We start from the raw sequence: 111691 nt of genomic DNA, 5'->3' as shown, positions 1-111691 counted from the left end.
ATAATGAAAAAAAAAATCTTCCTCCTCTAAAATATTATTTTTATTTTTCTCCTGCCAGGCCCTATACTCTTCCATAGTGGTTGATACACTAATACACGGTTATAAAACAATGGGATGAGGAGTGGCATGGAAACATGTATAAATATATATAAACATATATATAAACTGAACATATATATATATATATATAAGCCTATATATATATTTTATTAAACGAGTTGATCAACGTACTGTAATGAACTGGAATGTTTAACTGTTCTGTTCAGTTTAGAAGTGTTGAGTTGTCCGGGTGTCCGTGAAGGCCTCACGGGCGGAGAGTTACCATGGTGATGGAAAATAACGGGCGCAACGGAGCGGTTGGTGGTTGCTGTGAGAGACGAAAAGGAGAGGAGTAACGGAGTGAGGAGAAAAAGGATTTTTGTTGTTGTTGGTTGGCGTTTTGAGGTGAAAAGCAGCGGTGAAGCACATTTCTCAGAGACGGTCCTTGTTTCTATCTCGTGGAAGTGTCCGGGTCCCAGAAATGGAGCCGTCCAGCAGCGGTTCCTCGTCAGAACCAGGTTTCCACGCTCAGGTGGGAGAGGTTCTCGCTGCTCATCCGCACAAATACATCGTGGAGCAGTTCTTGCCTTCTTGCCTGGGGAGTTTTTCTAAAGTGGCCAAGTGCAAGATACTGGAAACAAACAGGTTAGTGGCCGTAAAGGTGGTGAGACAGGACCAGGTGAAAGCAGGCAGGAGAGAAGCTGAGATCTTGGAGGAACTCCGCCAGCTCCACCCCGACACACACACTTTACTCCGCCTCACTGAACACTTCACACACAGGAACAACTTGTGTCTAGTGTTTGAATTGTTGGACATGGATCTGTTTGCGTTCATGGAAAGGAGGGACTTTGAGCCGCTGCAGCTGTGTGAGATCCGACCCGTGGCCCAGCAGATGCTGGTGGCCCTGGACGCCCTGAGGGACGCCGGGGTGGTTCACACGGAGGTCAGACCAGAGAACCTCCTGCTGGTCCAGCATCACACGCAGCCCCTCAAGGTGAAGCTGGCTGGCTTTGGTCATGCCTGTGTGGCCTCCAGTCTGCGGGGGGAGGACATCCCCCTGAACTACGCCTACGTGGCCCCGGAGGTCCTGCTGGACCAGCCCTCCCTGGGTCCAGGAGTGGATGTCTGGTCCCTGGGCTGCGTCCTGGCCTTCTTGTTCCTCAGTGAGGAGCTGTTCCCGTTTGACTGTGAATACGAGGCCATGCGGATGATGGTGAAGCTGAACTACGGCTGGTCCTGCCCCGGGTTCCCGGACGGCTGCACCTGGTCCACCCAAGGGCTCCTGAACGCCTCAAGAAGAGCCACTCGCTTCTTCTGCCAGAATCAGGAGGGTCCCCACGACATCTGGTGGATGAAACCACCGGGCCAGTACACGCTGGAGACGGGGAACCACATCATGGACCACTGTGGCTTCTCCAAAGACTGCTTCTCCCTGGAAGAGGTGGTGATGAGAAAGATCAATCCCAGGAACTATTATCTCCATGAGGACTGCAGGAAGTTCGCCTGGCTGCTCGATCAGATGCTGCAGATGGATCCAGGAATCCGGATCCGACCAGACGCAGCGCTCAGCGAGGATTTCATCACCATGAGACACCTTCCCCTGCAGCTCAATGACCCGTACGTGACGGGAACGCTGGAGAGGATGAAAGTGTGCCACGCTGCGCAGACAAACAGCAGCTGAGGATGACTGACTGTATGTTAGATCTGCTTCAAGTGTGCCTTTACAAACATGTCATTCATCCAAATGGGAGCAAAATAAAGAGAATTATTGTTCAATGACTGGTTGTTTTCAGTTCCTGATGACTTGTGTTTTCACTTGTGTCGGGATGTAAAGCTCCAAACCAAACCATCAGCCGCAGCGGCGTTGTTGATGGACAGCTGGAGGGAGGAGCCACACGCACCACAACAGTGCTGGTGCTGATGAGAGGAGGAATCACTCTTTCCTCACTCCTTTGTGGAGCATTCAACAATAGATCACACTTTTCCAGCAAGTGAGGAGATGTTGCTTTTGCTCCCAGTTGAGCAGCAGAGTTCTGGATGAGCTGCAGTTGTCTAACTAACTTTTTAAGGTGGATGTAAAGATGCTGTTACAATAATCAAGCTACTAAAGATGAATTCCTGGACTAGTTTTTCCAGGTCCTGCTGAGACATCAGATATTTTAACCTTGATATAATCTTAAGGTGATAGTAGGCTGACTTTGTTATTGCCTCAATGTGTTTTTCCAAATGTAGGTCTGAGTCCATCACTGCATCCAGATTTCTGTCCTCGTTGGTGGTTTTTAGGTGTATAGATTGAAACTCTGTGGTGACCTGTGATCGTTTCTCTTTGGCTCCAAAGACATTTACCTCAGTTTTATTTTTGTCAAGTCATTAATCTCCTCGATGCATTTACCAAGAGCCTGTACAGGAGGCTCTGTCTCCTGGTGGCATCTGCTTAGCTATGGTACTTTATTTAGTTGTTTTTTATCATCTATATTCACAGCTCAGTCGCTACACTTGTAAATACTGGGCAGCAAATGTAGCAGCTCACCATTTGCTGTGCTGGCCGCAAATAGAAAAAACACACCCCTAATTAAACATAAGTTTGGTGCTTTTTTTAATTTGACCTGATGCGGTACAACTAAATCCAGCACCTGTACAGCTGCCATGCCACTAAACTGTTAGAACCCGGCTGTAAATGTTTATCTCTTTTATCGCTTATGGAAGCTTTAATGTGTGTATAAACATTTATAAGTAAGAATGTTTGTAATGAATAAGATTGTACGCGGGTGAATATAGATTCACATCATAAATAATGTACACATTTATGTATAGATGAATACAGGAGCTCAGGGTAAATAGTGTTCATATACAGTGACATAGAACTGCACTTGGCAATAATAACTCAGGGATCTGCTACTTTATACTCAGGTTTACCACAATATTTGTTTATACTGTGTAAAATTATTACTATTATAATATACTATTAATTGGTGTAACTTCTAAGTACGTCAAGATTTTTTGATATCTAATAACGAGGAGCAGCATGGTGGCTTAGTGGTTAGCACTGTTGCCTCACAGCAAGAAGGTCCCCGGTTCGACTCCCAGGCCCGGCAGGGTCTTTCTGTGTGGAGTTTGCATGTTCTCCCTGTGCTTGCGTGGGTTTTCTCCGGGTACTCCGGCTTCCTCCCACAGTCCAAAAACATGCATATTAGGTTAATTGGTGATTATAAATTGTCCGTAGGTGTGAGTGTGATTGTGAGCATGGTTTGTGTGTCTATATGTGGCCCTGTGATGGACTGGTGACCTGTCCAGGGTGTAACCCCTGCCTCTCACCTAAAATAAGCTGGGATAGGCTCCAGCAGACCCCCGTGACCCCGCAAGGGATAAAGCGGGTAAGATAATGAATGAATGAATGAATGAACTAATAACGAGGGTCAAGACTGCTGCTACCAAAAAAAAGTGTCTCTTGCATTCATTGTTGAAGTATCTTTAAGCATGTCTGTTGCTTTCTACTGCCATCATGTTTGACATAAAGATCCTTGAAATGAATTGAATGTGCAACTAAAAAGAAGTTGAAGTTCTTTGGCTGACGGCTGGAGGCTGAATCTAGTAACGTGTCAATATTCACTGACTCACATGTTAAAAATGTCCAATTTTACAGCAGAGATGAACATATTTACAGTCTGGTCCAAAAAATAGTTTTGGACTCCACAGATAGAGTTCATCTCCATGACATTTGAGAAGTTTGTTGTCTGTTAACTTTGCTGTGTTTCATTTTAAAATGCAAATGTTCCAAATACAACCATTTTCAGATTTGATACCGCTACAGGTTGGAGAGCGGCGGACGATCCGGGGAAATGTCGCCATCTGCTGGACGAACAGGCGCACTGCAACAACAAACGGAGAGGAGGAAACACGTTCCTGTCAGATAAAACCAGAAACCATATTAAATGTGTTTCTCTTTCAGATACGTGGACCCGGAGAACTAGACGACGTACCTGCCAAGAATCTGTCCTCACTGGATACTTAAAGCCTCAAAAATAAACCAGATCCTGCTTCCACTCACTCATTCTGCTCATTTGGTTTTGGCTACTTACTCCAGTTCTTCTTGTTATTTATAATTAAAGGTATTCCCTGAGGTTTTTATCAATCTTATCTGTTCCATTCATATAATTAACAATCATTTCAATTGGATAATCAAACTATATATGTAGAATTTAACAAGGAATGAGACAAAGCTTCAAAGTTGAAAGAGAAACAAGCCACATTTATTCATACAAGAAGAAAACTATACACACACATGATAAACAAATATATACAAAATAAAAACAAACTATATACAAATGATAAAAAACTGTATACATTTATATACAAAACCTCATTTTTTTGTGTTTTCCCGTCCTCCTTCCACTCCCCACAGACTTCCACCAACAGCAGCTCTTACCACAGAGTCCTCTGATTCAGCTCAAAGAGCTGAATGTTGGTCTGAGCATCAGCCTCGGGCTGCCAGCACCGTCTCCCTGATGGACACGTAGTCTCCGTGGATGAGGGACCAGCGGGTCTTCATGATCCTCCCACGCGTGTGGCGGCAGGATGGAGACGGCAGAGCTGCTGCAAACGGCCTCCACCAGGCGGCTGCATCTGGCCCGTCTGCAGGAGTTGAGTGGGAGTAGCAGCTGGAAGACAGTGGAGGTGAGACGCTGTTCAAATACAGCACACGACAACAGAAGCACCAGAGCTGTTTGAAGTGAAACTCACCGCTGGAGACTTTCCTTCCCAGGACAGGAAGTGTTCTTCCCCTTTGCTGCCTTGAACTAGGGATGGGCGGTATGGACTAAAAAATGTATCACCATCATTTCTGGCATTTATCCCGATAACGATAAAAGTGACGATAAAAAAAATACCAATTCAACTCCACCTTTTCAACTAAAAAATCTATCTTGCTCTCAGATCCGCCATGTTTGTTACACAAAAACCTCATCAACTTTTTTTCCTTTCTTTCTTTCTTTCTTTCTTTCTTTCTTTCTTTCTTTCTTTCTTTCTTTCTTTCTTTCTTTCTTTCTTTCTTTCTTTCTTTCTTTCTTTCTTTCTTTCTTTCAGGCTAATTTCCTTCCTTCCTTCCTTCCTTCCTTCCTTCCTTCCTTCCTTCCTTCCTTCCTTCCTTCCTTCCTTCCTTCCTTCCTTCCTTCCTTCCTTCCTTCCTTCCTTCCTTCCTTCCTTCACGTACGTTGTGTGTGGATTTAACGCAGAACCATAAATCAGCTTTACACAAAAACGTCATTTTTACCGCGAGATACAAATTCTTATCGTGAGGAATTTTTTTGACGGTTTATCGTGAACGGTTAAATATCTCCCATTCCTACCTTGAGCCCTTGGAGCGTCTGTCCTGGTGTCTGGACGGGTAGACGACTCTCCGCTCGTCCTGCTCTGGCAGGCGTTGCCAGAGTCTGTCTACCCGTCTCTCTCTCTCTCCCCTGGAGACTCCTGGCTTCCACCAGGGCCCTGGCCAGTTTCAGGACGTGTTGATATCCCGGCTGGCCCTCAGGACCCTGGACCTCCTCCTGAGGAGGAAATGAACAAGAAAAAGACCCTTGTGAACAAATAAAAGCAGAAGCAGCCACAGACCACACCATATTAAGAATGCTGTTTGCTTCTCCATCATGTAGATCTTCTGCAACACTGTACAATGTTTGTGTCTGTTAAAGTCAGCTGTGAGTGTGGTGGTTACCTCAGAATGTGAGGATGCTGCGGAGCAGGAGAGCGGTTTCCAGAGGCTCTGGGAGAGTCAGGGGCGGCTGGACCCGATGGTTCAGACCTGGTCCTGACTTGGATCAGCTGACTGGGATGCTGCAGTGCTGGCAGGGGTTTCTGGGTAAAGACGAAGGGGTCCAGGACTTCCTCCTCTATGCCCTCATCCACCTCTTCCAGCTCGGTGACGGCAGCATCCTCATCCGGAGTGTCAGGGTCCAAGTTCACGTCCTCAAACACGCTGACCGTCTGCTGGAACAGGAACTCCAGACCCATGAGCTCCCCTGTGAACAAAGTGAACAGAAACTGCTGCAGATCTGTGTCATGACGGTAAAGTGTGAACAAAGTGAACAGAAACTGCTGTAGATCTGTGTCATGACGGTAAAGTGTGAACAAAGTGAACAGAAACTGCTGTAGATCTGTGTCATGACGGTAAAGTGTGAACAAAGTGAACAGAAACTGCTGTAGATCTGTGTCATGACGGTAAAGTGTGAACAAAGTGAACAGAAACTGCTGTAGATCTGTGTCATGACGGTAAAGTGTGAACAAAGTGAACAGAAACTGCTGTAGATCTGTGTCATGACGGTAAAGTGTGAACAAAGTGAACAGAAACTGCTGTAGATCTGTGTCATGACGGTAAAGTGTGAACAAAGTGAACAGAAACTGCTGTAGATCTTTGTCATGACGGTAAAGTCTGAACAACCAAAGCAGAGTGAGTTGGACGACTTTAAATCACATAAGAATGAAGGAGAGAGAGAATGATGACTGCAATAAAACACAACTTACAATCATTGTTGCTGCCGTTGTCCAGTTTAGACTGGAAAGGAGCAGACGACAGTGATGTCACAGTCAGGTATTGATCAGTGATCAGACAGTAATGGCAGGATGAGCAGGTTACAATCATGTGGTGTAATTAAACTAATCTGACGTCACATACAGTCATCAACGTGAATGTCACGGTGGAAACGTTCATATTGTACTAATATAGAATAATAATCTAATGCTAGTACCATATTTAGCATGACCGCTGTTTTAAAAGACTAAACACACTGATATGAAAACGGGAAAGTACGAGCTAAAAGGTTAAATACCAACTACTCTCTGTGCATTGTAAAAACACTTTACCGTTCACATCGCGTTTAAAGACCCTCACCCAAAAAAACTCAACTAAACTAGTGTGTAGGGATAATATATCCAAGCGGGAGTATTATGTATGTTCTTTTTTTAAATAAATTGAAGCCGTTTAGCCGGCCGAACTCGGTCATTTATGTAAATATAACGCTCATTCATTTATCTATTCTACATTTTTCCTCTTTCTTTGCTTGAAGTTTAAATCATGCTTTCTTTTTTCTGCTATGATGATGTTTTATTGTCTCTATAAAGCACTTTGAATCAACTTGTTCAATTGTACAAATAATGTACTATACAAATAAACTTGTCTTTCTCCAAATGGGTGGTTGCTTTGCTCAGCACGGTAGCATGATGAAGATGATGAGGAAGTAAAAGCTGCTAGCCATTGGCTAAGCCGGCTATCAACATTAGAAATATATTTAATGCTTTATAGAAACTCTCCTGGCGTGGTACAAAAACAATTCACCCCCTCAGAGTTGTTAAATCAAATGATGTGAGGATGTGAAATCAAACCATTGAGACCAAAACGGTGTTTTGAACCAGCTGTAAATATGTTTATTTCTGCTCTAATGTGGATTTTAACATGTGAGTCAATGGTGATTGACTCGCTTATGGATTTGAAATGTACTTGCAACCTCTCACTGATTTTATTCTTCCAATTTTTACTGTTCCATTGGTTTACTTCCATTTATTAGCTTATTAACTACACTTTGGTCATTTTTATCCCTTTAATGGGCCCTATGCGCCACCAGTGTTTAACTATTACTGGTGCTGAATCATTTCATACACTGTAAATGAAATATACCCATTAACTTGCAATATTTTTAGTTGACTCACATCATTATCATTCTGGCAATGGTTTTTAATCTTACTGGGGTCTGATATAACATTTGTTTTAGTACTAATTTGAACTTTTTAATATTGAGAATGATGTAAAAGTGTTCCCTACTCAACTTGTATGTGAATGGAGGAGAAAACATCAGCAGACACGACACTGTAAACAAGTTTTTAAAATTTGGAATTCATGTACTTATGTGTACAAAATATTTATCTCCCACTACAAATAAAACCAGATAACATACATATGATCCTCTTACATAAAAGCAATCAGTTGTAAAAACAAATAAATGAATTAAGTAATAAATACATAGATAAGTTACTTCAGAAAATACTTGAATAATGACCCAAAATGAACAGAGAAGTGATGAATGAGTGCAACGTCTCTCTAAAGATATATGTAGTGGCTATTTGTCTCCAACAACTCATTCAAACGGCCACTGAGAAGCAGCAGGTCAGCGTTTCTAACACAGATCAAATAGGAACCACAGGATGGAATGAGGCAATTGTCCAGACAGGAAACAACGTTTAGTGGCTTTTAATAACCCTCTCCCTGAACAAAACAGCAACATGTTGAAATGTTGGCTCTTCATTTAGTCCTAAGGCTGATACTGAAGCTGTCTGAAGCTGTAAAAACCATCCACCTTCCCTGGAGCCCACTGACTTCCCACTGTCTCTAATCAATAAAGGAACATCAGCTGGGCCCAAATGACCCACCACCTTTCAAAATAAAATACATGGCTGCAACTCAAATAGACTGAAACAATAAGATCCACTGAACTAATTATGTAAAACAAGCACAGAGACATTAAAAATACAACATAGCAAACAAGTCTAAGTGAATAAGTGTGTAAGGTTTGGATCAGAGCATTGTTTGTGAATGTGAAGTTTCCAGTTGTTCCAGGTGCTGGTTCTCCACACCAGATCCTCCTTCCCCTTCAGACAGGATAGCAGAGACCTCAGTTCACTCATGTGGAGCTGCTGCTCCATGTTGATGCTGGAACTGCTGGAAGGAGGAGATGGGACATTTATGGATTCAGAAGCTTTACACCCTCAATGGAAATGGCATTTAAGTAAACTGATTGTGTTTTTTAAAGAGCTCACAAGACAAGCTAAATGTTTGGAAAGGATTACTCAACTCTATAGTCTCAGAAGAAGCCTGGAGTTTGGCCTGTGAAAACAAATCAAATAAGATCTGGTTTATCCATGACCTCTGTTTCAAACTAATGATCTATATTGTCATCAGCTGAGGAGGCTCTGGCTGGACAGGAGTTGGTTTTACTCCAAGATAGTTCAACGATGCTCCAGCTAAATAACACAACACAAGTACACAGTTGATCATCATATTCAATGAAAGCTGCACATCTTGAGATCAAAATGATTCAAATAAAAAAAGTACAAATCTGTCAGAAGCAGAATAGTGATGGAAATACTTTGTGTACGATGTTCTCACCCATGTTGTTACCTTACTCCAAATAATGTCATCTGAACTACCAATAACTAAGTAACTAAGGAACACACTGAGGCAGAATAACCAAGATGTTATAAGATATTTTAATTTTGAAGACTGTACCATATATGTTATTTAAACAAACATGTTATACATTAAAGTATGAACACCGTTTCCAGGTTTAAAAACCAACATAATCTTGTCAATAAAGCTCACGCAGGAACATCCAAGCTCCTTGGAAGATTCTAGATTCACAGGTGGTTCAGTTTACACTTTACAGCTCTGAACAGTCTTACCTTCATCTGGCCTTTTTTTCTCCACCCCAGACGCGTTTTTATTCTCTTCTCCACTACAGATGGAAAAAATAATAATTTTTTGTCCTGCTCAAAAACCAGAACCGACACCTTGACATCTTGTGTGAGATTAACTTCAAAAATCTCCGTCGCGCTTTACTGCGCATGCGTCGTACTACAGAGGCACATGACGTACCCCTTTATATAGATGCGTTGTTAATATAACATGATAATTAAAAATAATATTAATAATAATAATATTGTGACATGGTCATTTCTCAAAAACGAAAAAAAGAAAGGTTAAAAAAAGACCTGCGATGTTTGGCGTCCCAGAATGGAATGACGTCATTTGACGTCATACGCGGGCCGACCTTCCTGTGCATCAAAGGAGTAGTGATGACGTCACGTCACGAAGGCTTAAATGCTGAACATTGAGAAGTTGGATTCACAAATAGTCGAGATTAATTGGTGAAAGTACACAGAGGATTGATATTTATATATATATATATATATATATATATATATATATATATATATATATATATATATATATATATATATATATATATATATATATATATATATATATATATATATATATATATATATATATATATATATATATATATATATATATATATATATATATATATATATATATATATATATTATAACTGACATTGAAATTTGATTAGTTTTCTTTCTCACGTGTTATCAAGTTTGCAAATTGAGATGAACTTTCTACTTGTCTTCTGATCTGGATCTGATCTGATCCAACATCAGAATAACATCACACCAGAAGAGCAGAAAACTGGACAAAATGCAAAACAGTTTGTAACATTATCTCATCTATCAGGTACGGTGGAACTTAAGTATGAGGTTTGTAAGGTAAACCCTCAGGTATGTGGATATAATCAGAATATTTGAGTCAATATTTTGGAGGGAACTGATGGTACATATTTAAACATTTAGATTATGAGAATAATGTAATATCAGCACGACAATAAGGTGATGAAACATTAACAAGTAAGAATGAAAAAAGTACAAAGAATGAGAGTCCCACCTGGTAAGTTGATCAGTTTTATTATTTCATGTTTTTACTCATTTCTTCATTGGTTCTTAGTGGGAGGATGTACCAGAACACTGGACTAACAGAACACTAGTATGAAATGACACTGGAAGAAGGTAAATGTTTTTATCACATCAGACTGAAAATATGAAGGTAACTGGATCAAATGAAGAACTGCAGTGGTAACGTAAAACACAAGCTTATTTAAGTATGAAGGTTTGAACTCAAATACAAGGCATGTACATGTATGTTCCACCAATTTAAAAAAAATCATCATCAAAAGGATGTTTTGCAAATCTAAAGTTCCTGTATGGTTCTTTTTTTTCTTTTCTCAGGTTCATACTCGGAGGAACGTGGTTTTTATTCTCTCTCTTGTTTCTCAGGTTTACATTTGTAGGATCTGACAGATCACCAGAACATCAGGACATTAACAGAATAACGGAAAACTTGGAGATAACTGGACCAAATTAAGTACTGCAGTGGTAACGTAAAACACAAACTATTCATTTCTGTCTGTGACACTGAATCAAACTGAGATGTAGTTTTCACTTGTGTTTTTTTTCTTTTTTGTTTTTTTCTATGTTTCATGTTTTAAACATGAGGATCTGATCCAACACCAGAATAACAACACACCAAATTTGCAAAAAAACTGGAGAAAAAGTAACGAAATTCATCTTAAGAATGTGGTAGAGAACAATTAGTAAATAATTATTATTATTATAAGCTTTCTAAGGTCCTCCTAGGAATGTGAATCCTTTCAGTGCATTTCTGTCATTAATTAGATACAGTCATTCATATTCAACAATGTTAAAGGATTCACAATGAATAAACATTCTAAAACATCACAGAGATGCATCATCAAAGGTCTATGATGTCATTGATGACATCACAATGGATCTGACCTCAGGAGGTTATATATTTAGAAACATTTCTTCCTCAGGTTTACAGTGGGACTATTCACCAGAGCATCACACATTTCAGTGCTGAAAGGTACTGAAATGATTGAATTATGACTAATAATTGTTATTTACTAATTGTTCTCTACCACATTCTTAAGATGAATTTGCTTACTTTTTATTCATTTATTTTACAAATCTAAAACTAAGAAACAAGAGAAAGAATAAAAACCACGTTCCTCCGAGTATGAACCTGAGAAAAGAAAAAAAAAAAACCAAGTTCATCTCAATTTGCAAACTTGAAAACACGTGAGAAAGAAAAATAATCAAATTTCAATGATTCAAGTCGGTTATAATATTTCTCCACTTTGTTTCAAATACAGAGGTGAAATATCCATCCTCTGTGTACTTTCACCAATTAACTCGACTGTTTGTGAATCCAACTTCTCAATGTTCAGCATTTAAGCCTTCGTGACGTGACGTCATCACTACTCCTTTGATGCGCAGGAAGGTCGGCCCACGGATGACGACAAATGACGTCATTCCATTCTGGAACGCCAAACATCGCAGGTCTTTTTTTTTTACTTTTCTTTTTTTCGTTTTTGAGAAATGACCATGTCACAATATTATTATTATTAACCATATTATTTTTAATTATCATGTTATATTAACAACGCATCTGTAAAAAGGGGTACGTCAGTAAATGTGCCTCTGTAGTACGACGCATGCGCAGTAAAGCGCGACGGAGATTTTTGAAGTTAATCTCACACAAGATGTCAAGGTGTCGGTTCTGGTTTTGAGCAGGACAAAAAATTAACTATTTTTTCCATCTGTAGTGGAGAAGAGAAAAAAAGGCAAGATGAAGGTAAGACTGTTCATGCAGTGGGGAGAACAAGTATTTGATACACTGCTGATTTTGCAGGTTTTCCCACTTGAAAAGCATGTAGAAGTCTGTAATTTTTACAGATTCGTGTCAGTTATAATACTTCTCCATTATAATATACATCCTGTGTGTTTGACCTAACAATCTACCATCAAACAAAAGGTTTTTCTCCCACTAGGGGAGTTTTTACCTGCCATTGTTTATGTAATAACTGCTCGGGGGTCATGTTCTGGGTATGGGTCTCTGTAAAGCGTCTAGAGACAACTCTGTTGTATTAGACGCTATATAAATAAAATTGAATTGAATTGAATTGAATTGAATCTTCTTAGTTATTTGCTAATGTTACGTTACTGTTAGGATTTAATGAAATTATTGAAGCTCAAAACTGTCTAAGCTCTCTCTTCCAAGTAATCTCATTCTGGTTAAGAGCAAAAGGTTTAAATTAGATTAGAAGTTAAATACACACATTGTAGGAGAGGAGACGGGGGAAAGGTGACACCTTAAGGTGATTTCCCCTTGATAGCAATACACATACAATTTGTTGAGAGAAGACAATGGGCAGAAACAGATGTTTAGCATTGGGGGGTCTGGTCTGCGGTCTGGTTTGACACCTCAGATGGGAGACATAGGAAATGTAGAGCTGGAAGTGACAAAGTTCGGGGGTTTTTTCCCGTAGCTGACTCCCTCCACCAATGAAATTCACTTGCAAAGAACACCCCCTTTAGATTATAAAGTCAACTGGACTCGTGAAAACGGGGTGCATTTCTCTCCGACTCACGCGGTCTGAAAGAAGTGTACCCCGGCCGGAGACAACTGTACCTCCGACCGGTAAAACCTTGTGCTTGACATGATTAAAAGTTGAATTAACCTGTAATTCTTTCCACTAGTCTTTCTTGATTCACCAGACAAAAGAACACGTATCTTTCAATGGTGACCCTGAAACGTGATCTGGTTGTTTCCTGACTGTGGAATTGTGGAGAGGAGCCCTGGAAGTTTTCATGCAGACAACCAAAACCTGACTAGTCAAAATAAGGTAAGCAGAAACCGCTGATGAGTAGAAATTCTGCACATTTGGATTTATCAAATTAATAGTGGTTGTCTGATTGAATTTTTCTCAAGCTCATAAAGATTAAAAAATAGGTTTTGACATAGACAGGTTGACTTTTTGATGTGTCATGCACAATGTTTGAAATTTAGTTTCAGTTGAAAGTCGCGGACTTTCGGGGGTCGCGGATCCCATTAGATTAGTGAAACTACAGGTTGAAAGTCGCGGACTTTCGGGGGTCGCGGATCCCATTAGATTAGTGAAACTTATTTATTAATGTACAGGTTGAAAGTCGCGGACTTTCGGGGGTCGCGGATCCCATTAGATTAGTGATACTACAGGTTGAAAGTCGCGGACTTTCGGGGGTCGCGGATCCCATTAGATTAGTGAAACTACAGGTTGAAAGTCGCGGACTTTCGGGGGTCGCGGACCCCTTAGCTATTAATGTCTTAACGTATTGATGAATATAGTGTGTCAAGTCCGTGCACGGCTGGGTAACTTTGTTTATGATTCTGAAGTTCAGATGATATTGGGAGCTCATCTAAGATGACGTTTGCAGTGGTTAACCACACCGATGAGCAGACAGGAGGTTTTGTTTCTGGAAGTCTAAGCAATCCTGGGCCCATATACAGAGATTAGCAGTTTTCTGCCTTAGTTATTGGATTGCCTTAAACTACCCGTAACAAGCGAGTCCCATGTCTTAAAACATTCTACTTGTGTTAAAAGTATTTAAAGTAGTCAGAGATTCGATTACTTCAGATCATAAGTAAAGTTTGAACACATAAGGACGCACTTAAATGAAAAGAAATGTCAAATAACAGAATTTTGTTGTCTATTATTGTTTTGCTTGTCATGTATAATGTATGTCTGTTATATAGTATTAATTTGTGCCCTCTCCCCCTGCGAGCCCCCCCCTCCCCCCCCCCCCCCTTTTTTTTTTTTTTTTTTTTTCCTCCAGGACTGACAATCAGTCCTCTTTTGTTTTGTTTTGGGAAACGTCACAGTGGGTGGGAAGCGCCCCCACCAACATTTAGAAAGCCAGAGAGGTGACAAACAATGACCCCCCCCCCTAATTTAAGGGGCCAGAAAGTTCCTTCAAGTCAGGGAGGAGAAGCCTCCTTACAGTGTGTCTACAGTGTATTCAGAATATTCTTGGAGATTTGTTCTCTTAATGTTTTGGTAAATGGAAAGGTGTGGTGGTATCGATTTGTATTATAATGGCTGTGGTTGTTCTTATTTTATGCAGATGTTATATGTTTTTTTTTTATTTTAGTAGAAAAAAAAAGAAAAAAAAAGAGGGTGGAGGATTGATGACCCAGAGAAATGTGGTGTGTGCAGTGTGCTAAGTAGAGCTGCAGTGGTTTCTGTGGGACCTTGACTGGAAAGTTACCCCTGGTACAGAACCGCAGAAATCAACGTCGGATCCATCTCCTACACTGCAAAGCTGTGTATGAACTTCATCTGAATACGAGGTGGGCTCTCGCCCAAGACGCTGACGAAGAAAAGACTGATGGATAACGACCGGGTCTTCTTCTAAAAAGGTGCAACTGTATCTGCCGAAACTATGCTTGGACACTGGCGAAGGTCTATCTGCTTACAGCTCTGGGAACAGCCTGTGGTGCTGAAAGGCCGAGGTTTTCTGCGGATGCCTGGTGTTGCAGTATTGGGGTGATTATGGGTATACTGCACACACTCATTTCCTACTGTTTTGTTCCAATGGGTCATCGGTTTTACATACTTTTTCATAGAGCTGGTTGGATATTATTTTACGATTTTTATATTTTATTTTAGGTTTTTCGGGGGATTAGTTTGAAAAGATGGTTATCTGTCCAAAGTGCCTGTTGAAAGAATAAGAAAAAAAAAAAAAAAAAAATGGGGGGATAGTAGACAATGATAGTAGACAATGTTAATACGTCAGAGGAATACAAACTACTTGCATGCCATTTTTCTAATAACTAACATCTGTTGTTTAAAGTTGTTACAAAGGGGCAAGGCTCAACTGAGATTATAGATAGATATTACTGTACAACCTGTCCGTTCCAGGACTCCGATCTACAGGAAATCATGGAGTGGGTGTGCTTTCGTCTCCAGAAGAACAATGGATTATTTTTTTTTGTTGCCGTAATCCTGGAAACCTGGATTTCCCCATTTTTGACTGGAATATATAACGGACTTGACACATGGTTATACTGATTTATTTGGTTTATTTGTGAAATGCTCATCCATTATGAGATGTACAATTGTTTACAACATGAATATTCAGACTTCCACAGCTTTACATTTATGATTGTTGTTGAATGTATTTGTATATTAATCTGTATGTATGGTTCTTGATATTTGTGGGTTTTTTTTCTTCTGTTGCTCTTGTATCTTCACATCTGGTGGTCATGTTTAATATTGCAGGATTGGGACTCTGTTTTGTCTATACAGCTAAGCAGGGTGTTCTATTTTATAAGAAAGGGGGTACAAAAACAACACATATATTTTTATATCCCAGTGGACATTTTTACATGTTTGATTTGAAAAACATGAATTAATCATGTTTTGAGTGGAAGTTGTTAGGATTTAATGAAATTATTGAAGCTCAAAACTGTCTAAGCTCTCTCTTCCAAGTAATCTCATTCTGGTTAAGAGCAAAAGGTTTAAATTAGATTAGAAGTTAAATACACACATTGTAGGAGAGGAGACGGGGGAAAGGTGACACCTTAAGGTGATTTCCCCTTGATAGCAATACACATACAATTTGTTGAGAGAAGACAATGGGCAGAAACAGATGTTTAGCATTGGGGGGTCTGGTCTGCGGTCTGGTTTGACACCTCAGATGGGAGACATAGGAAATGTAGAGCTGGAAGTGACAAAGTTCGGGGGTTTTTTCCCGTAGCTGACTCCCTCCACCAATGAAATTCACTTGCAAAGAACACCCCCTTTAGATTATAAAGTCAACTGGACTCGTGAAAACGGGGTGCATTTCTCTCCGACTCACGCGGTCTGAAAGAAGTGTACCCCGGCCGGAGACAACTGTACCTCCGACCGGTAAAACCTTGTGCTTGACATGATTAAAAGTTGAATTAACCTGTAATTCTTTCCACTAGTCTTTCTTGATTCACCAGACAAAAGAACACGTATCTTTCATTACCATATTTTCATGTGACTAAGAACAAACAACCGACTGAGATCAGGGTTTGGTAGGAACTAAAATCAATGAAACCAAACATTTAAAGCATTGTTGTTTGTTTTGGGTTTTTTTTTTTTTTACACAAAAATAGATCCTTAAAACTGAAAAATAAGGCCTGAAATATTGATACTTTGCTATTGATCCGTCCATCCTCATAACTTACTAGTAATTCTACAGGTAACTTTCAATCAAGCGGGTGTGGGGGGAATCTCTACCAAGGCAGAAGTGCTGGAACACTTGTGTCCTCATTGTCGCTGTTTCTGTTGTGGTGTGTTGTTTCACCTTCCTTGCCTTTGTCCCCAAGTCGGTTCTCCCTCCTGTCATTAGATTTGATTTATTTTAGATATTTATTTATAATCTGTTTTTATCATACTGTTTGTGTGTGTGACTATCTATCTATCTATCTATCTATCTATCTATCTATCTATCTATCTATCTATCTATCTATCTATCTATCTATCTATCTATCTATCTATCTATCTATCTATCTATCTATCTATCTATCTATCTATCTATCTATCTATCTATCTATCTATCTATCTATCTATATGGAACAAATCCAGAATAATATCACAGTCTGAAGATTCATGTGATTCTTCTACCTAACACTCCCAATTCATATCAATAATAGATCTGGATATCAATATTTCCCCCAGGGTGCCAGAGTTTTTCAATCATAACTTCATGCCCCTACTTTAGAAAAAAACAAGATGATGTTACATGCTGGACTAACCTTTCACCCGCAACAATTAGACAAAGAACAACAGTTAAAATGCACAAACAAGACTGACTTTCCTGGGAAACTAATTCACAGCTGTCTACGTATGAATGCTGCAGAAGGTTATTATCACAGAGCAAAGAAATTGCTAAGAAAACATTTAGAAATTCAGTAACTTATTGCAGTCACACTCATGAATAACGATCTATAATGACCCTCAATCAGAAGTGAAGATTATGAAAACTCTGATCTCTACTTTCAAGTGAGCCATAAAAAAAAGCACACAGCTAAAGGAGTTAAACAGAAAGACACATCTTCCTGTGATGCCTTGGGCAGTTATTAGCAGTAAATACTTCTGAACAAAAGCATGCAGGTGGCAAATATTCACGTCAAATAATGACATATATGTGCCAATTATGTAACAATGATATACACTACAAAGGTTTTAAGTCAGCGCTTCCAACCTAAAATCACCAAACTAATCTGTCCACAATAACACATTTCATCTTCCACCTGCAAACCACTGCAGCCGAAGCTAAACAAGTGGCTCTTATGGGGGAAACAATACTAAATAATAATTACAAGATTTAATTCATGTCAAATTTAAATCATATTTTAAATGACTTTATAAAAAAAGCAAAAATATATATCCAGCCGCTGTTGTTAAATCTACCAGTTGCAGTAATTGTGCCATGTACTTTTTCAAATGACTATTGACAAAAAAACAAGAAAAGAAACCAAAAAAAAAAGCTAATTTGACAGAACTTTTACATAAAACTCAAACACAGGGAGACGGACTGATGTTGCGCTGGACAAACCACCAAATACCAGCAAATAACCAAAAGAAACACGAGCAACCTCAATGAGAACTGTTTCCACCACATCCTTAGTGAGAAGATACCAAGCTGAAGGTGAATAACTAACTGACTCGGTCCAGAGGAATATTTACAGATAAATATACTGCTGGTGACGTCATAAAGGATCAAAGGAGGCAAGAATTCCACCGCCATATCAACCTACGTCATATCAAACCTACGTCATATTAGAGACGCCCCACTTCACTCCCACATGTTCACCGGGGGTTGTTGTCACATTGTGAGTGTCTAAAATAAGAGGCTGTGAACGGGTGAATAGGAAAAAGACTAAATCGCTTTGCAGAGCCTATAAGTGGCTGAACTAAAGAAATAAAGTATAGGAGCGCCATCCATTTATTTGAAGGAGTAACTCGGTCGTCAAAGGACAGCATACGGATGTTTGTGTTGTTCAGTTATGATGAAACAAACACAAACGTGACAGTACACTCGGTAAGTGCGTATAGAAGACAGTTGTGAAGCCGCAGCTGCCGCTTACGACCATACCGCCATGAACCAGCAGAGGGCGCTGTTGCTACGTTTGGGAACATGTGCACATTCATCCTCGTTTGCAGCAAATCAGCTCCAGCTTCAGACGCGTAGCGTTCAAATGCTCTTTCATGGAGCCTTGGAACGTCATCAAAGAATGTGATGTCTTTGATGACGTCACGAAGAATAGAGGAAGAGGAAGTACACGTAATAGCACACATTAGAGTGAAGATGTATTTCTTTTTTTTGTTATTATAAACACCAGAAAACCAGACACACACAGCTGTTTAAAAGCACAGCAGAAGTAGTGAAATTATTTTGCCACAGGACCATGAAAATATTATAACTGTAATGGAAATCTAACAACAAAAAAGGCCATGTGAGGGAATTTGAAGACATTTCCAACTCATGCTGGTTCCAAAAAAAGTGGTCCGACAGGGAGCTGCGTTCAACACTTTATTTGACATGTGCGAAGCTTCAAAAAACAACACCTACAATACCCGGGTGCTGAATGAGAGGTTAAAAAACAAGCTTGTGTATTATCAAAAACAACACATTATGCATTGAGTTGATGTGAAGATGTCTTCCAGCTCAGGAAGCAACATTTTACCAAGAATTCTTATGAGTAATTCCCACTGATTTTAAGACTCTAATACCAATCCAATAACACATGATCTTGCTATCTAATCGTTACATTTTAGCACACAGAAGTTGTCGTGGATGACACTGTATTTAAAGTTTTGTCATGACCAAAAACCAAACGCCAGCTTTTCTTCTTGTACGAATGAGTTCCAATTGCTTTCAGTGATATTGATTTAACACATGCATTGGTCTCTATAGCTGTGTTCACACTGCCAGCCCAATATGCAATAGCTAGCATACTGCTTGTTGAGCTGCATGTAATTCTACTGAGTGTAAAAGATGATGCATACTGTCTGACTCTGTTACAAGATCTGCCCTGGTGCTCTCAGATGTCTGCCGTCTTCATTGCATCCCGGTCTGAAGGAGGAAGCTTGAAACTGTGAAATCTGACTGGATCACTGACTGGACTGTCGTTGGCACAACAGCTGATGATGTGCAACAAAAGCTTTATTCAACTGGACTCAGTGTCAGTGAGTGTCTTCCTGGAGCACAGGCGTGGGAGGTGGCTTTGTTGGAGTAAAAGGCATCAGGCACACCTGCTGGATTTAAAAAACAATAAGGAAAAATTGCAAAAGGTTTAATTTGTAGAATCGGTATAGAACGTTGTGCGTGAGAGTTGAATGCAAGCGATTGATTTGTTGATGACAATACTGTAAAAGCGCTTATTTGTTAGAGTTGAAGTGCCCTAAGCGCGTGCAAAAAGCTGTAGGATCTGATTGGTCACTGTTACCACATAAGAACTGTAAGTCTGACTTTGTCCAGATTGCTGTCCCTGACATAAATAAACTATTACTATCTCTGCCAATTGAAAAACCTGCTGGAACAGACAACCTAGATGGTAAACTGCTACGACTTCCTGCAGCTTACATATCAACTCAGATTTGTAACATCTTTAATAGATGTTTTACTAACGGGGTTTGCCCAAGGATTTGGAAAGAGGCTAAGATAATTCCAATATCAAAGGTCAATAAATCTAACATCACAGATGCTAACAGCCGTCCAATAAGCATACTTCCTGTCTTAAGCAAATTATTAGAAAAGATAGTTTTTAATCCCATCCAAAATTATTTGATCATAAATAATGTGATGACAAGTTCACAGCATGCATACAGAGAGTGTCATTCAACCACCACAGCTCTAGCCCAGCTAACTGATTAGTACTGAAAGTACTTGATGGTATATCCATCCATTATCTTTACCCGCTATATTCTTTGCAGGGTCACGGGGGTCTGCTGGAGCCTATCCCAGCTAATTTTCAGGTGAGAGACAGACCCCTGGACAGGTCAAAATACAATTTTTATAATCTGAAACTTTCAACGATAACCCGAGTTTCAGTGGTAAACAGTTTGGCCAGTATGGGGACTGACCCCATGACCTTGGTGTTATTAGCACCAGAATCTGACATTCTGAGCTAACCGGCCTTCATGGTGAGTGTTTCTTTTTCGTATGTACGTATGTACGTATGTATGTATGTGCATGTTTGATCCAGGCCTGGTTTACAACATCTTGAATTACATGCACAGTCTCCCAAACCAAGTAGAGACCTTTTTAAGTGAGGTCAAACTTGGAAAGTAACTGACTGTCAGAAACACCACGTAAAGAAATACACATTTGGTCAAGAAGAATTGGAGGAGTACCCCACCTTGTGGCACGAGTGAAGAACAGCAAAGCATTAAAGTGACTGAAAGGAGAAGAACCAGACATTACCTCCCTCTCAAGCAGTCCACATCTCTTAGAAGAACTTGAATGTGTGAATTAACTTTGGGTAAGAAACATTCAATGTGCCTTTCTTTTTTTTAAGCTACATGTCATTTTTCCATTTCACCACCATGGTTGAACCATGAATGAATGAGACATCTATCATCTTTTTCTCATCCAAAGACAGATGAGTCTAGAGGCTCTGCTGGGATTTGAACCCAGGATCTCCTGTTTACTAGACAGGTGCTTTGACCAACTAAACCACAGGGCCTCCACAACCTCTCACTTACCTCGTCTCAGACATCAAAACAGTAAGACCTTTAGAGGTGTGACATGCTGGAATGAGAAACAGAAGCCATTGGTGGACCACACGTCCTAAAGGACAAGGCATCTGACTTTGGATAAGAAGGTTGAGAGTTTTAGTCCCTCTGTGGTTAAAGAGACTTGAGACAGTAAGTTCTAGTGTCCTACCTCACATTCACTCTTTACAGGTCACTTCAGTTTAGCTACCGTCTTATATACCTGCTACACATATTTACGTACTGGAAGGTCATGTTAGTCAATAATGGGACTAAGATCAGGGTTTGGGCTTGTTTTTTGTTATTTTTTTTTTCATGATTTATTTTTATGTATTTTTTCCTTTTTTAAATCATTCATTCAGGATTCCCTCCATCATCTGTTGACCTTCAGCGTCTGCGTCGGACAACTCTCCTGCGTCTGCGGGCGACGCGGGTCCTACGGACTCTCCGGCGCCTGCGGACGGGGCGAGAGCTCTGTCTGCGTCTGCGTGGCATTGTCAAAAGATGTGATGAGAACTAGTAAGAAGGAGTTCTATTTATAAACTCTGTTACAAGCTTGTTGATGGAATGGAATGTTAATGGAATTGATGACATCATATATTCTTCAATGGAATTAATGACATCATAACTTGATGACATCATATCTTCTTCAATGGAATTAATGACCATATTATTTGGGGTTTTTTGGTTTAGTTTTTACTTCATAACAGTGATGATGTCATAGAAAATAAAGAAAGCAGACTTTTAATTACTTTAAATTACAGAATAGTGAATAAGAGAATGATGACTGTAATAAAACACATCTTACAGGGTTTTTAGCTGTGATTTCACCTGATAAGTCTGGAAACCGCCGCAGACAACAGTGATGTCACAGTCATGTATTGATCATTGATGTGTACAGTCATCTGACAATGATGGCAGGATGAAAACGTCCAATCATGTGCTAACAGTGGAATGATGATCTTCATCAGTTTCTATTCTGGCTCAGAGGCCAGGGCTTTATGCTCTTATACACTTTCTAAACCCACGCTGACATTTGTGGAAATGCCTGTAAAACCCTTCGTGAAGCTTCCTTAAAACAAGTCCAGAAAAAGCCATTAAAGGTAAAACAGAGACTTGCTTGGGTAAATGAAATCAGACTTAACTCTAGCAGTTAAATATAAAAACACACCAGCTCAGGAGAGCAGTATTATATATGTAGTGGATATGGGTCAATGAAACAGTATGTATGGATATGAATGAAAAGAAAAAAGTATATATGGTATTATAATAGTATATATAGTATAAGGTCATATATGAGGTGTACAACATTATTGACATCTCACCCAGAATGAAGCAGATCCAAGTCGTACAGTGAGATGTTTTTTATTCTGTTTTCCATTCATGTGTCCTCTGCCATTGTTGTAGGTTTTTAAAAATGATTATTGAAAATAACTGTTAATAAATAATAGTTATTAAAAATAAAAACATTAATGTACAGTATCCACAGAGACATGTCCAATTAAAATTATAACCAAAGCACAAAGGAGTTATAAATGAAGGTTTAATTTAGCCTCATGGATAGTGTTTGGCAGGGTATTATCTGTGGATCAGTGTGATGCAGGTGATACCCTCTGATTTTGAATTTAATTCTTAGATAAACTAGTTTCAACATCTGGGAGCTAATTTGGGGTTAATGGTATTTGGCTGTGAATTATTACTTGCTATTACAATGATCTCTTTTATTATTCATTTAATTATTATTTTATTGTATATCATACATTTATTATTTTATGTTTATTCATATCATTCTGAATGGTACCTGGTCCTTTGGTATTTAGTTGTGATGTTACATTCATTCAATGGGATCCCTGGCCATTCACCTTTATTATCTCAGTGTCAAACATGCAATGCCCTTAGTCTTCCACTAGAGGGAAGCTCTTGATCCATTTTTGTTAAATTTGTTTCACTGGCCACCAGAGGGGCCCAGATCAATTCAAATGTAATGCTTTATTTCTCCACCAGAGGTTAAAGTTAAAAAGTTAAAATAGAATGGAAAATTTCGACGAGAGGGAGGCAAAGCAAATTTCAATGCAGTAGTTTTATATCTGCACTAGAGAATCTAAGGTTTATCAGCTCAAGGTGAAACTGTGGGGAAATACATCCCAGGAGTCAGAGGAGGAATACGGGAGGCAGATTAGGTGGTTTTCTCAGGATGTTGTATCCAGAGATTGGATGCAGGAGAGAAGTGGAAGAGAGCCGAGAGGCCGGACCAAGTGGAGCTCCCAGCAAGGCAAGGCCAGGCAGGTTTACTGGTCAAGCCCATTTCAGTCAGTAAACGTTTGATGGAAAACATTGACATACAAGGTTTGTAACCCACTGAGATCAGGGTTTGTGTAGGAACTAAAATCAATGAAACCAAACATTTAAAGCATTGTTGTTTGTTTTGGGTTTTTTTTTTTACACAAAAATAGATCCTTAAAACTGAAAAATAAGGCCTGAAATATTGATACTTTGCTATTGATCCGTCCATCCTCATAACTTACTAGTAATTCTACAGGTAACTTTCAATATCAAAAAATGACATTAAGTATAACACCAAGCTGGAACAAATCCAGAATAATATCACAGTCTGAAGATTCATGTGATTCTTCCACCTAACACTCCCAATTCATATCAATAATATATCTGGATATCAATATTTCCCCCAGGGTGCCAGAGTTTTTCAATCATAACTTCATGCCCCCTACTTTAGAAAAAAACAAGATGATGTTACATGCTGGACTAACCTTTCACCCGCAACAATTAGACAAAGAACAACAGTTAAAATGAACAAACAAGACTGACTTTCCTGGGAAACTAATTCACAGCTGTCTACGTATGAATGCTGCAGAAGGTTATTATCACAGAGCAAAGAAATTGCTAAGAAAACATTTTGAAATTCAGTAACTTATTGCAGTCACACTCATGAATAACGATCTATAATGACCCTCAATCAGAAGTGAAGATTATGAAAACTCTGATCTCTACTTTCAAGTGAGCCATAAAAAAAAGCACACAGCTAAAGGAGTTAAACAGAAAGACACATCTTCCTGTGATGCCTTGGGCAGTTATTAGCAGTAAATACTTCTGAACAAAAGCATGCAGGTGGCAAATATTCACGTCAAATAATGACATATATGTGCCAATTATGTAACAATGATATACACTACAAAGGTTTTAAGTCAGCGCTTCCAACCTAAAATCACCAAACTAATCTGTCCACAATAACACATTCATCTTCCACCTGCAAACCACTGCAGCCGAAGCTAAACAAGTGGCTCTTATGGGGGAAACAATACTACATAATAATTACAAGATTTAATTCATGTAAAATTTAAATCATATTTTAAATGACTTTATAAAAAAAGGAAAAATATATATCCAGCCGCTGTTGTTAAATCTACCAGTTGCAGTAGTTATGCCATGTACTTTTTTAAATTACTATTGACAAAAAACAAGAAAAGAAACCAAAAAAGAAAGCTAATTTGACAGAACTTTTACATAAAACTCAAACACAGGGAGACGGACTGATGTTGCGCTGGACAAACCACCAAATACCAGCAAATAACCAAAAGAAACAGGACCAACCTCAATGAGAACTGTTTCCACCACATCCTTAGTGAGAAGATACCAAGCTGAAGGTGAATAACTAACTGACTCGGTCCAGAGGAATATTTACAGATAAATATACTGCTGGTGACGTCATAAAGGATCAAAGGAGGCAAGAATTCCACCGCCATATCAACCTACGTCATATCAAACCTACGTCATATTAGAGACGCCCCACTTCACTCCCACATGTTCACCGGGGGTTGGTGTCACATTGTGAGTGTCTAAAATAAGAGGCTGTGAACGGGTGAATAGGAAAAAGACTAAATCGCTTTGCAGAGCCTATAAGTGGCTGAACTAAAGAAATAAACTATAGGAGCGCCATCCATTTATTTGAAGGAGTAACTCGGTCGTCAAAGGACAGCATACGGATGTTTGTGTTGTTCAGTTATGATGAAACAAACACAAACGTGACAGTACACTCGGTAAGTGCATATAGAAGACAGTTGTGAAGCCGCAGCTGCCGCTTACGACCATACCGCCATGAACCAGCAGAGGGTGCTGTTGCTACGTTTGGGAACATGTGCACATTCATCCTCGTTTGCAGCAAATCAGCTCCAGCTTCAGACGCGTAGCGTTCAAATGCTCTTTCATGGAGCCTTGGAACGTCATCAAAGAATGTGATGTCTTTGATGACGTCACGAAGAATAGTGGAAGAGGAAGCACACGTAATAGCACACATTAGAGTGAAGATGTATTTCTTTTCTTGTTATTATAAACAACACCAGAAAACCAGACACACAGCTGTTTAAAATCACAGCAGAAGTAGTGGAATTATTTTGCCACAGGACCATGAAAATATTATAACTGTAATGGCAATCTAACAACAAAAAATGCCATGTGAGGGAATTTGAAGACATTTCCAACTCATGGTGGTTCCAAAAAAAGTGGTCCGACAGGGAGCTGCGTTCAACACTTTATTTTACATGTGCAAATCTTCAAAAAACACCACCTACAATCCCCGGGTGCTGAATGAGAGGTTAAAAAACAAGCTCGTGTATTATCAAAAACAACACATTATGCATTGAGTTGATGTGAAGATGTCTTCCAGCTCAGGAAGAAACATTTTACCAAGCATTCTTATGAGTTATTCCCACTGATTTTAAGGCTCTAATACCAATCCAATAACAAATGATCTTGCTATCTAATCGTTACATTTTAGCACACAGAAGTTGTCGTGGATGACACTATATTTAAAGTTTTGTCATGACCAAAAAAAACACACGCCAGCTTTTCTTCTTGTACGAATGAGTTCCAATTGCTTTCAGTGATATTGATTTAACACATGCATTGGTCTCTATAGCTGTGTTCACACTGCCCGCCCAATATGCAATAACTAGCATACTGCTTGTTGAGCTGCATGTAATTCTACTGAGTGTAAAAGATGATGCATACTGTCTGACTCTGTTACAAGATCTGCCCTTGTGCTCTCAGATGTCTGCCGTCTTCATTGCATCCCGGTCTGAAGGAGGAAGCTTGAAACTGTGAAATCTGACTGGATCACTGACTGGACTGTCGTTGGCACAACAGCTGATGATGTGCAACAAAAGCTTTATTCAACTGGACCCAGTGTCAGTGAGAGTCTTCCTGGAGCACAGGCGTGGGAGGTGGCTTTGTTGGAGTAAAAGACATCAGGCACACCTGCTGGATTTAAAAAACAATAAGGAAAAATTGTAAAAGGTTTAATTTGTAGAATCGGTAAAGAACGCTGTGCGTGAGAGTTGAATGCAAGTGATTGATTTTTTGATGACAATACTGTAAAAGCTTATTTGTTGGAGTTGAAAAAGCTGTAGGATCTGAGTGGTCACTGTTACCACATAAGAACTGTAAGTTTGACTTTGTCCAGATTGCTGTCCCTGACATAAATAAACTATTACTATCTCTGCCAATTGAAAAACCTGCTGGAACAGACAACCTAGATGGTAAACTGCTACGACTTGCTGCAGCTTACATATCAACTCCCATTTGTCACATCTTTAATAGATGTTTTACTAACGGGGTTTGGCCAAGGATTTGGAAAGAGGCTAAGATAATTCCAATACCAAAGGACAATAAATCTAACTTCACAGATGCTAACAGCCGTCCAATCAACCCCCCAGCCTCGCGCTCAGAAGCCACGCCGATTTTTCCCAGTGGCCAGCCGCGGTACTGCAACAAAAAATCCCATGGGGCCCAGAAAGCTTTTTTCCCATAGACCGCAATAGTAAAAGAGAAGCCTCTAAAACTGTTCACAGGACACCTCCAGCTGTAATCACCGGCAATTACTAATCTTTGTATTCTATATTTTTAAGTCATGGACTTTATATCCGTCAAAGATGTTTTATAACGGCCAGAAAAGTCAAAGAAAAGTCTCTTTCTGGGCGTGACGTCACGGCTTTGTCCGTGCACTCGCAAAGCGCGGTCGTGTGTGTCTCGGGAACGAGCATGGCTGAATCTAAGCCGTTCGGCGGAATAATCACTCAGAAAAGTGGAAAACACGGCTCAAAGGTGTGTTTTTGTGGTCTCTTAATATCTTTTTCCATGACAAAAGACATTGGGTTTATAATAAAACCTCAGTAAACGAGGGGGAGCTGCTCTGATCAGTGTTGAGCAGCAGCTGAGCAGGAGACCCTCTGTCATTCATTGAGCTGGAGCTGCGCGCTATGGCACAGAGCTCAGGTGGGACGCTCAGGTCACACTCGGTCTAAACGCCCTGACCAGGGGGATCACAGACGGAAATGTTTAATAGCAAGAATAATAATGGTTTGTCATTCTTGTACTTAAACATTTCCGTTGTAGCCAACGGTGTATGGTTTGTGAAAATAAGATATCAGGCAGGAATAACACTTAATGTGAGCCCAGAAGCTGTAAAAGAATCAGAGAAAATGCAAAGTTAATTACGCCTAACATTCGGACTGCACGATCATTAATAGACAAAAAGATTTACCCAAAGGTATATAGATAAATAGCATATGACAGCTTGTGTTATTGTGGGGAATCCCATGTGTTTTTTTGTTTGTTTGTTTTTATAAAGATGACTCGTTTTATCCTTACTCAAAAAAATAAAACTCCACAAATTAACCACATTTAAACATAATATTTGACATATTTAAACATAATACTTGACAAAACTTGTAATACAAAAAATATTTGTCTTAATGTAAGTAATAAACTTGGGAAGTTTCATGGTGATACCTGCTATTTACATTTTTACCCTATTTTAGCCTATTAACCTGGGGTGTCTCATCTTAAATAAAAATGACTCGTTTTATCTTTAATTAAAAAAAACACACAAATGAACCATGTATAGTCTATAACCATGACTTTGAGAACAGCATCGGTTGATTTGCCCTATAAATCCCTAATTTCATTGTGTACATCTATCATTACCGGTCTAAAGGACTCATGAGCGCGCAGCGCTTGTCCAGAGCGCGCAGGGCTCGTTCACATTGCCCCGGGGCATGATGGGAGGCCCCAGAGCATCATGGGAGGTGACTCAACTGCGCATGCTCTATGGGCCCGTGTACCAGGAAGTAAACCAGGAAGTCAGAATTTTTTTCGGCGGATGCGCTGGCTGAGCAAACTCCATTGAAATGAATGGGCGGCCATTTTCGATACTTTATCCAGTTATATAATACATCCATGCGTCCAATAAGCATACTTCCTGTCTTAAGCAAATTATTAGAAAAGATAGTTTTTAATCCAATCCAAAATGATTTTATCATAAATAATCTGATGACAAGTTCACAGCATGCATACAGAGAGTGTCATTCAACCACCACAGCTCTAGCCCAGCTAACTGATTAGTACTGAAAGTACTTGATGGTATATCCATCGATTATCTATACCCGCTATATTCTTTGCAGGGTCACGGGGGTCTGCTGGAGCCTATCCCAGCTAATTTTCAGGTGAGAGACAGACCCCTGGACAGGTCAAAATACAATTTTTATAATCTGAAACTTTCAACGACAACCCGAGTTTTAGTGGTAAACAGTTTGGCCAGTATGGGGACTGACCCCATGACCTTGGGGTTATTAGCACCAGAATCTGACATTCTGAGCTAACCAGCCTTCATCGTGAGTGTTTCTTTTTCGCATGTACGTCTGTACGTATGTATGTATGTATGTATGTACGTATGTACGTATGTATGTGCATGTTTGATCCAGGCCTGGTTTACAACATCTTGAGTTACATGCACAGTCTCCCAAACCAAGTAGAGACCTTTTTAAGTGAGGTCAAACTTGGAAAGTAACTGACTGTCGGACACACCACGTAAAGAAATACACATTTGGTCAAGAAGAATTGGAGGAGTACCCCACCTTGTGGCACGAGTGAAGAACAGCAAAGCATTAAAGTGACTTAAAGGGGACCTATTGTGAAAAACAAGTTTTTCCTTGTTTTAACATATATAAAGTGGTCTCCCCTCACCCCGCCAACAAAGAAAAGATGATATACCATGAAAATCTGCAAGGTCTGCTCCCCCCCGCCTTACAGAGTCCCCCAGTGTCATGTGGTTTCTACGGGCCATTTAGATTTGTGCATTTTCTTTACGTAAGCAAAATGCAAACCACGCCCTCGGTCTCCTGCGCTGCTGAAACCACGCCCACAACCAGCTCAGCCGGCCGGAGCGTCCGCCATTTGTTTAGCGGTGGCTGTTTGAACAGCGAGGGAGAGTAGAAATGAGATTTTGCATCGACATTTACCCTCATAAAAGGATCAGATCCCAAAGCACGGACCCGGCGACTACACACGAGTCAGCGGTAAGTTCTTTTTTTTATGTTATTTATATTTGTATGATCTTTGCATGGGCTAAGTATTTAGCTTAGCTCCGGAGCCCCGGCGCCGCATACGGACCGGACCGTCGAGGAGCCCCGGGTTCGGAGCTCCGAACCCGGGGCTCCGAACCCGGGGGAGCCGGCCCCCCGCTTCGGAGCTCCAAACCCGGAGCTCCGAGCCCAGAGATCCGAGCCCGGGGGCTCCGGGGGGCCCGCTCCGGGCTCGGGGGAGCCGGCGGCTCAGTACCGTAATACATTTTTCTTCTGTGGTTTCAGATCTTTCAAGCAGCTGGAGCTGTTCACATTCAGAAGACGCGCGGTCCTTCCTGAGCCAGCAATAGTGCATACATTTTATTTATATATTTTAACAATAAAGTTGTCATTTGTGAAAATTCAGTGTTGTGATTTCTTTACAGTTAACATGATTAATTTGTCTTGTAACATAAGAAGTGAAATGATGAGGAATCGGAGTAAATAACCGTGGTGTACCTGTTTAGAATTAAATTCAGTCTTCCTGTGTGAATTAGTGTGAAGACGAGGTGACCCGTTCCCTCTTCAGGGAACTAAAGGCTGATTTATGGTTCCGCGTTACACCAACACAGAGCCTACGGCGTAGGGTACACGTCGATTTAACGCAGAACCGTGGACACGCTTTGCTACGCAGCTGCTGCCCGGAGCAACGCTTTGTCTCCTCCCCTCCTACACGTCATTCAAGCAGCCAATCAGCGCAGAGCCTCATTATCATACCCCCCCCTTCCCTTAGAATGGAGCACAGACAAAGGGGTTAGAAGCGGTAAAACTATCGACACGGCCCACAGGCTGAATTTCTGATTTATGTAGAAAAAACAAGCTTAAAATTGTTTTTAAGACATTCAAAGCCTATTTAAAATATACATTAAATGCCATAATATGTCCCCTTTAAAGGAGAAGAACCAGACATTACCTCCCTCTCAAGCAGTCCACTTCTCTTAGAAGAACTTTAAGACTGGAATGTGTGAATTAACTTTGGTTAAGAAACCTTCAATATGCCTTTCTTTATTTTGAAGCTACATGTCATTTTTCCATTTCACCACCATGGATGAATGAGACGTCTATCATCTTTTTCTCATCCAAACACAGATGAGTCTAGAGGCTCTGCTGGGATTTGAACCCAGGATCTCCTGTTTACTAGACAGGTGCTTTGACCAACTAAGCCACAGGGCCTCCACAACCTCTAACTTACCTCGTCTCAGACATCAAAACAGTATGGAGCTAGAACGGTCTCATAATTCGCAAATGCACACACCAATTTCACAAATGCACAGGACAAAATGCACAAATGCACACACCGATCCGCAAATGCACACACCGTTTCACAAATGCACAGGACAATTCACACGTGCGTAAGACAAGATACACAAATGTATTTTTGTCATCGGTTGCTGCATCGGCAGAACGAAGAGCTCTCCCGACGGCTCTGGTTGAACGGCCGGACAAACCATCTCTGATCGCGCTGTTTTCTTTACCGAGATCACAAGAAAAGCAGAAGAGTGATCTCCTCTCCATCCTGTTTGCTGTCTTGTTTATTTATCTTTACTCCACCAACTCCATATATTGAATCACTTTTCTAACCGAACGGCGCTAACGCAGTTCAAACGGCAGGTGTATCCGCCCCTTTAATCTGATTGGTTTAGAGTAAATCGTGTTTTATCCACTGCTCTGCGTCCCCCACGTGGGGTGCGCTCTTATGATTGGCTGAAACAAAGGAAGACATCTGATTGGTTGAAGATCCTTCTGTGTTAAAAAAAACGTATTTTTGGATTGATCACGTCAGGGAAGTCTTAAAAGTCCCACGCAAATCCAGCGCAGCTCACAGACAAAAAAACGTTTGTAAATCAGGTTATATTTGTGTGCGCATAGAAAATACATTTGTATATCTTGTCCTACGCACGTGTGAATTGTTCTGTGCATTTGTGAAACTTGTCCTTGACCTTTTTAAGTGAGGTCAAACTTGGAAAGTAACTGACTGTCAGAAACACCACGTAAAGAAATACACATTTGGTCAAGAAGAATTGGAGGAGTACCCCACCTTGTGGCACGAGTGAAGAACAGTAAGTTCTTCACTCAAAGTCAGATGTCTTGTCCTTTAGGACGTGTGGTCCACCAATGGCTTCTGTTTCTCATTCCAGCATGTCACACCTCTAAAGGTCTTACTGTTTTGATGTCTGAGACGAGGTAAGTGAGAGGTTGTGGAGGCCCTGTGGCTTAGTTGGTCAAAGCACCTGTCTAGTAAACAGGAGATCCTGGGTTCAAATCCCAGCAGAGCCTCTAGACTCATCTGTCTTTGGATGAGAAAAAGATGATAGATGTCTCATTCATTCATGGTTTAACCATGGTGGTGAAATGGAAAAATGACATGTAGCTTAAAAATAAAGAAAGGCACATTGAAGGTTTCTCAACCAAAGTTAATTCACACATTCCGGTCTTAAAGTTCTTGTAAGAGATGTGGACTGCTTGAGAGTTAGTTAATGTCTGGTTCTTCTCCTTTAAAGGGTTTTGACATATATAAAGTGGTCTCCCCTCACCCTGCCAGCAGAGGTCTGTGACCCCCTCCCGACGTCACCCGAGGCGCAGAGGTTCGGCCTCCGCTGCTGAAACCACGCCCACAACCAGCTCTCGCCGGCTGGAGCTTCAGCCATTGTTCAGAAGCGGTGGCTGTTTGAACAGCGAGGGAGAGTAGAAATGAGATTTTGCATCGACATTTACCCTCATAAAAGGATCAGTTCCCACAGCACGGACCCGGCAACTGCACACGAGTCAGCGGTAAGTTCCTTTTTTATGTTATTTATATTTACATGATCTTTGCATGGGCTAAGTATTTAGCTTAGCTCTGGAGCCCCGGCGCCGCATACGGAGCTGCAGGAGCTGCTCACGGACCGGCCCGGCTCCAGTGTTCCCTAACGGAGCCACTCACTCGTTAGGTAAATTAGTTATACATTTTTTCTGTCTGGTTTCAGATCTTCCAAGCACCTGAAGCTGTTCAACGACACCTTCAGAAAATTGAGCCAGCAATAGTGCATAAATGTTATTTATATACAACTCATATTTTATTTTTTTAACAATAAAGTTGCCATTTGTGAAAATTTAGTGTTGTGATTTATTTACAGTTAACATGATTCATCTGTCTTGTAACATAAGAAATGATGAGAAATCTTCCTCTGTGAAGACGAGGTGACTAAAGGCTGATTTATGGTTCCGCGTTACACCAACGCAGAGCCTACGGCGTAGGGTACGCGTCGATTTAACGCAGAATCGTAATTCAGGCTTTAAGATCCGTTTACACCGTGTAACTGAATGAGAGCGTCCGACTATCACGTCGGGGTGCGTGACATCGGACGCTCTCTGTCCACACTGAAACCGTTAAACTCTTTCTGTCCACACTGAAACTGTTAAACTCTCTCTGTCCACACTGAAACCGTTAAACTCGCGGCCAGTTAGGACAGTCTAATACAAAAAAAATAAAGCCATGGAATTGATTTTGCCGCAGAAGCTTCTCGTATGGGACACGTTTTGTGTACGACGCAATAATATTATTTGGATCTTGGAAAACCACTCTAGTCCTCTTCTTGGTGCTCAGGACAGGAAGGTCGACCATCTCTTTCTCACATTGGGTCTTATGCAGAAATGAATTTCGTTGCAGTTCCACAACTGACCAAAAGCCAGTCATTCTCCATTTACCTACACTTTAAAATGTCCAACTTTACAGGAAAAAAAGAAACATATTAGAAAGATTTTTTACAGGATTTTTCTCGTCATGCCCGCCGTTTTCAAGACATGTCAGTCACTAGCTCCACCACCAGACCCCACTAGCTCCACCACCAGACCCCACTAGCTCCACCACCAGACCCCACTAGCTCCACCACCAGACCCCACTAGCTCCCCCACCAGACCCCAGCAGCATCACCACCAGACCCCGACAAAAACTCAACAACCTCAACAACCCGGCTCATCTGGAGCCACCCAAAGACCTGGCTCACCGTCCGAACCCAGGGACCCACTTTTAAGCCCCCCCCCCGACCGGCCACTGGAGTGAAAGAGCCAGCCCTTGGGCCTGGAGGACCAGGGCCCTGGTACCCTAAACACCCAGACGCTCCTAGCACCATGGACAGCACTCTGTCAGATGCTCAGGCGCATATTGCTTTTCACTCATGTTCTGGTTTCAGGACCACAATAAAACCACAACAAGAGCTGAACAGGGTTCCATGGTGTAATGGTTAGCACTCTGGACTTTGACTCCAGTAATCTGAGTTCAAATCTCAGTGGAACCTGTCAGTCTTCCACACAACCAGGTACAAAGGTATCAAGGTTTTACCCACATGATGTTGTAGTATCAATCCACGAGGCTCCACCTCAAAAAACAACACGGGGAAATGGAAACATGGACACCATTAGACCTGCTTTAGGGGGCTGGAGTTACCCTAAGAACCTGTCGTTTTCAGCTAGTGATGCTAATGATGGTCACTGATCAATACGAAGGATCATTTCCAACAGTTTTTTCCCTTCACAGTTCCAAACAAATCTGATCAATTTTAAGAGATAATCAGAAAGAAATCAGTCTTAGAAAAGATCTGCTTCATTTATATCTGAGAGATTTGTGCTGGGTCACATGATGTCATTTAAGCTGGTTAGTTAGTTGACAGAGTTGTAGGATTTTTGACACTGTCAGAAGGTTTGAAAGGAGTGACGCCGTCCCCCAAAGTCACGGACTGTTTAAGATAAAGGCTCTAAATTGTCTTGTTCTGAAGATTCACACACACACACACACGCACACGCGCACACGCACGCGCACACGCACGCGCACGCGCACACGCGCGCACGCGCGCACGCACGCACGCACGCACGCACGCACGCACGCACGCACGCACGCACGCACGCACGCACACACAGCAGACAGGTTGTTGTGGCCGAGTGGTTAAGGTGATGGACTAGAAATCCATTGGGGATTCCCCGCGCAGGTTCAAATCCTGCCAACAACGAGTAATGTTTGAATGTGCAAGACGACTGCCTAATCTTCAGTTATTAACCATATCCAGTACTGTCTTTCAAAAGTAATCAGTTGGATTCCCTTGTGGTTCATTTTGTATTTTCTACCCAGCATGGTAATACCCATGGATGATTTTTAATTTTACCACAACAGGACAACTTATATGAAGCCATACATTTATTTCTAACACGAATGATTTGAAGATAGGATTTTTTTTTCGTTACTGCCGCCATTTTCAAAGCATGCAAGTTTCCGTAGTGTAGTGGTTATCACGCGAAAGGTCCCCTGTTCAAAACTGGGCGGAAACATGTATGACTTTACAATAATATTATTTGGATCTTGGAAAACCACTCTAGTCCTCTTCTTGGTGCTCATGACAGGAAGGTCGACCATCTCTTTCTCACATTGGGTCTTATGCAGAAATGAATTTCGTTGCAGTTCCACAACTGACCAAAAGCCAGTCATTCTCCATTTACCTACACTTTAAAATGTCCAACTTTACAGGAAAAAAAGAAACAGAGAGGTTTTTTACTCGTCATGCCAGCCGTTTTCAAAACATGTCACCATGTTTTTTAACAGTAATTTTGTTGGGTATTCCCCAGATCCTGCAGACACTCTGGCCTCCTGCGTCTCTGGTTCAACACAGGGTTGTTAGATATGCCCAAGTTTCTGATCTTTACCTGCTCATAGTCTATATGTGGAAGGTGGCCAAGGCGCTGGGCATTTCCTCCCGCTGAAGCAGTTCATGCTGTAAATGTGACGGGGCACTTTGCTGCCACTCTGTGTCCACAGTTCCTGTAGAGCAATTTTCACCTGTACGTCATCCCAGAGCTCCTTGTCCTCTCTCAAAACCAGAGAAGTGTGTGCAGAGTACAAACATGTACAAAATATGACTGTTGTGTTGCTAATACAAAGACACAACGTACAAGCACATGTTAAACGCTTTCCTAACCAGCTTTCTCCAACACAATGGTACTGCTTTTGGAAATGCCATAACACATGAGGAAGCAGAGGTTTCTGTGCATGGTTCAAAGAGACCACAAGGTGGCGCTAAAGCGCCACATAAACAAGCAGCAGTCCATGTCAGCTAAACCACAATGTTGAATATTAAGTCATTTACATATAGAGATGGTTTTCCTCTCCCTAAAATTGAGGACACCATAGTATGTCTGATTAAAAGCTGATATACACTCCTTTCATACTGAGTATGGTTCAGTATGAATTATAGATCGTAAAAATAAACAATAGACAAAGCATTAAGTCTTGTGACCCATTGGTTTCTGAAAAGTGGTTCTGAAAGCCATTTGTCTTCGTACGTGGCACAGCCATGTTGCATGGGAAGCTGACTGGAACCAAAAGTGGAAATCAGTCGACCTCTTTATCCGGCTGCAGATCTGTCAGAGGACAGACTTTTAAAGTTCTGATGCTGGTCTATAAAGCTCTGAATGGTTTGGGACCAAAATACATGAGTGACCCCCTGACCAAGTATGAACCTTCCAGACCCCTCAGGTCATTGGATCCAATTCAGAGTCAGAACCAGTATACCAGTATGGGTGTAACAGTGTAGGAGCTCTTGATCAATTTTTGTTAAATTAGTTTCATTGGCCACCAGAGGGGCCCAGATCAATTCAAATGTAATGCTTTATTTCTCCGAGAGAGAGAGCCGAGAGGCCGGACCAACTGGAGCTCCCAGCAAGGCAAGGCCAGGCAGGTTTACTGGTCAAGCCCATTTCAGTCAGTAAACGTTTGATGGAAAACATTGACATACAAGGTTTGTAACCGACTGAGATCAGGGTTTGTTTTTTTTTTTTTACGTTATTTTTTTTTTCATTATTTATTTTTATGTATTTTTTTCCTTTTTTAAATCATTCATTCAGGATTCCCTCCATCATCTGTTGACCTTCAGCGTCTGCGTCGGACAACTCTCCTGCGTCTGCGGGCGACGCGGGTCCTACGGACTCTCCGGCGCCTGCGGACGGGGCGAGAGCTCTGTCTGCGTCTGCGTGGCATTGTCAAAAGATGTGATGAGAACTAGTAAGAAGGAGTTCTATTTATAAACTCTGTTACAAGCTTGTTGATGGAATGGAATGTTAATGGAATTGATGACATCATATCTTCTTCAATGGAATTAATGACATCATAACTTGATGACATCATATCTTCTTCAATGGAATGAATGACATCATAACTTGATGACATCATATATTCTTCAATGGAATTAATGACATCATAACTTGATGACATCATATCTTCTTCAATGGAATTAATGACATCATAACTTGATGACATCATATATTCTTCAATGGAATTAATGACCATAGGATTTGGGGTTTTTTGGTTTAGTTTTTACTTCATAACAGTGATGATGTCATAGAAAAAAAAGAAAGCAGACTTTTAATTACTTTAAATGACAAAATAGTGAATAAGAGAATGATGACTGTAATAAAACACATCTTACAGGGTTTTTAGCTGTGATTTCACCTGATAAGTCTGGAAACCGCCGCAGACAACAGTGATGTCACAGTCATGTATTGATCATTGATGTGTACAGTCATCTGACAATGATGGCAGGATGAAAACGTCCAATCATGTGCTAACAGTGGAATGATGATCTTCAGCAGTTTCTATTCTGGCTCAGAGGCCAGGGCTTTATGCTCTTATACACTTTCTAAACCCACGCTGAAACTTGTGGAAATGCCTGTGAAACCCTTCGTGAAGCTTCCTTAAAACAAGTCCAGAAAAAGCCATTAAAGGTAAAACAGAGACTTGCTTGGGTAAATGAAATCAGACTTAACTCTAGCAGTTAAATATAAAAACACACCAGCTCAGGAGAGCAGTATTATATATGTAGTGGATATGGGTAAATGAAACAGTATGTATGGATATGAATGAAAAGAAAAAAGTATATATGGTATTATAATAGTATATATAGTATAAGGTCATATATGAGGTGTACAACATTATTGACATCTCACCCAGAATGAAGCAGATCCAAGTCGTACACTGAGATGTTTTTTATTCTGTTTTCCATTCATGTGTCCTCTGCCATTGTTGTAGGTTTTTAAAAATGATTATTGAAAATAACTGCAACAAAAAACAAACATAGTTATTACAAATAAAAACATTAATGTACAGTATCCAGGGAGAAATTTACAATTAAGATTATAACCAAAGCACAAAGGAATTGGAGCTAATTTGGGGTTAATGGTATTTGGCTGATTTATTGCAGTCACACTCATGAATAACGATCTATAATGACCCTCAATCAGAAGTGAAGATTATGAAAACTCATATCACATATCAAACTTAATGATGATTAACATCAATGGCCCCCCTACTTCCAAGTTTGATCCCAGAAAGTATACAAGGACCTGGTTGAAGAGCCACCGTGCTGCCTCTTCTGTGCGTTCTAGACAGTGCAGTGTGAAAACCCCTGCACAAAGCAAGTCTGTCTGGAATATACTGTAGTACAGGGGTAGACAGGCTGTTAACAGGTTTAAAAACCTGCACTGACAATAAATCTTGTGTTCAAAATCAGTTATTTGATGTTTACAGTTCATAAGTATATTGAACTACTTACCTAAGTTCTTACCTGAAGTCCCTTGAACCAACTGTGAACACTTATTTAGAAACCCAGCATTGGATTGAGAGAGTATTTCACTGTGGTTTTCATGAATATGTTGTAAAATGTATATATTTGTGTTCATTGTTAACTAAATATTGTTATTTTGTAACATTGTTTTGAATATATTGTTGAATTATTTGAATGTTAAGAATAAACTAATATCTGACTGAAACACCATGTTTGCCTCATGTTAAATATATGTTATATTCATGCATTAGGCCGCCTGTGTAGGACCAGTAATATCTGCAAACTGCTCCTTGACAAATAATGTTAATTTTATAATAGTGGCATACTCTGGCCTACACTATCTGTTGCAAATCAGCTGTTCCAAGAGACGGTTTACAAAAGAAACTACTTGAAAGTTGAGAGAATAGTTGTCAAATTTTCATGTGTGGATTGACTAAGGAATAAGGAATAGTTCACTCAAAATGTATAATTATGTAGTTGTCTCACCCTATAGTCTGTGGGCCAGTATTGATTGCAAAAAAATGAAGCAGATCCAAGTCGTACAGTGAGATGTTTTTTATTCTGTTTATTCTGCACAAACAAGACTGGCTTTCCTGGGAAACTAATTCACAGCTGTCTACGTATGAATGCTGCAGAAGGTTATTATCACAGAGCAAAGAAATTGCTAAGAAAACATTTTGAAATTCAGTAACTTATTGCAGTCACACTCATGAATAACGATCTATAATGACCCTCAATCAGAAGTGAAGATTATGAAAACTCTGATCTCTACTTTCAAGTGACCCATAAAAAAAAGCACACAGCTAAAGGAGTTAAACAGAAAGACACATCTTCCTGTGATGCCTTGGGCAGTTATTAGCAGTAAATACTTCTGAACAAAAGCATGCAGGTGGCAAATATTCACGTCAAATAATGACATATATGTGACAATTATGTAACAATGATATACACTACAAAGGTTTTAAGTCAGCGCTTCCAACCTAAAATCACCAAACTAATCTGTCCACAATAACACATTTCATCTTCCACCTGCAAACCACTGCAGCCGAAGCTAAACAAGTGGGTCTTATGGGGGAAACAATACTAAATAATAATTACAAGATTTAATTCATGTCAAATTTAAATCATATTTTAATTGACTTTATAAAAAAAGCAAAAATATATATCCAGCCGCTGTTGTTAAATCTACCAGTTGCAGTAATTGTGCCATGTACTTTTTCAAATGACTATTGACAAAAAAACAAGAAAAGAAACCAAAAAAAAAAGTTAAATTGACAGAACTTTTACATAAAACTCAAACACAGGGAGACGGACTGATGTTGCGCTGGACAAACCACCAAATACCAGCAAATAACCAAAAGAAACACGAGCAACCTCAATGAGAACTGTTTCCACCACATCCTTAGTGAGAAGATACCAAGCTGAAGGTGAATAACTAACTGACTCGGTCCAGAGGAATATTTACAGATAAATATACTGCTGGTGACGTCATAAAGGATCAAAGGAGGCAACATTTCCACCGCCATATCAACCTACGTCATATCAAACCTACGTCATATTAGAGACGCCCCACTTCACTCCCACATGTTCACCGGGGGGTTGTTGTCACATTGTGAGTGTCTAAAATAAGAGGCTGTGAACGGGTGAATAGGAAAAAGACTAAATCGCTTTGCAGAGCCTATAAGTGGCTGAACTAAAGAAATAAACTATAGGAGCGCCATCCATTTATTTGAAGGAGTAACTCGGTCGTCAAAGGACAGTATACGGATGTTTGTGTTGTTCAGTTATGATGAAACAAACACAAACGGGACAGTACACTCGGTAAGTGCGTATAGAAGACAGTTGTGAAGCCGCAGCTGCCGTTTACGACCATACCGCCATGAACCAGCAGAGGGCGCTGTTGCTACGTTTGGGAACATGTGCACATTCATCCTCGTTTGCAGCAAATCAGCTCCAGCTTCAGACGCGTAGCGTTCAAATGCTCTTTCATGGAGCCTTGGAACGTCATCAAAGAATGTGATGTCTTTGATGACGTCACGAAGAATAGTGGAAGAGGAAGCACACGTAATAGCACACATTAGAGTGAAGATGTATTTCTTTTCTTGTTATTATAAACACCAGAAAACCAGACACACAGCTGTTTAAAAGCACAGGAGCAGAAGTAGTGAAATTATTTTGCCACAGGACCATGAAAATATTATAACTGTAATGGCAATCTAACAACAAAAAATGCCATGTGAGGGAATTTGAAGACATTTCCAACTCATGCTGGTTCCAAAAAAAACTGAAAAACTGTGGCTTCCCAGCTCCTAATTCCCCTGCACCTGTGCACCTGTGTGTATGTGCATGTTTGATCCAGGCCTGGGGCCGGATTCATCAATATGTTCTTAAGAACGATCTTAAGAAATGTCTTAAGATCTAAAATTAAGAAGTTCATAAGAAAGTTCTTAAGTGCAATTCCTCAATATTTTCTTAAGAACCTTCTTAAGAACTGTCATTTCTTATGAATTTGTTGCAGCATCCTTTGCCGGACACCGGAACCTGCAGGTGGTCGTGGGTGGCTTGTAGCTTGCATTACGGAGCACAAGTCTTTCCCCGACCCTGCACCCCAACCTGGGACTTGCTGATTGGGCCGGAGCTTCGGGAGCTGCGTGCTGGCCTGCGGTCCCCACCCCTGGTCATCCCGTTGCTGGCCCCCCCTTCTCCTCCCTTTTCTCTCTTTTGTCCTGCAGGTGGTCGTGGGTGGCTTGTAGCTTGCATTACGGAGCACAAGTCTTTTCCTGACCCTGCACCCCAACCTGGGACTTGCTGATTGGGCCGGAGCTTCGGGAGCTGCGTGCTGGCCTGCGGTCCCCACCCCCGGTCATCCCGTTGCTGCTTCCACCTGCCTGCTGTGCTGTTGCCGTCCCTGACCCACCAGTCTGGCCCTCGGCAGGAGGGTCCCCCCTGATGAGCCTGGTCCTGCTCAAGGTTTCTTCCCTCCTAAAGGGGAGTTTTTCCTTGCCACTGTTTGGCTTAAGGTTTTTCTCCCACTAGGGGAGTTTTTACCTGCCATTGTTTATGTAATAACTGCTCGGGGGTCATGTTCTGGGTATGGGTCTCTGTAAAGCGTCTAGAGACAACTCTGTTGTATTAGACGCTATATAAATAAAATTGAATTGAATTGAATTGAATTTCTCATTTTTCCTACTTAAGAATTTCTTAAAATATGGCTGTATCCGAAATCACTAAATCAATTCAGTAGCTGCTCCAGCAGACCGTTCAGCAGTAGCAGCCAAGTATCCCAGAATGCATGTCGCACCAAAACAACAGCAGAAGCCGAGAGCTAAAAGCTGTTTTAATTTCCGCTGTAGTCCGCTGTAGTATATATATATATATATATATATATATATATATATATATATATATATATATATATATATATATATATATATATATATATATATATATATATATAATAGTTAAAAACATATTTTATTAAAAAAACCTTTAAAAAACACAGCTCTGTAGTAGGAAATTGAAGTTAGGCCATGGCAGTTACAGCCTGGTGTGGTGAGTCTTAGCGTTGTAATGCATTGACTGTCACCAAGCAGTCTTACTCAAATAAAAATATTCTATTCTCTCTGCTGTCCTGCAATAGGCCATCTACCAGCATGGAAGATGAGGGACATACACATAGCAGAGAGGCAGAAATGTCAGCGTCCAGAGTTATTTGTTTTATCACAATGTTATTAAGATATTGAAATAAATATACCATGCCATATAGTATGCTTTTTTTTCTTCCAAATATCACACTGCTATAAGGCAGCCAGCAGTTCCACACGCCGCGTGTGTGCCCTTATTTTGCACTGAGCACCTGCCCCCCAAAATGTCTGTGCACGCCACTGAAGATCCCCAACGTGGGCTCGGTTTATCCAAATAACGGCGGTTAAGAAATTTGCTCCGATGTTTTCGGGGATGAGAAGAGCCGCCGGCTCGGAGCAGCAGCAGCAGCTCAGACTGAAGTACAGACGTGATCGCCGGGTCAACCTGCGCCGTCGTCCCAGGGAGAAAGTGATCCAATGAACTGACTTGCAGCTCTGTAGAGAGGTACCGCTGGCTGAAATAAATCATTTAGGAAGATAAATGTTGGTTTAATAGATGAAATCTAACAGTTGTAGCTGCCACATTAGTTTGTCTGAATATAAAGTGAAGCTTCATGTTGTCATGCCCCAGAAGCTGCTGCTGCTCCGTCTGTACATCAGAGCCGTCACAATTTTAATCAATGTATTAAAATGAACATATCAGTCTATTGAATTTAATTTTGTTTTATTAAGCTACATATGTTTGGGTTTTTATTTAGTGCATCTCTATGTACTTGGTATACAAGATTATATATTATTCATTTCATTATATTATTATTATTATTCATTTCATTATATTCAGTGGATGCACCTGAAGCGAGACTTCACTACACCGATGCATCGCTCCACAATATTGCAGGTTTTTGTTTGTGCAAATGTGTTGAAAAAGGTGATATTAGAGGCTTACTTTTTCACAGAAGACATTTTAAGACAGGTCAAGGTTGTCTTAAAGTTAAGAAAAAAGTCAAGAACAAATTTGAGAACTTTTATTTCAAGAATACCATTTATTCTTAAGTTTTTTCTTAAGAAGAAACTTAAGAAAAAAGTTGAGAAAATACTTAAGAACTTTTTTGGAGAATATGACTTTTTTCTTCTTTCAGCTTGAGTTATGGTTCTGCGTCAAAACGACGCTGTGCCTACGGCGTGTGGTACGCGTCGACGCAGACCACACGCCGTCGCTGACGCCGTCACTGACGCCGTCGCTGACGTCGTCACTGACGTCACCTCCCAAAAATTGTAGCTACGCGTGGAGGCGACGCAGACCAAACACAGACCGAGAGGACTGTGATTGGTTCGCTTGGTAGCAACGCATTTCCAGTTTCCGGTTTGAAGCAGTTGCGAACTTTCAGCGCTCTTTTCTTCGTGTATGTGTGATTTTTTTTGTTTTGGTTTTTTGCACAATAGTCGTCCTTATCTCTTTGATTCACTGTGACCGGAAAAAGTCGGATAAACCATTCAGGAAAAGATCGCGAATTAGCGGTCACGGGGGGTACTGCACCGCGGCGAAATGGAGTGATGGAGAAGTCTGAAGGGTTCACAACGGTGTCACGGCGACTGCGTGTGCACGGCGTCGATTTGAAGCAGAACCATAACTCAAGTTTAAGACTGAACTTAAGAAAAACATGACACTTAAGAAGATTTTTTTTCTTAAGAATGTTTTGTGAATCCGGCCGCTGGTTTATAAGATTTTGAATTAAATGCACAGCCTCCCAAACCAAGTAGAGACCTTTTTAAGTGAGGTCAAACTTGGAAAGTATTCGACTGTCAGACACACCACGTAAAGAAATACACATTTGGTCAAGAAGAATTGGAGGAGTACCCCACCTTGTGGCACGAGTGAAGAACAGCAAAGTATTAAAGTGACTAAAAGGAGAAAAACCAGACATTACCTCCCTCTCAAGCAGTCCACATCTCTTAGAATAAGTTTAAGACTGGAATGTGCGAATTAACTTTGGGTAAGAAACCTTCAATGTGCCTTTCTTTTTTTTAAGCTACATGTCATTTTTCCATTTCACCACCACGGTTGAACCATGAATGAATGAGACATCTATAATCTTCTTCTCATCCAAAGACAGATGAGTCTAGAGGCTCTGCTGGGATTTGAACCCAGGATCTCCTGTTTACTAGACAGGTGCTTTGACCAACTAAGCCACAGGGCCTCCACAACCTCTCACTTACCTCGTCTCAGACATCAAAACAGTAAGACCTTTAGAGGTGTGACATGCTGGAATGAGAAACAGAAGCCATTGGTGGACCACACGTCCTAAAGGACAAGGCATCTGAATTTGGATAAGAAGGTTGAGAGTTTTAGTCCCTCTGTGGTTAAAGAGACTTGAGACAGTAAGTTCTAGTGTCCTACCTCACATTCACTCTTTACAGGTCACTTCAGTTTAGCTACCGTCTCCGGTTATTGCAAATATACGGAGAGAGTAGAGATTCTCCAAAAAAACTTGAACTCTTCACTTCAAGTTTTAGATTTTATTGACTAATGTTTGAAACATTAGTCATTTTTCAATGATCAGTGACCAATGATCAGACGAGATCGGGCGTATTCAGGCTGGTATGGCCGTAAGCGAAAGCTGAACCTGAAATAGCTCTTATACAGTGTAGTGCAGGGTATACGCGGGTATACGGCGTATACCCACTTATTTTTCAGTCGGCATGCGTATACCCACTTCTAAATCCCCTCTGATGCGCATCATTTACTGTCCTGCAAGCCAAATTTGTTTTCCTAGGATGGCGAAGGCATGACCCGCCCTACTCTGCCTCTGATTGGCTAGTACTCGTTGCCTTAGTTGGATTGGTTAGATTTAGGCATGAGGAGTGATGATTGGTTAGGGTTACAGCCAATCAGAGGCAGTATAGGGCGGGTCATGCCTTCTTCAACAAATATCAACTATCTGCCCTGTTGGTTTATCTCAAATGCAATTAATGACATACATGGGCCCGAAGTTTCGTGGATTGATACTACAACATCATGTGGGTAAAACCTTGATACCTGGTTGTGTGGAAGACTGACAGGTTCCACTGAGATTTGAACTCAGATTACTGGAGTCAAAGTCCAGAGTGCTAACCATTACACCATGGAACCCTGTTCAGCTTTTATTGTGGTTTTATTGTGGTCCTGAAACCAGAACATGAGTGAAAAGTTATATGCGCCTGAGCATCTGACAGAGTGCTGTCCATGGTGCTAGGAGCGTCTGGGTGTTTAGGGTACGAGGGCCCTGGTCCTCCAGGCCCAAGGGCTGGCTCTTTCACTCCAGTGGCCCGTCCGGGGGGGGGCTTAAAAGCGGGTCCCCGGGTTCGGACGGTGAGCCGGGTCTTTGGGTGGCTCCAGGTGAGCCGGGTTGTTGAGGTTGTTGAGTTGTTGTTGGGGTCTGGTGGTGGAGCTAGTGGGGTCTGGTGGTGGAGCTAGTGGGGTCTGGTGGTGGAGCTAGTGACTGACATGTCTTGAAAACGGCGGGCATGACGAGAAAAATCCTGTAAAAAATCTCTCTAATATGTTTCTTTTTTTCCTGTAAAGTTGGACATTTTAAAGTGTAGGTAAATGGAGAATGACTGGCTTTTGGTCAGTTGTGGAACTGCAACGAAATTCATTTCTGCATAAGACCCAATGTGAGAAAGAGATGGTCGACCTTCCTGTCCTGAGCACCAAGTAGAGGACTAGAGTGGTTTTCCAAGTCCAAATAATATTATTGCAAAGTCATACATGTTTCCACCCAGTTTCAAACAGGGGACCTTTCACGTGTTAGGCGAACGTGATAACCACTACACTACGGAAACTTGCATGCTTTGAAAATGGCGGGCGTAATGAAATCCTATCTTCAAATCATTCATGTTAGAAATATATGTATGACTTCGTATAAGTTGTCCTGTTGTGGTAAAATTAAAAATCATCCATGGGTATTACCATGCTGGGTAGAAAATACAAAATGTACCACAAGGGAATCCAACTGATTACTTTTGAAAGACAGTACTGGATATGGTTAATAACTGAAGATTAGGCAGTCGTCTTGGACATTCAAACATTACTCGTGGTTGGCAGGATTTGAACCTGCGCGGGGAATCGCCAATGGATTTCTAGTCCATCGCCTTAACCACTCGGCCACAACAACCGGTCAGCTGTGTGTGTGTGTGTGTGTGTGTGTGTGTGTGTGTGTGTGTGTGTGTGTGTGTGTGTGTGTGTGTGTGTGTGTGTGTGTGTGTGTGTGTGCGCGTGTGCGTGTGCGCGCGTGTCTTCAGAACAAGACAATTTAGAGCCTTTATTTTAAAATTGTTGGTTTTACTTTATCAGTTTGAGACATATTTTCATCCTCATTTTTTAAAAACATTTTGATGCATTTTCATCAACAGTCAGTGCAGTATGTTCATAGATCATACATCCACTTTCTTGTTTGCAAAAAGCTCTGGATGTATTTCAGTTAATCTCTCACAGGAATCTCATGTATGAGAGGAAGTCTTAAGTAGCAGAGGATGGTTTCAATCCATCGACCTCTGGGTTATGGGCCCAGCACGCTTCCGCTGCACCACTCTGCTGTTTAACCAGGATGTGACTCCGCCACACAGTCCGTGACTTTGGGGGACGGCGTCACTCCTTTCAAACCTTCTGACAGTGTCAAAAATCCTACAACTCAGTCAACTAACTAACCAGCTTAAATGACATCATGTGACCCAGCACAAATCTCTCAGATATGAATGAAGCAGATCTCTTCTAAGACTGATTTCTTTCTGATTATCTCTTAAAATTGATCAGATTTGTTTGGAACTGTGAAGGGAAACAATTGGAAATGATCCTTCGTATTGATCAGTGACCATCATTAGCATGACTAGCTGAAAACAACTGTATAAACATCATTCAAGAACATTCATGATATTAGATACATTCATCACATATTAAAGGGTTCTTAGGGACATTTTAGGGAAACTCCAGCCCCCTAAAGCAGGTCTAATGGTGTCCATGTTTCCATTTCCCCGTGTTGTTTTTTGAGGTGGAGCCTCGTGGATTGATACTACAACATCATGTGGGTAAAACCTTGATACCTGGTTGTGTGGAAGACTGACAAGTTCCACTGAGATTTGAACTCAGATTACTGGAGTCAAAGTCCAGAGTGCTAACCATTACACCATGGAACCCTGTTCAGCTTTTATTGTGGTTTTATTGTGGTCCTGAAACCAGAACATGAGTGAAAAGCAATATGCGCCTGAGCATCTGACAGAGTGCTGTCCATGGTGCTAGGAGTGTCTGGGTGTTTAGGGTACCAGGGCCCTGGTCCTCCAGGTCCAAGGGCTGGATCTTTCACTCCAGTGGCCCGTCGGGGGGGGGCTTAAAAGCGGGTCCCCTGGTTCGGACGGTGAGCCGGGTCTTTGGGTGGCTCCAGGTGAGCCGGGTTGTTGGGGTTGTTGAGTTGTTGTTGGTGTCTGGTGGTGGAGCTAGTGACTGACATGTTTTGAAAATGGCGGACATGACGAGAAAAATCCTGTAAAAAATCTCTCTAATATGTTTCTTTTTTTCCTGTAAAGTTGGACATTTTAAAGTGTAGGTAAATGGAGAATGACTGGCTTTTGGTCAGTTGTGGAACTGCAACGAAATTCATTTCTGCATAAGACCCAATGTGAGAAAGAGATGGTCGACCTTCCTGTCCTGAGCACCAAGAAGAGGACTAGAGTGGTTTTCCAAGTCCAAATAATGTTATTGCAAAGTCATACATGTTTCCGCCCAGTTTTGAACGGGGGACCTTTTCCGTGTTAGGCAAACGTGATAACCACTACACTACGGAAACTCACATGCTTTGAAAATGGCGGGCGTAATGAAAAAAAAAATCCTATCTTCAAATCATTCATGTTAGAAATAAATGTATGACTTCATATAAGTTGTCCTGTTGTGGTAAAATTAAAAATCATCCATGGGTATAACCATGCTGGGTAGAAAATACAAAATGTACCACAAGGGAATCCACCTGATTACTTTAGAAAGACAGTACTGGATATGGTTAATAACTGAAGATTAGGCAGTCGTCTTGCACATTCCAACATTACTCGTTGTTGGCAGGATTTGAACCTGCGCGGGGAATCCCCAATGGATTTCTAGTCCATCGCCTTAAACACTCGGCCACAACAACCTGTGTGTGTGTGTGTGTGTGTGTGTGTGTGTGAATCTTCAGAACAAGACGATTTAGAGCCTTTATCATACAGGAATGTCATGTATGAGAGGAAGTCTTAAGTAGCAGAGGATGGTTTCCATCCATCCACCTCTGGGTTATGGGCCCAGCACGCTTCCGCTGCGCCACTCTGCTGTTTAACTAGGATGTGACTCCGCCACACAGTCCGTGACTTTGGGGGACGGCGTCACTCCTTTCAAACCTTCTGACAGTGTCAAAAATCCTACAACTCTGTCAACTAACTAACCAGCTTAAATGACATCATGTGACCCAGCACAATTCTCTCAGATATGAATGAAGCAGATCTCTTCTAAGACTGATTTCTTTCTGATTATCTCTTAAAATTGATCAGATTTGTTTGGAACTGTGAAGGGAAACAACTGTTGGAAATGATCCTTCGTATTGATCAGTGACCATCATTAGCATCACTAGCGGAAAACAACTGTATAAACTGCTTAAACACAACATCATGTGGGTAAAACCTTGGTACCTGGTTGTGTGGAAGACTGACAGGTTCCACTGAGATTTGAACTCAGATTACTGGAGTCAAAGTCCAGAGTGCTAACCATTACACCATGGAACCCTGCTCAGCTTTTATTGTGGTTTTATTGTGGTCCTGAAACCAGAACATGAGTGAAAAGCAATATGCGCCTGAGCATCTGACAGAGTGCTGTCCATGGTGCTAGGATCGTCTGGGTGTTTAGGGTACCAGGGCCCTGGTCCTCCAGGCCCAAGGGCTGGCTCTTTCACTCCAGTGGCCGGTCGGGGGGGGGGCTTAAAAGTGGGTCCCCGGGTTCGGACGGTGAGCCGGGTCTTTGGGTGGCTCCAGGTGAGCCGGGTTGTTGAGTTGTTGTTGGGGTCTGGTGACAGGCGCACCAGAAACACAGATCAAAACACAGCTAAACATTAAGGTGACGGCGCACCTACAAAGAAGTAAAAAAAAAAAAAAAGTAACGCACCATACAGCATGAACTATAAAAACACCATAAAACTCAGATAGACTAACAGACAACACGTTTCAACTAGCAGATAGCCGATGCTACAATAAAAACCCCAGCCAGATCTGGCGTCATTAAATTAAATAAAGATGTTCTTGCCTATTTGACGCGAAGTCTGCGCCTCCCGTTTCGTCAAAGTCCCGGGCCAGTCCCCTCAGCCTCTGGTCTGTCATCAAACGGTGGACCCAGCACCGAGGCCGGTTTTAGGGGGGGGCAGGGGTGGGCTATGCCCACCCAAACGTGCATCCTGCCCACCGGCGTCTCCATCCCGGCGAGAGTGGAGAGCGAAGAGCGGAGAGCGGATGGCGGTGCGCTGCAGGCTCTAGGGCCACGGCTACGCCGTCTACGGCGTAGGTAAGATGCACTGGTAAGATGCGCACGACTTTGATCATTTTTGCAGATCTCCCGTGCATCACAGAACTTTGATCCAGTTTGCCTGAACCGAGACGTCTTATGGGGTCCCTCGTCAGCCTCCACGGCCGGGAGAGTGCTGCTCAACTATGTTTTAGATACCTGTCCCAGTTAAACTAACGCGGCTTATCTTCCCAGAGCCACCGCTCTACGTCATCGCCCCCAGAATGCATTGCGCAGGTAAAACATGGCGCCTCCCGCTGGTCAAAATATGTGATAAACATTGTAGATTTTTAAAGCAATTAGATTATTTCATGTGTTTCTAACAACATATTTTAGTATAAGAGAACAATTGTGGCTAATTAGGGACTACAAGTCTTAATAACCAGGGTTCCTTTTAAGGGTTCTTAGGGACATTTTAGGGTAACTCCAGCCCCTAAAGCAGGTCTAATGGTGTCCATGTTTCTAGGCACAGACAAGAGGGCTGTCCTACTGGTCTCAAACATATCAAACTTAATGATGATTAACATCAATGGCCCCCCTACTTCCAAGTTTGATCCCAGAAAGTATACAAGGACCTGGTTGAAGAGCCACCGTGCTGCCTCTTCTGTGCGTTCTAGACAGTGCAGTGTGAAAGCCCCTGCACAAAGCAAGTCTGTCTGGAATATACTGTAGTACAGGGGTAGACAGGCTGTTAACAGGTTTAAAAACCTGCACTTAAAATAAATCTTGTGTTCAAAATCAGTTATTTGATGTTTACAGTTCATAAGTATATTGCACTACTTACTTACTTTAGAAACCCAGCATTGGATTGAGAGAGTATTTCACTGTGGTTTTTCTTCTACCTAACACTCCCAATTCATATCAATAATATATCTGGATATCAATATTTCCCCCAGGGTGCCAGAGTTTTTCAATCATAACTTCATGCCCCCTACTTTAGAAAAAAACAAGATGATGTTACATGCTGGACTAACCTTTCACCCGCAACAATTAGACAAAGAACAACAGTTAAAATGCACAAACAAGACTGACTTTCCTGGGAAACTAATTCACAGCTGTCTACGTATGAATGCTGCAGAAGGTTATTATCACAGAGCAAAGAAATTGCTAAGAAAACATTTTGAAATTCAGTAACTTATTGCAGTCACACTCATGAATAACGATCTATAATGACCCTCAATCAGAAGTGAAGATTATGAAAACTCTGATCTCTACTTTCAAGTGAGCCATAAAAAAAGCACACAGCTAAAGGAGTTAAACAGAAAGACACATCTTCCTGTGATGCCTTGGGCAGTTATTAGCAGTAAATACTTCTGAACAAAAGCATGCAGGTGGCAAATATTCACGTCAAATAATGACATATATGTGCCAATTATGTAACAATGATATACACTACAAAGGTTTTAAGTCAGCGCTTCCAACCTAAAATCACCAAACTAATCTGTCCACAATAACACATTTCATCTTCCACCTGCAAACCACTGCAGCCGAAGCTAAACAAGTGGCTCTTATGGGGGAAACAATACTAAATAATAATTACAAGATTTAATTCATGTCAAATTTAAATCATATTTTAAATGACTTTATAAAAAAAGGAAAAATAGAACAGATGCTTTTGCATCATTCTATAAAAACCTCTATGCAGAGCCTAAATTACAAACAAAAGATGACAATGCTGAATCTTTTCTGGCCAGCTTACACTTACCCTCACTGTCAGAAGAAGAAGCATCACACATGATATCAGATATAACAGAATTGGAAATTCGGGAAGCCATCAAAAAACTAAAAAACCACAAATCCCCAGGGAGCGACGGACTCCCTGGAGAATTTTATAAATGCTTCATAGATGACTTAGTGCCAGTACTAACAAAAGTTTTTAACCACTCTCTCTCCAAAGGCGATCCACCAAATACATGGTCGGAAGCTATTATTTCAGTGATCCACAAAGATGGTAAGGACCCGACACTTTGTGAAGGATATAGACCCATTAGTTTAATATGTAATGACCAAAAATTATTAACCAGTATTCTGGCAAAGAGGATGCAGAAGATTATAACAAAATTGATTGACGTGGATCAGACAGGCTTCATACCTGAAAGACAGGGAAGCAATAATATAAGGAGAACACTGAATATTATAACATGTGCTAAGAAGCACATGCAAACCTCTTTGCTAATCAGTTTTGACGCACAGAAAGCGTTTGACACCGTTAACTTGCAATTTCTGTACAAAACATTAGCCGCGATGGGATTCCACCAGAAGTTTGTAGAATGGGTAAGGGTGATATATACAAACCCAAGGTCGAGAGTTAGAGTGAACGGTTGTTGTTCAGACTTTTTTAACCTTGAGAGAGGGGTCCGGCAGGGGGACTGCCTCAGTCCCCTGCCTTTTGCCATAAATATAGAACCCCTAGCGGCATCAATTAGGCAAAATGAAACTATAAAAGGCATAAAAGATGAAGGTCAGACAGAACACAAAATTTCGCTCTACGCGGATGACCTATTAGCATACATCAGTGACCCAATCTCCTCTGTCCCTGCATTGATAAAAAATGTAAAGGAATATGGTGAGGTGTCTGGTTATCAGATTAATCAATCTAAGTCTGAGGCAATTGTGTTGGTAGGGGATTGGCCAGCAAGTTTGGCAGGAAGCTTTAAATTTCGATGGTCTAACCAAGGGTTCAGATATCTAGGAATCATTATAACTTCTGATGTATCGCAATTGTTTAAGGCTAATTATGGTAAATTGTTGGGTGAAATTAAAAACGATCTTACACGATGGGAAATCCTCCCTCTGTCCATAATAGGAAAAGTGGAAACTGTTCGAATGAATGTGCTACCCAGGCTGCTCTTTATGTTTCAGTCCCTCCCCATAGAGGTCCCCATTTCTACATTTAAAAAAATGAACAGCTGTCTATCTAAATTTATTTGGCAAAACAAAAGACCCAAAATCAAATTTAAAAGACTGTTATGCTCAAAAGAAGATGGAGGCCTAAATCTTCCTAACCTGAAAAAATATTACTGGGCAGCCCAGATCAGATCAATGGTCGCATGGATAACTCAGGATAAGGACACCATTTGGGTCGAGATGGAACGGAGTGTGTGCCCAAAACTGCCCTTAGATACATTTCCATTCACGAGTTGTGAAATCTGGGGGATAAACAAAATCCCAAACCAGTGGGTGAAAACTACTTTAAAAGTATGGTCAAGGGTGAGAAAAAAGATGAAACTCCCCACCTCGATATCTAGAGTAATGAGAATTGCACATAATGTTGATTTTCTCCCCTCTATATTAGACATAAGGTTCAAGAAGTGGGAAGAGAATGGTTTATTCTTACTGGATCAAATATTTGAAGGAGAAGTCCTGATGTCTTTTGAACAGCTACAACGCAAACACAATCTTCCAACCCATGACTTTTTTAAGTACCTTCAACTAAGGCACTATTTACAGAAACACAAAGAATGGGATGCAATAACTGCTTTGCCATCCAATATAGAACAGTTTTTTATGCAAACAATTAAGGGGAAAATTAAGAAAAAGACAATATCACACCTATATAGAATACTACAGGAAGAACTAACATACAACAGCCTGGACATCAAGGAAAAATGGGAATTAGAGATGAACACCATCATTTCAGATGAAAATTGGGAAACATCATGCAGGGAGGGACATAAAACGACAAATAGCCCCATGTGGAGGGAATTTGAGTGGAAAATTAAGATGAGATTCTTTAGGACCCCTCTTATCACGTCAAAATTTGCTCGCACTTCAGATCAGTGTTGGAGGGGCTGTGGGCTAGTAGGAGATCATACCCACATTCTATTTGATTGCCCAAAACTATTAGGATTCTGGCAAAACGTAAAAGATGAAATTAAGGGATGTCTAAATATTGAACTACCTTTAGAGCCATCCTATTTTATACTAGAAATATTACCAGAAGATCTAGATGATAATCAGAGATTGCTATTGAGAGTCCTTCTTGTTTCTGCTAAGAAGATGATCACGGTCTCCTGGCTGAAGCCCCAGCCCCCCACAGTGACCCAATGGAGGGAGAAGGTTAAGGAGGTTTTTTACATGGAAAACATAACAGCAAGGATACATTTAAAAATGGATGTCTTCTTGATTAAATGGTCGCCAATTATTTAATATTTCCTCAACTGATGTGATCTGCTATATGTGAGAAGTGACTTTCTTTTGTTGTGGTATTCTTGATTTTTTTTAAATGTATTTATTTTTTTTATTTGTGGTTTTCTTTCTTAATTGTGCACTGTGGTACATGTGCACTCATACCCCTCTGCCTATGGACTACTCATCCTCATAGGGATTATGTGACACACGGACAATGAACAGATGCAGAAACCCACGGACTACTTCATGCTGACACCTTTGCTGTATTTTTGGCTGTATGACTGCACTATATGTCTGAACTTGTTAAAAGAAATAAAAAGAAGTAAAAAAAAAAAAAAGGAAAAATATATATCCAGCCGCTGTTGTTAAATCTACCAGTTGCAGTAATTATGCCATGTACTTTTTTAAATGACTATTGACAAAAAACAAGAAAGAAACCAAAAAAAAAGTTAATTTGACAGAACTTTTACATAAAACTCAAACACAGGGAGACGGACTGATGTTGCGCTGGACAAACCACCAAATACCAGCAAATAACCAAAAGAAACACGAGCAACCTCAATGAGAACTGTTTCCACCACATCCTTAGTGAGAAGATACCAAGCTGAAGGTGAAGAACTAACTGACTCGGTCCAGAGGAATATTTACAGATAAATATACTGCTGGTGACGTCATAAAGGATCAAAGGAGGCAAGAATTCCACCGCCATATCAACCTACGTCATATCAAACCTACGTCATATTAGAGACGCCCCACTTCACTCCCACATGTTCACCGGGGGTTGTTGTCACATTGTGAGTGTCTAAAATAAGAGGCTGTGAACGGGTGAATAGGAAAAAGACTAAATCGCTTTGCAGAGCCTATAAGTGGCTGAACTAAAGAAATAAACTATAGGAGCGCCATCCATTTATTTGAAGGAGTAACTCGGTCGTCAAAGGACAGCATACGGATGTTTGTGTTGTTCAGTTATGATGAAACAAACACAAACGTGACAGTACACTCGGTAAGTGCGTATAGAAGACAGTTGTGAAGCTGCAGCTGCCGCTTACGACCATACCGCCATGAACCAGCAGAGGGCGCTGTTGCTACGTTTGGGAACATGTGCACATTCATCCTCGTTTGCAGCAAATCAGCTCCAGCTTCAGACGCGTAGCGTTCAAATGCTCTTTCATGGAGCCTTGGAACGTCATCAAAGAATGTGATGTCTTTGATGACGTCACGAAGAATAGTGGAAGAGGAAGCACACGTAATAGCACACATTAGAGTGAAGATGTATTTCTTTTCTTGTTATTATAAACACCAGAAAACCAGACACACACAGCTGTTTAAAAGCACAGCAGAAGTAGTGGAATTATTTTGCCACAGGACCATGAAAATATTATAACTGTAATGGCAATCTAACAACAAAAAATACCATGTGAGGGAATTTGAAGACATTTCCAACTCATGCTGGTTCCAAAAAAAGTGGTCCGACAGGGAGCTGCGTTCAACACTTTATTTTACATGTGCAAAGCTTCAAAAAACAACACCTACAATACCCGGGTGCTGAATGAGAGGTTAAAAAACAAGCTTGTGTATTATCAAAAACAACACATTATGCATTGAGTTGATGTGAAGATGTCTTCCAGCTCAGGAAGAAACATTTTACCAAGCATTCTTATGAGTTATTCCCATTGATTTTAAGACTCTAATACCAATCCAATAAAACATGATCTTGCTATCTAATCGTTACATTTTAGCACACAGAAGTTGTCGTGGATGACACTGTATTTAAAGTTTTGTCATGGCCAAAAATACCAAACGCCAGCTTTTCTTCTTGTACGAATGAGTTCCAATTGCTTTCAGTGATATTGATTTAACACATGCATTGGTCTCTATAGCTGTGTTCACACTGCCAGCCCAATATGCAATAACTAGCATACTGCTTGTTGAGCTGCATGTAATTCTACTGAGTGTAAAAGATGATGCATACTGTCTGACTCTGTTACAAGATCTGCCCTGGTGCTCTCAGATGTCTGCCGTCTTCATTGCATCCCGGTCTGAAGGAGGAAGCTTGAAACTGTGAAATCTGACTGGATCACTGACTGGACTGTCGTTGGCACAACAGCTGATGATGTGCAACAAAAGCTTTATTCAACTGGACTCAGTGTCAGTGAGTGTCTTCCTGGAGCACAGGCGTGGGAGGTGGCTTTGTTGGAGTAAAAGGCATCAGGCACACCTGCTGGATTTAAAAAACAATAAGGAAAAATTGCAAAAGGTTTAATTTGTAGAATCGGTATAGAACGTTGTGCGTGAGAGTTGAATGCAAGCGATTGATTTGTTGATGACAATACTGTAAAAGCTTATTTGTTAGAGTTGAAGTGCCCTAAGCGCGTTCAAAAAGCTGTAGGATCTGAGTGGTCACTGTTACCACATAAGAACTGTAAGTCTGACTTTGTTTGCTGTCCCTGACATAAATAAACTATTACTATCTCTGCCAATTGAAAAACCTGCTGGAACAGACAGCCTAGATGGTAAACTGCTACGACTTGCTGCAGCTTACATATCAACTCCCATTTGTCACATCTTTAATAGATGTTTTACTAACGGGGTTTGCCCAAGGATTTGGAAAGAGGCTAAGATAATTCCAATACCAAAGGACAATAAATCTAACTTCACAGATGCTAACAGCCGTCCAATAAGCATACTTACTGTTTTAAGCAAATTATTAGAAAAGATAGTTTTTAATCGAATCCAAAATTATTTGATCATAAATAATCTGATCACAAGTTCACAGCATGCATACAGAGAGTGTCATTCAACCACCACAGCTCTAGCCCAGCTAACTGATTAGTACTGAAAGTACTTGATGGTATATCCATCCATTATCTTTACCCGCTATATTCTTTGCAGGGTCACGGGGGTCTGCTGGAGCCTATCCCAGCTAATTTTCAGGTGAGAGACAGACCCCTGGACAGGTCAAAATACAATTTTTATAATCTGAAACTTTCAACGATAACCCGAGTTTTAGTGGTAAACAGTTTGGCCAGTATGGGGACTGACCCCATGACCTTGGGGTTATTAGCACCAGACTCTGACGTTCTGAGCTAATCGGCCTTTGTGGTGAGTGTTTCTTTTTCGTATGTACGTATGTATGTATGTACATGTTTGATCCAGGCCTGGTTTACAACATCTTGAATTACATGCACTGTCTCCCAAACCAAGTAGAGACCTTTTTAAGTGAGGTCAAACTTGGAAAGTAACTGACTGTCAGAAACACCACGTAAAGAAATACACATTTGGTCAAGAAGAATTGGAGGATTACCCCACCTTGTGGCACGAGCGGTGGCTCTGGGAAGATAAGCCGCGTTAGTTTAACTGGGACAGGTATCTAAAACATAGATGAGCAGCTCTCTCCCGGCCGTGGAGGCTGACGAGGGAGCCCATAAGACGTCTCGGTTCAGGCAAACTGGATCAAAGTTCTGTGATGCACGGGAGATCTGCAAAAATGATCAATGTCGTGCGCATCTTACCAGTGCATTAGGCTCATGCGTAGACGGCGTAGCCTACGGCGTAGACGGCGTAGGCGGGGCTTTAGAGCCTGCAGCGCACCGCCATCCGCTCTCCGCTCTGCGCTCTCCGCTCTGGCGGGGATTTAGACGCCGGTGGGCAGGATGCACGTTTGGGTGGGCATAGCCCACCTCTGCCCCCCCCTAAAACCGGCCTCGGTGCTGGGTGATGACAGACCAGAGGCTGAGGGGACTGGCCCGGGACTCTGACGAAACGGGAGGCGCAGACTTCGCTTCAAATAGGCAAGAACATCTTTATTTAATTTAATGACGTCAGATCTGGCTGGGGTTTTTATTGTAGCATCGGCTATATCTGCTAGTTGAAACGTGTGGTCTGTTAGTCTCTGAGTTTTATGGTGTTTTTGTAGTTCATGCTCTATGGTGCGGTACTTTTTAATTTTTTTTTTTTAACTTTTTTTTAACTTTAATGTTTAGCTGTGTTTTGATCTGTGTTTCTGGGTGTCAGAACAGTGTTCGGGGGTTAGCAGGAGCCACCGTGTGACGTTACTACCCAGAATGTAAACAACAATGGCGACGTACATGTTAAATTATATTTTCAAATTTTATAAAAACGAAGACATCAAAAAGGTTTTTTATATCACATTGTTATAATTGATACCAACATTTATCTTTTAAGACCTACATGTCTTAATAGCCAGGGTTCCTTTTAAAGTGACTGAAAGGAGAAGAACCAGACATTACCTCCCTCTCAAGCAGTCCACATCTCTTAGAAGAACTTGAATGTGCGAATTAACTTTGGGTAAGAAACATTCAATGTGCCTTTCTTTTTTTTTAAGCTACATGTCATTTTTCCATTTCACCACCATGGTTGAACCATGAATGAATGAGACATCTATAATCTTTTTCTCATCCAAAGACAGATGAGTCTAGAGGCTCTGCTGGGATTTGAACCCAGGATCTCCTGTTTACTAGACAGGTGCTTTGACCAACTAAGCCACAGGGCCTCCACAACCTCTCACTTACCTCGTCTCAGACATCAAAACAGTAAGACCTTTAGAGGTGTGACATGCTGGAATGAGAAACAGAAGCCATTGGTGGACCACACGTCCTAAAGGACAAGGATCTGACTTTGGATAAGAAGGTTGAGAGTTTTAGTCCCTCTGTGGTTAAAGAGACTTGAGACAGTAAGTTCTAGTGTCCTACCTCACATTGGGACTAAGATCAGGGTTTGGGCTTGTTTTTATTTTGTTTTTTTTTGTTTTTTTTTTTACGTTATTTTTTTTTCATTATTAATTTTTATGTATTTTTTTCCTTTTTTAAATCATTCATTCAGGATTCCCTCCATCATCTGTTGACCTTCAGCGTCTGCGTCGGACAACTCTCCTGCGTCTGCGGGCGACGCGGGTCCTACGGACTCTCCGGCGCCTGCGGACGGGGCGAGAGCTCTGTCTGTGTCTGCGTGGCATTGTCAAAAGATGTGATGAGAACTAGTAAGAAGGAGTTCTATTTATAAACTCTGTTACAAGCTTGTTGATGGAATGGAATGTTAATGGAATTGATGACATCATATATTCTTCAATGGAATGAATGACATCATAACTTGATGACATCATATCTTCTTCAATGGAATTAATGACATCATAACTTGATGACATCATATCTTCTTCAATGGAATTGATGACCATATTATTTGGGGTTTTTTGGTTTAGTTTTTACTTCATAACGGTGATGATGTCAGTGAACATATGGTTGTATACGGAGCTGTTGTACTGGATTCCTGTGATACTGCACACCTTTTCCAAAAGTATAGATTTTTTTTAAAATACCTCAGAAAATGTTTGGACTTTTGAAATGTCGTCTTCAAAATTAAGCATATAGGGTGAATAGAGCCTTGGATGAAAAACTACACTTCATTCATTAAAAAAACTAAAAGCCTAAACAAACGAGCCAAGATGCAGAATCAATGAAAGAAAATGGAATTTATTGAAGAACTATTACACAATAAAACAACTTGTAGATGGGGGGGATGGAGGGATGGAGGGATGGACATATCAGGTAAAATGACTGATGAGCGAATGTTTCCCGCCCTAATCTGGATGAACAGCAGAAGAGCTACCACGGTTCCTCAACAGTGTCTTCCTGTAGACCAACTTCCCCGTTTCTAGATTCTGAAAAGTTAAAAAAAGAGACATGTTTTTCACATCTTGAGGTTTAAAGTCAAATTAAAATGTGAATCAGCAAAGCAGTGTCAGAATACCTGAAGCAGGAGCTTTTGCATCTTGATGCCGATCGGCTCACCTTCCCCTCGGAGGCAGCACTTCTCTTTAGCCAGTGGCATCTCTTTTATTTCTATTTCTTCTCTTTAGCCAGTGGCATCTCTTTTATTTCTATTTCTTCTCTTTAGCCAGTGGCATCTCTTTTATTTCTATTTCTTCTCTTTAGCCAGTGGCATCTTTTATTTCTATTTCTTCTCTTTAGCCAGTGGCATCTCTTTTATTTCTCTTTCTTCCAGCTGCCGTGCTGTGTCTCTGTCTGCGTCCATGGAAAGCTCTCCCAGTATTATGTTCTGCAGCCGAGAGCTGCCCGTGTTTTGATCCGACCCCGGTCTGTGTGAATGTTTGTTTGTGGTTTATTGTGGAAGGTTATGTTTGGTCGTTACAGCCGTGATCCAAGCGAGCCGACGACTCTTTCACTCTGTTAACTCAGATACTCGGTCTCCGTGGTTCTGCCTCCGAGCAGGAAAGCGGTGAAAAGTTAAACCATTAGGGATCTTTTCCCCACGTCTGTTATGTGTGGAGCTGCTGCAGCTACAACACAGCAACGGTTACCATGGTTACAGAATAATGGAAAGTAACAATTACAAGTACCGGTAGGCTAAGACAAAACGAAGAGGGAGCACGTCTGTACACAGTGCAGTGGTCTGAAGAGCTGTTAAGGTAGATCCAGTATGACGGCTCCACCAGGTGATGACGTCAAGACCACCAAGCCCTATTTAACAAGTTGATTCAAAGTGCTTTATAGAGACAATAAAACATCATTACATAGCAGAAAAAAGAAAGCATGATTTAAACTTCAAGCAAAGAAAGGAAAAACTTAGAATAGATAAAGACAGTAGTTAAAATGTAATCAAGTTTTGAAACTCAAACTTAAAAGTGACAAGTGCAAGTTTGGAGTTTTATTCAAATGCAGCTGAGAACAGGCGAGTCTTCATCCTGGATGTAAATAAACTAAGTGTCTCAGCTGATCTGAGGCTTTCTGGGAGTTTGTTCCAGACATGTGGAGCATAGAAGCTGAATGCAGCTTCTCTGTGTCTGGTTCTGATTCTGAATTGGATCCAATGACCTGAGGGGTCTGGAAGGTTCATACTTGGTCAGGGGGTCACTCATGTATTTTGGTCCCAAACCATTCAGAGCTTTATAGACCAGCATCAGAACTTTAAAAGTCTGTCCTCTGACAGATCTGCAGCCAGAGTAAAGAGGTCGACTGATTTCCACTTTTGGTTCCAGTCAGCTTCCCATGCAACATGGCTGTGCCACGTATGAAGAAAAATGGCTTTCAGAACCACTTTTCAGAAACCAATGGGTCACTAGACTTAATGCTTTGTCTATTGTTTATTTTTATGATCTATAATTCATACTGAACCATACTCAGTATGAAAGGAGTGTATATCAGCTTTTAATCAGACATACTATGGGAGAGGAAAACCATCTTTATATGTAAATGACTGAATATTCAACATTGTGGTTTAGCTGACATGGACTGCTGCTTGTTTATGTGGCGCTTTAGCGCCACCTTGTGGTCTCTTTGAACCATGCACAGAAACTTCTGCTTCCTCATGTGTTATGACATTTCCAAAAGCAGTACCATTGTGTTGGAGAAAGCTGGTTATGAAAGCGTTTAACATGTGCTTGTACGTTGTGTCTTTGTATTAGCAACACAACAGTCATATTTGTACATGTTTGTACTCTGCACACACTTCTCTGGTTTTGAGAGAGGACAAGGAGCTCTGGGATGACGTACAGGTGAAAATTGCTCTACAGGAACTGTGGACACAGAGTGGCAGCAAAGTGCCCCGTCACATTTACAGCATGAACTGCTTCAGCGGGAGGAAATGCCCAGCGCCTTGGCCACCTTCCACATATAGACTATGAGCAGGTAAAGATCAGAGACTTGGGCATATCTAACAACCCTGTGTTGAACCAGAGACGCAGGAGGCCAGAGTGTCTGCAGGATCTGGGGAATACCCAACAAAATTACTGTTAAAAAACATGGTGACATGTTTTGAAAACGGCTGGCAAGACGAGTAAAAAATCTCACTGTTTCTTTTTTTCCTGTAAAGTTGGACATTTTAAAGTGTAGGTAAATGGAGAATGCTATCTTCAAATCATTCATGTTAGAAATAAATGTATGACTTCATATAAGTTGTCCTGTTGTGGTAAAATTAAAAATCATCCATGGGTATTACCATGCTGGGTAGAAAATACAACATGTACCACAAGGGAATCCAACTCATTACTTTTGAAAGACAGTACTGGATAATAACTGAAGTTTAGGCAGTCGTCTTGGACATTCAAACATTACTCGTTGTTGGCAGGATTTGAACCTGCGCGGGGAATCCCCAATGGATTTCTAGTCCATCGCCTTAACCACTCGGCCACAACAACCTGTCAGCTATGTGTGCGTGTGTGTGTGCGTGCGGGCGTGCGTGCGGGCGTGCGTGCGTGCGTGCGTGCGTGCGTGCGTGCGTGCGTGCGTGCGTGCGTGCGTGCGTGCGTGCGTGCGTGCGTGCGTGCGTGACCCTTTATTTTAAAATGGTTGGTTTTACTTTATCAGTTTGAGACATATTTATATCCTAATTTTTTTTAAAGATTTTGATGCAATGCATTTTCATCAACAGTCAGTGCAGTATGTTCATAGATCATACATCCACTTTCTTGTTTGCAAAAAGCTCTGGATAGATATCAGTTAATCTCTCACAGGATCTCTCATGTATGAGAGGAAGTCTTAAAGGGAAAGTTCGTTTTTTTACAACCTGGACCTTATTTCTGGCATTTTTTAGGGTTGTATACTCACCCAGAGGGGTTTGGTGTCATTTGGAGTCCTTCGGAAGATATTACGGCTCTTCAGCCGTATACTCCGGCTCAAAACGGTAAGGACGTCCATCATATTCAAAGTCGTCGTCCACAACCTCAGAATTTGACAAATATTCAGACATGTTTCAAATAACTAACAGTAAACTAACAGTAGCGAACTCCAGCTGTACACGGAGCTGTGTCTGCGATACGCGCACAGAGATGACGTCATGAGTTCAGAGGTCTTGTTTACAAACGGATTTGTTTATTACACAGACAGCGCCACAATGTTACAACAGGTCCTGGAAGCAGATCTAGTGATTCATAAAAGAAATGAAGAGTTTCGCGGCAATCATGTGTTATTTAGACGCTGGATCGTCTGTGTCCCGCGAGTGCCCTATGCGCTACCGTTATATGGAGAAGAGGCTCGCAAAAAACTCCTAATATCTTCCGAAGGACTCCAAATGACACCAAACACCTCTGGGTGAGTATACAATAGGGCTGGGCGATATATCGAGTATAGCCGATGTATCTCGGCTTCTACTCTGTGCGATGTACAAAATGACTCTATCGTGCATATTCGAGTATAAATTTTCACGCATTTTGCTTTTAGCCGCGGGCATTAAATTACAGGCTTTTCTCACTCTCTCGTCTCGTCTCTCCTTCTCTGAGACATAAAACAAGCGCACCCTGTTCGTGCTGTCGTGTGTGCATTATCATTGGCCCCCGACCAGCTGCTGCTGTCGGCGCTGCTGTCCGGGACCGCTGGTCACTTCCACCCCGCTTTAACTTCAACTTAACTTTCCCAAACTCGGCCTGTTTGCGCCGTGAGCTCATCTGCGCGGTTGCTACGCGCGGCGGACTCTTTTCAAAGCTAACCGGTTTAGTAAAGACGGGAGGGGATGTTTTCTCCTCGCACGACGTGCACGGCTCCGGAGAGCCGAGGAGCCGCTTAGCGCGACACGCACAGCCGAGCCTTTAGGCTGATTTATGGTCCCGCGTTACACCAACGCAGAGCCTACGGCGTAAGTGCGCATCGACGCGTACCCTACGCCGTAGGTTCTGCGTAGATATAACGCGTAACCATAATTCAGGCTTTTCTCTTTCAGAGCTGAGAAACGTCACCTACTGTTGCTTAAATGTGGCCACATGAAATCAATCACTATCATTGAAACAAAGTCAAACAAGACTATATGACGTCATATTTCTAACAATAAGTGAAAGTGATGCAAAGTAAAGGAGGAGAGGATGAAACATTGCAGTCCCTGCACCTACAATTTAATATAAAGGTGCTCTAAGGTGCCCCTGCTGCTCAGAGCAGCTCATCCTGGTAAAACCAGGTGAAACCTGGTGAAACCTGGTGAAACCTGGTGAAACCTGGTCATCCTGGTAAAACCAGGTAAAACCAGGTAAATCCAGGACCAGAACATGTTCTTAGCAGATGTTCTTCATACGGGGAGTCAGAAAGATGCAACGTGCACTTTCTATTTTGAAATTACACTTTTATGTTTGTGCCACTCACTGCTTAGTAACTGTTTAATAAATACAGTTTTGGTAAATTTGAATTATTCCCCCTTTTTGCATGAAAGTTTAAAATTAACATATGCGGTATGAACAAGAATGTTTTAATGTAGACATGTAGAATCCACATACTGGTGTGATTGTAGCATCAAATTGTTAATTCAAGGCTAAGGCAAAATATCGAGATATATATCGTGTATCGTGACATGGCCTAAAAATATCGAGATATTAATAAAAGGCCATATCGCCCAGCCCTAGTATACAACCATAAAAAATGCCAGAAATAAGGTCCAGGTTGTAAAAAACCGAACTTTCCCTTTAAGTAGCAGAGGATGGTTTCCATCCATCCACCTCTGGGTTATGGGCCCAGCACGCTTCTGCTGCGCCACTCTGCTGTTTAACCAGGACGTGACTCCGCCACACAGTCCGTGACTTTGGGGGACGGCGTCACTCCTTTCAAACCTTCTGACAGTGTCAAAAATCCTACAACTCTGTCAACTAACTAACCAGCTTAAATGACATCATGTGACCCAGCACAATTCTCTCAGATATGAATGAAGCAGATCTATTCTAAGACTGATTTCTTTCTGATTATCTCTTAAAATTGATCAGATTTGTTTGGAACTGTGAAGGGAAACAACTGTTGGAAATGATCCTTCGTATTGATCAGTGACCATCATTAGCATCACTAGCTGAAAACAACTGTATAAACATCATTCAAGAACATACTCATGATATTAGATACATTCATCACATATTTAAGGGTTCTTAGGGACATTTTAGGGTAACTCCAGCCCCCTAAAGCAGGTCTAATGGTGTCCATGTCTCCATTTCCCCGTGTTGTTTTTTGAGGTGGAGCCCCGTGGATTGATACTACAACATCATGTGGGTAAAACCTTGATACCTGGTTGTGTGGAAGACTGACAGGTTCCACTGAGATTTGAACTCAGATTACTGGAGTCAAAGTCCAGAGTGCTAACCATTACACCATGGAACCCTGTTCAGCTTTTATTGTAGTTTTATTGTGGTCCTGAAACCAGAACATGAGTGAATATGCGCCTGAGCATCTGACAGAGTGCTGTCCATGGTGCTAGGAGCGTCTGGGTGTTTAGGGTACCAGGGCCCTGGTCCTCCAGGCCCAAGGGCTGGATCTTTCACTCCAGTGGCCGGTCGGGAGGGGGGGGCTTAAAAGCGGGTCCCCGGGTTCGGACGGTGAGCCGGGTCTTTGGGTGGCTCCAGGTGAGCCGTGTTGTTGAGTTGTTGTTGTTGGGATCTGGTGGTGGAGGTAGTGACTGACATGTTTTGAAAACATGTGGGTGAAACACTCTGCCTCATCGTGGACTGGTTGGCTGATTGGGTAACGTATTGCGTCACGCATCGCGTCACTTCCTGGTGTTTGCGGTCTGTGCTGCTGCCGTCTCACGGCGTTTGCAGGCTCAGATCTCTCCCGACTTTTTATCTAAAACTTAGACTGTTTTCTGGTAAAATAGCACTATATCTGGTACATTACTGTCTTTATTTCAACACTCGCTCATTTTCTCTTCCGTAACTTTCACTGTCACCAATCACCGATACATTTTCTGTCCGTTAGCCTCCGTTAGCATCTTAGCATGGCCGCTCCGGCTCCCACCGCTTCACCTCTTTCCTGCTCAGTGTGTGAAATGTTTAGTTATTCCTCTGCCTCCTTTAGTGAAGACGGTAAGTGCTTAAAGTGTAGTTTATTTGCAGGGCTGGAGGCGAGGCTCAGTCAGTTAGAGGTCCGGTTCGGCCAACTAAACCATAGTCCGAGAGCCTCCTCAGCTAACCAGGCTAAGCTAGCGGCGGACCGGCCCGTAGCAGCTGAGCGTAGCCGCTCCCCTGCAGCTCCCGAGCAGCCGGCCAGGCAGGGCAGCTGGGTGACGGTTCGGAGGAAGACTAGTCTTAAAGGGCTCACGGAACACCACCACCCGCTTCATGTGTCTAACAGATTTTCCCCACTTAGCGACACATCTGTTGAGAAACCGACCCTGGTGATTGGAGACTCCATAGTCAGACATGTGAAGCCGACTCCAGAGACCTTAGTTAGGTGCATCCCGGGGGCCAGAGCGGGCGACATAGAAGCAAATTTGAAGCTACTGGCAAAGGGTAATCGTAAATATGGTAAAGTTATCATTAATGTCGGAGCTAATGACTCCCGTCTTCGCCAGTCGGAAGTAACCAGAATGAATATTGTCTCGGTGTGTAACTACGCCAAGACCATGTCGGACTCTGTAGGTTTTTCTGGCCCCCTCCCCAATCTGACCAGCGATGACATGTTTAGTCGCATGCTCTCGCTCCGCCGCTGGTTGTCTCAGTGGTGTTCAGAAAACGACGTGGACTTTATTGACAACTGGGAGACATTCTGGGGAAAGCCCGGTCTGATTAGAAGGGACGGCATTCATCCCACCCGGGATGGTGCAGCTCTTATGTCTAGAAATCTGGCCAATGTTATTAGACACTCCCCCTGACAATGCAGGGTCCAGGCCAGGATGCAGAGCTGTAGTTTAACAGGGCTGGAGGCGAGGCTTAGTCAGTTAGAGGTCCGGTTTGGCCAACCAGACCATAGTCCGATAGAATCCTCTGCGGACCGGCCCGTAGCAGCTGAGCGTAACCGCTCCCCTGCAGCTCCCCGGCAGCCGGCCAGGCAGGGCAGCTGGGTGACGGTTCGGAGGAAGGGTAGTCTTAAAGGGCTCACAGAACACCACCACCTGCGTCATGTGTCTAACCGTTTTTCCCCACTCAGCGACACATCTGTTGCTTCTCAAGGACCAACGCCTGCCAACAAAACTGTAGGATTGCATTATGTAATTAGCGACTCTAAAACTGTAGGATTACATGATATTGGCGACTCTGGCCAGGTGCCTAGCAAAATAGAAGTGGTTGCAGTTCCCCGCCCTCCAAAAGTTCACCAGGTGCAGCGTTATAGAGGCGTTAACCAAGATAACCTTGTAAAAATTAAAACCAATGCACATTTGGTACCAATTACAGACCGAAAAATTAGATGCGGACTACTAAATATACGATCATTAAGCTCTAAGTCTCTGTTAGTAAATGATATAATTACAGAGAGCAGGAGTGATATTTTCTGCTTAACAGAAACATGGTTACAGGAGGAAGAGTATGTTAGTTTGAATGAATCAACTCCGCCCGGCTACTTTAATCATCACATTCCTAGAAGCACGGGCCGAGGCGGAGGAGTCGCAGCAATTTATAACTCCGGTCTCCAAACAAAAATTGAACCCAAGTGCAACTATAATACATTTGAAAGCCTCATGCTTGGTCTGAAATTTCCGAGCCGGAAATCAGAGAAGCCAGTTGTGTTAGTGGTAGTGTACCGGCCCCCTGCTGGTGCGTATCTGGAGTTTTTGTCTGAATTTTCAGATTTCCTTTCTGGATTATTGATCAGCACAGATAAATTCATCATAGTGGGTGATTTTAACATTCATATGGATGTTGAAAGCGATAATCTTAAATTAGCCTTCGATTCTCTTCTAGAATCAATGGGTATCTCACAAAAAGTGGATAAACCGACGCACTGTTTTAATCATACTCTCGATCTCGTTCTCACCTACGGTGTTGAAACTGATGGTCTGTTGGTGTCACCTGTAAACTCCCTTTTATCCGACCATTACTTAATAACGTTTGAATTTAATTTTGTTGATGTTGAAGTGCAAAATAGGAGGTATTATTTTAGCAGATGTTTGTCTGATGAAGTTATTGTTAAATTTAGGGAGGCCATTGCTTATCTTACGACAGTGCGAAATAGTGATGTAGTCGAGGCCAGTGACCTGGGTTCTACCTCTGCAGATGTTGATTTCCTTGCTAGTAACACTGCTGATTTGTTGCATTCAGCTTTAGATGAAGTTGCTCCTTTGAAAAGGAGGGTTTCTAGCCACAGGAGCTTAACTCCCTGGTATAATTCAGATATCCGCATGTTGAAACAAAACGTGCGTAAAATGGAAAGGAAGTGGTACTCTTGTAGGTCTGTAGACTCTCATCGTGAATGGAAAGATATTCTAATAGTATATAAAAAAGCCATTCGCAAAGCCAGAACAGCTTATTATTCAACGTTGATAGAGGATAACAAAAGTAACCCACGTTTTCTGTTCAGCACTGTAGCCAGGCTGACAAAGAGTCACAACTCTGTTGAGCCGTGCATTCCTGCAGCTCTCAGTAGTGAGGACTTTATGGGCTTCTTCAACAGTAAAATCGCGAGAATTAGAGAAGAAATCAACCAGCCGGTTGTAGGTGTTTCTTCAGCTTTAGCGACTTCCCTAGGCTCTGACTTGTCTCTAGACTGTTTTGATCCTATAGACCTCCCTGAGCTGACTTCACTCGTTAATAGAGCTAAGTCAACCACATGTATGTTAGACCCCATCCCGACTCGTCTATTCAAACATATTTTTTCTCTTATTGGTACGACAATACTGGACCAAATTAACTTATCCCTAAGTTTAGGATATGTACCACAGGTTTTCAAAGTCGCAGTAATTAAACCTTTACTTAAAAAACCTTCTCTTGACCCAGACACCTTAGCTAATTATAGACCAATTTCCAACCTTCCATTTGTGTCTAAAATTCTGGAAAAGGCAGTTTCAAGCCAGTTATGTGACTATTTGTATAGAAATGATCTGTTTGAAGTCTTTCAGTCAGGGTTCAGAATGCATCATAACACAGAGACAGCACTTGTTCGAGTCACGAATGACCTCCTTATGGCCTCAGATAAGGGATTAGTGTCCATACTGGTTCTACTGGACCTCAGTGCTGCTTTTGACACTATAGATCATGGCATTTTACTGCACAGGTTAGAGCATGTTGTTGGGATTAAAGGGACAGCTCTATGTTGGTTTAAATCATACCTATCTGACAGGTTCCAGTTTGTTCATGTACATGAGGTTTCTTCAGAACAGTCAAGGGTCTGTTATGGTGTTCCGCAGGGTTCAGTGCTAGGGCCAATCTTGTTCAGTTTATACATGCAGCCGTTGGGAAGTATAATCCAGAATCACGGCATACACTTTCATTGTTATGCTGATGATACGCAGCTCTACTTGTCTATGAAGCCGGATGAAACAGAACCGTTAGTTAAACTTCAGGCATGTCTTAGGGACATCAAGGACTGGATGTCCAGAAATTTCCTGCTTCTAAATTCAGATAAAACAGAGGTTATCATTCTTGGTCCAGAGCATCTTAGGAAGGGATTAGATGGTGTTGCGATGGCTTCCAGTGCAACTGTGAGAAATCTTGGTGTTATTTTCGATCAGGATTTGTCGTTTAAACCATATGTCAATCAGGTTTGTAAAATAGCCTTTTTCCATCTCCGTAATATTGCAAAGATTAGGAAAATCCTCTCACAGAGTGATGCAGAAAAACTAGTTCATGCTTTTGTATCTTCTAGACTAGATTACTGTAATGTGTTGTTAGCAGGATGTCCAAGTAATTTGCTGAATAGGCTCCAGCTGATCCAAAATGCAGCAGCACGAGTACTGACAGGAATTAGCAGGAGAGACCACATCTCTCCAGTGTTAGCGTCGCTCCATTGGTTACCCGTAAAATTCAGAATCCAATTTAAAATTGTATTACTTGCGTATAAAGCCCAAAACGGCTTAGCTCCGCATTATTTGCAAGACCTGATAGTGCCTTATGTTCCTGTCAGAGCTCTCCGTTCTCAGAGTGCAGGTTTACTTGTAGTTCCTAGAGTATCTAAATGTAGATTTGGAGGGCGGGCGTTCTGCTATCAGGCGCCACTACTATGGAACCAACTTCCAATCTGGGTTAAGGGGGCTGACACCACCTCCACCTTTAAAACTAAACTTAAAACATTTCTGTTTAGTAAAGCCTATAGTTAGTGTTTAGTAAACCTCTAGCTGGTGTTGGTAAATCTCTAGGTAGTGTAAACTTTAGTGTGTCAGAGTCGCTCCTGTAGTTTCTTGTGCTGGCCCCCCCTTCTCCTCCCTTTTCTCTCTTTTGTCCATGTTGCAGCATCCTTTGCCGGACACCGGAACCTGCAGGTGGTCGTGGGTGGCTTGTAGCTTGCATTACGGAGCACAAGTCTTTCCCCGACCCTGCACCCCAACCTGGGACTTGCTGATTGGGCCGGAGCTTCGGGAGCTGCGTGCTGGCCTGCGGTCCCCACCCCCGGTCATCCCGTTGCTGCCCCCCCCCTTCTCCTCCCTTTTCTCTCTTTTGTCCTGCAGGTGGCCATGGGTGGCTTGTAGCTTGCATTACGGAGCACAAGTCTTTTCCTGACCCTGCACCCCAACCTGGGACTTGCTGATTGGGCCGGAGCTTCGGGAGCTGTGGGCTGGCCTGCGGTCCCCACCCCCGGTCATCCCGTTGCTGCTTCCACCTGCCTGCTGTGCTGTTGCCGTCCCTGACCCACCAGTCTGGCCCTCGGCAGGAGGGTCCCCCCTGATGAGCCTGGTCCTGCTCAAGGTTTCTTCCCTCCTAAAGGGGAGTTTTTCCTTGCCACTGTTTGGCTTAAGGTTTTTCTCCCACTAGGGGAGTTTTTACCTGCCATTGTTTATATAATAACTGCTCGGGGGTCATGTTCTGGGTATGGGTCTCTGTAAAGCGTCTAGAGACAACTCTGTTGTATTAGACGCTATATAAATAAAATTGAATTGAATTGAATTGAAAATTGAATTGAAACCTTGATACCTGGTTGTGTGGAAGACTGACATGTTCCACTGAGATTTGAACTCAGATTACTGGAGTCAAAGTCCAGAGTGCTAACCATTACACCATGGAACCCTGTTCAGCTTTTATTGTAGTTTTATTGTGGTCCTGAAACCAGAACATGAGTGAAAAGCAATATGCGCCTGAGCATCTGACAGAGTGCTGTCCATGGTGCTAGGAGCGTCTGGGTGTTTAGCCGGGTCTTTGGGTGGCTCCAGGAAAGCCGGGTTGTTGAGGTGGAAGCACCACCATTTCATAAAATATGCTCTAATTTATTTTTTATTTGGGGTTTTCATAAACTGTGAGCCATAATCAGAGAGCAGCGTCTTGCTGGTGCAGGAAACTGCTGCACGCAGTGACGGACACTGGCTGATTTATGGTTCCGCGTTGCACCAACGCAGAGCTTACAGGGTAGGATACGCGGGAACGCGAACGTACGGTGCGCGTCGCCGCGTAACATCATGCAGCCACTTCTCGGCGAACACATGTTTTCTGTTTGATTCGGCTAGTGGTTTAGTTTGGCGTCTCTTTGTAGTTGGTGGTGGTGGAACGCCAAAATAATTACTTAATGGCGCTTGCTTCTTGGACATTTTGACGAGACGTGTCGGGGTTTGTTCAGTAAAGCTGCTTGTGAGATCCTTACCTCTCTTCCTGCCCAACGAGCATGGAGGGGGAGTAAGGACGCGCTGTGATTGGCCAGTACCAACTTTGAGTGGCAGTTCTGGGGAAAAGCTCTCGCAATAGATTTTTTAATATTAGTATTCTGGTCTGGCCACAACCAATAATATGAGCCCCAGCTGTTGGTACGCAAAAGCGCTTCGCAGCACAAGATTGACAGCGCACTGTGGATTTTAACGGCGCATGCGCTCTGGCGGCCCACTTATGTGCAGCCCTGCTTATAGGCAACTAGTCATCATATCTGCTGCTCTCTGAAACACATGTTAATGCTCAATAGTACACATATATGGTTCTTTAATATATTTGCATTATACTAAGATATATTCATTTTCAATGGCTTTTGTCCTTAATGGCTTTTTCCCCCTTACATTACTTTTACTTTTATACTTTAAGTAGTTTTGAAACCAGTACTTTTATACTTTTACTTGATTAAAAAACTTGAGTTGATACTTCAACTTCTACAGGAGTATTTTTAAACTCTAGTATCTATACTTCTACCTGAGTAATGAATGTGAATACTGAAGACACCTCTGATCATAAATGATCTGATCACAAGTTCACAGCATGCATACAGAGAGTGTCATTCAACCACCACAGCTCTAGCCCAGCTAACTGATTAGTACTGAAAGTACTTGATGGTATATCCATCCATTATCTTTACCCGCTATATTCTTTGCAGGGTCACGGGGGTCTGCTGGAGCCTATCCCAGCTCATTTTCAGGTGAGAGACAGACCCCTGGACAGGTCAAAACACAATTTTTATAATCTGAAACTTTCAACAATAACCAGAGTTTTAGTGGTAAACAGTTTGGCCAGTATGGGGACTGACCCCATGACCTTGGTGTTATTAGCACCAGAATCTGACATTCTGAGCTAACCAGCCTTCATGGTGAGTGTTTCTTTTTCATATGTACGTTTGTACGTATGTATGTATGTGCATGTTTGATCCAGGCCTGGTTTACAACATCTTGAATTACATGCACAGTCTCCTAAAACCAAGTAGAGACCTTTTTAAGTGAGGTCAAACTTGGAAAGTAACTGACTGTCAGAAACACCACGTAAAGAAATACACATTTGGTCAAGAAGAATTGGAGGAGTACCCCACCTTGTGGCACGAGTGAAGAACAGCAAAGCATTAAAGTGACTAAAAGGAGAAGAACCAGACATTACCTCCCTCTCAAGCAGTCCACATCTCTTAGAAGAACTTGAATGTGTGAATTAACTTTGGGTAAGAAACATTCAATGTGCCTTTTTTTTTTTTTAAGCTACATGTCATTTTTCCATTTCACCACCATAGTTGAACCATGAATGAATGAGACATCTATCATCTTTTTCTCATCCAAAGACAGATGAGTCTAGAGGCTCTGCTGGGATTTGAACCCAGGATCTCCTGTTTACTAGACAGGTGCTTTGAAAGTTTGACCAACTAAGCCACAGGGCCTCCACAACCTCTCACTTACCTCGTCTCAGACATCAAAACAGTAAGACCTTTAGAGGTGTGACATGCTGGAATGAGAAACAGAAGCCATTGGTGGACCACACGTCCTAAAGGACAAGGATCTGACTTTGGATGAGAAGGTTGAGAGTTTTAGTCCCTCTGTGGTTAAAGAGACTTGAGACAGTAAGTTCTAGTGTCCTACCTCACATTCACTCTTTACAGGTCACTTCAGTTTAGCTACCGTCTTATATACCTGCTACACATATTTACGTACTGGAAGGTCATGTTAGTCAATAATGGGACTAAGATCAGGGTTTGTGTTTGTTTTTTGTTTTTTTTTTAACGTATTTTTTTTTTCATGATTTATTTTTATGTATTTTTTTCCTTTTTTAAATCATTCATTCAGGATTCCCTCCATCATCTGTTGACCTTCAGCGTCTGCGTCGGACAACTCTCCTGCGTCTGCGGGCGACGCGGGTCCTACGGACTCTCCGGCGCCTGCGGACGGGGCGAGAGCTCTGTCTGCGTCTGCGTGGCATTGTCAAAAGATGTGATGAGAACTAGTAAGAAGGAGTTCTATTTATAAACTCTGTTACAAGCTTGTTGATGGAATGGAATGGTTCATGGAATTGATGACATCATATCTTCTTCAATGGAATTAATGACATCATAACTTGATGACATCATATCTTCTTCAATGGAATTAATGACCATATTATTTGGGGTTTTTTTGGTTTAGTTTTTACTTCATAACAGTGATGGTGTCATAGAAAAAAAAGAAAGCAGATTTTAATTACTTTAAATTACAGAATAGTGAATAAGAGAATGATGACTGTAATAAAACACATCTTACAGGGTTTTTAGCTGTGATTTCACCTGATAAGTCTGGAAACCGCCGCAGACAACAGTGATGTCACAGTCATGTATTGATCATTGATGTGTACAGTCATCTGACAATGATGGCAGGATGAAAACGTCCAATCATGTGCTAACAGTGGAATGATGATCTTCAGCAGTTTCTATTCTGGCTCAGAGGCCAGGGCTTTATGCTCTTATACACTTTCTAAACCCACGCTGACATTTGTGGAAAAGCCTGTAAAACCCTTCGTGAATCTTCCTTAAAACAAGTCCAGAAAAAGCCATTAAAGGTAAAACAGAGACTTGCTTGGGTAAATGAAATCAGACTTAACTCTAGCAGTTAAATATAAAAACACACCAGCTCAGGAGAGCAGTATTATATATGTAGTGGATATGGGTCAATGAAACAGTATGTATGGATATGAATGAAAAGAAAAAAGTATATATGGTATTATAATAGTATATATAGTATAAGGTCATATATGAGGTGTACAACATTATTGACATCTCACCCAGAATGAAGCAGATCCAAGTCGTACAGTGAGATGTTTTTTATTCTGTTTTACATTCATGTGTTCAAGTGGGTCTTATGGGGGAAACAATACTAAATAATAATTAAAAGATTGAATTCATGTAAAATTTAAATCATATTTTAAATGACTTTATAAAAAAAGGAAAAATATATATCCAGCCGCTGTTGTTAAATCTACCAGTTGCAGTAATTATGCCATGTACTTTTTTAAATTAATATTGACAAAAAACAAGAAAAGAAACCAAAAAAAAAAGCTAATTTGACAGAACTTTTACATAAAACTCAAACACAGGGAGACGGACTGATGTTGCGCTGGACAAACCACCAAATACCAGCAAATAACCAAAAGAAACACGAGCAACCTCAATGAGAACTGTTTCCACCACATCCTTAGTGAGAAGATACCAAGCTGAAGGTGAAGAACTAACTGACTCGGTCCAGAGGAATATTTACAGATAAATATACTGCTGGTGACGTCATAAAGGATCAAAGGAGGCAAGAATTCCACCGCCATATCAACCTACGTCATATCAAACCTACGTCATATTAGAGACGCCCCACTTCACTCCCACATGTTCACCGGGGGTTGTTGTCACATTGTGAGGGTCTAAAATAAGAGGCTGTGAACGGGTGAATAGGAAAAAGACTAAATCGCTTTGCAGAGCCTATAAGTGGCTGAACTAAAGAAATAAACTATAGGAGCGCCATCCATTTATTTGAAGGAGTAACTCGGTCGTCAAAGGACAGCATACGGATGTTTGTGTTGTTCAGTTATGATGAAACAAACACAAACGTGACAGTACACTCGGTAAGTGCGTATAGAAGACAGTTGTGAAGCCGCAGCTGCCGTTTACGACCATACCGCCATGAACCAGCAGAGGGCGCTGTTGCTACGTTTGGGAACATGTGCACATTCATCCTCGTTTGCAGCAAATCAGCTCCAGCTTCAGACGCGTAGCGTTCAAATGCTCTTTCATGGAGCCTTGGAACGTCATCAAAGAATGTGATGTCTTTGATGACGTCACGAAGAATAGTGGAAGAGGAAGCACACGTAATAGCACACATTAGAGTGAAGATGTATTTCTTTTCTTGTTATTATAAACACCAGAAAACCAGACACACACAGCTGTTTAAAAGCACAGCAGAAGTAGTGAAATTATTTTGCCACAGGACCATGAAAATATTACAACTGTAATGGCAATCTAACAACAAAAAATGCCATGTGAGGGAATTTGAAGACATTTCCAACTCATGCTGGTTCCAAAAAAAGTGGTCCGACAGGGAGCTGCGTTCAACACTTATTTTACATGTGCAAAGCTTCAAAAAACAACACCTACAATACCCGGGTGCTGAATGAGAGGTTAAAAAACAAGCTTGTGTATTATCAAAAACAACACATTATGCATTGAGTTGATGTGAAGATGTCTTCCAGCTCAGGAAGAAACATTTTACCAAGCATTCTTATGAGTTATTCCCACTGATTTTAAGGCTCTAATACCAATCCAATAACACATGATCTTGCTATCTAATCGTTACATTTTAGCACACAGAAGTTGTCGTGGATGACACTGTATTTAAAGTTTTGTCATGACCAAAAAAAACCAAACGCCAGCTTTTCTTCTTGTACGAATGAGTTCCAATTGCTTTCAGTGATATTGATTTAACACATGCATTGGTCTCTATAGCTGTGTTCACACTGCCAGCTCAATATGCAATAACTAGCATACTGCTTGTTGAGCTGCATGTAATTCTACTGAGTGTAAAAGATGATGCATACTGTCTGACTCTGTTACAAGATCTGCCCTGGTGCTCTCAGATGTCTGCCGTCTTCATTGCATCCCGGTCTGAAGGAGGAAGCTTGAAACTGTGAAATCTGACTGGATCACTGACTGGACTGTCGTTGGCACAACAGCTGATGATGTGCAACAAAAGCTTTATTCAACTGGACTCAGTGTCAGTGAGTGTCTTCCCGGAGCACAGGCGTGGGAGGTGGCTTTTCTTGGAGTAAAAGGCATCAGGCACACCTGCTGGATTTAAAAAACAATAAGGAAAAATTGTAAAAGGTTTAATTTGTAGAATCGGTAAAGAACGCTGTGCGTGAGAGTTGAATGCAAGCGATTGATTTGTTGATGACAATACTGTAAAAGCGCTTATTTGTTGGAGTTGAAGTGCCCTAAGCGCGTGCAAAAAGCTGTAGGATCTGAGTGGTCACTGTTACCACATAAGAACTGTAAGTTTGACTTTGTCCAGATTGCTGTCCCTGACATAAATAAACTATTACTATCTCTGCCAATTGAAAAACCTGCTGGAACAGACAACCTAGATGGTAAACTGCTACGACTTGCTGCAGCTTACATATCAACTCCGATTTGTCACATCTTTAATAGATGTTTTACTAACGGGGTTTGCCCAAGGATTTGGAAAGAGGCTAAGATAATTCCAATACCAAAGGACAATAAATCTAACTTCACAGATGCTAACAGCCGTCCAATCAACCCCCCAGCCTCGCGCTCAGAAGCCACGCCGATTTTTTCCAGTGGTCAGCCGCGGTACTGCAACAAAAAATCCCATGGGGCCCAGAAAGCTTTTTTCCCATAGACCGCAATAGTAAAAGAGAAGCCTCTAAAACTGTTCACAGGACACCTCCAGCTGTAATCACCGGCAATTACTAATCTTTGTATTCTATATTTTTAAGTCATGGACTTTATATCCGTCAAAAATGTTTTATAACGGCCAGAAAAGTCAAAGAAAAGTCTCTTTCTGGGCGTGACGTCACGGCTTTGTCCGTGCACTCGCAAAGCGCGGTCGTGTGTGTCTCGGGAACGAGCATGGCTGAATCTAAGCCGTTCGGCGGAATAATCACTCAGAAAAGTGGAAAACACGGCTCAAAGGTGTGTTTTTGTGGTCTTTTAATTTTTTTTTCCATGACAAAAGACATTGGGTTTATAATAAAACCTCAGTAAACGAGGGGGAGCTGCTCTGATCAGTGTTGAGCAGCAGCTGAGCAGGAGACCCTCTGTCATTCATTGAGCTGGAGCTGCGCGCTATGGCACAGAGCTCAGGTGGGACGCTCAGGTCACACTCGGTCTAAACGCCCTGACCAGGGGGATCACAGACGGAAATGTTTAATAGCAAGAATAATAATGGTTTGTCATTCTTGTACTTAAACATTTCCGTTGTAGCCAACGGTGTATGGTTTGTGAAAATAAGATATCAGGCAGGAATAACACTTAATGTGAGCCCAGAAGCTGTAAAAGAATCAGAGAAAATGCAAAGTTAATTACGCCTAACATTCGGACTGCACGATCATTAATAGACAAAAAGATTTACCCAAAGGTATATAGATAAATAGCATATGACAGCTTGTGTTATTGTGAGAGGGACCTGGCTGCAGGCAAGATGGCCGACAAGGGCGCGGCCATTTTTTCCATCCATACCGGAATTCCAGACCGGAAGTTGGTCTTCTTCGTGTATATTATTATTCGTCGCGCTGAACCAGACCGGAAGTTGGTCTTCTTCGTGTATAATTTTTTTTTTTTTTTTTTTTTTTTTTTATTGAACATACAATAACACAGTATCATAACATTTTCTCGTAAGGACATTAATACATTTTAAACATGACGTGGAATGTTGTCATCAAGTATAAGCCATGTACGAAAAAAAAAAAAATATATATATATATATATATATATATATATATGTAGAAATGAATCAAAACAAAACAAACAAAACAAACAGGGGTTGTTATTTTAAAATACTAGTAAAACCATTTGCATATATTTTCAAAATCAGGCAAAACAAAAACCATAACAAAATAGGAGCAAGGTCTGAGGCATGAATCACAAAAGCAAAAAACAAGATATGTCGTCACAAATCTTTTTAGCCAATTTGCTGGAATCAATTTTTTTGAGGGACAAAAAGAACAATTTAAAATCATTTAAAAACCAATCAAAGGAGGGTTTACCATTTCTCCATTTACAGCAGTGAATATGATATTCACCCATGAGAATAATTATATTTATCATATCAGATATAACAGCCTTCAAATTGTCTACATATAAAAACATATGAGAAATATCAAAAACTGGTATGTCGTCTATTTTAAGTAATAACCAACTTCTCAATTCTTTCCAGAAGTTTCTGGACACAGGACATAAGAAAAACATATGATCTAAAGTTTCATCTGCTGCATTACAGAAAGTACACAGGTCAACTTCAAACTTAAATCTTTTTTTAAGAAATTCTGCAACTGGGTAGACTTTATGCAGTATCTTAAAGTGAGTTTCTTTCATCTTTGGGGAAATAGGCCATTTAATATATTTAGAGTGAGCTTTTTCCAACATAGATACTGTTACTTTCTCAAGCCCTTGGAATTTACGTCCTCTGTTGAAATCGTAAAAAAATATTGATTTCCACGCAGCACTAATCACTTTGTTGTTACATTTTTTGTCATTTAAGTTGCATTCATTAATCATCAGTCTTGGTAGTGTTGATTCAACACTTGAAAATAACAAAGTATTCTGGATTAAATGCAGAAGTGGAATAGGAATTGCTTTAAGGATCCTGTTATATTCCCTCTGAGTACAATTTATTTTATATTTTCCTAACCATGTCCTGTAGTCCAGAAGACCTCCACCAGAATCCATCATATCCTTCACAAATAAAATGCCTGCCTCATACCAATCTCTTTTAAATAACGATTTTCTATTTACTATTATCACTCTGTTATTCCATAAAACGGATCCATGAGGGGAAAAATTATGAGTGAATAGTGAATATGAGTTATTTTCCTTTTTTTTTTTTTAATTTAATTTAATTTCTTTTCCTCTGTATTCTTTATGCACCTTTTCCCTGATACATGTTGGAAAAAAGATATGATGCCTTGTTTGTATATGAATATATTTTCAATAAAGTAAAAAAAAAAAAAAGACTTCCTGTCTGGATCAGCGCGACGAATAATATACACGAAGAAGACCAACTTCCGGTCTGGATCGGCGCGACGAAGAATAATATACACGAAGAAGACCAACTTCCGGTCTGGATCGGCGCGACGAAGAATAATATACACGAAGAAGACCAACTTCCGGTCTGGAATTCCGGTATGGATGGAAAAAATGGCCGCGCCCTTGTCGGCCATCTTGCCTGCAGCCAGGTACTCTTGGTTATTGTGGGGAATCCCATGTGTTTTTTTGTTTGTTTGTTTTTATAAAGATGACTCGTTTTATCCTTACTCAAAAAAATAAAACTCCACAAATTAACCACATTTAAACATAATATTTGACATATTTAAACATAATACTTGACAAAACTTGTAATACAAAAAATATTTGTCTTAATGTAAGTAATAAACTTGGGAAGTTTCATGGTGATACCTGCTATTTACATTTTTACCCTATTTTAGCCTATTAACCTGGGGTGTCTCATCTTAAATAAAAATGACTCGTTTTATCTTTAATTAAAAAAAACACACAAATGAACCATGTATAGTCTATAACCATGACTTTGAGAACAGCATCGGTTGATTTGCCCTATAAATCCCTAATTTCATTGTGTACATCTATCATTACCGGTCTGAAGGACTCATGAGCGCGCAGCGCTTGTCCAGAGCGCGCAGGGCTCTTTCACATTGCCCCGGGGCATGATGGGAGGCCCCAGAGCATCATGGGAGGTGACTCAACTGCGCATGCTCTATGGGCCCGTGTACCAGGAAGTAAACCAGGAAGTCAGAATGTTTTTCGGCGGATGCGCTGGCTGAGCAAACTCCATTGAAATGAATGGGCGGCCATTTTCGATACTTTATCCAGTTATATAATACATCCATGCGTCCAATAAGCATACTTCCTGTCTTAAGCCATACCTGCCAACACTCCCGATTTAAGCGGGAGTCTCCCGATTTTCAACCATTTCTCCCGCCCTGCTCCCGATTTGTAATTTCTCCCGCTTATCTCCCGATTTTAAAGTGAAATGAGTCAATGGTGTTTCACGTGTCGGGGTTCCTGCATGGATGTATTATATTAACGGGTGCCTGACAAACCTGGCAACCCAACCCAAAAGCACTGCCTACGTCCAAGCTCCGCCCCATGGAGCTGCTGCGATACGTCAACGTCGCCGCCATATTGGATGTGGCAAGACTGCTGTAAACTAATACAAGTAAATGGACTTATTTTCATAAAGCGCCTTTCTACAAAGAAATTTACGTTTTACGTCTCATTTATTCATTCACACACGCACTAATATACTTGGGAAACAGCTAGGCACCAAATATAATATGTTTAATTTTCTCAGATGGCAAAAATAAGAACTTTATCGATCCCACAGTAATTCATGTTATATCAGCTATAGAGAACAAGGTAGTGCCGAAAAACAATATATATCCCCCCTCACAAAAACAAGAAAAATAGAGAAACATATTCTCTCATCAGCAAAGCATTACATAAACATATTTTAAAATGTTCAAGTTACAAAATAACATATTTGAACCATTTTTCAGATTTTTTCAGTTATTTTATTGTTTGGAAAATGATTAAAATATGTTATTTTGTTATTTGAAAATTTGAAAATTTGTTTTGTTTGAGAAAATGCTTTGAAAAAAAGCTGAGGGAAGAGTTGGTGGAGTATCAAGTCATAGCAAGCAGGGATCTCCCACAGGAAGAGAGAGTTGAAGGTTCTGGGTTCTTCTAGGGAAAGAGGAGAGCTTTACAAATCTGGCATCACTGATGAAGGCAAAGCTCTGCATCTCTCACAGCAATGCACGCTCAGAGAGGTCATTCAGCATGGTGGAAAAGATCCTCACAGAAAACACAATGAGTATGGATAATTCTACTCTTTGCGCACTCCTTTCTTGCAAGATTAACCATACCAGCCCTGGCCACAAGTATGTACCCTCCAAGAAAGTGATTGAAGCTGCAAAGTCTGACACCTACAATTACAACAGGTCCTTGGGTGACAAAGGGAACCTGGAAAATTCTACAAATATTGTATTTTATTGTTATTAATACTAAACTTATTTGGCTTCAAGAAGGCTGTAGAGTCATTTTGGGAGGTACATTTTAGCACATTTCATTGTAGCTATGGATTTAAAGCTCTTTAAAAGTCGCCTTGTTTATATCAGGGTGGGGATGTTGTGAGTGGAGCATTCCAACCACTACCCCAGAAAATCTCCCTCTTTTTCACAGCCCAATGTTGGCAGGTATGTCTTAAGCAAATTATTAGAAAAGATAGTTTTTAATCCAATCCAAAATGATTTTATCATAAATAATCTGATGACAAGTTCACAGCATGCATGCAGAGAGTGTCATTCAACCACCACAGCTCTAGCCCAGCTAACTGATTAGTACTGAAAGTACTTGATGGTATATCCATCCATTATCTTTACCCGCTATATTCTTTGCAGGGTCATGGGGGTCTGCTGGAGCCTATCCCAGCTAATTTTCAGGTGAGAGACAGACCCCTGGACAGGTCAAAATACAATTTTTATAATCTGAAACTTTCAACGATAACCCGAGTTTTAGTGGTAAACAGTTTGGCCAGTATGGGGACTGACCCCATGACCTTGGGGTTATTAGCACCAGAATCTGACGTTCTGAGCTAACCGGCCTTTTTCGTGAGTGTTTCTTTTTCGCATGTACGTCTGTACGTATGTATGTATGTATGTATGTATGTACGTATGTACGTATGTATGTATGTGCGTATGTATGTATGTGCATGTTTGATCCAGGCCTGGTTTACAACATCTTGAATTACATGCACAGTCTCCCAAACCAAGTAGAGACCTTTTTAAGTGAGGTCAAACTTGGAAAGTAACTGACTGTCAGAAACACCACGTAAAGAAATACACATTTGGTCAAGAAGAATTGGAGGAGTACCCCACCTTGTGGCACGAGTGAAGAACAGCAATGCAGTAAAGTGACTTAAAGGGGACCTATTGTGAAAAACAAGTTTTTTCTTGTTTTAACATATATAAAGTGGTCTCCCCTCACCCTGCCAACAAAGAAAAGATGATATACCATGAAAATCTGCAAGGTCTGCTCCCCCCCGCCTTACAGAGTCCCCCAGTGTCATGTGGTTTCTACGGGCCATTTAGATTTGTGCATTTTCTTTACGTAAGCAAAATGCAAACCACGCCCTCGGTCTCCTGCTGCTGAAACCACGCCCACAACCAGCTCAGCCGGCCGGAGCGTCCGCCATTTGTTTAGCGGTGGCTGTTTGAACAGCGAGGGAGAGTAGAAATGAGATTTTGCATCGACATTTACCCTCATAAAAGGATCAGATCCCAAAGCACGGACCCGGCAACTGCACACGAGTCAGCGGTAAGTTCCTTTTTTATGTTATTTATATTTGTATGATCTTTGCATGGGCTAAGTATTTAGCTTAGCTCCGGAGCCCCAGCGCCGCATACGGACCGGACCGTCGAGGAGCCCCGGGTTCAGAGCTCCGAACCCGGGGGAGCCGGCCCCCCGCTTCGGAGCTCCAAACCCGGAGCTCCGAGCCCAGAGATCCGAGCCCGGGGTTCCGGGGGGCCGGCTCCGGGCTCGGGGGAGCCGGCGGCTCAGTACCGTAATACATTTTTCTTCTGTGGTTTCAGATCTTTCAAGCAGCTGGAGCTGTTCACATTCAGAAGACGCGCGGTCCTTCCTGAGCCAGCAATAGTGCATACATTTTATTTATATATTTTAACAATAAAGTTGTCATTTGTGAAAATTCAGTGTTGTGATTTCTTTACAGTTAACATGATTCATTTGTCTTGTAACATAAGAAGTGAAATGATGAGGAATCGGAGTAAATAACCGTGGTGTACCTGTTTAGAATTAAATTCAGTCTTCCTGTGTGAATTAGTGTGAAGACGAGGTGACCCGTTCCCTCTTCAGGGAACTAAAGGCTGATTTATGGTTCTGCGTTACACCAACACAGAGCCTACGGCGTAGGGTACACGTCGATTTAACGCAGAACCGTGGACACGCTTTGCTACGCAGCCGCTGCCCGGAGCAACGCTTTGTCTCCTCTCCTCCTACACGTCATTCAAGCAGCCAATCAGCGCAGAGCCTCATTATCATACCCCCCCCTTCCCTTAGAATGGAGCACAGAAAAAGGGGTTAGAAGCGGTAAAACTATAGACACGGCCCACAGGCTGAATTTCTGATTTATGTAGAAAAAACAAGCTTAAAATTGTTTTTAAGACATTCAAAGCCTATTTAAAATATACATTAAATGCCATAATATGTCCCCTTTAAAGGAGAAGAACCAGACATTACCTCCCTCTCAAGCAGTCCACTTCTCTTAGAAGAACTTTAAGACTGGAATGTGTGAATTAACTTTGGTTGAGAAACATTCAATGTGCCTTTCTTTATTTTGAAGCTACATGTCATTTTTCCATTTCACCACCATGGATGAATGAGACATCTATCATCTTTTTCTCATCCAAAGACAGATGAGTCTAGAGTCTCTGCTGGGATTTGAACCCAGGATCTCCTGTTTACTAGACAGGTGCTTTGACCAACTAAGCCACAGGGCCTCCACAACCTCTCACTTACCTCGTCTCAGACATCAAAACAGTATGGAGCTAGAACGGTCTCATAATTCGCAAATGCACACACCATTTCACAAATGCACAGGACAAAATGCACAAATGCACACACCGATCCGCAAATGCACACACCGTTTCACAAATGCACACACCGTTTCACAAATGCACAGGACAATTCACACGTGCGTAAGACAAGATACACAAATGTATTTTTGTCATCGGTTGCTGCATCGGCAGAACGAAGAGCTCTCCCGACGGCTCTGGTTGAACGGCCCGACAAACCATCTCTGATCACGCTGTTTTCTTTACCGAGATCACAAGAAAAGCAGAAGAGTGATCTCCTCTCCATCCTGTTTGCTGTCTTGTTTATTTATCTTTACTCCACCAACTCCATATATTGAATCACTTTTCTAACCGAACGGCGCTAACGCAGTTCAAACGGCAGGTGTATCCGCCCCTTTAATCTGATTGGTTTAGAGTAAGTCGTGTTTTATCCACTGCTCTGCGTCCCCCACGTGGGGTGCGCTCTTATGATTGGCTGAAACAAAGGAAGACATCTGATTGGTTGCAGATCCTTCTGTGTTAAAAAAAAACGTATTTTTGGATTGATCACGTCAGGGAAGTCTTAAAAGTCCCACGCAAATCCAGCGCAGCTCACAGACAAAAAAACGTTTGTAAATCAGGTTATATTTGTGTGCGCATAGAAAATACATTTGTATATCTTGTCCTACGCACGTGTGAATTGTTCTGTGTATTTGTGAAACTTGTCCTTGACCTTTTTAAGTGAGGTCAAACTTGGAAAGTAACTGACTGTCAGAAACACCACGTTAAGAAATACACGTTTGGTGAAGAAGAATTGGAGGAGTACCCCACCTTGTGGCACGAGTGAAGAACAGCAATGCAGTAAAGTGACTTAAAGGGGACCTATTATGGAAAACACGTTTTTTCTTGTTTTAACATATATAAATATATAACATATATAAAGTGGTCTCCCCTCACCCTGCCAACAAAGAAAAGATGATATACCATGAAATTCTGCAAGGTCTGCTCCCCCCCCCGCCTTACAGAGTCCCCCAGTGTCATGTGGTTTCAGAATGTGTGCTGCAATTGGGTCCCGAATTTCCCGCGCTGGGCTGCGGATGTGACGTCACATGACGCTGCATGCATGTTCTCCCCGTTCTGGCTGCAGTACCCCCAATGGCCGCCGTGGTGAAGGGTGGCGCTAGAGAGTCTCATTCTTGAAAGGAGCCTCAAGCTCCTTTAAGGAGCCTTCAATGTGCCTTCATTTTTTTTAAGCTACATGTCATTTTTCCATTTCACCACCATGGTTGAACCATGAATGAATGAGACATCTATCATCTTTTTCTCATCCAAACACAGATGAGTCTAGATTTGAACCCAGGATCTCCTGTTTACTAGACAGGTGCTTTGACCAACTAAGCCACAGGGCCTCCACAACCTCTAGCACAGTAAGTTCTAGTGTCCTACCTCACATTCACTCTTTACAGGTCACTTGAACCAATACAAAACAGGTTCAAGTGACTAAGATCAGAGGGGTATTCCAGGAAGCGGGTTTAGTGAAAATCCTGAGTTTGTTAAGCCTGAGATGAGGGAAATCCAGAGTTTTCAGTTCCAGAAAGCGAGTTAACTCAAACTCTGAGTCCGTTACTATGGCAACTGAGCCTGTGAACCTAACCTGCTCCCTAGCAGGTTTACTTCAATAAAGCCTGAGTTTCTCTCTGTCTCCTGCCTCAGTGGCGTCAATTCAGCCGATTGGGGCAAGCGGCAGAGAGCAGAAAAAGCATATCTAACAAACGCAACGTATTTTATTCACTATGTCAGTGCAACAATATCACAGGGACATCCGAGTTTAACTTCAAACAGTTAAAGTCCAAATGCAAAAAGGAGAGGGAGGAGCAGAAGACAGAAAGAGAGGGAGAGAGTAAAAAAAAAAGTCAAATATTTCCCTTAAACAGATTTATAAGAGGGTAGGGTGATTTGATATCTTACCTTAAAATAAACTTGCATAATTAATCCATCAGTGGCTAACAGCCTCGTTAATATCTTCTGCTGCTGGGGAAACATTGGACCCATCAGTTGCCTTCTTTCTTGCTTTTTTTAAATTGCGTGGTTGTCTGCTTCCTTTTCATTTTTGTAAGTTAGTAGCACTGCAGAGCTAAAAATGAGATTGATGTTTTTCTGATATGCATTTGTAGTTATTTTATACGTATTAAGTAATAGAATAAATCAATACAAATAAACACAGAGTAATTCCATAAATGCATAAACAATAAAAATAAAAAAAGAAATTTTCCCCTGAAGCCGGGTGTGATCTAAATGACAATACAATTTCATTCAATACCATTCCACCACTCATTTCATCTGTAATACTATAAGACAGTGTGCTTTCTCAATCCTGGTCCTCGTGGGCCCCTGTCCTGCATGTTTTAGACGCTACCCTGCTTCAGCGCACCGTGATAAAAGTACCTGTGTCATCAACAGAGCTGTGCAGACCTTGGTGACAAGCTAATGAAGACCTTTAATTAGAATCAGGTGTGTTGGTGCAGGGAAACATCTAAAACATGCAGGACAGGGGCCCACGAGGACCAGGATTGAGAAACACTTAAATGTTAAATGAATACTGCATTCAAACTTACACATTGACTGCAGCAACTTTCCCCCACGCCATTTCTCTCCTCGTGTTTCGTGGTTTTTTTCTGAAATATGCTCTCATACTCGCCATACGCACGTATTGACACTTCTAACTCCAGTGGCGTGAAGTATGTGGATCTTCAGATGCAAATTAATGTTTCCTCAAAGGGATTTTGTAAATTGAAATGTTAAATAAAGTTTAAAAAAAAAAAAAAAGTATGTCGCTCTTTTGTTGTCGCCGGTTGCCATGGTGAATCCTTGTTTCAGGGCTCTACTGATGATGGCTTTTTAACTCGAGCTTAACAAACTCAGGGTTGATTGAACTAACTCAAATCCGCTGTTCTGGAACCGAAAACTACGACTTTCCTATCTCAGGATAAGTCAACTCAGAGTTCAGGTTTAAACTCGGAATTTGTTGAACCTGCTTCCTGGAATACCCCTCAGGGTTTGTGTTTGTTTTTTGTTTTTTTTTCCTTTTTTAAATCATTCATTCAGGATTCCCTCCATCATCTGTTGACCTTCAGCGTCTGCGTCGGACAACTCTCCTGCGTCTGCGGGCGACGCGGGTCCTACGGACTCTCCGGCGCCTGCGGACGGGGCGAGAGCTCTGTCTGCGTCTGCGTGGCATTGTCAAAAGATGTGATGAGAACTAGTAAGAAGGAGTTCTATTTATAAACTCTGTTACAAGCTTGTTGATGGAATGGAATGTTAATGGAATTGATGACATCATATATTCTTCAATGGAATTAATGACATCATAACTTGATGACATCATATCTTCTTCAATGGAATTAATGACCATATTATTTGGGGTTTTTGGTTTAGTTTTTACTTCATAACAGTGATGGTGTCATAGAAAAAAAAGAAAGCAGACTTTTAATTACTTTAAATTACAAAATAGTGAATAAGAGAATGATGACTGTAATAAAACACATCTTACAGGGTTTTTAGCTGTGATTTCACCTGATAAGTCTGGAAACCGCCGCAGACAACAGTGATGTCACAGTCATGTATTGATCATTGATGTGTACAGTCATCTGACAATGATGGCAGGATGAAAACGTCCAATCATGTGCTAACAGTGGAATGATGATCTTCAGCAGTTTCTATTCTGGCTCAGAGGCCAGGGCTTTATGCTCTTATACACTTTCTAAACCCACGCTGACATTTGTGGAAATGCCTGTAAAACCCTTCGTGAATCTTCCTTAAAACAAGTCCAGAAAAAGCCATTAAAGGTAAAACAGAGACTTGCTTGGGTAAATGAAATCAGACTTAACTCTAGCAGTTAAATATAAAAACACACCAGCTCAGGAGAGCAGTATTATATATGTAGTGGATATGGGTCAATGAAACAGTATGTATGGATATGAATGAAAAGAAAAAAGTATATATGGTATTATAATAGTATATATAGTATAAGGTCATATATGAGGTGTACAACATTATTGACATCTCACCCAGAATGAAGCAGATCCAAGTCGTACAGTGAGATGTTTTTTATTCTGTTTTCCATTCATGTGTCCTCTGCCATTGTTGTAGGTTTTTAAAAACGATTATTGAAAATAACTGCAACAAAAAACAAACATAGTTATTAAAAATAAAAACATTAATGTACAGTATCCACAGAGAAATGTCCAATTAAGATTATAACCAAAGCACAAAGGAGTTACAAATGAAGGTTTAATTTAGCCTCATGGATAGTGTTTGGCAGGGTATTATCTGTGGATCAGTGTGATGCAGGTGATACCCTCTGATTTTGAATTTAATTCTTAGATAAACTAGTTTCAACATCTGGGAGCTAATTTGGGGTTAATGGTATTTGGCTGTGAATTATTCCTTGCTATTACAATGATCTTCCACTAGAGGGAAGCTCTTGATCCATTTTTGCAGCTGTGTGTGTCTGGTTTTCTGGTGTTGTTTATAATAACAAGAAAAGAAATACATCTTCACTCTAATGTGTGCTATTACGTGCAGTGTTGGGTGTAACGCGTTACATTCGCCAGTAACGCAGTAATGTAACGCTTTACAGTTGTAATTTGGGTAATCCCGTTACAGTTACTCTAAAACAAAAAAAATTACGTTACTTTAGTTACTTTAAGCTTTTCAGCTACATGTAGAACGGGAGAACAAAAAAGAAAATCAAACTAACCTTTCATGCGTCTTCACGCGTTGCGCAACACGTGTCTGACTCAACGTGATTTTACGGGATTTTACGTGACCTAGTAGTGGTTTAAGCGTGAGTTCATGAAGGTGGAGAAGAAGCGAACATGGAAGAAGCGAACATGGAAGAGCCGCTCAGGACGTCTTTTGACAGGTGGAGATATGCGCACCATTTCGAATTTATTGAGCTAAAGGGAAATAATGTAACAGTGAAGTGTAAACTCTACCCTGGCCAGAGGCAACTATCCACTGCCACAAACAGCACCTCAAATCTGTCGAAGCACCTGCACCGGCAACATGCTAACACCAAGCTAGTGGCTAAAGAAGGACGGACCACGAGTGACGCCGAGGAAAACAAGCCGACACCATCCAAGCAGATGAGACTTGATTTTCAACAACATGTATCGACAACAGTCGAGATACAGAGGCTTGTAGCAGCATACGTCGTGGAAGAAATGTTGCCTATTTCAACAGTGGAATCACCGAATTTCCGTAACATCCTGGGCAGAATACAGGTGAGGAGGCTGCTGTCATCAGGCAGGAAAACTTTTGCAAGCTACCTGGATAAGTGCTATGTCAAGATGGAAACTGAACTTAAGAAAACTTTTGAGAGTTTAGAGTATGTGTCAACTACCGCTGACATCTGGACTAACCACAATAAAAGCTATTTAGGCATGACTGCCCACTGGATTAACCCAAGCAATATCCAGCGTGAGAAAGCTGCAATTGCCTGCAGAAGAGTAAAAGGACGACACACGTATGATGTTGTAGCCGGCGAAATTGAACAGGTTCACTCAGCGTATGGATTGTCTCACAAGGTGACTGCTACTGTAACTGACAACGGTTCAAATTTTATTAAAGCTTTCAAAATGTATGAGACAGCGCCAGATTCAGACGAGGAGAATGAGGATGAAGATGTGAGGTTCACAGATGTTGAAGGTGTGCTCTCTAGTGGTGCCGATTCAGAGGGACAGTTTTCTCTGCCCCCCACCTGAGATGTGCATCGCACACGCTTAATTTGATTTCGAGTAATGATGCTGACAAATGGCTCACAGCAAACTGCGACTCCAGAGCTGTTTACAGAAGTGCAACCGGGAAGTGTTCTGCCCTCTGGAATAAAACCAGCCGTTCTACTGTGGCATCTGAACTTGTTGAGAGTATGTGCAAAAAAAATCTCATAGTACCAACAACAACAAGATGGAACTCCTTCAATGATGCCCTGTCCCGCATCATTGACATTCCCATCTCAGAGTTGAACACTCTATGCAGTCGACTAGAAATGAAAGCCTTGACTGAACGGGAATATCAGTTCCTTAAGGAATACTGCACAGTCATGAAACCGCTCACAGTGGCTTTGGACATTTTACAAGGCGAAGATAACTGCTATTATGGCAGTCTCATGCCAACGCTGGAGATTCTGATGTCAAGGACACTGGCACTGCAAGGTGGGCTCTCCCAGATGACAGCAGGCCTGCCTAATGCCATAGTACAGGTATGATGTTTTCTAATCTTGAATTTGAAAGTCAAAAGCATTATTTCATGAATTTTATGCATGCCTTTATTTTGTTTATTTTTTACAGGGACAGCACAAATTAAAAGTAATTGCATCAGAGTTAATTGCTGATCAATTTCTTTTGACCTTAGGCAGGCAGACAAAAATCACATCAGAAGTATATTATTAAGACAATAAAATGAATAAAAGGTCCATTAATGTGGACAGTACACTTCATAAGACATTATGTAACAGATGCAAGCATTCATTACTTGTTAAGTGTTTTCATGCAAAGGGCTTTGATATTTTATTTGGATATTTGAATTTTATTTGGTTATTTTTGTATACTTACCTGTGTTTTAAGCGCAAGCTTTTATTTTGAAACCGGAACATGAGTCGGCCCCGCTCTCAATGGCGGGAACGAGCAGCAGCTTCACGAGACGGTCTGGCGAACAAATCTTGAATTAAGATAATTTATTAAGGATATTTGCAACTTCAAAGGCGCGGTTTCCCAGATCAGTTAAGTAGTTCTTAACAGCGAAAGACTTCTTTCAAACCTTCTTAAGGAGCCTGTGAAAGAAAATCGCGTTTCCCAGAGTTGCTCTTAGCTTAAGAATCTCTTTCATTAAGAAGGAAATGAAAGATGCTGCTGACCCAGTCTTTACAACCATCTTAGGGCCCGATTTACTAAGATCCTAAATAAAGAGTACTAAATTGCGTGTGCACTGAAAAAGTTTGCGCGTGCTGTTTGCGTGTGGTTTGCGGGTGATCAACTAAGATTGCGTGCGCAATTGATAACAGGTGCAAACAACAGTATTTAAATGAGGTGTTGCGTGTGTTAAGGTTTGCGAGCGCAGATCTGCGCCATGGAGAGTGGATGGAATGCACAGTCACAAGTCACAAGCGCAAAATGAAATTTGACGAGTTGGAGTTGATATTAGTGGAAGAGGCAAATAAACACATTCATGAACTACAGCAAAGAAATTTAAACATTACCAAAAGAAACGCAATATCGGAGAAAACCTGCGATAGAATAAATGCAGTTGGTAACACAAAAAACGGAAAAACGTCTGGTTTTTCATATTTCAATTTTAGGCACAGATCAAAAATACGAAATAGAAAAACGGGCCACAGGACTGAATTTGATTTTAATATTTAATTGGTCGGGTTTGCGTGACCCGGCGGTGCTCGGCATGATCTGAGGAGAAAAAGACATCAGACACAGAGCTGGAGAGCGCTTTGATTCATCTATTTATGAGTTAAGTTTTTATTCAGATGTCCACGGTATATTGCAAATATTATATATTATATAGCAAACACTGACAGTAAATGTGTGACAGACGGGACCATATGGCCGTCGATTTAACGCAGAAGCATAATTCAGGCGAAGCTGCTGCGCTGATCCTGACACAGCGGGTCGGAGCGGATTTGGTCATGATGTTTAACCTGTGTTTTGTGATTAATAAGCACGGGTTTTAATTAAATGTAACTTACGAAGGATGATTTCACGTTCAATAAGATAAGTAATCAATAAAATACAAAGTTTTGCAGAAAGGCTTGGCCTGCTTGTGGGCGAGTGGAGGGGGGCACAATAAGAGAAGGTGGCAAGATATAAGGCGAAGAACTAAAGAAAAAGTGGCCTTTAATAAAACTTGTGCAACCATTTTTAAAATAGCATGCAGCAGAATAAAGACTCTCTCTCTGCGTATTCTTTGATTTTGGATGTCGCCTCCTTGCCACAATAACAGCAGCAGCAGATTAGCACCTTCCTTTCGAACGTATTAAATACAGACGCAATCACAATACGCGCAATTACTTTCAGGCTTGGTAAATCTCATTGCGCGTGGTAAATGGACCAATTTGCATCTTCCCCTCCCAGTATTTAGCGCTCTCTGGCGGTGCCGCCCCATATTGATTATTCATCAGGGCAAAAGTACTAACTGAATTGCGTGTGCAATTTAGCGCATTTCAGAGACGCAGTCCTCTTTGCACGCTGTTAGTAGATCAGCTGGCACTTTGGTTTGCGGGTGCTGTCAAGTTTGCACACGTTTTAACACACGCAAACCTTTAGTAAATCGGGCCCTTAGTGAGCAAAGACTCACAGATCCAGCCGCGTCAGGCAAATCAATATCACACCAAGTAATGAGATATTAAAACAATGCACCCCGTACAAATTTTGATTTATTTTATACTTTAGATTTATATTGTTTAGCATTCATTGGTGACAGCAAAGGGGAAAAAAAGAAAAATAAGGAATAACAAGTGTGTTCCTGCATATGTTTTATGCATTACGCAAAAATAAAAGGATCATCATTTACCATAATTTGTCTGCACACATCCCACATCTGCGTGCATATATGAGATAATGTACCACACTCAAAAATGCTTCAGGGCACATCAAAAACACATCCACCTTCCCTCATCGTAGTCACCGCCATGCTCCACATGACTGTGCGCGCCAGACCAGATGAGCCGCCTCCCTTGGATGAGGACGCGGATTCTGAAGACGACGATGCCCCACCTCTGGTCCTCGGACCTCCGGTCCCTGGACCTCCGAACGATGCCCGAGAAGCACTCCACCAAGCCGGTGTCCAGAGAAGACGGGAGCTCATTGACCTGTTTTTCTGATTTCACTTCCCTTTCACCAGTCACCAAGCAGTCACCTGAGCACCAACCAACCATGCGTAAAGCGTACATTACGCACACACTTATACATGGCCTGAGTACTGTACTCTTGGAGTAAATAAATAAAATGGTCAATTCACAGGGACCCTCTGTGTAATTTTGAAACCCCTGTGAATCACACAACACAAGAATGAAAAGAGAACCAAGTTTAATTCAACCATGAAAATAAACACAACATGTTAGGAAATGAATCAATATAATCATGATTCACAGGAAGGGTTGCCCTCTGGAGGGTCGGCTGTACGGCGCCTCGAGAAGTGGCATCTGTCTCCGCTGCAGCTCTAATTTCTCCCGCTTGATGTCCACCATCTGCTGCTGGAGGGCAGTGGAGCTCTCGAGGTTTCCCTCCATACGCCGCAGCACTCCGAGCTTCTCCCTCTCCAGGGGCCTCATGTACAAAGGGTGCGTACGCACAAAAACATGGCATACGCCCTTTTCCTCGCAAAGGTTCAGATGAATCAAGAGTGAAATGACCGTGGAAATGTGCGGTGACCCACGCCAACTTCATGGCTGGCGTACGCACGTTTCCACAGCTATTGGTCCGTTGGCGACACTTAGTGGTGATGCTGGGAAACTGTTAATAATGTGAAAACAAGTAGCCCTCAGAGTGATGTGCACATCAGAGACACACTGATGAACAATTAACTTCAACTGTCTGCAATTACACGAGTGGATATAAAAGCATGCGCAAAGTGGTGCAGAAATACCATTAACAACAATGGCAGCTTTGGCAGTGTTAGAAGATATCGCCAATGGCGCAGTAAAAAGAGAAAGAATATTTAGCCGGTTTTCCTAATGTAATCGGAGCTATCGACTGCACACACATTGCTATAAAAGCACCATCACTGGATGAATACGTGTACGTTAACAGGAAGCATTTTCATTCCATTAATGTACAGATTATATGATTAATTTATGTTATTTGTGAAGTTATTTCTTGGAAAAAGGGGCAGATCAGATAAGATTCTTCTTCTTTCTGCTTGCTTTTCATTCACGAGTTAAGAACATTTGTATTTGTATTGAATTATTTTATTTTTTTGAATGAAATAAAGAATATTAAAAAAAAAATATGTCACAGGTGTCAAACTGAATCCCAGAAGGGCCGGTGTTCTGCATGTTTTAGATGTTTCACTGCTTTAACACACCTGATTCTAATTAATGATCGTCACCAGCTTGTCATCAAAGTCTGGATAGTTCTGTTGATGACACAGCTCCTTGTATCATGGTGCAATGAAGCAGGGAAACCGGCCCTTGAGGGCCTATTTAAATACATTTGCATATTTAAATGGAGGCGTGGACAGGAAGGAGTCTGGTACTCCTACATGTGCGCTCAATTCCACGTTGATTGGGATGTACAAAGGAAATGTGCTTGGATTCATGCCTACGCACAGTTTCATACATCTGGATTTTTTTGTGCGTAGGACGTTTTCTGGATTTAAGCGTAAGCCATGTTTCAGTAGGAAATCCACGCAAGTCTTTGTACATGAGGCCCCTGGGGCCTCAAGCGTCTCGCTGCAGGTGCAGGTGGTGATAGCAGGGCGCTGTGTGCGGCCACCCCTTATGCGGACGCCGATTCTTGCTGGTGCAGGTTGGAGCTCGGGGACAGGCGGGAGTGGGTGTAGGGCGACGTATTCCTCGGAGCCGGGGAGTTGGTGGTGCTGGTCTGACCCCGCTCCCAGATGGCTCATCCACCGGTTCCGACAGCCCCTCGTTCCCCTGGACATCTACCCCGCCCTCAATGCCCTCAGACGCCGTCTTGCCAATTATGGCCATCACCTTCTCTTCATCTGGCGTGAGCTCCGTGTTGGCAGGTGAGCCACCAGCTGCGCGTCTCCACACACCCGCCGTGTGTCTCCAAACATCCGCAAATACAACGTTGATGAATGCAAGATTCTGCTTAAGAGTGAAAAAGGTCAAGCAGCTAAATAAACTTCAGAATATTTTTTTGAGGTGAAGGATTCTGTTTTACTAGTCACGAGAATACAATGTGGTCCTATATGCTGATTGTTAAGATAATTTGTCCTAATTCGTCCATCTTTCACATTTAATAATAAAAACAATACATTTCCTCATTATTCTCTTACCAAGACTACTTCTTATTTAGTTGCAGTCTTGTTTTCGTCATGAAAAAGGGTCATTGAAGTATATTTATCATCTTAGTTTTTCATTATAACACACAACGCACAGGCAGCAGGGAATTAGTGCGTTGGTAGCAGTACTGCGTGTGAAAATGCGCTGATAATGATCGGTGATCGATTTGCCTGGCATCGATTGATTTGGTTTCAGAGCCGGACAGCTCCTCCAAAGAGCTTCTGAAAGAGCGAAACTAAAGGACGGTGTTAAGAAGTCATCTGGGAAACACCCGTATCTTAGGGTACCTTCTTAGTTGAAACCTTCTTTGAACCTCTCTTAAATCCTTAAGAGAGATCGGATCTGGGAAACCCGGCCATTATCTCAGTGGCAAACATGCAATGCCCTTAGTCTTCCACTAGAGGGAAGCTCTTGATCAATTTTTGTTAAATTTGTTTCACTGGCCACCAGAGGGGCCCAGATCAATTCAAATGTAATGCTTTATTTCTCCACCAGAGGTTAAAGTTAAAAAGTTAAAATAGAATGGAAAATCTGAACGAGAGGGAGGCAAAGCAAATTTCAATGCAGTAGTTTTGTGTCAAAGTGTCAAATGCACAGTTTAGTGAAACTGTGGGGAAATACATCCCAGGAGTCAGATGAGGAATACGGGAGGCAGATTAGGTGGTTTTCTCAGGATGTTGTATCCAGAGATTGGATGCAGGAGAGAAGTGGAAGAGAGCCTAGAGGCCGGACCAACTGGAGCTCCCAGCAAGGCAAGGCCAGGCAGGTTTACTGGTCAAGCCCATTTCAGTCAGTAAACGTTTGATGGAAAACATTGACATACAAGGGCCGGGTTTCCCAGATCAGTTAAGTAGTTCTTAACAGCGAAAGACTTCTTTCAAACCTTCTTAAGGAGCCTGTGAAAGAAAATCGCGTTTCCCAGAGTCGCTCTTAGCTTAAGTATCTCTTTCATTAAGAAGGAAATGAAAGATGCTGCTGACCCAGTCTTTACAACCATCTTAGTGAACAAAGACTCACAGATCCAGCCGCGTCAGGCAAAACAATATTACACCAAGCAATGAGATATTAAAACAATGCACCCCGCACAAGTTTTGATCTATTTTATACTTTAGATTTATATTGTTTAGCATTTATTGGTGACAGCAAAGGGGGGAAAAAAAAGAAAAATAAGGAATAACAAGTGTGTTCCTGTATATGCTTTATGCATTACGCACAAATAAAACGATCATCATGAATATCATTTATTTGATGATTTGGCTGCTATACAGCATGTTCTCTCTGCAAATCAACCGCGTCACCGTGCGCGAAGCAGAACTGTTTTTATGAACGCATTCGTGCGTCAGCACTTCAGTCCCTTGGACGTGCTGTCGGACCGGGCTGTCCAGGCAGCCGGGACACCGATCCTCCTGCGCCGCGCCCGAGCGCATCTATGTGATGACAGGGAAGCAGCAGCTGATGAACGGGATCCTTTGATGAATCGTTCATTACAGTCTCAAATATAATCAATGGTGTCGGTTTATATTAAAGAATCTTTTTGCCCAGAGGAAAAAAGAGCGAAGACAACGACCCATAACTATTTTCTTCTCTTGAAAAAACCCACCTGCGGGATGCAGCAGCATCAGAAGAGCAGGAATACGTGCGTGGCGGGGATGATCTCTGCAATCTGAAGCCCTCTATAATTGTAAAAAGAATTTCACTTATCACGGGTTCTTTTTGGAACATAACCCCTGCGAAAAACCAGGGATTGCTGTAATTCCACGTTGTGATTTGCGAAACTCGCCTTCTCTTGGCTCATGTTTTTGAACGCACACACACGCCCACCACGTTTCCTCTCGGTTTCTGCGTGTGGGGAAAAAAAGCCTCACTGTAGCCAGAAATAACGGAGTAACGCACTGTTTGGATGAAAAAGGGTCATTGAATTATATTTATCATCTTAATTTTTCATTATAACGCACAGGCAGCAGGGAATTAGTGCGTTAGGTAGCAGTGCTGCGTGTGAAAATGCGCTGATAGTGATCGGTGATCGATTTGCCTGGCATCGATTGATTTGGTTTCAGAACCGGACAGCTGCTCCAAAGAGCTTCTGAAAGAGCGAAACTAAAGAACGGTGTTAAGAAGTCATCTGGGAAACACCCATATCTTAGGGTTCTCTCTTAGTTCAAACCTTCTTTGAACCTCTCTTAAATCCTTAAGAGAGGTTGGATCTGGGAAACCCGGCCAAGGTTTGTAACCGACTGAGATCAGGGTTTGAGCTTGTTTTTTTCATTCATTCAGGATTCCCTCCATCATCTGTTGACCTTCAGCGTCTGCGACGGACAACTCTCCTGCGTCTGCGGGCGACGCGGGTCCTACGGACTCTCCGGCGCCTGCGGACGGGGCGAGAGCTCTGTCTGCGTCTGCGTGGCATTGTCAAAAGATGTGATGAGAACTAGTAAGAAGGAGTTCTAGTTATAAACTCTGTTACAAGCTTGTTGATGGAATGGTTAATGGAATTGATGACATCATATATTCTTCAATGGAATGAATGACATCATAACTTGATGACATCATATCTTCTTCAATGGAATTAATGACCATATTATTTTGGGTTTTTTGGTTTAGTTTTTTTACTTCATAACAGTGATGAAAAGGAGGAAAGAACAATTACAGCTGGAGACTGAACTGGCTGCAACAAATGCAAAAGTGAATGTACTGGATGCCATGGGTCCAAGAAGCAGCTCTAGAGTTTCTGATGCGATGGACTCTTATCTCAGAAAAAGAACTATTCAAACTGAAAAATCAGCAGAATTAAACCCACATGCAGTTGAATACTTACCTGATCAGGTGCAACACAGAAAGGATGTGTGTAAAGAACCTCAGTTATCTTCACAGCAACAGGTTGTCAGACCAAAAACAACTTGTGGTCCACCTGTTAAAACCCATCAAACTCACTACTCTCCCCAAAGGCAAAATACCACGATACCTGTGCATGTGGAAAGGCAGAGGTATGTTCCCACTGCACCCCTGATGGTGAATGGTGGTAATCAAGGTGATATCCGCAACATCATTCAGAGGCAAAATGACATTGCTGTTCTGCTAGTTCAACAAAACCTCTCTTCTACTTTACCACCAAGAGACATTCCTGTTCTTGATGGTGATCCACCACAGTATGAAGTTTTAACCAGAGCATTTCAGAGAGGAGTGGAGAGAAAAACTGATGACTATGGTGACTGCTTGCATTTCCTAGAGCAATATACAAGGGGGCATCAGCTCAAAAAACATTTTTAATAACACTAACCCTGTTGTGATTCGGTTTTGTCGAGGACCCAAACGCAGGAGAGCAGGAGCCAGGGGCCTCATTTATCAACCGTGCGTACGCACAGATCTGTGCGTAAAGCGTGCGTACGAGCATTCTCAGGCAAAGTATGGTATTTATCAACATGTATTTGTGCGCAGAAACACGTGTAAATATACGCACAGCTCCGACCATGCGTACGCACAAAACCTAGTGGTAGAACAGTAAAACTACAAATAGAACCCATTAAAAGAGTCTCAAACTTTACATGTGAAGTTTGAGATCGCTGAACTGTGACTGAACGGGGAACATGTGCACATGTTTCCTCCAATTAATAAAAATTATCCATAAGACATCAGACATTTTGAATAATTGGTGTGACAAGCTATAAACGACAGCTTTGGCAGGACGACCTGAAAAGAAAATACAAGTACCATGGCTTATCTTGCACTGTTGGAGGATTTAGAGACCGTCCGCTCCGCAAAAACACGCTCCGCAGAGAGCGCGTTTTCAAAGAGCGCACTGATCTGTTGATCAGTGAGAGCACGGAGCGGCTTCTCAGCAGGAATCGCTTCCCCAAAAACATTCTGATGGATTTATGCCGTGATTTACAACCTATAATGGAGCGAGAGACAAAACCATCCCAGTCACATCCAGCTCCGTCCACCCTGGGATTTTTTGCCACCGGAACATTTTGACATATGCGGCATTTCGCAGCCGATACTAAGCAAAATCATGCCGGCAGTGTTGGATGCAATAATTTCTCTGGCCATAATTTACACCCAGTTTCCATACACACATCACCAAATCGAAATTAAACGAGGATTTCATGCGATCGCCGGATTCCCAAACATAATTGGAGCTAGATTGCACCCACATCGCCATAAAAGCACCATCACATAATGAATTCAGTTACGTGAACATGAAAGGATTTCATTCAATCAATGCACAAATAATCTGCGATGCAACTATGTCTCTGTTGCCCGTCGTTGCCCGGTGGCCTAGAGGAACGCAACACCCATTTATTCTGCAGAACAGCTTTATTGTTGTTTGCACCTCCAAGCAGGAGCTTTTGACTCCAACCAAATCTTAATTTATGGATAATCTTCCAAGAAATATATCAAACATGGTCAACATAATTATTTTACTAGGTAAATATCACATACATAAATGCAAATGGAATAACAGAAAACCCCTCCATTGTACATCTGAAAAATGAATGTAAACTGTATTTAGCGGCCAGTGTTTCTCAATCCTGTTCCTCATGGGCCACTGTCCTGCATGTTTTAGATGCTACCCTGCTTCAGCACACCGTGATAAAAGTACGTGTGTCATCAACAGAGCTGTGCAGACATTGGTGACAAGCTAATTAGGACCATTAATTAGAATCAGGTGTGTTGGTGCAGGGAAACATCTAAAACATGCAGGACAGTGGTACTCGAGGACCAGGGTTGAGAAGCGTCTCTAAAACTAATCCGTGAAAAAAACGATATTGCCAAAAGCTTATATGAAACAATGTCTTTGTTTCTTTATTTTTATGAATACACTTCCCATAGCTTGTCAGTAAATGTATCTTTTTTTTTTTGCTCTCAACCCCCCCAAATGTCGAATATTTGTAGATAATTGATTATTTTGTTTCATTTGCCTTTTGTTGTAAACTCTACAGAATTTTGTTCAATAAAGTTTGTAAACCTCCAAGCGGGAGCTGTTGTTGCTCCATATATGGCCAATTGGAGGCGTTTCTGAATGCAAATGACGGTAACCATGCACGAGCACGGCAGTTTAGAACAGGTGGGATTTATCATCACTGATGTGCGTACGACCAGCGTCCGCACGTTTGATAAATCCGGATTTTTTTGTACTTACACACATTCTAAATTTCACTCCTACGACAGAATTTAGGACCTTTTCTACGCACTGTTGATAAATGAGGGCCCAGGAGTTCACAACAAAAAAGGGTTTATTTACAAAAAGGCAAAAACAAAGCGCTGCAGAGCAGGATTAACAAAAAACCAGGATCATGGAGGAAAAAACTACGAGGAGACATGGAGGTGGAAACAGTACGGACCGACAGGGAACAAAGGAATGACAAGACCAGATATACACAGGGGATAACGAGACACGACGAGACACAGGTGCAGACACAATCAGGGCAAATGGGAAACAGGAGGGACAGAACTGAAACTCAAAAACTGGGGGGAAGTGTCAAACCCTGACAGTACCCCCCCCTCAAGGGACAGATCCCAGATGTCCCAACAGTCCCAACCCAAATAAATATCGGATCGAATCGGATAGAATCAAATGGTGATAATCGATTCTGAATCTTAAGAATCGGAATCGAATCGATTCTTGACATTTGAATTGATACCCAGGCCTAGGGGGTAGTGAGGTACTATGCAAAATTAAGTTTCTTACTAACTTTTCAGTATTAGAAACAAAGCAGTGCACTGTCCTGGTTTATATAAAACATGTTTGTTCATGCACTTTAATTTGTCCAGCTGTACAGTGTTTACATTTACAAACCTAGGAGGCAGTGAGGCTATATACAAATGCACTTTTGTTGTACATTGTATAAAGTTTTGGCATTGAATACATGCATAACTACATAATTTTTCCTTTTAATGGGTATTTTTTCTTTTTCAGTCACATATATCGTGATATATCTTTGATGAAATGTCTTACAATATATCGAATATCGTAGATATCGTGTACCGTGATATTATTGTTATCGTGGGCCACATATCGCCACAGTATTGAATCGTGAGTTACCCGTATTGTCCCATCCCTAGTCCTGAAGATCTCGCCCAAACAGAAAACAGTCATCTCTTTCAGCCAAAGACAGATATTCAAAGAGGAACTATCTGTACTGTACTGTAAAATGCAGTAGGTTGTACAAACTGGATCTGGTGAAGATTCTACCAAATAAACCTCCATTCACAGATTTAGGAGGGACTACTTTGGTCCTATGGAGATCAAGAGAGGACGAAGTATTGTTAAAAGGTATGGTGTAATCTTCACCTGCATGAAAAGTATGGAGGTAGATTTGTTTCTTAATTATTCAAAAAAAAGATTGCTTCAATCAAAAAATATATTTTCAATTTAAAAAAAATTCACTTCAATCAAAAAATATGATTTCAATCAAAGAAAAAAAGTGTTTGTTTTGGAAAAAAATATTTGAGACTCAAAAAAATGCATTTGAACACTGTTTTCCTTTGATTGGAAATGTTTTCTTTGATAGAAGTGAAGTTTTTTTTGTTTGAAGCAACTTTTTTGATTGAAGTAGAGTTGTTTTGTGTTTGGGCCATATTATGGGTAGGACATTTGTGTCTTTATCATTTAATCAGAAAAGAAGTTGCTTCAAAAAGAAAAAAAATATTTTAAATTAAAAAAAAAACTTTTTCAATCAAAGAAAAAAGTGTTTGAATGCAAAATAATATTTCAGACCCAAAAAATTGCATTTGAACACTTTTATTGGGATTGAAAATATTTTTTCGATTTGAAGTGATTTTTTTTTTGGATTGAAGTGAAAAATGTTTTGAAGTCTTTTTTTTTTTTTATTGAATCATTTTGACACAAACATCCCGCAGTGGGCGGATGCTTCCCCATTGGTCGGCCCACAGGGTCAGACATGTTTGAGTGACAAGTGTTTGTTGTAACAGGTGACATTTTTTTAATTTAAAATATATTCTTTGATTGAAGAAATCTTTTTTTTGATTGAATAATTAAGAAACAAATCTACATCCATAGAAAAGCAGGGCAGTACATCTCAAAGTTTCACATACACTGGACACTCCTGCATCCATGCATTGCGAAAATGTATCTGTCGAAGAGGTCAAGTTTTATCTTTACGATCAGATAATGGCACAAATTTTATTGAAGCGGAAAAGGAATTGAGAGAAGCATTCAACGGCCTAAATCAGGACAATATTCAAAGTGCTACGCTTCAACGAGGGTTAAAGTGGCGCTTTAACCCCCCAGCAGGATCCCATCACAGCAATGTTTTGGAAAGATTGATCCGCATGGTTCGAAAAGTGTTGAAATCTGTGCTAAACCAAGTTCTTGATGATGAAGGATTGCAGACTGTTCTTTGCGAAGCTGAAGCGATCTTAAATGATCGACCCATAACTAAAATCTAAAGTCTGACGATCCACTGGACCTGGAAGCACTTAACCAAATCACCATCTTCTGCTGGAAACCAAGCCTGTACTACCACCTGGACTCTTTGCAAGAGAAGACTTGTACAACAGTCACAGATGGAGACAAGTGCAATATATGGCAGATCTGTTTTGGAAAAGATGGACACAAGAATACCTACCCCTGATCCAAGAACGACAACGGTGGTCTAAAATAAAAAGAAGCTTTGCTCCAGATGACATTGTTCTGGTGGTTTATTCCACTGCACCAAGAGGATCCTGGTTAATGGGAAGAATACTGGAAACAAAACCAGATGAAAAGGGTCTTGTCCGCACAGTTCGCCTCAAGACAAAGAGCAACATCTTGGAGAGACCGATAACCAAATGTCTACGTCTATGTCTATGTCTACTCCAAGAAGCTGAGGCCTAGACACGGCAATGACTGATGGCCTTTACTCAGAAAAAAGGAGAAGAAAAGAAGATGAAGAATCAAGATGATTAATTGCCAACATATAGTACATACCCCTTTATTTTTGGAAAATTGTATAAAGTTTTAAAAAAAGGTGAAGAAAAGGATGTACAGCATGTAGCTCCATTTTTATTTATTAGTAATTGTTTTGTTATACACTTAGGACAATTAGGGGCCGGTGTGTAGGAGCCATTTATGTTTATTGTTGGCAGTTTATTTAATTTAATTATTGGGTTGTGGTTACATCATTTAGACACTAGGTGGTTGTGATTAGAGTTCACCATATATAGAAGTATAGGGAACAGGAAGAGGAAGTCAAACAGTTCTCACCAGACGCCCAACAGATCACACAGACAAACGGAACAGAGCTGCGCCTGCAACAGAAAACTGGTATGTTAACCTTTTCTTCAATAAACCACCAACTAACTGCAACTGTCACTGCCTGGAATTTAGTCATTTGGGTCTGTGTTGGTTCACTCCTGCCCCACCGGTGAAGTAATGAAGAAGCTTTCGAAATAGGCAAACTTTTTGGAAATTTTCATTACACCGTCTTATTCATCACATCAACTCTGCTGTTTGACAATAATCCTGTAAATCAGAGGAAGGAACCAGAGCAGAGGGAGGAAGGAGGAAAGTTCAAGTGTGACGGAGCAGAAATCCAGTCCAGAAGATTCCTGTTCGTCTCTGAAAGAAGGTCCAAGCGAGTCCATCGGGTTTTCCTCCACAACACAGCAGAGTCTCTGAAACACTGGTGAGTCCAGAAGAAAACATTTACTGTGTTTCTGTCAGCGGGACGACAAAACTTCAACTCAGTTTAGTTTAAATGTTATTCTGGAAAACTCCATCTGACTCTGGTCAAAGAACAGGAACATTTAGAGGAAAATGATTCACATGAAATAGTTCATTATTCTGGAGTCGTGACATTAATAATCTAAACTTGTGTTGATGAAACGTTCCTCCTTTTACTGTCAGACGGGTGTTTTCTCTGAGGATTCATGACATTCTTTGTTCTGTTTCCTTCTCTCTCGTTGTTTTTCACTTCTTCATTTCATTATTGCAGCTTTGATGTTTCACACTTTCACTTTTGTTTCCAGAGAACCAACATGTCTGCTGGCAGCAACCGGAGATCTGCAGATCAGTTCCTGTGCTCCATCTGTCTGGACGTGTTCACTGATCCAGTCAGCACACCATGTGGACACAACTATTGTAAAACCTGCATCACTCATCACTGGGATGATAATGTTCTCTACAAGTGTCCCATCTGTCAGGAGATGTTCAACTCCAGACCTCAGCTGAAAGTCAACACCTTCATCAGAGAGATGGTTTCTGAGTTCAGACGTGAAGCTCAACAGAAATCCAGCAGCAGCAGCTCAGAGCAACAAGCTGCAGAACCAGGAGAAGTTCCCTGTGACGTCTGCACTGGAACCAGACTGAAGGCCCTGAAGTCCTGCCTGGTGTGTCTGCTGTCCTACTGTGAGACTCACCTGGAGCCTCATCTGACAGCTGCACGTCTGAAAAGACATCAGCTGGTGGAGCCTGTGGAGAACCTGGAGGACAGGATTTGTACGAAGCACGATAAACCTCTGGAGCTGTTCTGTAAGACCGACCAGACATGTGTCTGCACGCTCTGCCCTGTTTTAGACCACAAGAATCATGAGTTTGTTCCTCTGAGAGAAGAATATGAAGGAAAGAAGGCAGATCTGCAGAAGACAGACGCTGAGATTCAGCAGATGATCCAGAAGAGACGACTGAAGATTCAGGAGATCAGAGCGTCTCTGAAGATCAGTAACGATGCTGCAGACAGAGAGAAAGCAGAAGGTGTTCAGGTCTTCACTGATCTGAAGGAGTCTGTTGAGAGACGTCTGAAGGAGTTCATGAAGGAGATGGAAGACAAACAGAAAACTGCAGAGAAACAGGCTGAAGACTTCATCAAAGATCTGGAACAGGAAATCTGTGAGCTGAAGAAGAGGAGCTCTGAGGTGGAGCAGCTCTCACGCTCTGAAGATCACCTGCACCTCCTCCAAAGATTCTCATCCCTGGAAGATGCTCCACCCACCAAGAACTGGACAGAGGTCAGAGTCCATCCACCTTCATATGAGGGGACTGTGGTGAGAGCTGTGGAGCAGCTGGAGAAGAACCTCAGAGAGAAGATGAAGAAGCTGTTTGAAGCTGAGCTGAGGAGGATCCAGCAGTTTGAAGCTGATGTGACTCTTGATCCTGATACAGCAAATCCTACACTCATCCTGTCTGAAGATGGAAAACAAGTGTATGATAGTGATGTGAAGAAGAATCTTCCAGATAATCCAGAGAGATTCTCTAAATGTGTTCATGTTTTAGGAAAACAGAGTTTCTCTTCAGGCAGATTTTACTTTGAGGTTCAGGTTAAAGGAAAGACTGAATGGGAGGTAGGAGTGGCCAGAGAGTCGATCAACAGGAAGGGAGACATCACTCTGAGTCCTCAGAATGGTTACTGGGCTGTTATTCTGAGAAAAGGAAATGAGTACAAAGCTGCTAATGATCCTCCAGTCCGTCTCCATCCCAGTTCTCCTCCTGAGAAGTTGGGGGTGTTTGTGGATTATGAGGAGGGTCTGGTCTCCTTTCATGATGTAGATGCTGCAGCACTTCTCTACTCCTTTACTGGCTGCTCCTTCAGGGAGAAACTCCACCCGTTCTTCAGTCCTGATCCCAATCATGGAGGTAAAAACTCTGCTCCTCTGATCATCTGTCCTGTCAATCAAACTGTCTGATCTTTGATGAAATGAATCTTCATCAACTCTGAATGTTCATTTACAGTTTTTTCTGAAAGCTTAGGCGCTAATTATGTTCTTGTAGCACAATTTCTAAAACTATTAACACACATAGCAAAACCACTCACTGAGTTAGCCAAATTAATAGCACAAATACTGCTTTGCACTCAGTTTGTAATTTCGTAACACACACTTTTCAAAACTGTAGGCACAATTCACTGCTTACACTCAATTGCCAAATTTCCAAAACACTCCTAGCAAAATTATACACATGTATGGCTATTATTTACACTATTTTGCCAACTGTCTGGCACACTTTCACATGTGAAAACAATTTTAGAGAATTAGTTCACTTTGCAATCAGCGTAAGCACTATGAATACAGTAAGCCACAGGTAAGCTGTCTGTGTGGAGTACAATAGAAGGAGCAAGAAGAGTAAGAATCAGAGGAGGCCGAGGAAGAGGACGTGGAGGTGAAGAAGCGAGAGGGAGAGGACGTGGAGGTGAAGGAGTTGGAGGAAGAGGACGTGGAGGTGAAGGAGTTGGAGGAAGAGGACGTGGAGGTGAAGAAGCGAGAGGTTTAGAGGAAGTTAGAGGAAGAGGACAAGGAGCAGCAAGAGGAGGACCAGGAGGGGGAAGAGGAAGGGCCAGAGCAGACCTGATATGTCATCATATGGGACAATGTTAGTTTCCATAGGGCTGCTTTGGTCCGCAACTGGTTTACTGATCACCCACTCTTCATGGCACTCAACCTCCCCCATACTCTCCATTCTTAGTGTAAATCCAATTGAAGAGTTCTTTTCTGCCTGGCGCTGGAAAGTCCACGACCGCCTTCCCCATCAACACGCAGCCCTTTTACAGGCAATGGAGGAGGCATGTGGAGATATTGAGCAGGCATCATGTCAGGCCTGGATACGGCATGCAAGGAGGTATTTTCCCCGGTGCCTTGGACTGGAGGACATCGCATGCCATGTGGATGAGATTTAGTGGCCGGACCCAGAGAGACGGCATGATGTAGGCTGATTGTCTTTTTTTTGTAAATGTATTATTTTGTGTTCTGTGCTGTGTCTTTGTTTTGACGAGTGTGAATAAACACCAATACTTGAAGTTTGGATCCCTGTGTGTTTACAGAACTATGACAAAAGTATGACCTCAAACTGACCTAGCCTACCTTGTGCACAGAAAAAGAAAAAAGCCAGATGTGTTTTGTATTCATACCATCAGTGTGTAGTTGGCACATTATGTGCTTAGTAAATGATGGCATGTGTTTACTGTCTGATATGAAAACACCATTTTTACTAAGGTGTGTAGAGTTAATCAAACTGTGTTTGATTTTGCAAGAGAACTATAAAGTTTTGATAATTTGGTGAAAGGTTTTCTCATTTGTGTGTAGAGTTTAGCAAAAATAGCCAATGTTGCAAAAAATGTACTTAAGGATTCAGAAAAAACTGTAAAATGATTAAAGATTCACTCTGATTGATGGAAACAAATGTTATAGTTCCCTCCAAAGTTCCTTCATCTCATTAAAGTGATCATTTTGATTGATTGATCATATCATTGGCGTTTCTAGCTTCTTTTGGGGCTACAGCACTGAACCCTAACATGTAAGAGATTTTTTTATGTTGTATGTTTACAGTTTTTCACAATTGTTAACACACAAAAAACGAAAACTTGGCACAATTTGCACAACCATCACTTTAAGTACCTAATCAATCAACACAATTTACACTACATCACACTCCCTTATCTGCATTAGACTCTGACTTTCCTTCTTTACACTCTGTTGTCAATTTCACACAACCTTGTTGTCAAAACACTACACACAGTGTTTAGTTGTTGGACACACTTATCACATCAAATCTCAAAGCATCAACCTACAACACACCTTGTTGTCAAAACACTACACACAGTGTTCAGTCGTTGCAAACACTTCTCACATAAAATCACAAAGCATCAATCTACAACACACACATAATCAAATCTCAAAACATCCACGTCTGGTGAGCCATTTGCAATCAGGACTGCACTATCAAAGGGCCTTGAGAGCAATGTTTTGTTTGGTGAACAATGGAGAACCAGAGAAGAAGAGGGTTGAGAGTGAGAGGAGAACGACATAGATGAGTAGGTAGACAGAGAGAAGGAGGCGGAGGACAAGGAGAAGATCAAGGTGGAGGAGGAGGGAGAGGAAGAGGAGGACAAGGTGGAGGAGGACAAGGAGAAGAACAAGGTGGAGGAGGAGGAGCAGGAGGAGGAGGAGGGAGAGGAAGAGGAAGAGGAGAAGAACAAGGTGGAGGAGGAGGTGGAGGGAGAGGAAGAGGAAGAGGAGAAGAACAAGGTGGAGGAGGAGGTGGATGAGGCCCTCTGGCCAGATAGAAACCAGAGGCATGATGGAGGGGGGGTTTGAGCAGGCCAGTTCACAGTACATTTACGTCCAAAAGTAGGCCTACACAGTAATCTTCCAAAAAGATAAATTGATTATTCTCAATAGTCATTGACATCCATGTGTGTTCCATTTCTATGATTGTGTTTTCAGTTTTGCACTTCATTGTGCTGTGAATGCTTGGTGTGTGTGCAGTAAATGCTTAGTTGTGTGTACCAAATGAATGGTATGTGTGTATCATTTGAAAATATGGCTGTGTGTACCAAATGAAAACATGAGCTCCATTTTGGGAACAGTTAAGAGATTTGATGGAAAAGAGTCTTCCTGGAGAAGAAGTGACAGGGTTTAGCATTTTGTGTGTGATGTTTTTAGTTTTGTGTGTGCAGTTTTGAGAATGCCGTTAGGTTGTGAAAAACGTGTGTTAGCAATTGTGAAAAACTGTAATAAGCTAAGGAAATGTCAAAACCATATTGTGTGTGTGTGTGTGTGTGTGTGTGTGTGTGTGTGTGTGTGTGTGTGTGTGTGTGTGTGTGTGTGTGTGTGTGTGTGTGTGTGTGTGTGTGTGTGTGTGTGTGTGTGTGTGTGTGTGTGTGTGTGGTTCAGGTAGGAGTGTATGATCACATGATGTGACTTCATTTCTCATTGCAACCAAATATTCAATTAGAATGATGTAATTTGGATCAATTTATATTGTTTATTAGATATAAATTATTTCATATTATATAGATTATTATACAGATTATTTCTTATTTGGTTGACAGTACAAAGAAAGAAAGGAGCAGAGAGAGGACTTTATTTGTATTTTTATTATAATTTTTTATATTAATTTAAGGAGACAGAGAAGGATCTTACAGACCACAAATAAGATGCACCTACTTGTGTGGTGTCAAGGGTCATCCACCATGAATTACACTTCAATTTGATCAAAATCTTGCTCACTGGTCCAATTATTCTTTGATAATACGTATACATTTTGTTCTTATAGTTTTCAGTTAAGTTGTATTTTTCTGTCTGTAATGTGTAATGTGAAGTTCTTTCACCTTTTCTTTTAACATATTCTGAATAATACACTTGAATTTGGTTTGTTAAATATTGTTAAGTTACCTTTTAAGATTTATACAAATTATTCTTCAGGTTTAAACTGGAAAATAGAAAATGGGTCAATTTACCCCCAGATGCAGATCAACTTACCCCTAAACTGGGCAAGTTGAGCCATAAGACAACTTTTCCTTGAGAAGTCATATTTTCATTGCCCGTTGTCATGGAGACGTTATTATCATTTCCATTGACAGGATCCTGAAATTAAGGTAGATGTTTCTTTTTTTTGATGGTGATAAGCAATGGACAATGAAACGATAATAATTTGAAAAAAAGTTTGTATCTATCTCTCTCTGCTTTTCTTTCACAAATGTGGGAATGATGGTTCAAACTTGTGTTAAAATGTACAAAACAGTGAAGTTTATTTTGCCTCGCCGGCCAGTGAACTCTGAGTGCTCAGCACGCCTAAAGCTCTGATCCTAGAACCAACCCTGGATCATATTATTACATTTGTATGTTGTACTTCTACCTTTTACCTGTTTTTTGTTCCTCCTCTTTTTAAAGGAACATTTGAGATTTTCCAGTCAAATGTAACATCATGTGATCTAATTGTAACATCTGTCTAAAGTCTGAACGATCCTACAATATCTGATGATGGAACGAGTGAAAACTGCTGGATTGTTGAAGTTTTTACTGAATAAAGCAGAACTCTGTAATCTGTGTTTGTCTCTGATGTTACAGTCTCGATTTTGAAAAGCTCAATTTTAAGTTGCTTTTAGAGTCAGATAGATTGTTGGTCTTGCAGGGGTTAAAACCTGTATAAATATCAACTGTTTTGACTAGAAATTCATGTTAAATTAACAAATTTGATGGAAATTCTTAGCTGAGAGTAACCAGTCACCAGCAGAACATGTTTTTACTGACAAATCTTTATTCAGTATAAGAGCACACTGGGACTGGAGAAGTCACGATGTTGGACTTTTGTTTTCCGAGGCGACCTGAAGGCATCACTGAAGCTGCACCGTAATTACTGATCCCTGTCTGTGGAGCTAGAATAATGTCAATATTCACAAATGTACAGGACGTTTCACTGGTGCAGAGTTTTCTGAATCCATTTATATCAATCTCTGCTGGTGTTAGATTATCATTTAAAGACTTTTAGTCAAATTTAACTGATCTTTTAGTGAAAAGTGTGATATAGATTAATTACTTTGATCATTTTTTAAAGACTAGTGACTCAGAATGATTCGTAACAATATACAATGGCAAACATTTGTAATTTAAAAATATGGATTATAAAGGAATGAATACAATAAAATAATAATTAAATAAATAATAAAAAAGATAATTGTAATAGCAAGGAATAATTCACAGCCAAATACCATGAACCCCAAATTAGCTCCCAGATGTTGAAACTAGTTTATCTAAGAATTACATTCAAAATCAGAGGGTATCACCTGCATCACACTGATCCACAGATAATACCCTGACAAACACTATCCATGAGGCTAAATTAAACCTTCATTTATAACTCCTTTGTGCTTTGGTTATAATCTTAATTGGACATTTCTCCCTGGATACTGTACATTAATGTTTTTATTTTTAATAACTATGTTTGTTTTTTGTTGCAGTTATTTTCAATAATCATTTTTAAAAACCTACAACAATGGCAGAGGACACATGAATGGAAAACAGAATAAAAAACATCTCACTGTACGACTTGGATCTGCTTCATTCTGGGTGAGATGTCAATAATGTTGTACAGCTCATATATGACCTTATACTATATATACTATTATAATACCATATATACTTTTTTCTTTTCATTCATATCCATACATACTGTTTCATTGACCCATATCCACTACATATATAATACTGCTCTCCTGAGCTGGTGTGTTTTTATATTTAACTGCTAGAGTTAAGTCTGATTTCATTTACCCAAGCAAGTCTCTGTTTTACCTTTAATGGCTTTTTCTGGACTTGTTTTAAGGAAGCTTCACGAAGGGTTTTACAGGCATTTCCACAAATGTCAGCGTGGGTTTAGAAAGTGTATAAGAGCATAAAGCCCTGGCCTCTGAGCCAGAATAGAAACTGCTGAAGATCATCATTCCACTGTTAGCACATGATTGGACGTTTTCATCCTGCCATCATTGTCAGATGACTGTACACATCAATGATCAATACATGACTGTGACATCACTGTTGTCTGCGGCGGTTTCCAGACTTATCAGGTGAAATCACAGCTAAAAACCCTGTAAGATGTGTTTTATTACAGTCATCATTCTCTTATTCACTATTTTGTAATTTCAAGTAATTAAAAGTCTGCTTTCTTTTTTTTCTATGACATCATCACTGTTATGAAGTAAAAACTAAACCAAAAACCCCAAATAATATGGTCATTAATTCCATTGAAGAAGATATGATGTCATCAAGTTATGATGTCATTAATTCCATTGAAGAAGATATGATGTCATCAAGTTATGATGTCATTAATTCCATTGAAGAATATATGATGTCATCAATTCCATGAACCATTCCATTCCATCAACAAGCTTGTAACAGAGTTTATAAATAGAACTCCTTCTTACTAGTTCTCATCACATCTTTTGACAATGCCACGCAGACGCAGACAGAGCTCTCGCCCCGTCCGCAGGCGCCGGAGAGTCCGTAGGACCCGCGTCGCCCGCAGACGCAGGAGAGTTGTCCGACGCAGACGCTGAAGGTCAACAGATGATGGAGGGAATCCTGAATGAATGATTTAAAAAAGGAAAAAAACAAAAAACAAACACAAACCCTGATCTTAGTCCCATTATTGACTAACATGACCTTCCAGTACGTAAATATGTGTAGCAGGTATATAAGACGGTAGCTAAACTGAAGTGACCTGTAAAGAGTGAATGTGAGGTAGGACACTAGAACTTACTGTCTCAAGTCTCTTTAACCACAGAGGGACTAAAACTCTCAACCTTCTTATCCAAAGTCAGATCCTTGTCCTTTAGGACGTGTGGTCCACCAATGGCTTCTGTTTCTCATTCCAGCATGTCACACCTCTAAAGGTCTTACTGTTTTGATGTCTGAGACGAGGTAAGTGAGAGGTTGTGGAGGCCCTGTGGCTTAGTTGGTCAAAGCACCTGTCTAGTAAACAGGAGATCCTGGGTTCAAATCCCAGCAGAGCCTCTAAACTCATCTGTCTTTGGATGAGAAAAAGATGATAGATGTCTCATTCATTCATGGTT

At 41.3% G+C, this 111691-nt stretch overlaps 1 protein-coding gene and 16 non-coding genes across 18 annotated transcripts; 5 read left to right on the top strand and 12 right to left on the bottom strand.

The window, feature by feature from the left end:
• Nucleotides 1-21143: 21143 nt before the first annotated feature.
• Nucleotides 21144-21217, bottom strand: trnat-agu (transfer RNA threonine (anticodon AGU)). Its single transcript has one exon. It is a non-coding gene; the product is annotated as a tRNA-Thr (tRNA).
• A 9541-nt stretch (nt 21218-30758) lies between these two features.
• trnat-agu (transfer RNA threonine (anticodon AGU)) lies at nt 30759-30832 on the bottom strand. The gene has a single exon. It is a non-coding gene; the product is annotated as a tRNA-Thr (tRNA).
• Nucleotides 30833-31862: 1030 nt separating this feature from the next.
• Nucleotides 31863-31936, top strand: trnat-agu (transfer RNA threonine (anticodon AGU)). The gene has a single exon. It is a non-coding gene; the product is annotated as a tRNA-Thr (tRNA).
• A 1928-nt stretch (nt 31937-33864) lies between these two features.
• trnaq-uug (transfer RNA glutamine (anticodon UUG)) lies at nt 33865-33936 on the top strand. The gene has a single exon. It is a non-coding gene; the product is annotated as a tRNA-Gln (tRNA).
• A 626-nt stretch (nt 33937-34562) lies between these two features.
• Nucleotides 34563-34644, top strand: trnas-aga (transfer RNA serine (anticodon AGA)). The gene has a single exon. It is a non-coding gene; the product is annotated as a tRNA-Ser (tRNA).
• Nucleotides 34645-43952: 9308 nt separating this feature from the next.
• Nucleotides 43953-44026, bottom strand: trnat-agu (transfer RNA threonine (anticodon AGU)). Its single transcript has one exon. It is a non-coding gene; the product is annotated as a tRNA-Thr (tRNA).
• Nucleotides 44027-44886: 860 nt separating this feature from the next.
• Nucleotides 44887-44958, bottom strand: trnaq-uug (transfer RNA glutamine (anticodon UUG)). Its single transcript has one exon. It is a non-coding gene; the product is annotated as a tRNA-Gln (tRNA).
• Nucleotides 44959-46928: 1970 nt separating this feature from the next.
• trnaq-uug (transfer RNA glutamine (anticodon UUG)) lies at nt 46929-47000 on the bottom strand. The gene has a single exon. It is a non-coding gene; the product is annotated as a tRNA-Gln (tRNA).
• A 1536-nt stretch (nt 47001-48536) lies between these two features.
• On the bottom strand, nt 48537-48608 carry trnaq-uug (transfer RNA glutamine (anticodon UUG)). The gene has a single exon. It is a non-coding gene; the product is annotated as a tRNA-Gln (tRNA).
• Nucleotides 48609-57947: 9339 nt separating this feature from the next.
• trnat-agu (transfer RNA threonine (anticodon AGU)) lies at nt 57948-58021 on the bottom strand. Its single transcript has one exon. It is a non-coding gene; the product is annotated as a tRNA-Thr (tRNA).
• A 3578-nt stretch (nt 58022-61599) lies between these two features.
• On the bottom strand, nt 61600-61681 carry trnas-aga (transfer RNA serine (anticodon AGA)). The gene has a single exon. It is a non-coding gene; the product is annotated as a tRNA-Ser (tRNA).
• A 2854-nt stretch (nt 61682-64535) lies between these two features.
• trnaq-uug (transfer RNA glutamine (anticodon UUG)) lies at nt 64536-64607 on the bottom strand. The gene has a single exon. It is a non-coding gene; the product is annotated as a tRNA-Gln (tRNA).
• A 5695-nt stretch (nt 64608-70302) lies between these two features.
• trnaq-uug (transfer RNA glutamine (anticodon UUG)) lies at nt 70303-70378 on the bottom strand. Its single transcript has one exon. It is a non-coding gene; the product is annotated as a tRNA-Gln (tRNA).
• A 1962-nt stretch (nt 70379-72340) lies between these two features.
• trnat-agu (transfer RNA threonine (anticodon AGU)) lies at nt 72341-72422 on the bottom strand. Its single transcript has one exon. It is a non-coding gene; the product is annotated as a tRNA-Thr (tRNA).
• A 10824-nt stretch (nt 72423-83246) lies between these two features.
• On the bottom strand, nt 83247-83320 carry trnat-agu (transfer RNA threonine (anticodon AGU)). The gene has a single exon. It is a non-coding gene; the product is annotated as a tRNA-Thr (tRNA).
• A 19299-nt stretch (nt 83321-102619) lies between these two features.
• Nucleotides 102620-105049, top strand: LOC133454815 (E3 ubiquitin-protein ligase TRIM21-like). Of its 2 annotated transcripts, XM_061733542.1 has the most exons (3): nt 102620-102678; nt 102888-103039; nt 103383-105049. In XM_061733542.1, the coding sequence occupies exon 3, from the start codon at nt 103392-103394 to the stop codon at nt 105033-105035; it is 1644 nt and encodes a 547-aa protein (XP_061589526.1). In that variant the 5' UTR covers nt 102620-102678; nt 102888-103039; nt 103383-103391; the 3' UTR covers nt 105036-105049. The 2 variants fall into 2 exon arrangements, with proteins under 2 accessions (XP_061589526.1, XP_061589525.1); XM_061733541.1 differs by lacking the exon at nt 102620-102678 and having other exon boundaries at nt 102736-103039.
• Nucleotides 105050-111558: 6509 nt separating this feature from the next.
• Nucleotides 111559-111632, top strand: trnat-agu (transfer RNA threonine (anticodon AGU)). Its single transcript has one exon. It is a non-coding gene; the product is annotated as a tRNA-Thr (tRNA).
• The last annotated feature ends 59 nt before the right edge of the window (nt 111633-111691 follow it).

Source organism: Cololabis saira, chromosome 11 (assembly GCF_033807715.1).
Source record: "Cololabis saira isolate AMF1-May2022 chromosome 11, fColSai1.1, whole genome shotgun sequence".
NCBI lineage: Eukaryota > Metazoa > Chordata > Actinopteri > Beloniformes > Belonidae > Cololabis > Cololabis saira.
The sequence above is the reverse complement of the archived record's forward strand: the minus strand, read 5'-3'. Positions and strand labels throughout refer to the sequence as shown.

What these genes read in the sequence shown, in the direction of transcription:
- LOC133454815 (XM_061733542.1), top strand. Translation starts at nt 103,392, where the DNA reads ATGTCTGCTGGCAGCAACCGGAGATCTGCAGATCAGTTCCTGTGCTCC.